The 139,484-nt window shown below is 33.1% G+C and overlaps 22 protein-coding genes and 1 pseudogene across 29 annotated transcripts; 10 read left to right on the top strand and 13 right to left on the bottom strand.

The window, feature by feature from the left end:
* Window positions 1–1,763: 1,763 nt before the first annotated feature.
* On the bottom strand, window positions 1,764–7,187 carry LOC105632146 (putative E3 ubiquitin-protein ligase XBAT35). Of its 2 annotated transcripts, XM_012214459.4 has the most exons (11): window positions 6,862–7,187; window positions 6,634–6,748; window positions 6,346–6,426; window positions 6,119–6,207; window positions 5,905–5,996; window positions 5,590–5,671; window positions 5,106–5,208; window positions 4,922–4,975; window positions 4,554–4,639; window positions 2,306–3,017; window positions 1,764–2,161 (listed from the first exon to the last, which is right to left on the bottom strand). In XM_012214459.4, the coding sequence occupies exons 1-10, from the start codon at window positions 6,961–6,963 to the stop codon at window positions 2,343–2,345; spliced, it is 1,479 nt and encodes a 492-aa protein (XP_012069849.1). In that variant the 5' UTR covers window positions 6,964–7,187; the 3' UTR covers window positions 1,764–2,161; window positions 2,306–2,342. The 2 variants fall into 2 exon arrangements, with proteins under 2 accessions (XP_012069849.1, XP_012069850.1); XM_012214460.4 differs by lacking the exon at window positions 4,922–4,975 and having other exon boundaries at window positions 6,862–7,186.
* Window positions 7,188–7,842: 655 nt separating this feature from the next.
* LOC105632144 (Regulator of chromosome condensation (RCC1) family protein) lies at window positions 7,843–13,763 on the bottom strand. Of its 2 annotated transcripts, XM_012214457.4 has the most exons (9): window positions 13,140–13,763; window positions 12,696–12,782; window positions 12,308–12,397; window positions 12,079–12,165; window positions 11,874–11,972; window positions 9,629–11,689; window positions 9,348–9,494; window positions 8,654–9,030; window positions 7,843–8,414 (listed from the first exon to the last, which is right to left on the bottom strand). In XM_012214457.4, the coding sequence occupies exons 1-9, from the start codon at window positions 13,185–13,187 to the stop codon at window positions 8,168–8,170; spliced, it is 3,243 nt and encodes a 1,080-aa protein (XP_012069847.1). In that variant the 5' UTR covers window positions 13,188–13,763; the 3' UTR covers window positions 7,843–8,167. The 2 variants fall into 2 exon arrangements, with proteins under 2 accessions (XP_012069847.1, XP_037491420.1); XM_037635492.2 differs by lacking the exons at window positions 12,079–12,165; window positions 12,308–12,397; window positions 12,696–12,782; window positions 13,140–13,763 and having other exon boundaries at window positions 9,629–11,657; window positions 11,874–11,968.
* Window positions 13,764–14,154: 391 nt separating this feature from the next.
* On the bottom strand, window positions 14,155–19,559 carry LOC105632143 (NAD(P)-linked oxidoreductase superfamily protein). Of its 2 annotated transcripts, none has more exons than XM_012214455.4 (8): window positions 19,306–19,559; window positions 18,358–18,453; window positions 17,535–17,618; window positions 16,885–17,045; window positions 16,183–16,300; window positions 15,646–15,781; window positions 15,383–15,561; window positions 14,155–14,574 (listed from the first exon to the last, which is right to left on the bottom strand). In XM_012214455.4, the coding sequence occupies exons 1-8, from the start codon at window positions 19,486–19,488 to the stop codon at window positions 14,335–14,337; spliced, it is 1,197 nt and encodes a 398-aa protein (XP_012069845.1). In that variant the 5' UTR covers window positions 19,489–19,559; the 3' UTR covers window positions 14,155–14,334. The 2 variants fall into 2 exon arrangements, with proteins under 2 accessions (XP_012069845.1, XP_012069843.1); XM_012214453.4 differs by having other exon boundaries at window positions 19,282–19,556.
* Window positions 19,560–20,711: 1,152 nt separating this feature from the next.
* LOC105632142 (legumin B-like) lies at window positions 20,712–22,612 on the bottom strand. Its single transcript, NM_001308760.1, is given in 4 exon segments — window positions 20,712–21,269; window positions 21,357–21,824; window positions 21,905–22,158; window positions 22,243–22,612. Coding segments are annotated over 4 exon segments (1,437 nt in total). The 5' UTR covers window positions 22,577–22,612; the 3' UTR covers window positions 20,712–20,888.
* A 3,062-nt stretch (window positions 22,613–25,674) lies between these two features.
* On the top strand, window positions 25,675–27,650 carry LOC105632141 (legumin B-like). Its single transcript, NM_001308759.1, is given in 4 exon segments — window positions 25,675–26,033; window positions 26,126–26,397; window positions 26,476–27,009; window positions 27,088–27,650. Coding segments are annotated over 4 exon segments (1,527 nt in total). The 5' UTR covers window positions 25,675–25,699; the 3' UTR covers window positions 27,475–27,650.
* A 478-nt stretch (window positions 27,651–28,128) lies between these two features.
* LOC105632140 (glutathione transferase GST 23) lies at window positions 28,129–29,074 on the bottom strand. The gene is made up of 2 exons (XM_012214449.4): window positions 28,697–29,074; window positions 28,129–28,606 (listed from the first exon to the last, which is right to left on the bottom strand). Exons 1-2 carry the CDS (start codon window positions 29,015–29,017, stop codon window positions 28,235–28,237), a joined length of 693 nt encoding a protein of 230 aa, XP_012069839.1. The 5' UTR covers window positions 29,018–29,074; the 3' UTR covers window positions 28,129–28,234.
* Window positions 29,075–31,679: 2,605 nt separating this feature from the next.
* On the top strand, window positions 31,680–32,717 carry LOC105632139 (cotton fiber protein). The gene has a single exon (XM_012214448.4). It carries the CDS (start codon window positions 31,787–31,789, stop codon window positions 32,396–32,398), a length of 612 nt encoding a protein of 203 aa, XP_012069838.1. The 5' UTR covers window positions 31,680–31,786; the 3' UTR covers window positions 32,399–32,717.
* Window positions 32,718–33,825: 1,108 nt separating this feature from the next.
* Window positions 33,826–39,101, bottom strand: LOC105632138 (pre-mRNA-splicing factor SLU7). The gene is made up of 10 exons (XM_012214447.4): window positions 38,794–39,101; window positions 38,279–38,442; window positions 38,084–38,196; window positions 36,243–36,656; window positions 35,962–36,097; window positions 35,576–35,875; window positions 35,187–35,403; window positions 34,856–34,959; window positions 34,266–34,334; window positions 33,826–34,173 (listed from the first exon to the last, which is right to left on the bottom strand). The coding sequence occupies exons 1-10, from the start codon at window positions 38,807–38,809 to the stop codon at window positions 34,093–34,095; spliced, it is 1,614 nt and encodes a 537-aa protein (XP_012069837.1). The 5' UTR covers window positions 38,810–39,101; the 3' UTR covers window positions 33,826–34,092.
* A 1,292-nt stretch (window positions 39,102–40,393) lies between these two features.
* Window positions 40,394–43,922, top strand: LOC105632136 (malate dehydrogenase). Its single transcript, XM_012214445.4, has 7 exons — window positions 40,394–40,565; window positions 41,262–41,420; window positions 41,555–41,730; window positions 41,985–42,262; window positions 42,372–42,507; window positions 42,589–42,700; window positions 43,604–43,922. Exons 1-7 carry the CDS (start codon window positions 40,523–40,525, stop codon window positions 43,696–43,698), a joined length of 999 nt encoding a protein of 332 aa, XP_012069835.1. The 5' UTR covers window positions 40,394–40,522; the 3' UTR covers window positions 43,699–43,922.
* A 3,613-nt stretch (window positions 43,923–47,535) lies between these two features.
* LOC105632135 (transcription factor MYB30) lies at window positions 47,536–49,081 on the bottom strand. Its single transcript, XM_012214444.4, has 3 exons — window positions 48,802–49,081; window positions 48,574–48,703; window positions 47,536–48,457 (listed from the first exon to the last, which is right to left on the bottom strand). Exons 1-3 carry the CDS (start codon window positions 48,932–48,934, stop codon window positions 47,956–47,958), a joined length of 765 nt encoding a protein of 254 aa, XP_012069834.1. The 5' UTR covers window positions 48,935–49,081; the 3' UTR covers window positions 47,536–47,955.
* A 6,084-nt stretch (window positions 49,082–55,165) lies between these two features.
* LOC105632134 (uncharacterized) lies at window positions 55,166–59,896 on the bottom strand. 3 transcript variants are annotated; one of them, XM_012214443.4, is made up of 8 exons: window positions 59,682–59,896; window positions 59,419–59,525; window positions 59,209–59,309; window positions 58,452–58,521; window positions 56,355–56,382; window positions 56,208–56,268; window positions 56,007–56,117; window positions 55,166–55,409 (listed from the first exon to the last, which is right to left on the bottom strand). In XM_012214443.4, exons 1-8 carry the CDS (start codon window positions 59,692–59,694, stop codon window positions 55,406–55,408), a joined length of 495 nt encoding a protein of 164 aa, XP_012069833.2. In that variant the 5' UTR covers window positions 59,695–59,896; the 3' UTR covers window positions 55,166–55,405. The 3 variants fall into 3 exon arrangements, with proteins under 3 accessions (XP_012069833.2, XP_089580659.1, XP_012069832.1); XM_089724533.1 differs by lacking the exon at window positions 55,166–55,409 and having other exon boundaries at window positions 55,811–56,117; window positions 59,682–59,893; XM_012214442.4 differs by lacking the exon at window positions 55,166–55,409 and having other exon boundaries at window positions 55,811–56,117; window positions 59,419–59,513; window positions 59,682–59,890.
* Window positions 59,897–62,406: 2,510 nt separating this feature from the next.
* Window positions 62,407–65,535, top strand: LOC105632133 (actin-depolymerizing factor). The gene is made up of 3 exons (XM_012214440.4): window positions 62,407–62,568; window positions 63,394–63,659; window positions 64,981–65,535. Exons 1-3 carry the CDS (start codon window positions 62,554–62,556, stop codon window positions 65,129–65,131), a joined length of 432 nt encoding a protein of 143 aa, XP_012069830.1. The 5' UTR covers window positions 62,407–62,553; the 3' UTR covers window positions 65,132–65,535.
* An 868-nt stretch (window positions 65,536–66,403) lies between these two features.
* On the top strand, window positions 66,404–71,909 carry CRY2 (cryptochrome 2). Its single transcript, XM_012214439.4, has 6 exons — window positions 66,404–66,501; window positions 66,596–67,946; window positions 68,959–69,180; window positions 69,399–70,105; window positions 70,513–71,200; window positions 71,616–71,909. The coding sequence occupies exons 2-6, from the start codon at window positions 67,637–67,639 to the stop codon at window positions 71,630–71,632; spliced, it is 1,944 nt and encodes a 647-aa protein (XP_012069829.1). The 5' UTR covers window positions 66,404–66,501; window positions 66,596–67,636; the 3' UTR covers window positions 71,633–71,909.
* Window positions 71,910–73,665: 1,756 nt separating this feature from the next.
* Window positions 73,666–74,991, top strand: LOC105632131 (phosphoenolpyruvate carboxylase kinase 1). The gene is made up of 2 exons (XM_012214438.4): window positions 73,666–74,539; window positions 74,658–74,991. Exons 1-2 carry the CDS (start codon window positions 73,756–73,758, stop codon window positions 74,687–74,689), a joined length of 816 nt encoding a protein of 271 aa, XP_012069828.3. The 5' UTR covers window positions 73,666–73,755; the 3' UTR covers window positions 74,690–74,991.
* Window positions 74,992–77,871: 2,880 nt separating this feature from the next.
* LOC105632130 (low affinity inorganic phosphate transporter 1) lies at window positions 77,872–80,548 on the bottom strand. The gene is made up of 2 exons (XM_012214437.4): window positions 80,331–80,548; window positions 77,872–79,717 (listed from the first exon to the last, which is right to left on the bottom strand). The coding sequence occupies exon 2, from the start codon at window positions 79,703–79,705 to the stop codon at window positions 78,164–78,166; it is 1,542 nt and encodes a 513-aa protein (XP_012069827.1). The 5' UTR covers window positions 79,706–79,717; window positions 80,331–80,548; the 3' UTR covers window positions 77,872–78,163.
* Window positions 80,549–86,360: 5,812 nt separating this feature from the next.
* Window positions 86,361–89,719, bottom strand: LOC105632129 (putative inorganic phosphate transporter 1-3). Its single transcript, XM_012214436.4, has 2 exons — window positions 89,583–89,719; window positions 86,361–88,228 (listed from the first exon to the last, which is right to left on the bottom strand). The coding sequence occupies exon 2, from the start codon at window positions 88,187–88,189 to the stop codon at window positions 86,579–86,581; it is 1,611 nt and encodes a 536-aa protein (XP_012069826.1). The 5' UTR covers window positions 88,190–88,228; window positions 89,583–89,719; the 3' UTR covers window positions 86,361–86,578.
* A 2,753-nt stretch (window positions 89,720–92,472) lies between these two features.
* RARE1 (Pentatricopeptide repeat (PPR) superfamily protein) lies at window positions 92,473–95,461 on the bottom strand. The gene has a single exon (XM_012214435.3). It carries the CDS (start codon window positions 94,977–94,979, stop codon window positions 92,688–92,690), a length of 2,292 nt encoding a protein of 763 aa, XP_012069825.1. The 5' UTR covers window positions 94,980–95,461; the 3' UTR covers window positions 92,473–92,687.
* A 204-nt stretch (window positions 95,462–95,665) lies between these two features.
* LOC105632126 (serine/threonine-protein phosphatase PP1 isozyme 3) lies at window positions 95,666–100,860 on the bottom strand. Of its 3 annotated transcripts, none has more exons than XM_012214431.4 (5): window positions 100,493–100,860; window positions 99,223–99,402; window positions 96,873–97,432; window positions 96,532–96,753; window positions 95,666–95,984 (listed from the first exon to the last, which is right to left on the bottom strand). In XM_012214431.4, exons 2-5 carry the CDS (start codon window positions 99,395–99,397, stop codon window positions 95,967–95,969), a joined length of 975 nt encoding a protein of 324 aa, XP_012069821.1. In that variant the 5' UTR covers window positions 99,398–99,402; window positions 100,493–100,860; the 3' UTR covers window positions 95,666–95,966. The 3 variants fall into 3 exon arrangements, with proteins under 3 accessions (XP_012069821.1, XP_020534148.1, XP_089580016.1); XM_020678489.3 differs by having other exon boundaries at window positions 99,223–99,446; XM_089723890.1 differs by lacking the exon at window positions 99,223–99,402 and adding an exon at window positions 100,366–100,400.
* Window positions 100,861–102,323: 1,463 nt separating this feature from the next.
* Window positions 102,324–109,059, top strand: LOC105632125 (uncharacterized). The gene is made up of 2 exons (XM_089723891.1): window positions 102,324–103,333; window positions 107,823–109,059. Exons 1-2 carry the CDS (start codon window positions 102,324–102,326, stop codon window positions 108,856–108,858), a joined length of 2,046 nt encoding a protein of 681 aa, XP_089580017.1. The 3' UTR covers window positions 108,859–109,059.
* Window positions 109,060–115,119: 6,060 nt separating this feature from the next.
* LOC105632235 (uncharacterized) lies at window positions 115,120–123,478 on the top strand (annotated as a pseudogene).
* On the top strand, window positions 116,540–117,206 carry LOC105632123 (uncharacterized). Its single transcript, XM_012214422.4, has one exon. It carries the CDS (start codon window positions 116,572–116,574, stop codon window positions 117,061–117,063), a length of 492 nt encoding a protein of 163 aa, XP_012069812.1. The 5' UTR covers window positions 116,540–116,571; the 3' UTR covers window positions 117,064–117,206.
* A 4,022-nt stretch (window positions 123,479–127,500) lies between the features above and the next one.
* LOC105632122 (ethylene-response factor C3) lies at window positions 127,501–128,426 on the bottom strand. The gene has a single exon (XM_012214421.4). The coding sequence runs from the start codon at window positions 128,351–128,353 to the stop codon at window positions 127,694–127,696; it is 660 nt and encodes a 219-aa protein (XP_012069811.1). The 5' UTR covers window positions 128,354–128,426; the 3' UTR covers window positions 127,501–127,693.
* A 9,454-nt stretch (window positions 128,427–137,880) lies between these two features.
* Window positions 137,881–138,615, top strand: LOC105632233 (ethylene-responsive transcription factor ERF098). The gene has a single exon (XM_012214552.3). The coding sequence runs from the start codon at window positions 137,961–137,963 to the stop codon at window positions 138,420–138,422; it is 462 nt and encodes a 153-aa protein (XP_012069942.1). The 5' UTR covers window positions 137,881–137,960; the 3' UTR covers window positions 138,423–138,615.
* Window positions 138,616–139,484: the final 869 nt, after the last annotated feature.

Below are 139,484 nucleotides of genomic sequence, written 5' to 3' on the forward strand. Positions count from 1 at the left end.
GTTTAACTTTAATCTTACATCAAAAATTGATTAGTGGGCAAAGCAGAGAAATGCTCATACATAGTTTTGTTTGTAGAGCCTTTTCTTTTTCTCTTTGTTAAAGCAATGCTGAGAGATATCATGTCTCAATCTTTTCAGATATGAGATATTATGCTTTTTTCATGAGAAATTAAACAGCCATAAAAAAAATGGAAAATCAACATTAAATTTGCAAAATATATATAAATTAGAGGTTCATATAAATTTATAGCATTAGAAATGAGGAAATTGTTTTTTTTTTTTTTGGTTTCCTAAAAACCAAATTTATATTCTCATCGTTATAGGAGTTGAAGTCACTTACGGATTTCTTTAATTAAAAATTGGAACAGATAATACACATATTCTTTGCCCTATAAACTCTAATTAAAATCAAAAAAATTATTCATAAAATCAATAAATAATATCTTAAAATTGTATAAATAATATAATTTAATCCCCTCCTTTAGAAAGATATCTTATGTAAAACAAGAGAGAATCATTTCTATTTTCTATTTAGTAATAATCTTTTTATTTAGTTGCCTTAATCATTTATATTTTCCAAGGAGAAATACTTAATAGCTGGCTTGCTTAATGCTTATTCTATGATTCTTGCAACAAAAAATGCCAAGTCACACTACTAATTAACATACTTAGCTTGCAAGCGGGGCAAGTAAGAAAAATGATTCAAAACAAACCAGCAATCTTATACGTGCGTGTGTGTGTAAGTGTATATATATATATGCGAAAGTCGAAGAATAATTAAGTTTTTGAAGTGCTTATCGAACTTAAAAGTATGGTTAAAGTATAAAATAATTGAATCTTGAATTGAAGTTTAGTTAATAGAAAGCGTCAAAGGTAATATAGTTAATTACTTTGTTTTGATGTTTTATTGTTTATTCCTAAGTTTAGTGTTTTTTTCTTTTAATTTTATAAAAGAACAGAGAGTAATAATGATTTTTATCTTCTATTGATTATTTTTGGAAACATGTTTGGCAATATGTCTGAAATTCAAACACATCCTTAAGAGTTTAGAAGTTAATTTTCCGGAAAAAGAAAGAAGAAAAAAGAAAAAAAGAAGAGAAAAGTAGGAGGGTTTAAGAAATGTTGCAGAATGCTAAAGTTTGTGTTCATAGGCCCAACGAGCGAACCCAAAGAAAAGGCTAGAAAAGAAAATATGGCTCCAGAAAACATGGATAGCTAAGACATTGCATGTTTTAGGGCATCTAAACTCACCCCACCAGAACGATGTAATGGGCCTCAACCATGGCCACCCAAGCCAGGTTCTTGGAAATAACAAGTTTGGTCACACCATCCATAAAAAGAGACAAGACAAAAATGCTACGATTTAAGCTTTTGCAAATTGCAATTCCATTTAGTATACTTTGTTAAAATTATTTTGTTAAATTATTATGATTTTGATAAAAAACAAAAATACCCTATCATAGTAGAGGTCAATTGGGCCCACTCAGCTCTCACTAGATTATTTTAGTTGTGCTTTTCTTCTTTCATAGTTAGGTATATGTAACGGTAGAAATTCACAATTAAAACAAAGTTACCATAATATATATATATATATATTAGGAAAAACATAAAGCTCTTTAAGGTTTCTTTTTTGAGTCTGTATTTTTAAATTTCTTGTTAGAATTCCATAAACCTTACAATTCAATATCATTAAACATTTGTTTCACGACAACTATAAAAATAAGAATTTCTTTTTTACAACTTGAAAAAAAAAAAAGAGAAAATTATACTTCACAATTTTCCACAAATTTATTTGGTTTTATTAATTCTTTACACGTATATTTTTTGAACCTGCGACATTAAAATCCAATACATTCTTGACGTTGCTAAAAGACACTTTGAATCCCTTATTTGCAGCTCTATAGTGAAAAGAACGTTTGAGATAATATACTGACAGCGTCTAAATGTTTGACAAACTATACACACAACAGGCCTGTAAAAATGACATGCTCTGACAGTAACTAAGCATGATATTTATACTTGCTTGAGTTTCAATGGACAAAATACATAGATAAAAAGTTCCAAGTTAATCAACGATGATGAACTTCTTGTTTTCTCCCCTTCACATGCTGATCTGCTGCAACTGAAATTGTCGATTCCTTCAAATTGTGGTCAAACTCACCTGCAGATGATGCCTAACGGTCAGTCAGTGTTCCTTTTTTTTTTTTTTAATCATAAATTTACTTTGTTTAGATAGTCACAGGAAAATGATTAGAACTGCAATATGAACGCATAAATGAATCTCTCCGAGGTGTCATAAACATACTTGCCATTTACAGCTTTCTCATTCTGCTGCCTGGCAGTCAAACAGCATACAGCCTTATGATCTGATCAATCTTCGCACGACACACAGGGCAGCCCCATTTTTTTGCCTTGACCTCCTTTAAACAAGACATACATCCAGCCATATGGCCACATGGAACGCAAGCCCCCTCAACTGGAGCATCCAAACATATCACACAAGACGAAGAACTGCCATCTTCTTTCTTTTCACCAGTACTAGCTGGCAAGTTCTCCATAGGGGGGGAAGATATATCAATAGGACTAGAATCAATTGATGGATAATGAATGGGACCATCTTCTACAATCTCATCAAAGGTGGGTGGAGCTGACGGGGCTAAATCTGGGGCATGAGTCGCATTCTGGACAGCAGGGATGTTACTATTCTGTACCTCATTTTGCTGAGTTGAAGTGTCGCTTGGGCTCGCTTCATGTGCTGCCCAGAAACTGCTAGTTGCTTTTGAAGGAATCACTGGTGCATTCAGAGTACTTTGACTGCTACTATTCACAGGTTCATTCCAACTGGTGGAAGCACTTGCTTCAGCTGAGTAAGTATCAATAACTGCAACCTCTGCCATGGCTGAATGGATGGAGGCATTGATTGCCATTGCTAATTCTAAATCTTCAGCAGAAGGAGGAGCTGTGGCTTGAATGGTTGAAGTCTCGGAATTATGCAAAAATGCAGGAGGATGTGTTGCCTGTAATATTTCAAACATTTTTATCACATAATAACGAAAAAAAGGGTACTTGAATTTGAAGGGTTGAGGATTGCATATTTTAGCAGAGATAACACCTGAACTAGATTTCAACAATCCAAATTTAAATACAATGATAGACAGTTTCCATTGACGATGAAATTTTCTATTTTAATGAGAAAATAGATGTGAAGCGACTAAGAATCTAGATAAACTTTGTTACAAGTCATCTCAATACAAAAATTGACGAATTGGAAAAAATTAAGCAATAGCAATAGACTGTTCTGAGCTCAGTTTTGCTATAAAACTGAAGCTAACAAATATAAAGTTGTGTTTAAGAATTGAACTCATTCTGCACCTATAGAAGTTTGGCACTACTGACATATTTGAGCATTTCTTCATAGTAAAGGACGATAATAAATAACTAGGATTACTTCCAAGTTGTAAGCATGACCTACCACTGCTGCAATGGCAAAAGCCTATATTCTCAAAGAGGTTATGCAGCTTTGCTTTTATTAAAGCCTTTTTTTTTTCAGCAGAGATGCAGACAATCAAATAGCAAAAGATTTCATGTCAAAAGGATTCAGAAGAAAAAATACAACTTCTCCCAACAGGAGTAAATGCCAAGAAAAAGAGAGCATAATATATACACAATCAAGAGTGTGTTACAGCAAGACAGATGTTAATACTAAATCTTGTCTTCTTTTCAGGAAAACAGCCACATATAACAAAATACAAAGTCAATTATCTGATCTATTTGTATAAAAGTCAAGTTTTCGCATATCCATGGGCCACCTTTTCTCCATCCAATAGGTAAAGTGGTCAGGGCAATTTTTCTTATTTTCCATGCATTAGTGCTTCTTTCACAAACAACATATCTTAATCCAGGGCTACTTCACATATGCATCTCAAGAATAATGAAAAGATAATTTCTGAGACATCATAGCTTCATTTTTATCAATCTGAATGTTAGTTCCTAAAAGAAATCTCCACAGTGCTAAGAAAATCCCACTGGTATAATCTACAAAACTCCCTCAAGCAAACACATACCAGAAATGTATATCGATAGCGCATGGTTTTATACGTTGGCTGTTGCAGATAGTATCTGCTGGGTCATACTGGTGAGTCACCAAAACTTTAACATATCAATACTGCTGATAGAACTTTTTTTTTTTCTACACAAATTCACAATAAAGTCAATCGTGACTGTTATACTTTGGCTGAGACAAATTAACAAAGCCAGGACATGACCATGACCACAATTTTAAACCTTATCATAATCTCCAATTTTTTTCCAAAGTTTATCCACCAATTGGTTATTGAAGAATAACAGTTATGCTTAACAACCTTACACATTCTAGTACTATATACATATATATAAGAAAAGGTTCCTCAAAAGAAACTATGATATCAACAAAAAAGGTAAAACAACACTTGCATAGTTACTATTGATCAGCAAAGCCATTCCTCCTATTATAAATAAAAGCTTTCCACTGCTCTAGGAACCAGGGAAGAACAAAAACCAAGTGCACTTTGTACCTGTGGAATTCCTTTGCATGCATCACAGAACCACTGAAGCTGCTGCTTGTCACCTTCATTTGCTGGTGCAAGTTTAATGCGTGTTTCTGACAAGTAAGAATACTAACTCTGAGGAGATTAAAGTAACAAGACCATAAGAGAGCAGAAAAAACAAAAACAGTCAAACAAATATAGAGTTAACTTCAGGGGAGTGTAAATGTTGACTAACTGCCTTGGAAGTCTATTTCAAGTTGGAGGCTGGAGCATGGCAAAGGTACACTACAGGTACCAATGTTAATTTGGATGATCTCTAATTTTTTTTCTTTTTGTCATGATTCAGGGACCATTTATATCTAGCATCAAAATAATTTAGCGACTATCATACTTACGACTAACTGTTTGAGGCCTATGCCTCACTCGTCTCCGCCTCCTGCCTCTTGAGACTATGCATGAACAAAAATCCAATGTAAATGTAAAAATATGGCTAAAAACCTATCTAAGAAAAGATAAAAGAGACCAGAAAATGCATAAGTGATCAGCTTCAACAAAAGTCATTTCAGCAAAAGGAATTACTGGTGTGGTATTCAGCAATTATTACTGAAGGATCAGAATGTTGAAATTTTGGTTCCTCCAGATTAGCTTTCCACAAAGGAATCATTGTACGCGGTCGGGCATCCTGTTCGTTCATCAACACAATGTATAAGTAACTTCTAATTTCAGACCATCAAACAACAAAAGCATGTAAACTTGGACATTGATGACTATAGGCTTATGGATTCAGAGCCATTAAACTGAAGTATAATAATTGTCTTTATTCCTGTAGCAAGACCAATACTGATTTGGGATAAAGAATTAGAGACAACTGCATGTGTTTCTATCCTATAATCAAAGAAATTGAATCACCGTCATATGCCAAAGACAATATTTAAAGAACATTGCTATGGCTGGGACTAGACCTAAAGTAATGCTTGACTGTAGTTAAAGATCAAAGACATAAATTACTTTAACAGTGAGTTTATCCAAGCTTCTTTCACAGTGGCAAACATAATTTTGATACCTGTGGACTAGAATATATGGCAAGCTCCAACTTGAAAGGTTTTGTAGGATTGCGTGACCCAGTTGGTAAAATAACAACCCATCTGTGAAAAAACAGTAGCAAGCACATAAATACTTAAGCAGCTTATGAGAACAATATGTTGATCACAGATTAATAACTAAATAGCATTAGCAAACGTCAAAACAAACTGCTTCGTGGAAACTTAGATGGTATACAGCGTATCCTAAAACAGAATAGCAATGAATGAAAGTAATAAATGGAAAAATTTCAAGAAATGAAAAAACTTTAATGAGACAGCACCGATTTTATACTTACACTTTTCTTGAAAGAAACTGAGGAGCAAGTACTTCGAGAAACCCTGGCCCAAAGAACTCCCGCATCCAGCCCGAGAATAAGCAAATGTGATTCTGCAAAGCACCAGAAAAAAAATTCTGAATCCACCATAGCTCTTCTATATGGAGTAAAATAAGGGAAGATTATTGTCACCAAACTATATATAAGAATATCAAGTATTCCATTAGAAGAATACCTCAATTACACGGACAACATCAGTATGTCCTTTAAATCTGGCCACATCAAGAGGAGTTTGACAATCATCATTAATCACTAATGCGTTTGCTGAAATTTTGAACAAACACTTATTTCACTGCCAATGATGATATTATGATCAAGGTTGAAATAATAATATAAAAAAAAATCATCACTATAAGCACCTAATTTTCACAACTAAAAGAAATAAGCCAGGCTACAGCTCACCTCCATGCGAAAGAAGTAACTTAACAGTATTAACAAGGCCTCTTTTTGCTGCATGATGTAAAGGAGTCCCAGCATTGCGACCTGCAGCCCAAAGAAAAATGATTCATTAAAAAAAAAAAATCCACACCAAGTATGTTGCTTCTCAATCTCATGCATAACAGAAGCTCTCTCCATTTTAAACCAAGGACATCTCTCATTCAATGTATATATTATTTCTACATGTCCTAATTATTTGAAAGGTATAATCTTAACAAAATCTAAGACAAATGGATAAAATATAACACATACCGAACCTGTAGGCATTGACATTAGCACCGAGCTCTATCAAGGTTTTAGCCACATTGAAGAGCTCAGGATTCAAGCACGCTAATATCAATGGCGTTTTACCTTCTTTATCAATCCACTGCACAGCAAAAAAAAAAAAAAAAAAAAAAAAGCAAAATTACATATTTAACAGCCAGCCATCAACAAGAAAATAAAAAATCCGTTTTATACATAAAAAGGGATTTTTGTTACCTCGAGGCCCGCGCCTTCACTGCGGAGAGATTTTATTCCTTCTGTATTACCGTAATTCACTTGTTGATACACCAACTCGTCTTTCGATTGCTGTTGCCCCATTTCTTCTTTCTCGTTTTCCCCTTCAACGCAATTGAGAAGTATTTGTTTTAAAGGAAAATGGAGTGTAGTTTTCGAGGAATATTCACGATTTTTTTCTTTTTACTGGAAATTGGAATGGAAGATCTATAATTTAGGTATAGAAAATCTAGGGGAAGTAATTTGCGCGTCCATCGATTTCTTAAGAGAGAAGAATTTAGACAGTCAATTATTGTTAATTATTAATTTGGTTTGGGGAAGAAAAATTAGTTGAACTGCACGGACGTGACGTGACGGGGATTGGGGATAGAATACGGGGAAGCTCACCGTGTCACTAAAACGACACCTCGTTTATACTCGACTAACTCTTTAAGAATGCAATAGAATAATTTATCCTCTGCTCTCCTATTTTAACTATCAATCGCTCAAGCACCACGACAACTCGTTTATAAGAAACGAAAAAAACCTAAAGAACTTGTCGCGAAGAGGAAGGGTTTGAAACTTCCTCTACTTTTTGTATATTGTCGACTTGTCGTGGCACTGGCGACTGATCGTCAAAAATAGCAAAAATAGGAAAAAAAAAAAAAAAACAAAAAAAAACTCAACCCAATAGCAAAAAGTTATGGCGTGAGAGCCCATTTGATAGAACTGAAAAATGAACTCTGCAACTATTTATTTAATGTATTGGGCTATAGGCCCATTTTTAATGGTAAAGGCACTAGAAGCTACCGTACACTACTTGCGAGCGACAAGGAGGTTGACCGGAACGATAACGTAGTTTGCTTGAATAATGTACTTTTTGACTTGTAGTTTCGTTACAGGACAGGCTAAAATAAGTGTTTTCCTCTCTCATATAGCTTTTCATGTTTGATGATAAAAATCCAACAGAAAACAAGAAAAATGGGAAGGCAACATCAAAACATACTTGTTAACTCTGATTTTGGAGAAAGAAAAGATACAACTATAGGAAGATTGCCAAAGATTACAAAATAGCAAGTTCCTAACAAGTTCATCTACACTACAACTATCACAACACAATAAAAATAGCTCAAAAAAAGAACCTTCCTCGACAAAATTTCTGTCTATCCACTCGCAAATGTTATGTGGTGATCACTCTTATGCATATGGAGCTGTCTGAACAAGAGTACTGTTTGTTTACAACTAGCAGATTGTTAACTCCATGAGTCAAAATGCAGTTCCTTTATCCATCCATGTTTCTACATTAATGCTATGTTTCAGATGGTGCTGCCTCCGTTGCTTCCTCGGCTGCCGTTGAGGACGGTTCAACTGGAGCTCTGGGTGATGCAACGGGCGCAGAGGGTGATGCAGCGCGGGCAGATGGTGATTCAGCTGGAGAAGAGGATGATCCAGCTGGAGCCGCATTTGCTGCCGCCTGTGGACTGTACCTCCTGAGTAACCTATCTTTATTTTCTTTCCACCATTCTTCTGCCTGCTGCGCCTGAAACCTCCTTTTGCTGTAAAATCATTTAAGGCAGTTGGATAAAGACATTAGATTGATTGAACTCACTAGATAAAAAACAATGAGAGGGTTGTGAGTGAGGGCAAAAGAAAAATGTTTATTTTCGATATGAGAGGTTTGTTTATCATTGCTGTAGGAGCTATTAAGAAAAATATAGTTAAACTGCACACCAAATTGCTTTTGTTATCAACATGACAACATCTAAAAGAAGTTTATTACTGTCTATTCAAATACCTGAATTTAACTCGCTTGAAGATCTTTGCACCATCAGAACGTTGGATAAAAGTTACATATACCCCAGGTTCAAATTGTTCGATACTTTCTCCTTCTTTTCTCATGGACGAAGATTCTTGATTGGAGCTATGTTGAGGTATGACCTCTAGATTACTAGAAACAGATGATCTAGATAAGTCATTAAGTCCTGTGCCATCTGCTTGGTCATGCATATGTGTCTTAGATGCATGCTGTTGACTAGAGATTAAGCTTTCTGCCAGGGAAGAAATTCTGGGTGTCTCATTTGTGGCTAGAAAAGTTTCAATTTGAACATTCATAGCTTTAAAAGTTTCGCTTTCTTGAACATCAGGAGGCAACTGAGCTCTAATGTCTTTCAACTGAGTCACAAAAGGGCAGCAAGAACATGGACTGATTAGCACAATTTACAACTCTCTAAACGAGATCTAGAGAATTTATATGAAGGCATAAATCATATTCCTTGAGAAGATTGTTCCTTCGTTATGGATGATTCATATTGTATTCAAATTAGAAAAGGCATATATCCAACTTTAGAATACATATGTTTTCGTTTGCTCCCATTTAGCACACCCGGGTAGGTTTTATTGATTGTAATAATATTTAGCTATTTACTATTCAGAGAGCATAAATACAGTGTACAAGCAATTTAGATTTAACTATTACACTAAACACATACCTGTTCTGTGATAGACTTCACTAGTTCCCTGGCCGCTTTAGACTTGGATGCTTCTGCTGTAGCAAATAAAGCAGTTTCTTTAGCTTGTTTCTGTAACTTTTGAATCTCCGTGCCTTGAGAATCACACTTTTGCTTGAAAGATTTGATCTGAAGTTAACGTTAGTAAAATGGACAAAAAGAAAAAAAAGTTATTTCTGGTACTCAACTTCTCTATTTAGATTCCTGAACCAGCAATAAATCAACCAAAAGATGCAGAATTAGAAATGTATATATATTATTACTTGGTTTTGCATTTTTGACATGTCTTGCTTCATAATTTCATTTGTCTTTTTCAGGCTATCAATGACACTTCTAGAAAATCCAGCTGTTGAAGCACGTGGAGGGCTTGGCCTCCTCGAGTATGGTGAAGCAGGTCTTAAGTTGGAAAATCCAGGCTGCGACATTGATGTAGGTTTCCATGCACTTTGAAGAGCACTTAGTGAACTTGGAAATGCAATATCTTTTAGTTGCAAAAGTGATGGAACTTGAGAGGCTCGGACTATAGAAGGGCCCTCATATTTTGTTCCATGCTTCGCTGACCTGATCTCCAGGTATTTTATGGGTTCTGTTGTAGGCAACAGCAAAATTCTTGAACCCCTAACCTCTCCTCTTTCCCTTCTTTCTCTGCTCTCTACTGAAGAACGAGGAGTGGTAATTTTCCTGTTAATATTATGAGTACCGGCTTCAGAAGCTTTAAGTTTTGCATAGCAAGCGTCACAGACTCGATGTGGTTTGCCTGGAGTTGGAGCTAATGCCGCTTTCAGTGCTTTTTTGGAACTACAAGCATGACAATGCACCAACCCACAATTATAACAGTTATGCCTCTTTCTAGTAAAACCAAATGCTTGCCGGCAACCAGAGCAAACTGATTGGTCTGCTCCTGAGACCCACTTGTGAATGCATATGCTGGAAGTAAAATTTGAGCCACATGATATATTTTTAACAATCCTATCTCTGAATGTTTCAACTAATGTTGGGGTTCCCCGATCATCTGTGTCTCCATGTCCTAATCGTCCATTAGCACCTTTTCCCCAAGTGTACATTTCACTTCTTGATGTTAGTACAGCAACATGGTATGCTCCACAAGAGACTTCTTCAACAAATTCACCTACCAAATTATCTTGTACTAAGCTAGGATTTTTTCCATCAGAGCTTGGGTTGCCTAGCTGACCATATGCAGTACTACCCATAGCAAATACGTGACCAGAGGTTGTGAGGGCCACAGTCATAGTATGCCCGCATGCTATCTGGTGAAAATTGTAGTCAATAAGGGAAGAGATGCAAGTGGGAAGCAGATAGGTGTCCTTACTTCCATGACCTAAACGGTACTTATCACCGTCGCCCCAAGTGAACAACTTTCGAGATGACACAGTTGCTCCAGCTTGGCCCATAACCTCTACTATGGCTGCAGTATGCCAGACACCACAAGCAACTTTTATAGTCTTTAGTCCACTCAATAATTGGACTTCTTTTGGAAAAGACAAACTTTCTCTATCTCCATGCCCCAAAACACCAAACGATCCATCTCCAAATGTAAACAATTTTCCATTTGAAGTTGTGAGAGCTGAATGCCATGCTCCACATGCAATAGATATAACCTGAAGTCCTTCTAAAGGACCAGACACCCTTTTTGGTATCCAGTGGCTAACATCAGTGCCTTGACCGAGAATTCCAGCATTATGAGTGCCATCACCCCAGGTATATAAGTCCCCGACTGTAGACACAGCACAACTATGATACTCACCACAAGCAACAAAATCAACATTAGTAACTGCCAGAAACTCAACAAGTTTAGGACTACTAAAGTCTTTTTCGATTCCATGACCAAGTCTCCCTCCAGATTCCTCTCCCCAGGTAAAAACCTCACCTTGCCTTGTTACAAGGGCAAGATGACGCATACCACAGGCAATCTGTTGAACATCAAGAACTACATTAGATTCTAAGGGTTTTGGACTCAGCACATCATTCTTTATAGCGACATGTTTCAAGGATCCATCAGGAGCAACATCACTCCAAACTTCTCCCCATATATAAACATCACCCAATGATTCTATGTCATCTGGACCTGATCCACCGCTTGAACAGCTCGGAGTGCTTGAAACACTAATGCGAAAACCATCTCCACCACTTGTTCTTAGTTGCATATTTGCACGTTCTGACCCCGCATCTGAGCTTGCCGAACTCAAAGAAGTTTCGCGAGAACCTAAATCGACAGACACCCTCCCACGATTAATGCTTGAAGAGATCTCTAGAGTTGCACCAAAAGGACGGCTGTTTTGAAAAAATTCGCCACCATCAGTTAGCTGCATTAAAAAGATATGAGAACAAAATTAATCCTTTAAAGAAATAACCTCTACAAACATATTATCAAGAATGACAGAGGCAACCATGTATGTTTTTATGTTCTTCAAATTCATGGTGAGAGTTTTCCAACTGAAGAACTAAAAAGTCAGTGTTTGTAAGTAGATCGAGGCAGTGACAACTCACATCAGAAATATCACTTCTTGTACGTCTACTCCGATTTCTTCCAATCAATGCCTTAAGGGCCGCAAGCCACACCTCTGCCTCAACTTTGTCCTTGCAGATCTATAAATAAGGAGAAACAAGGGTATTTTTACATTTGAACTGACTATCCGTATGAAGGTTAATTAAAAACCTACAAACCTTGACACGAATATTTATTGAAACTAACCAGATCAAGAGATCTTTCGCCGTTGTTATATAAAAGTGAAAATGATAAGTAGTCCTTTTCAGGACGTAAGAATCTTCTAAACACAGCCTGAAAATAGCGACAATGTCTGTTAGTTACCACTTGTAGACAAAAAATTCTGGTAGTATTATAATTTACATAAAATTGAAGGTTAACTGAACTGCAATGCATATCATGGACTAGATCCGAAAGATAGAAGAGTTTGACTCACAGTTCTCTGTCCTGGGACGATCCGTGTGACAGAAGATAATCTCAAAATCTTTTCTTCTCCATGCGATATCCAGATCAATGTTGTTTCATCCTGTTAATGTCACTAAAATTGAAATTATTTATACACTTAAGGTGTTAACAGGTGCATCATAAATACTTGTAGCACGAAGGTCAATTCTAGAAGTAGATGATCAGTTTTTACGTAGAAAGAAATCTTGGACAACAGATTTCACAACGAACATATTAGATTAGATTTTTTATATACTGGACAATTTATTTATCTTCAAATTCATTGCCACAATGAAGCTGCATAGGGAAAAAAGGTGAAACACAAGAAGTGGATCAATATTATTTAAAATTGAATATATCAGCAAACAGCAGTAACTCACTGGAGAAAGTCTGAATGCACGAAACTTGGGTTTTCCTTTCCGGCTATACTTGATTAACTGAGTACCTTTTTTCAAAGCAATAAGTGCCTTCAAAGGAAAGGAAAAGGAATGAATAATTAAATAAGAAGATGAAAAAACCATTATCACTAGAAATTCTATGTCAGATATTTCAATCTTCAGATAAAGAACAAAACAGGTCTTACAGTTCATAAAGATTTGTGTTAACATTGCTGAAAGATAGAGATTGAAGGCACTAACCACAACAATTTATCAAAATGCTGTACATTATTATCACTGTTATATATATATTTTTTTTCCAGTCAAAACTAAATCAGGAATTTCTGCAGGAAACGTGGGGTTGCAAGACTAAAAAATCATTCCTTTTGTAGATATCGAAAAAGAAACGAGGAGACAACCAAAACAAACGATGGAACAGAAACTGACTTGTTCAATGTCCCGCTCAGAATTCCCATAACTAACAGGATCTGCCATTCCATCTGAAAAATTTGCAGAAGAAGAAGCTCAACCGACAACAACTGCATCAGGTGGTGCGGCAGCGACTTACGTGCCCAAGTCTTCATAGATGCATATGTTTTTTCCTACTTTGGCCTCTCATCAACTTTTTCTTTCGTCCCTTTATTCAATTTTTTCAAGAATGTCTCACATCCAAGCAAGAAAATAGAGAAAAAAGAAAACCAAACTTAGATCAAATTCAACAATTTGAAAATCATAGATCATCATGGAATATAGATCTCATTGAAGAAGGGCCATGTTAAGCAATTGGCACTGGTTTTTCGGTTTTTCTTTTTTTATTTTCTGAGTGAATTGGATCGTGAAAAGTTGACCCATCAAGAAAATGCAGATCAAGAAAGCGAATTGAAGCTGGTGTGAGGTGAGAGAGAGGGAGAGAGGGCGAAATGAGAGGGAAGTAAGCAGCGAGTCTCATGTTTAGGGAATTTTGCAGCTCAAAAGGAATTAGGGTCAGATATTGGCGCGTTTCTTTGCTTGTCTCCACGTTTCCTACCAAATTAAACTGCTTTTCAAATAAATATTATTATCAGTTGCAGTATTATACAAATTGAGGAGCTTTTTCCCATTGAACTTCCAATACTTAAACTATTTATTTTTTTCCTTTATATATGTTGAATAATTAAACTATTACATTAAATAAAAAATACCCTTTCCTGCAAATATAGATAACAATAATAATAACACTAATAGTTCCTTCAAAAATAATAATACTAATAGTAACAACAAATGTTTTTATCGGTAACTTCTTGTAGAAATTAGTTTCCTTGAGATTGAAAATTGCATTAACTTTTTATGATTATAGCATGCAAGTGAAATTGTTTTTCAACCTGCATACCAAATTATAACTTAGTGGCAAGTGCATATGCGATTTAACTTATATATTCAGGTTCGATTCAATCAAGCAGGTTCATTCATCAAATCAAGTTGATTAACTATGAATATTCTTGCTTTGTGTTTGCTTTGTTTTTATTCATGGTCGTGCTCTTCCATTATCCTGAGGTCTTTTTACACTGATTATACAAGAAGCATAATAAAGAACAAAAAAGAAGCAAGTTACATATTTTTTACGTGAGACAGTCATCATCATCCAGTCTTAAAGCTAAAACTCTCAAAGGATAGCAGGATCTTTATATCTCTTGAAAATAGTTTCAATACCTGCCACTACTTCTGGTGGCAGAGGTCTCTCAGTTGTCAAGAACGCATCAATGTCTTCTTTTAGTTGGTCGATGGAAGTTGCACCAATGATAGAACTCGTCATAAATGGACGATCTCGTGCAAATCCAAGCGCGAGCTGTACCAGAGTTAAACCATGCTTCTTCGCCAATTCAACATATTGCTCTGTAGCTTCCTGAAATTCATGTACAAAGAACATCAAGCACGACACCTAACACACGGAATTTATTTCACTAAATATTCAAAGCACAAAAAATCACATGCAATGCAATCAAAGATTTAATGTAACTGACCTCTTAATCAGGCACTTGCTTTTGTTCATAATCTTACTAAGTTGATTAGATTGATTTTCGAGAAGTGATTCAAGAGAGATCAAAGGATAATTATTTATTAAAATTCCAATAGTAGCTTCAATGCACACCATGACAAGCTAAAAGCAAGTTACCTGCTCATGGCATGAAACTAGTCTACAATTCACTGCCCTGATTTATGAGGAAGGCCTTTTTAGTGGATTTTGGTACTTTGTTGAGAATAATTTTTTCAGACATACAAAAGTTTTCTCAGCAAAAGTGCTTCTGTATAGTTAAAGTGTAGAATGATCTTCAAAAAATTCCAAGTCAAAAGTAAAAATAGTTCTCAACCACAGCACTAAATGCTACTGTTGCAACATGTGTAGAACATGTATTTTGGCACAACAACATTAGTGCCACCAATTTCAAAGGTCAAGCACACAACTTCAGCAAGATTTTTGAAGCCCTGAAACACACCAACTCTTAGAACTAGAGTCACATGTCACATGTCAATGAGGAAAGTGGAGAAAACAGAATTTAAATGATGAAATCCGACTCAAGGTAACTTGGTTTAGTCTTTCTACGTCAAGTGGTTTGGACTCTGACTTCAGGTTTCTCAGGCAGCATCAACTTAGCCTATTGCATGTTCAAACTTTTTCATTGCAATCATAGAAATTTAAATTATAAACATACCCTTGAAAGTGAATCTTTGTATCTTTCCATGTAGCCAGGGAAGAGGTTCAGTCTTCCTTTTTTTGCAGCTTCAGAATTCAGGTCCAAATATTTTCCACTGAGTGCTCCACCAGCCAAGGGAGAGTATGCGAGTAAGCCAATGTTGCAATTGTTTGGATGGCAAACTTCAACAAGATCAGCTGTAAAAGGCCTTAAAAATTAAATGACCAAAACGAGTATAACTTTAATTTCCACCTACAGTAGGAATAGTGCCATGAATGTACCTTCAAAATGGCATCTAACTAACAGACTGTAGTTATTCTGGATGCTAATGATCTTTGGTAGCCCCTCAACTTTGGCTGTATGAACAAACTCCATAACTCCGTATGAAGTCTCATTTGAAACTCCAATATAGCGTACCTAAACAAGTTCAGAGGCATTCCTCAGCATGAGTTAACTACTAGAACCTTTATGACATGAAATCAAATTTGCACTGACCAAACATTTAATCTTAACATATTCACATGTCACAGAATGAAGATTTTCATTTCTCTTTCAGTTGCAGGTGCATGTCCAGATCCTCTTTTTACCTGTTTGTTTAGTTGGGTATGTTGTGCATGCATGCGTGTGATGGGGGGGTGCAACAAGAGAAGAGAGAAGAGTAGGTTTACACTCCTTCGAAGGCTAATGCTCTCGTCAATTCACATTCATAATCATATACCAAGTACAGGGCAGTGTATTACAAGTAAGGAAGAATATTAGCTATTCAAACTTTAAAATGCACTATCCAACAAGTTCCAAACAAGAACAAAAGGAATTACCTTTCCTTCATCAATTAGTTCTTGAAAGGCCCTCAGTTGCTCCACAAATGGTATACTGGGTCTCCATTTTGAATAATCATAAAAAAACTGACCAAATAGTGGTACATATCGATCTGGCCTGGATAAAAAGATGAATCCACATCAAGTTTCTATATTGGTAATCTTATTCTCTCTTTTTTGTATAAAAACAGAAATTACAATGTGCCTACTCCAACATATGATCATACAATAACTTGAAAGTTCAGGAAATTTTAAAAAAATTCAATTGGTAAAAGGAAAACTGGAATTTACAATCAACATCATTAATAACCGATATCCTACAAACTATAACTTGCATCATAATTTTTTGCATGAGTAAGAATGAAGGAAGTAAAGCTATGACAGCAGCAATGCCATATCCTAAATGCCACATCAACAATTTTGTACAGCTCTGGCAGGTTTTTGCCCATGCCTATGATATTTATCCAATGTCACATAGAGGATCCTTTTAGATGGTTCTCTTGTACACATTGCCCTGCACTCAAATTCCCCTGGCACCAACTTATAATTTTCTTGCTAAAGAAATAGCAAATATTGAGTGTCACTAGAGGATCAAGTATGGGCTTATGCTTTAAGGATAAATCTCACAGCCTTGTGTAAAAAGAAACACAATCTTCTATGTCTTGGAAGGAAAAAAAACAATTACAGAAACAATTAAGTTACCAGTGAATTTGCAACAAATCAATATAGTCAGTGCCGAGCCGCTTAAGGCTTTTCTCTACGCTCTCTTTGATATTAGCAGCATCAACCCGCAGAACCTTAGCATTGTCGCGAATGTAGCTTGACCGCTCTGAATAACCACATACTTTTGTAGCCACAATAACCTATCCATGATAAGAGATAACCGTATATGTTATTGCATAAAATGTTATTCAGAAATTTGAAAGTTCAACTTGCTCTGCAGAGTATCAACCAAGAAGATTAGACATGTCAATGTAAGTTAATACTTATTTATAGTTTGTCTTCCATGATAAACTTCAGCAAATCAGTATCAAATTACAACTACATAGTGACTAGTTCACGCAGTCGTTCACAGATCTCATATCAACTTTTACTCTTCCATTATTCAATTATTAGCGACACTGAATGAAGTACCTATAAAAATGTGTACTGCTAAAACTTAAAAGCACAAATATAATATTAAGATTTTGCCACTGCTGCCTTTTGCTATAAGGTTTGCACAGCAACTCAAGTAAGACTTTTGGCAAAAGGCTCAGTAAAATCAATGAAATTGAAGAAACTGGTATTTAAAAAAACATTCAGAATCTTTATTAGAACACCTAGACAAACTTATCAATAATTACATCAAGTACCTTATCACGGGGCTGAGACTTCAACCAACTACCGATGTAGAGATCTGTTCTTCCTTGTGTTTCCTTGCTCATCGGTATTGGATACTGAAAACAAAATACTTGACGCTTCAGTCATTAATTTACAATATCATGGAGAACAAATGAGAAAATTTGCATAAAAAAGACATCCTCAAAAACTCAGCAAAATAATCTTAAAAGTAATCAACTGCATAAGAAAATCCAGATATCAGACATATTACTAAATTGTGAAAAAAGGATTTTACTCAACCCAAATTTGCATTTGACTATGTAAGAAATTGCAAGGGAGCCAATTCTCAAAGTTATCTTACTTCATCAACCAGGACATCACAAATGGTAGCATCTCAGATATACAGTAGAAAGCCAATGTATAAGAATTTGAGTCCTAAAAATGGATAATGAACAGGAAGTTTACAATTAAATTGTGACAATAAGTGTGCAAAGCTGCCCAATTGTATCCATCTTAGTGCATTCCTGATTTAGCCCCTAAATGAATAATAATCTCCTTCTTGTCAGGATGTCACTCTTTGGGGTTTTCTTCCTTTTCACAATCACTATGCAAAATTTCATATTCATAAAATATTTGCACATCCATTTGAAAATTGCAATTAAGTAGCCGTAGGAAAATGATCACTTTCTAAAAGTTGTATTGCCAGAGAAAAAAAAATGAAATTCATCCAAGATGAAAATAATATAATACAAGAAATTGCTTAAGAGAATACTTGAGAAGATACATGCATATCCATAAGCGAACAGGTAATTGAAAAGAACCCAAAAAAAAAAAAAAAAAAAGAAACAAACTCACAGCTTCTGCAGTGTCAAGAATATTGATGCCATGATCAAATGAATAGCTAAGAATTTCATGAGCTTCTTTCTCTGTGTTCTGTTGACCAAAAGTCATCTGAAATAATACAAAAAGTTACATAAACTTAAAAGATCTTATACTTGGCTGTACAGAAGCAAAACTTTGCTTTTCATAACATAAGATGCCTTAGACAAGCCATATTGAGAAACAAATTTGGTAATTAATTATGAGATACTAACAGCAAGAAGGCAGGGAGTTATAGAAGTTGTCTTACAAGAACACATGCGTAAAACAAAGAGACAAGTGTTGGGGAAACGAAATTAAAAATTGAAGGAAATTAGTTGCAAAAATATATATACACATAGATAATTTCAGATTTCTGTACTATTTTCGCTCTTGAAGTTAAGTGTTCCCATGACCAATTCCAAATCCACATTCATTTTCCAGTCATCGATGTGTCCCTTGAAATCACTCGGCGTCTTAACAGACGTTAGCTGCTTACATATTTCAGTTATATATATAAGAATCCCAGCTATTCCTAACAAGATTTGTAGTCCACTTTAAGGTTAAAGATTACCAAGACAATTACTGGCATACCATATCAAACATAAAACTAAACTATATCAGTAATGGCGGAAAACCCACATTTGACCAAACAAAGCTAAAGGACCAAATAATGGAAATTTAAGCATTACATAAAACCCACCAAGGACCAAATACTGGAAATTCAAGCATTCATAAAACCCACCAAGTAGAATAGAAACTGGAAGTAGTGAATTTATGACAATAGAATTGATAATTCACAACAAACATACATTGCTCAATTCAATTCGACAAATATAGAGAAAGCCAATTATTGTCATCGAACAATAGGGACATTGTATATGCTATATTAGAAAAAAAATTACCAAAAGAAATTCTTACAGTTCCAAGAGTAATTTCGCTCACTTCAAGATCAGAATCCCCAAGTTTCTTGTACCGCAACGCGGCCTTCTCTGCGAGCTTGGCACTGATGGGTCTGAGCCTCGTACGAGCATTTACTGCCTGATGCATATGACTGGGATGAGGGAACCAGCGAATGTTGTCGCAGAGAAATGCCGGAGTAACGGAGAAGGTACTCGAGAACGCCATTGTCTACTGAAAGAAGAAACAAGTGACGCATTTTCAGTTTGGTATTTCCAACGCTTTCTTATCGACAATTCTCAGAGTGTTTTTTTTGCAAAATAAGGTACTACTATCTTTTACGTTTGCAATTTTTGCCACTTTGGCGTCATATATCAGTTGTTAATGAACCGTTTTCCATTTGATCTATGAATGCAAACAGAAATAAATGGATTTTTCCCGTATTAAAATACCAAGGTTTAATATATCAAAATGGCCCAAACTTTATAAGTTTTTATAGATTCATCTTATTATGATTTTTTTTATCAAGTTTATCTTAATCTCGATTTTAGAGTCTGTTGGTTCCTTAAAGTTAGCTATTATAATAATTATATTACGCCAAAAAATATTTAATTAGCTTCTCATCAAATATTAAAGGGGTATGCTCTAAAAACTACTATAATTGTTATGCTATCAAATAGTGTCCATAACAAAGATAGTGTAATCAAAATATTAAAAATTATATAAAAACTATTGTTGAATAAATGCTTAAATTAAAATCACATACAATTGCAAATACAAAAGTATTCTTTGTCATTTTTAAATCATCATGTCACTCTAATAAAAATTTACAAAAAATTCCATTAATCTAAATAAATAATGATGCATATATTAAATTTTAATTTTCAAAATAAATATAATTAATGATTTAATAACATAAATTTTTGTTACTTACTAATTAAAGAACTCCAAAAATGACATAAAAATTAAATTAATAAAATTAAAATTTTTCATTATGTATTTTGTTTTATATTATCTATATTTTAAGGATGAAAAATCCTAATTATTATAATTAAGTCAAATTATTGTTCATTTAATAAAAAATTAAATTTTTAATTATTTTCATTGCATATTTTTCAAAAATTATATTTCTGAATCTACAAATGCGATTTGATATTCAAAATATATTTAAAATTATATTTTTATTATTAATTTAAAAAAATTAAAACACTTTTTTTATTTGCAGTTTCATAAAAATACTGTATTCTAAAATGCTTTTCAAATAATAATTTTTATATTTTTTAACTATGTATCTAATAAGTATTAATTTAATGCATCTAATTTACAAATTAGATAGTTGAATTGAAGATTTTGCAAATTATAATATTTACTAGATGTAATTTGATAAATTTATCGTGTTAAATAAATCATAATATAAGTTAAGAGTGCTCTGCATGCGTTTGGACTATAACTTATAGCTCCACAAACTTTCATTATCTCATAACATAAGGCATATACAGATCTACATTTTTATATTATTGCAAGGAACTAAAACTGCCTATAAAAATAGGCTTATTCTTCTCCAAATCTAAACTATGTAGAAACCAGTTTATTATACATCCTCTTGGTATAATTGCATAGTTGCAATATTAATTACGAGATCTAGACCCAGGGCTAAACACAGTGACTTCCTGTCTATTCTCCTTAAGCCTCCTGGCATCTTCTCTGGAAATCTGGAATGCGTTTGCAACCACTGCCTCTGGCAGAGCCCTAATTGCCGAGGTCCGTCCTGCTAGTGGGCTAATTTGTGCATTTTCGTTAGTCTTGAAGGATACCCACTCTAGCCCTTCATTGCTTGCCCTCTTCAAAACCACAAAGTTCTGTGGAGCTGTTAATATTTGACCTTGTTGAACTTGTCCATCGAACACTGCATCTCCATTCTCATCTACGATTTGGACGTGACCATTTCCTCTTGTAAAGTAATATATGCTATGCGCATTGATGTTCCAGTGTGGTGCAAATATAGCATTCTGCAGAAATTGTAAATTTGAATCATAACAAAGTTAATTATGTTTTGTAGTTTTAGTGTTTAGCTCACAGTGTTAAATATCACTTACCCTAAAGAGGACACCTTTCTGAACGCTGAGTCGGAGGTGTCTGAGGATCGGGAAGTTGTGGCTATTGACATTAGTGACATGGCCACCACGTGGATTATAGATATCGGCACGTGATGGGTCGTTGATATTGTGCTTGAGTCTGGCTGTGCAGAAAGTTTCTTCTATGCCATTAACGAATTGTCTCTCTCGTTTTTCTTCTTCTTGGTTCCTTCGTGGGCTAAAGTACTCAAGCTCACCCTCCACACTAACAATAATCCCTCTGTTATCATTTTCTCCTTTTAGTCTTCTTGCAATATCCCGGTTGACATTGAAAGCTTCAGCTAGTAGTTGCTCGTCCAAGCCAGAAAACACATTGCCGCTTCTTTGATGACTCCTTAGGCTTTCGCCTCTGGACCACTCATGCCTTCTTTCGGACTCACCTCTCTGGCTCTGTACTTTTCGATGTGGGTTACCAGCAAGGAAGAACAACTGAAAGAAATGATGATGCATCAGAATTAAATAGTTCGAAATTAAAATAAAAGTTGTTAGTTTAGGGTGCTCTTTATTACTCTGTGACTTTGATCTAGCTGGTTGGCAGGATTGCTAGTGTCAATGATTTGGACAAGAACAAGAGGAGACCGGCCATTATTGTAAATCCATTGAGCTACTCCAGCTGGCAAAGCAACGACATCACCTTCTCGGAGTTGTCGAACCTTCTGGTGTTGGTCTCCTTGGCTTTGTCTCCTTTCCCGATATTCTGATTCTGATGGTGACTGGTATGTCTCAGGACATCCTGGGATTAAAGCTCCTTGAACACCATTACCTGCACCAATTGAACATATAAGAAAAATGATGATACATACTAATATTCTTTCAATATATTATACATACGTATAGTGGTACATGCCTTGAACTACATATATGAGTTTAGGTCCGTTGGCGTATTGGGGCAGTAACAAGCCTCGCTGTTGAATAGTATGGCGGATGGCTACAACACCGGTACATTGGAACTGCTCATCATTTTCGTCCCAGACCTCAGTGACACCAGCCTCTGACTGGAAACTTCGAGAAGGCTCGGCAGCGTTTAGGTTGTCCAGTCGGCACTGGTCCTGCTGGGCGCGATTTAGCCTTTGACGGTGATGATCTCCATCGTATGATGTTACTTGCTCTATTTGAGCAACACAACAATGAAAGATAACGAGAAAGCAAAGACAAAGAGAGAGCAGAGAAGACTTATCCATTTTTGTGTAGGCTACTATTGCTGTGTTGTGTTTTGTGGGGAGATAGGATGGGTTGGTAGTGGTATTTATAAGGAAAACAGAGAGTTTAAAGATTGGGACGTGGCAAATCGTTTGGTGAATATATTGAAGTTTTCTGCATGTGGGTTTGTCTTGTGTGTAATTCCATGCTTCTATACTCTTCTTGCTTACACATACGTAAATGGTGGCTGTAAAGATTATGATTATTAGGATATGTATGTATAAGGACGGGTTTATTGATTTTGTTCACTGACGGATTCAATTTTGAGCTTCTTGTCTATCCAAGTGCATGCATATATTGCATATTCTCTACGTATTGAAGTTATTTGGAAAATAAAAATTCCATATTTGAATGGTACCTAAAAATTCTATATTTTTAGAAAAATTTAATCCTTAAATATCGGAGACTTGTTCTTAGTTTTTTATTAGAGTAATGTGTGCTGCACAATATGGGTAGTCTTACCCTAGTCTAAATTATATGCTGATTTGAATTTATAGCTGTATTTATGCATCGAATCAATAAAAATGTGATTTTTAAAAATTATTTTTACTTTATTATTTTAATTTCTCAGTACATGAAATGTTTTCCTTTTAACTAAAATTTTATTTCATTCGTTTGATTTATAAGTGGGTCATGAATTCAATCTACGTAAATAAATTTCTTAAAATCATTTTCACTTGGAAAAAAAATAAGGTGGGACAATTTTTATTTTATTATTTTTTGATTATTTCGTTCATTATTAGATTCATAAACTAGATCTAAATAAATTTAATCCATTTTATAACTTATATAATCCTATATAATCTATTAGACTTCTCAATAAATAGAAAAATGAACCTGATAATTTTAAAAAGTATGTCGTATTGATAAACCAGTAGTCATCTTTTTCTGGTCGTTTACAGGAAATGAGTGGACGGATAAGAATTAAACGGCGACGTTTAATTGAAATATTCTGTGTATTTTAATGAAAATTAAGTCATTTCCTCGAAAACGACAGCACCTCTTTTTCCATGTTGTCTACTGAAAACGCCGAGTTCCGATATATTGTGAGCCCCACTGATTTAAACAGCGTCTCTTTTGTCAGTTCATTTGGAAAGAATGACGTTTTTGCAATACGACTTATTGCCTTCTAAACGATCATAATAGAGAAAGACATTGCGGTGCAGAGAGCCGGCACCAGTTTCCATTTTGCTGATGCTAATTTCTCCATAAACCCTAAACGCCATTGCAAGAAGGTGAATTTTGACTACCAAATTATAACTACTAATTTCTAAATGGTCCTGCACATCATAATTCCCAGTTCCAACAAGAGCAATTTTGGGGCTAATACGATTGCGAGTGGCAACGTTTCTGTTGATACAGTGCGGGCCAAATGTTTGACGAAATGCTTAAATGACTTGAATGAGGCATTGAAACAATGACAAGATGGGTTTGGTAAGGAAGAGAGGCGTACAATTAATTCTGAACAGATTATTGCCACTAATGCCAGACAAAGCAAAAATACTAGCTAAAGAAGTTGTAAAAGGCCTAAAAGCTCATGAATTCTATGCATTAAACGCCTATGCATATAGCACATTGGTACTTGCTAATCACAGCGTCTTAATTCTAAACAAAAATTATAGTTTTTTTTGGGAAAAGTGAATGTGTTTTAGTATTTGGTATTTATTAACTCATAGCTTAATTGATAGACAGACATTCTCCCGCAAGGAGCATCCATTATACTTTGTACATGAAAACTGGTCCTCATGCCCTAAAAGGGCTTATTTTCTTGAACTCTAATACCTTGAACTCTAATACCTATACAAGTTACCAGCCTTTTCATCCTCTAATTACAAATTGCATTGTTGCAGTTTTTAGTCTCTTCAGTTACGAGATGTCCTAGACCAGGGCTAAAAAACAGTCACTTCCTGTCTATTTTCCTTCAGTCTCCTAGCGTCTCCCCTTGAAACTTGGAACGCTTTTGCTACACTTGCGCTGGCATAGCCCTGATTGCTGAGACTTGACCTGCTGGTTGGTCAATTTTGGCATTTTCATTAGTTTTGAATGATACGTACTCAAGGCCTTCATTGCATCCTCCAGTGGAGCTGCTGCAGATTTCAATGACAGTGACACCAACCTCAGATTGAGATCTCCTAGAAGGCTGATCAATGGCATTTAAGCGGTCGAGTCAGCACTCATCCTGTTGAGCGGCATTGTGGTAATTGTTACCTTTGTCGCTCGCCACTATATGATGTTACTTTGCTCTATTTGAGCAACATAGTATTGGAAGAGAACAAGAAAGCAAAAACAAAGAGAGAGCAAAGAAGAATTAGTCATTCTATGAGAGAAGAGAAGACTAGTGCGGTGGCTTTTTATTGGGTAGAAAATGGAGTGCGGGTTTGGGATGTGGCGAATTGTTGAGTTTTTCTGCATGTGAATTTGTTTTCGTGCATTGCATGGCTTCAATATGATCTTTTGCTGTACACATTTTTTTTCCTGCAGTTTACGTGTTCAGTTTTCCCCCTAAGAGAGAAAAAAATAATTAAGTGACATGCTTTCTTTTTTTTTTTTTTTTTTTTGGTACTACGGATTACAATTTACAAATATACTATATGACTGCTAAGAGGGATATTGGATGATGCTGTAATTTTGGTATTCTGTATTCAATTATATTTAATGCATTTTCTTTAACTGTTATTAATTTTGTTTCATTTTTATTATTTCTAATGAAAATTATATGATGAGGCAACTTTAAATAGGCTATTTGCATGTCATTTTTGATAATCAACTTGAATTATCACTACATTATATTATTTCTAACTCTTTATATATAACATCAACACCTCTACCCGATTGAGCTTTCAGTAGGCAGATCACCAACACGTACTCTGCAAGAAAATATGTGTAATCAGCTAACCAAGAACCACGTTTATGTGTAAGCAAGAAAGAGCATCAAAGCCATGCACAAACATGAAGACAAATTCACATGCAGAAATTCTCAAGACAAGTCACCAAAACGATTTGCCACGTCCCAAACCCTTAAACCAATACTAATTTTTCCTCTATAAATACCAACCCATTGGAGACTCTCTCAGCACTTAACTACACTTCTCCTTTCTATAGCAATGGCTAACTCTTCTTTTCTCTCTCTCGGTCTCTGCTTTCTCGTTCTTTTCCAAACCTGCTTTGGTCAATTAGAACAATTAACAACTGAGAATCGCCGGCCCTGGCAATTCCGTGACCAGCGCTCTCAACAGGATGCGTGTAGACTCGAACGCATTAACGCTGTGGAGCCTTCCCGTAGAATTCAATCAGAGGCCGGTGTAACTGACATCTGGGACGAAAACGACGAGCAGTTCCGATGCGCTGGTGTCGTAGCCATGCGTCATACAATTCAAGAGAGAGGCCTCTTGTTGCCCCTATATGCCAATGGTCCTAAACTCATTTACGTGCTCCAAGGTATGTTTATCTCCCATATATATATATATTTATTATTTACTTTTAAAACCGGCACATAAGTATAATCTTACATACCTGAGGATGATTTGCAGGTAGAGGTATCCACGGAGCCGTATTTCCAGGTTGTCCTGAGACATTCCAGTCACCATCAGAACCACAGGAACGGTACGGATTCGGTGCAGGAGAAAGAGAGAGTCGGAGATTTGATCAACACCAGAAAGTTCGTTCACTCCGACAAGGTGATGTTATTGCTTTGCCAGCTGGAGTAGCTCAGTGGATTTACAACAGTGGCCGGACTCCTCTTGTTCTTGTCCAAATTATTGATACTGGCAATGCTGCCAACCAGCTCGATGAAAATCACAGAGTAATAACCCACAAAAGCTCATTTAATATTGATTTACTGATTATATATATGGTCTAACTATTTGATCTACAAATGCAGGCGTTCTTTCTTGCCGGTAATCCACAACGAGACGTACAGAGCAAGAGGTGTGCATTTAGGGGTAGCCGGATGCCCCTCGCAGGAAGGGAATCTCGAAGGCCCTCCGAGGAAAGATCAGGCAATATCTTTTCAGGCCTTGACGAACAACTTTTAGCAGACGCTTTCAACGTCAATGTTGAGGTTGCAAGAAAGATAAAAGGACAAAACGATAACAGAGGATTAATTGTAAGCGTAGAACGTGATTTTGAGTTGCTATTCCCACCAAGAAGCGCAGAAGAAGAAAGACGAGAAAGAGAGGAAGAGACCCAGAAACAATTAGAGGGAACAGGTTACAGACCAGGTGGCGGCCAAGGAAGATTCGTTAATGGTGTGGAAGAAACTTTCTGCACTGCTAGACTCGTACACAACATCAATGACCCGTCACGTGCCGATGTATTCAACCCACGTGCTGGCCGTCTCACCAACATCAACGGCCAAGACCTCCCCATCCTCAGTTATATCCAGCTAAGCGTTCAGAAAGGTGTCCTCTACAGAGTAAGTAATCTCATTTTTCTTTGATATGAAAATTAATTTGGCAATGGTTCGCATTTCTAATTAGTTAATTTTGCACAGAATGCTCTAATGTCACCACACTGGAACGTCGATGCCCATAGCATAAACTACTTCACAAGAGGAAATGGCCATATCCAGATCGTAGATGATAATGGAGAGACAGTATTTGATGGAGAAGTTCAAGCAGGACAAATATTAACATCTCCACAAAACTTTGTGGTAGTAAAGAGGGCAGGAAGCGAAGGTCTTGAATGGGTATCCTTCAAGACTAATGACAATGCCAAGATTGACCAACTAGCAGGACGTGTCTCGGCAATCAGATCAATTCCAGAAGAGGTGTTGGCAAACGTATTCCAGGTTTCAAGGGAGGACGCGAGGAGACTGAAAGAGAATAGACAAGAAGTGACTCTGTTCAGCCCTGGGACTAGGCCTTCTTCTCGCAATTGAAGGGACTAAAAAGGCAGCTATGTAATTGTAATAAGGAGAGAAAAAACGCTTAGCTAGTGGCTATGTAGGAGAGTAATAGAGAGGTGTAAAAATAAAGCCTTTATAAGTGGGCATGATAAAGACCTTGTTTGGTTCTTTGCACTATCATTAATGTAAATTATATCTTGCGGGAAAAATGATAGTATCCATCTATGAGCTCAATAAATGTTGATAAATAATATTTGCTTCCAATAAAAAAAAACAATGTTATTTTTTTTTTTCGGTTTGGTTAATTAAATTTTACCACAGTTCAATTCAATTCATATTTTTTATCATTTATAAAACCTAAAAGTAATTCTTTATTTTCTTATGTACCATATTTGATTTTTGATTTTATTTTCTTGCCAATCATGATTTTATTTTTTTTATTTTTTTATCAACTAATTTTAAAGTTCTTTTTTTTTTTTTAATGGACAGAGTTTGAATTTGGAGAATGGTAGAAATAATATTTTAATTGTTTTTATCAATCGAGTATTCATTGGGAGAATAATAGAAATAATAGTAATTCCCAATTTGTTCTTACCGACTGAGTTTGCATTGAAAGAAGAATAGAAAAAATATTTCTAAATGCATAAGCGATCAATATAAACCAAATTAAGAAAAGAAAAAGAAAAATGGAAACAAAAATTCTTGATTATTAGGGCCACCAATGGCTACAATTAATTATTCTGATTTCAGTAAATTAAGCAGAGCATTACAGGTATGAAATATTTTCATTCCATTAAACCCTAATCCAACCATGAGGCTCAGAAGTTCGGACTTGACGGCGACTGTTAAAATAAACTGCCATCTTCTCCCTTGGAGGTAAATTATTCTTGATCACATCATGATTAAGAAATCTGTCCATCCAAGAACAAATTGATGGAAACTGCAAGGCGTCTATGAACTTCATGGACCCAACTTCTTCCCAAACAGGTAACCAGTAAGAAATCCATCCTGCCAAAATGTCTACATACCCAATATTCTCTCCTCCAAAGAATTGCTTCCCTTCGAGTTCTCCCTCTAGCTTTTCTAATGCTTCAATAGTCATTTTTATTGCTCTTTCCTTTTCATCTCCTAGGGAGCACAGAGCATTCCATGCTGCTTCAAAAATCTTGATCAAAAAATAACGAAATTATTGCGTTAGAACGTAATTATAACTGAATTATATAGCTAAATGGCTGAGTAATACGTTAACTATTACCTTCTCTTCTGCAAATTTAGCCCAGAAACGGGCCTTGGCTCTTTGATAAGGATCTTGAGGCAATAATGGATAGTTATGCTTCCATGTCTCGTCGATGTACTCAAGAATAACAAAGGACTCAGCGATCACTTTGTTGCCATGAACAAGAACGGGAACTTTTTTATTGACAGGGTTTAACTGAAGAAGCAAAGGGCTCTTGTTGAAGATGTCTTCTTCTATGTACTCATAATCAACACCCTTCAGTTTCAGAGCCCACTCCACTCTGCGCACAAATGGGCTTACCCATAGTCCCAAAAGCTTCACCTCTTCTTTCTTTGCCATGATATTTGCCTAACTTATTCCTGAGCTGTTAACTGAACTCTGCGCTTATAAAGTTGGGTAAGTTTATGTGGTCTTAATTAGTCGTATGAGAAGCCCACTGCTATTGGACAGTGGGTGTTGATCGTTGACTAATAAACCCATTAGATGGCAAATTGTAGTTGATTTTGTTTACCAAAGAAAAAGAATTGTCTTCTTCTTTACAGGGCAGTTTTAGGCCATCGTAAGACGTTACGTCATTTTTTTTTTTGATAGAAGGCTTCGATCAGTGGATAATTTTATAAATTATATAATCTTAATTCACTGAATTGATAAAAACTTTTATAATTGAAAGTATTTGAATTCTAAACTTTTGCCCCTTACAGTACATCAATTTAACAAAAGGGAAAGAAAAAAAAGAATATTCCATATGTCTTAATTATCTTATTATCATATCTTATTTTAAAAAAAGTTAATTGGATACTAATCAGATTTAAAATTTGTAATCATGGTGGTGATAGTTTTCTTACAGTTATGTCAAAAAAAAAAAAAAAATGTCCTTTCTTTAACCTCATTATTATATATATATATATATATAAAATTTATACGCTTATCTTCACGCTCATACTAATATTTCATATATTTGAAAAACAGACTTAGCTAAGAGAGAGATTCTCAAAACCTAAGAAAGAGAAGCCAGAAAATTGTGAAAATTAATGTGATAAATTAAACCATAACATGCACAAAACTTGTGTACGTATCCATATTTAATAATACAAGCAAATGCACGTACATGCTAGATACGGATTTTTGAGTTATAAAGGGCATCATTTTAGGTGTAAAAGGTGTATGTTAAGAGGTCCAAGAAGCTGTAAAGCAAGCAAAACAGACAGTGACCAAAGTAATGCTTTTGTAATATAAAGACTTATACATAGAAAAAGTACAATCTTTCCAAGTTGGAAAGGATGCTTTGCCATCCTCACAAACCTTACATGGCAAAACCAAAGAAAACAAAATTGTTTACCATACTATTTTTTTTTATATATGTATTTGGAAAAAGAAAAAAAGAAAAGAAAAGGTATGCACCATCTTCACATGGGTGGAACATGCATGTCTATCAAATTTTTATTTATGTTTAGTAGTATTTTTTTAAAATCTTTTTTCATGATCAATCTTTATTGGAAGTGGTTGAGCTTTGTTTGTCTGCCAACACAATTGTTGTAATGTAGATGTTTCCTCAAATTACTTTTGTTAAATTTGTAAATGGAAGATTGTTCTAAGCCAACAAGAAATATTACATTTTTCGATTTTTCTTATTACACGGTTGGTCGCTTAAGAAATAGTGACAGCCAAAAGCTTAGCTAATTTTTATCATTGCTATTGGCACTTGAAAAAGATATGTTATTGCAGATAAAGAAAGAAAAGCACTTTTAAGTCACAAACGGTTTATCTATCTTTGTCGTGAATCTTATGCGTTTTAATATTTAAATCATCATTCTCAATATTAGTATAATTCATGTTATTTACTCTATAAAATTCATGGACTTTTGAAATTAAGCCATACAATTTCAATTCCATTTTTTGGTCGAAAAATAAAATCCATATATTTAAAAGATATTTTTAAATAAAAATTAAGTGGTTTAAATTATATCATTAATAAAACAATATACTATCTACAATAGAATTAAGAAATTTCATCTACGAAAACAAAACCCATAAACTTATTAAAAGATATTTATAAAACAAAATTGAATTGTTTAAATCCACATCATTAATAAAATGATCTATGATAGAATTAAAAAATTCAACTATAAAAATGAGATTTCTCTCTTCCAAAATGGTGAAATTGAAAATCTAAGGCAATAATTAATTCCATAAATTATGGCATATTTTTTCTCAATCAGACAAAAATATACGATAAATCCATCGTATTGTTTGAATTAAATTAGTAATAAAAAATATAGTTAATTAAATAAAGTTTTCATATACATATATAATTTTCTGGAGCAAGAGTATTTATTACATTAAAGTGACTAAATCTGAGTATTTAATATATTTACTTCAAAATTAAGCTCAACTTAGAAATGATTATCATTACAAAAAATGCAATATTCTTTCCACTTAATCAATTACCAATCATAGCCTGCCACACCAACCTACATGTAGGTATGGCTAAAGCTTCTTGTCTGATTTATTACGTACAGGCGCTGCAACTCTTATGGGACACTTTCATGAACAGTACTGGGTTTATGCTCTTTTTTTTTCTGAGAAGTTACGTAAAATTGGTTGATTTTCATCTTTATAGGCTTTTTAAAAGGATAAAAAATAATTAATTACTGTAGTTGATTTATCTTTTCTAGCTCTCCTCAACAATTCTCTAAGCATATAATGGCAACGGAGCCCATCTTGCGTCAGTAGCTTAACTTAGGACCCAAGTTTGCTTGATTGATTCCAGTAGGACCATCAAGATTGCCGAAAGTCAAGTATTAGGATTTTAGAGTTCTTGACTCTGAAGAAATTATTCTTTCTTTTTTTCTTTTTTTAATTCACAATTGCCTTTTTTGCCATCCTAAACGGCTAAACCAGCACAGCTTCTTTGATTCCATCCATGATTGAGAAGTGGCATTCTAGTTATATTGTCAAAGATATGAGGACATTCTTGGACTAACAAAACAATATAAATCCTATTATAATATCAAGCTCCTTGGTACATAACAACCAAATGCAAATGCAAAACCTTCTTTAACGCTGATCTTCTCTCTTTATCCATTTTTTGCCAGAACACCCAATTTGATGTCTCATTCAAGTCTAGAAAGGAAGCTTCAACCTGCAAAAAAGGTGTGGAAACGCTTCAAGAAAGCACTTGAATCAAAATTCCATAGCTTCAACTCCTCAAGATCAGTCAAGATCATTAAAACCAAAGCTAACAGCTTTCTCTCTTACTGCTCTCTCCATTTCTTTAAACTTTTCAAGAAACGTTCCATTACAAGATCTCCACCCTATCGTAGCCACCTTAATTTTTATAGCAACAAGAACCAGCTTCATAGGAATTTATTTTCACCTATATATATAGACCAGCTTTATTCTGCAGAGGCTACAGATTCAGCTGCAGAGCAGGCCAAGAATTTGCATTCACATGCAGAAACGAGTAGTAGTAGTAGTAGTAGTAGAGGTAAACAAGTGGTTGACGATGACAAGGTTCTTCCAAGAAGAGAAGGAAAGGCAAAGGAGAAGGTTTTGTATAGTATAGAAGATGCATGGAGAGAAGTTGTTGCTAAATCTCCACAGTTGCGACCGGTGGATGAGAGAGCTGAGGAATTTATATCTAAGTTTCATCAAGAAATGAAGCTACAGAAGGAGAAATCAGTTCATGAATTTGAGGAGATGTTGGCTAGGAGTGCTTAAGATTTGCATTAATACCTTTTTTTATCACTAATTTCTCTAAATACCTGATATATATGGAAGTGTGAATTATTACCAAGAAAAAAGATATGACATGGTGATGATTATAAGCCTTGCTGATTTTAGGGCCTTCCTTTCTTTTCTCTGTTTTTTGTAACTTATGAAGTGAAGGCCATATGATTTTTTTTTTTTTCTTTTAAATCTTTTAACACATATAAAGAGTTGGTCCTTACTATAATGTAAAGAGCGTATGATATTGTGTGAGATTTGTTATGTATTAATTTCTTGATTATCATCTAATGTATGGGATTTTGATTGTGCATTGCATTGATCTTACTTTCTTTATTTTTCCTTTTGGTTTGTGGCGAAACAGTATAGAGAGCAAACTCAGAGGAATGGTTAAAATAAAGGCAGAAAGTTCCAGAGGTACAGGGTTTAATTCATGCCTTAAGGTTTAAGATTTCTCTAAGAGTTTAATTTGATTAATAAAAAGCAAATAAAGAAAATGACAGAAAAAAATAATTAAATATATGGCAGCTATAATCTGATTTTTTTTTTTTTTTTTGGTAAATAGCTATAATCTGATTGTCTTCTAATCCGGGAACACTACAACACTGGATTGCAACTCGGTTCCCTCTGATACCAATTGTTATTATTACCTTGAGAAAATCATGCTTTAAAAGCTAGCTGTTAAGATTGGAGAGCCAGCTTCATACGAACTTTAGTCCAAAATACTTCTTGTCGAAACTGGGTATTTTGATCTTACAGGACCATTCAGAAATTAGTAGTTGTAGTTTGGTGGTGGAATTCACCTACTCGTACTGGCGTTAATTTAGGATTTCTGTAGCTGTTAGGAAAATGGGCGTTGGTAGACTCTTTGAGTGCACCGATATTTTCTCTCACGAGATGACCATTAAAAAGTTAACTGTTAGAGACGGCAGATATCTTTCAAAATGATCGGAAAGCAGGAGACGGTTTTAAATTAGTCCCGCTTTCCAAAATAACGGGAGTAGACGACCTGTAAAAAGAGATGCCGACCTTTACCACCAAAATGAATTAATTTTAATAATAAAGCCACAGAAAGATCTTTCAAACAAACGCCGCCACTTAACTTTCTTAACCGCTTACGTACTCCAGTATTTCCTGTAAACGATAGGTAACTAAAAAGCAGGCTGGTAGTTTTTTTTTTTTTTTTTTTTTTTTTTTTTTTGACATTTAGTGGGCTGGTAGTTTTTAAAGGATAGGGCATAATTTTTTAAAATATAATAGACTAGAAAAGTCAATTAATAACGTCGTTGACGGCCGTTTAGAACATGCTGGTTGTTCTCTGGTACCGTTTTAATTTACACAACTAGCTTAATTGGATACCATATAATTGATACTGCTGCCATCATTATCAACTTCTTTTGATTTTAAATGTATCAATCGGCTCAACTAAAAGATCATACATAAAAAAAATAGTTAGACACAAACTGGGTAAAGTAGCCACAGAAGAATATTGTCAATTTCCTACGTGTACAGTAATAATAGTGCCAAATATTTATAAAAGCCCTCTGCGACAGCATCTTGATGCAATGTTAATGAAGCTTTTCCAGATTGCAGCAACCAGCTGAAACACAAAAACAAAGTCAATATTAGTAATTCATGAATGCAAGAGGACAACACGGCCATTGGCTGGCAGTGTTAAGACGGCAGCATCATTTAGTGAGAAAATCCTTCATAGGATCATCGTGATGTATCTTTTTCATCCGATGTGCCTCCATCTGCTCAGCAGTAACCTACAATTGGGAAAGCATTAACATAGAAACGTAATTGGACAATGAATGGGCAAAGGCAACAATAGCAACTGGGGCAGAATGACAAGTCATACCTCATCATCCCATCTAACATTATATTTACGCTTTCTTTCATCCTTCTCTTCCCTCTTTCTCTCGTCCTCCTGCCGAACAACACAAATTGGTCATTAACAAGCATATTTTGTGGGAAAATATGTAAAGGGAAGAAAATTACAAGATAGAAAATGAAGAGAGATGAACTTATTTTCTCCTCCTTTGTTTGGAATGTGGAGAAGGCAAGAGAAATTGGAAATATAATTTCTTATCAATTTAAATCACTATAATTTCCTGAACTTTTTAATCCAGTAAAAATTTCACTGTGGGGAAATAATAAACATTTCCATCCCACTTTCGCCCGAAGTCGGCATGAAAGTATTATGGATTGAGTGGAATGATCACCCTCTTTTTTTCATCCCCATCCCTTCTCTCACCATCCCAAACAAGAGAAATTTGAGAATATTCTCCCACTTTGACCACTCCCCCCCCCCCCCCACGCACGCGCCTAACTCCCTCTCCCCCATACTCTCACCCCCTTCTCAAACAATACAGGTAAAAAAATAGTTAGAGCAATTATTTCTCAAATTAATAAACATAACATTAAGAGAGTCTCGACTCAGTTATTAACCTTCTTAAGTGCCTCAGCAAGAAGTTTCTGGTCAAGCACCAAATCATCAGGTACATCAGTTCCCCAAGTAGCAAGCTTTTTCTCCTTGGCAGGAGAAGCAGTCTCTGCATTCACATTGTAATCCAGTAAGGAAAAAAACCCAAGCATTTAAAAAATTAAAGTACAAGCAACACCACCAACCTCCAAACCATTAAAGGGAAGCATCAGCAAGATTAATGTCAAAATATCAAAGAAAAAATATAGTTTTAATGGTTTATCTTGAATAGGACATAAACATAAAATTTTGATCAAATGAAGAATCTATACGCTGCTTTTATGTACAGATACTTACCTTCAGAGGCCTCTTTACGAGCGATATTGGTTTTCATCAAGTCTGTCGCAGCTTCAACAGCCTCAATTCCTGCTGCACCAGTGCAATAGCTGTTCTGAATTGTTTGCTTACAGCATTTGTAACCCCATTGGTGATCTTTCCACCATGAACCCCAAACACTTGTGTGGTTGTTGATGTAAATGTCCTCTTCATACTTGCTTTTTGGAAGAGAGGTCTCCTTCAAGAAACAAACAGAAAAACATATAAGCCCAACTCCTTCAGCTTCAATATGGGAGCATAATTTATTAAAGCCACATAAGAGAGACTGAATGATTCCATTTCCATATAACATTTCTCAAGCTTTTCTTCCTTTTCTTCAAATAGATAGATAAATAAACTTTGTGAATTACCAGGCCTTTTATAATTCTTCCAGCAAGGTCATATTCAACCTGTCTCTCACTTTGTCCTAAAAGTAGCTCCCTCGGTAGCTCTTCTTCAGTTGCAGCATTTCCATACTTCTCCATAATGGTGTCTTTCATTTTCAACTTCAACTTTTCCTTAATGACCTTATAATTCTTAAACAGTAATTCAGCTTGGGATGGAGCAGCTTGCATATGGATGTCTTGGCCTTTTTCAAATGCCTCCCAAGCATGAATATTGAGTTGCTTGAACTCCAAAGCTTGTCCACTCGCACTATATTGATTGTCTCCCTGAAATTAACCCATGCAGAAGAAATTAGCTCATATAATTACCGCATTGCCATATAAAACAAGCAAAAATATTGGTAGGCACTCACTCCATAGAACTTCTCATTTGGATCTGCATCAGGAAGAGGATCTTCACGCATGGACCTAGTTTTTGGATCATAATAAGCAGAATTGACATCAAGATTCAAAAGATATTTTGCTGTGTCCTCCCGAATACGCAAATTCCTGGACATATGAAAGGAAAATTATAATACCATGCTTATGTCATATATCAGAGGAAGACATGCTGTCAGAGAAAAATCCAATAAAAAGTGTATAACAAAAAACTAAAAGTGAGGTGTATAAGAGAAAGAGAAGAAAAGTATCAAACCTAACAGTTCCGGTGCTTCCACCTCCTGTGGTACGGACACGCTTCTCAACCTTTGCAAAGTCCATCTGTTTGCTCTCGTCAACCTTGGCTTCATCAACTTTCAGGGAATCTTCATAGTCCTCGTCATCGCTAACCTCACCCTCCCCATTTTGCTTATTATTTTTCTCCTCCAATTTTTTCAGCTGTTCTTCTTTCAAGTGCTTCCTTCTGGCCTCCTCTTTTTTTTCATATCTCTCAATAACATGAGCATACGATGATGGATCATACCCATTCCATCTATCTCTTTTACCGTCATAATCCAGTTCAAATGTCTCTATCAGTTCATCAGGTGCAATGTGCATATTCGTCCATTTTGCGCCTTTTATGCGCGGCCTCTCCGTGCATTCCTTTTTACCATGTGATATAGCTCCACAACTACAATGAATGAATGAAGAAATATTACTTATTACTCGTAACTCGAATTACATGAATAAAGTGCCAAATCTGAAAAATCCACTGACTGTTGGTTTGCAGGAAGTTCAACAGGCAAAAGGAAATGGATTAATGAGTAATATTTTAGTGGCTTGATTTTAAAAAATAATGGAAAAAGTTGCAGTAAGTGGATAAATTAGAATGTATTACATGCTCAAGGCCCTCTTTCCATTTCTCTCCCGTAGCAGAGAATAAAGAGAGAGCAAGACAAACCCATAGTTGAGTCCAATACTAACCTCCCACAATATAGACTTGGAGGACCAACATGATTATTATTGATTCTCTATTCCTCTTCTTTCCATTTTCAAATAAGTAGGTAGAAATCAATCATGTCTTCTCTGCACTTCCTTTGTTTATCTTCACTTCATTTCTTAACTTGTAAGTCAAAATGAAAGAACAAGAGAAATTTTCAGAAAAATAAACAAATTTCCCTGACTATATTAACACAAAAAAAAGATATTCCCCTCATGTAGCTCCAAATCTTAGATATACAGTAATAAATGGGGATGATTTCTTATTTTTTCAGAGCCAACTAAAATGGAATGGCACCAAAAAGAAATAGTTACTCCATTCAAGTTCATGTACTTATCATGCCTTCCTTCTGGTTAGTAATTAGTGGATTAGGGGATAAGAGAGGCCAAAAACAATAACAACTAAGCTTTACTCTCAAACTAGTTGAGCAGCTTTATGCATCCATTGTTTCTATTTTGCTCTGTTCATAACTAAGTCAAGAAAGGCCACTTAGCCAAAATCTTCTCTACTTGCAATCAAGATGAGGTAAAGTCCATGTGATTGAGCTTCCTTCACAATATGATGATAGGGTTAAGCATCATTCAGTTAAACCAAAAACCAATGTGACCTGATGAATTTCAGTTCTTCTAATTCAATTTTCAAAAACTCAGTTCAGTTTGATTACCATATATCATGTATTATGTATGCATAAGAATCTGAGAAAGCAGCACCCTTTTATTTGTATCTACAAAACACTATGCATCCACACCATTACCGCTCTCCCATTTCACTTCTCTTTTTCTTGCTTTTATATTTAGCAATGAGCATACCAATGCTTAGTCACATGCGGATTTGCAATGGAAAATAAATGCAATATATCCTTATTGGGCCTAATCAGATCTAAACCATCTTTGCTTTTTTGAACATGAAGAAATAAAGAAACCATTGCAATGCATCTAATAAAGGAAATGGAGCATACTTAAGTGCAGAATAGAAGGAAAATGAGTATATACATAATTCGAATTAGATATAAACATTAGAATTCTACTTGGTAAAACTATTGTACTAGCATGTGCAAGTGCACACATACAAGAAAGACGCACGCATGGAAAATGATGAACATCATTAGCAACACTTACTTTTCACATGCTCCCTTTCTATACCTATCAGCCTGATAGACTTTTACACCTTTATGATACCAAGATTTTGTGTAATTTGGATCCGATTTCCAATTTCTTTGATGTTTTAAACTCTGTAAACATAGTGGTGAAAAATTCAATTAGCAAGACCCAGAGAGAAATACAAAAAGAGGGAGTAGAGAGTAACTAACTTACTGGTTTGTTAGAATTAAGATACCAAGGAGCAGATGACATATATTGAGGAATATGAGGATTAATCTCTTTTCCATCCTCATCAACCTCAGCCAGGGCAAGCCCGGCTTTCCGAGCTTCCTCCAGCTCCAACTGCTTCCGGTGATCCTCTCTAGATTTGAATCCCACTGCAATAACCAAAATCAAGAATGTGGTTACACCTTACAACAATTAAACATAATTACATCATTTCAACAACAAAAACTCCAATCGGTTTAGTTATAAGATATCAATTTCTCTCCAGTACGTTTCCCAAAATACTAAAACCCTTCAATTGTCGATCTACTACTATACTGATTCTCATATGAGCATATATCTGTATCCAGGCGTAAAACCTGAAAACGGACTCGACATTGGAATCAATTTTACATCAAAACGACCAAATACAAGATATAACCAATGAAAGAAAAAAATCTCTCTAAGCATGACAACTATGTTGTTGATTATTCACGACTAATTTCAAGTAAGAAAAAACGTACCAGTTGCGGTAGCCATAGTCGAACTCTATGAAATGAAACCCTGAGAAACAGATTTCACGATGAAATACAGGTAATCGGAGCTCTGATTGCAGGCAAACTTTTGCCGAGAAGGAAACCGAAGTCAGTGAAGGATAAGGGATATGAGTACGACGTCACGATGCGCTGCGTTTTGGTGTTTTACTACTTTCTACTTGTAACCACAGAAGCATCTAGAACCCTTGATACGATTCTTCAAGCAAACGATTATCAGGAATACGATTCTTTAATTCATTTGCATATCCAACGAATTTTTATTTGACATGAATCAAAGTTATTGAAATCTGTCAGAATTTCACATGATAACGCGGTGACATATAATATGGTATTAGTCATAATTTCATATTTTTTTCCATTTTAATATAATTGAAATTCCTATTTTTTTAAATTTAAAAATTATTTATTTACTTATTTATTGTTTATTTAAATAGTATAAAATGAATTATATTTCAATCTTTAAAATCATACTTAATAATAATGCAACTCAATAAAATAATATAAGAATTATTTTTGTTTTTTTTTTTTGAAAGGAAATATAAGAATTATTCTAAAAAATAATATATATATATATATATATATATTGTATTTTCTGCATAGTAAAACAGAAAAATTTTATAATTATTGATTTCAAAAGAAACTAAAAACTCGTGTTAAAAAAATTTTACTGGTCGAATATATATAAATTAATAAAGATTATAACATAAGTTAATATTAATAATTAAAACATTAAGAATGCCACTAATAAATATATTTTTAACAAACATCTGATTAAGAATCTATTTTTTTTCAGTATCATATATTATTTTTATTCATTTATTGATAAGATTGGAATTAATTAGAATTTGAAAATTTTATAAAATTCAAATGATACTAAATTCAAAGATGGAAATGAAAATAGAAATCAAATGAATAAGATGAAAAGTTAATGAAATTTGAAAAATTCAAAGATGGTGATGAAGATAAAAATGAAAATATAAATAAAGTGATAGACAACATAGAGGTTACATATTTTTACTTTCAACCTCGTAAATAGAAAATTACAAAAATTTCAATATTGGGTTACTATGCATACATAGAATAATGTTTATTATAAATAAAGCGGCAAGAGTGGATTGTAAACTTAAAACAAATTTATTTATAGTCTATCCATCCTTTTTAATTAAAAAAGAACAGGAAAATTTATAATTAAGTTTTTAGGTCAATACTGTCTTCTAGTTTTATATCTTTGTCTGCGTAGGTTTTTTATCACGGGTATCGATTGTTATTTGACTCATCGGTACACATCAGCTAATTGAATACCAGTGGTTACTAACCACCAATCGACGATCCACTCGACCCACCCCAAAAAGCATGATTCGTGTCGTCATTTAAATCACAATTTGCCACGCTTCACTTAGAGAATCTAAACGGCATATGCGTCACCCGTACGCACGCGCGACCAGTTTGGCCCCATCTCCGAAGTCCAATATCTATAAACTATAGAACTTGTAATAACCTGTCGTTTAATCACCATTTACCGTTTTGCTTTTACAAATAACACCATCCATTTGGCAACATCACTTCCACGCACATAAATACCACCGCTTTCGTCCTTTTATCCCGATCAATCTGTTTGTCTCTGCTCTCATTTTACCATTTTCTTCTTCTTTGCCGTTTCTGAGCTAGTCGTTTTCGATTCTCTCGATCTCTGTCAATGGCAAAGGAACCAGTTCGCGTTCTCGTCACTGGGGCTGCAGGTATGTCCAACACGAAAGCCAAAGAAACAGAAAATCCAGTTCCACTGTTAATACTTAGATCTATCATTGATCTTTGTTTTAGCTTCATTTATGTGATCTTAGGTCTAATTAGCTCGAGTACCTATTCAGTTTGCTTCAAACAATGATTTAGATCTAGTTTATTTCTGATGATTAAGTTTTTATCAAGTCTGAGACTGTGATACTGTTCCATCTATATCGAACTAGATAGATTTTGGAACTACCTAGTTGATTTGCTTATTATTAGTTGAAATTGTAAGTTTGATTTGAGTTACCGATGATTAGAAATGCTGTACTATGATCGGTGTTTTTGTAGTTTGGTTTATGTAGATCTAAGATTCATTTAAGCTACAATGGTGGCAGTTGTTTTGGTTGAGTGTGTTGTGTAGTTAATCTCGCTACTTACCAATGGTGATTTGATGATCGGGGAGATTAAAGGACGCATCGTATCATTTTTTCTACCATAGCAGGGCTTTCTTTTTTGCTTATTCCAGTTTTCAAAAATTTTTCATCTAGACTACGCCTCTCATTTGAAAAATATTACCATTTTTATGGCACGCTAAACCAAATGGTGTAAACATTTCTCATTTTGTTTTGCATTTTTGCACATTTAATCTCTCATCTACTTTATAAACTGACAAATTAATAAGAAGTGTAAAATTGTCATTGTATTTTCAGGACAAATTGGATATGCGCTTGTCCCCATGATTGCTAGGGGAGTCATGCTTGGTACTGACCAACCTGTCATCCTCCACTTGCTTGATATCCCACCTGCAGCAGAGGCATTGAATGGTGTGAAGATGGAGTTGGTTGATGCAGCTTTTCCTCTTCTTAAAGGTATTATATGCCCTCATTTTCTTGAATAAAACTGCAAAAGGGGTTGTTGTAGCATCTTTTAACACTTGATCTTTTGGATTCGTGAAGAATCAATTATATGATTATGAAGTCTCACCAAGATTAATATGTTTCAGGTGTTGTTGCTACAACTGACGTTGTTGAGGCTTGCACTGGGGTAAACATTGCTGTCATGGTTGGTGGCTTCCCTAGGAAAGAAGGAATGGAGAGAAAAGATGTGATGTCAAAAAATGTGTCAATCTACAAGTCCCAGGCTTCTGCCCTAGAGAAGCATGCAGCTGCAAACTGCAAGGTGGAGACGTTAGTTCAATTACTAAAAAGTTTCTGTATAAAAGAGGATCATTCTATTGCAATTTTTTGAAAAACAAAACTGTCCATTTAAGTAGTCGCTGGAATCAAAGTTATACGGGATGTTTTGAATTCTCTTTTGAAATTTAAATGATGTATATCATTATCATTTAAGGATTTAGATGCCTTTGAAAATTTTGCATTTGAAGCCACTTAAGTCCATATATTGAATGTAGTTTTGCTACTTTTTTCACCCAGGTTCTGGTTGTCGCCAACCCGGCAAACACTAATGCATTGATTCTGAAGGAATTTGCACCATCCATCCCTGAGAAAAATATTACTTGCTTGACAAGACTGGATCACAATAGGGCACTTGGCCAAATTTCAGAGAGACTGAACGTTCAAGTATCTGATGTTAAGAATGTGATCATTTGGGGGAATCATTCATCAACTCAGTACCCTGATGTCAACCATGCAACTGTTAAAACTCCATCTGGGGAGAAACCTGTCCGGGAACTTGTTAAAGATGATGCATGGTATTAGGAACTGTTTTCTTTCCTTTCCCCCCTTTTTATATTGTAATATAGTTTATTTGTATTGTTTAAATGTTGAAGAAATATGTTGATTGCCTTTGTTGGTTTAAAGGTTGAATGGGGAGTTCATCACTACAGTTCAACAACGCGGTGCTGCAATCATTAAAGCTCGAAAGCTTTCAAGTGCATTATCTGCTGCTAGTTCTGCTTGTGATCACATTCGTGATTGGGTTCTTGGAACTCCTGAGGTTTGGAAATATTTCCTTGGCACTCCAATGTTGCTCCTGTTTTGCGTGGTTATTAATATGGGTTTTTCATTTCCCTTGTAGGGCACCTGGGTTTCCATGGGTGTCTACTCTGATGGCTCATACAATGTGCCTGCTGGGCTGATTTATTCTTTTCCTGTCACTTGCCAAAATGGAGAGTGGAAAATTGTTCAAGGTAAGGATGTTGCAAATGCAATAGTGCTAAATCATTATTTAGTTCACTCTTTATAATTAATAGTGGAAAATAGTTAATACTGCAGCAATAGTGCAGATTTTTTCTTATATTGGTTGTTGTTGCCATTTGAAAAGCCAAAAGCATGTATGGTTATTGGTTTAATGCTAACAAGCACGCAATTCTGCAACAGCAACTTACTACAACTAAACCCATAGTCTCAAATTAGTTGTTGTGAAAAGAAAATTTATTTCTCTTTTATAATTGCCTTACATTTTCATGTATTCCCCAAATATGTGTCTCGTTATTCTTCTTTTTTGTTTCAAAACAAAATCTAATTTTATTTTATTTTCAGAAACATAAGAAAGAAGTTGAACAACAAGTGCCTCAAAATTTTTGCTCTAGGATGTTTGTAGGGTAAATTTAAATATATGAAAGCATTCGCCATCTAGTTAGCTGTTTCATGTATATATCATATTATTTAGAATCTTGAGTTTTGCACTTGTGACCCAACACGAATATATGACTTTAAAATTGCTATTTAGGAGATTGAGAGATCCATTAATTATGTATCTCAATCCTCCTCCTTACCCTTCATCGTTCTCCCCAACTATTGAGAGACCCATAAATTGTGCATCTCAAATCTTCCTCCCCAACCCTTATCATTCTCACCAACTATGCCAACTGTATTTTGTTTTACAAGCATAAAGGGATAATTTCAAATTTTTGTGCCCCTAGACCCAAGTACATTTCTTGATTTTGATTGAAACTCATAAATATTTTTTGATTGAAATTTATAAATATTTTATGCACTGTGGTACCCAAATTCCATGCTAATTTCTGGATGAAACTTTTGACATTTATTTTTCTCTTTTTTTTTTTTTTTTTTTTTCTTTATGCTCACAGGACTTCACATTGATGAATTTTCAAGGAAGAAGTTGGACTTGACAGCAGATGAGCTCTCCGAGGAGAAGGCTCTCGCTTACTCATGTCTCTCATAAATACTCTCTTTTAATCGCTGCTGTGTAGTAAGTGGGCCTCTCTCGCCTCTTCTTACATGAGGCAGGTATATTTTACAGTTTTGAATAAAGTCACTGTTAAGTTTTAGATGAACGGATGATGATGGAGAAAGTGCATTTTGGACGATGATGAACGGACGATGATGTTTCAATTTTAATGACTTCATGAATTGATATTATGACCTACAACTGGTTGTGGTGATAAATTTGCGTTGGTCATTAAGATTTAAGATCAATATGCCATTTGTTTTTTGCTTTTTTGCATTTCATTTATCCTGATGTTTTTAGCGCCTTAAATTATCCTGGCCATCAGTGTTGTGACCTGGACTTTTCTAACAGAGAGAGAGAGATATATATATACCAATTGATCGTTGTTATTGAAATGTTAGGGTTCCTGACTGAATTAAAACGATAAAGCATTAGAATAAATTGTACCAGGAAAAAAGAAAGCCGATTCTTTCTTAGGAGGGACGGGATTTTTATTCCTAAATGAGGCGGGAATATTTTGTATACTAATAGCCCAATACTTTGAGGGCCTAACATATTCAAAGCCCACTCATGAGCCTTACTTTTTCTCGAAACAGTCATGGACGTTGATTTAGCTAATAACCCACAGAAAGCCGTCCTTGTCAAATTAAGGGCCTTAATCCTTATTTAATAAGTGCAAATGCAATGGCCTGGCAGCCGCAGCATCCGTGAGACACTGTATATTCCACTTGCGAAACCAACAGAATTCAGAAAAACACACGCACGCACACACACACACACACACACACACACAAGCAAGATCACACATTGATAATCACACCTCCTACGTATAAAGAAAAAATTAACCAAAATTACAATAAATATAGGTCTAATTAGCAAATTAAGCACAAGAATTGGAGTCGAAAACAATTGCCATTGAAATGAAGGATTTGGGTTTTTTTTTTTTTTAAAGAATTTATGCACAAGGAGTTTTCGTTTTCGGCTTCTTCAGTCTACTCGGGATGTTGTAATGAATTAATATTTGAAATCTACACTAAGCTGGGAAATTCCTATGTCCAAATTTTAGGATCAAATTCTCAAATTATTAGTCAATGATGTACTTACATCGGTACTAATTTTAATTTCTTATTTAGCCCAGATACTTTTAATTTGATTTAATGGATAGGCACTGCAATCGTTTATAAATTTTATATTTCGTATTAGAAAAGGATAAAAAAAATAAAAATACTTGCTTTATATTAGGTGTATATTTATTTTTCACATTACACCCAAGTCAATAATTAATTGCCATTTCAAAATTATAATTTTCGTTATTGTTTTTTCCTTAGTAAAAAACACTAACATTCTTGTTTACCATTATTAGATTTGTTGCATATACATATGATGTAAATTTTTTCGATACACAAATTTATATTGAGATATCATTTAATAATTACGTTTAGTGCAATCTTTTCTCTTTCTTTTCTCCTTCCCTTTCTTCTTCTTCTTTTTTTTTTAAAAAAAAAAAAAATTGTTTTAGGCAATCTTACATCTTACAAACACGACATAAAATGCAATAGATATGACCAAGACTAAGCAAAAATATTCAAACACAGAGACTGTAGCCTTGACTTAAAATGTGGGAACACGTATAAAGTGACGCGTAATTGCTAGGGGAAGTGGCAGGCAATTATATAGGATGCACCACTCCATTGGAAAATTTGATTAATTTGCAAGAAACGCATGCATTTGTGAAGCGTTTACTAAAATTATCTCATTTTTGTAGTCACTAACGTGAATATCGACACCCCACTAGAAGGGAAAAATTTAGAAAAAACGCAGCAAGCGTCATAGATTTGAAATCATATACTAGAATTTTGTATAGTTGTATTGACCTAAACACAAAAAAGAATTGTTGACCCTTATCAAAGAATCATCGTTTCTATTGAAAGACACCAAATACTGAAATCATCTGTATCTTCTTTTCTTTACTCAAGCTTCATTTATCAACATCAATGAAAAATTGAAAATTAATTATCTTCTGTAAAGAAACTAAACATTATGTTTATTTGTGTATATATAATTATACTTAGAATTAATTCTTAGTAATACCTAAAACTTGAAATTATATTTTTTATTATATCACTAGAAATTGTATTTTTTAAATATATTAGACCTGGTATCTCTTAAAATTACTTAGAAAAGAGATTTTAGTTTTCGATAATTGGCCAAATATTATAAAAATTGAAACTTAATTAACTTTATGTATGCTTCATAAATCATTTGACTTGATTAGATGAATCGTATATGTTGCTGCTAAGTGCGTCTAGACGATAGCGGCACAATTGACAGCACCAAAGAGGCATATATATGGAAAATGTCTATAATGCAAACATTTATTATATATCAAACCTTTCAAATAAAAAATCGTTGATTATTTATTTATTTATTATATTGTCAGGCCAACTTCTTTTTTTTTATTTTTATTTTGATACATGGGAAGTTAAATTGGCCGAAATAATATTGTCAGCTATACAGTAAGGTGCAACCTTTTTCTTTGAATAAAGTTCAACAAATTGCCGATAACTTTTGTGGTAGCAAGGACTCAAATTTGAGACATTTCATTTTCTACATTTTCTACAACCAATAAAAAGATTAATTAAATCACATCTAATTGATATTTTCAGATCAACTTTATTCGTAATATTAAGAATTAAAAATCTGAAGTCGTCAAAAGTGCCTAAAAGTAGACATAACGAGCTACAAAACTGAAAAAAAAAAAGTCATTAATTTGGTACTATTTTTTCAAAGATTTTTTTTAAATTTTGTTGCTTTCACATTTTTTCATGAAAAGATTTGCTGCTTTCACATCAACTGAGTCTACCCGCATCCTGGAAGCTGCATTCTATTTGCTGTGAATTTGCCATTTTGGAATCTGTAACCTTTAAAGAAATTGTATATTTCTGGAAGAAGTGGAAAATTTTCAGATTGGTTTTTCTCATTTTCTGGATGACTAAGGCAGAAAAAGTTAGACATTTCACATTTTCTCTCCCAATTACTTATACGTAAAGTTTAATCTGTTTGGATAATAACTATTTTCTTTCATTATTTCTAATTTCTTTTGTTCTTAATTACTTCTAACTGAGTCTTGCTCGTTGGAATATATATATATATATATATATATATACCCGCTCGTGTGATCTGTTTTTTTTTTTTTTTTTTTTTTTTGGTAAAAAGTCATGCCATGCGCCGGTCTGGTTGGGACTGGGAGCAGACGTGGGTCATAAGCAGAGAAAAAGAAAAATAAATAGGAAAAGACTTGTTTTTGTTGTTTTTTTATGTAATAAGATGGAATCAAAAATTTGAACATACGTGTTTTCGATTAGATTTACTTATATTCGGTATATAAATTCACTACGAATCAATATAATGAAAATATAAATTTATTAAAATATTTTTATTTTTTTCTAGATGAATAATTAGAAATATCTTTTTTTCAAAAAAAGAGAAATAATTTTATTATAAAAAATATATTTTTCATTTGTATCAGACACAAAAAACAGCAGTCATTGGTAGCGAATTGGTTTGCTGAGTTTCCAAAAAATAATCAATTTGAGAGAACAACTCTCTCATACTTCACTTGATAGCTATATATCATCTTCAAACTTAACCATATATATGAAGCTAACTGTTTTTTTTTTTTCCTTCTGATAATATGAATTAAGTGCACGTGAACCACAACAAATACATGCATATATAATGCATTTACGTATAATTAGACATTAAGTTTCAATATATATATATATATATATATATATATATGTATAATTAGACATTTAAGTATTTAGAGTATGCATCAAATCAATGTCTTTGTTCATTAATGAAGGGTAATTAATTAACAATACTAATCTAAATAACCATATATCAACTCTGATATTTGCTCTCCCCTCCCCATAGCTCTCTGATTAAATAGTTCCTCCGTATATATTCACAGTAAAAAACTTTTTCTTCCAACCTCAAAATTTTCTTGTATTCCGCCTTTATTCTTCTTTTTGTGTCCCTTCCAAATATCCACCAAAGCGTATACAATTACAGACTCATTGTACATATCTTTATACTGGCTTTTTTAACGTTCTTCGTCAATGAGTGGTATATTCTTGCTTTCGTACAAATTTGGACCATGCTGTGTGGAAATTTTTGCAATTTTCTCCCTCACATTCCATATCAACAGTCAAATTCCTGCACATATTCAAATTGATTTGCGCTCCAAAATTATAGTAATTCCTCTATGCCCCCAGAGTTTACAAAAAGATTGTACCAGAAGTCCATACCATCGTCGATAATACTATTTGGACCATCACTGATATTATGGAATTCCCTGGTATCATCATATACTGGAAATTCAAGAACGTTTGAATTCTCAATCAATTCTGTTTCTGACCAAAATTCTTGGTCGATCACCGGAAAATCGAACTCCGATGAGTCAATAGTTTCACCCTTGACCGTACTGATATTGCTTGTTTCTGATATGGCGACTGATGATGAGTTTTCTGTTACAGTGGAAATATCACTAGAAGAGGGCTGAGGAGACGCTGGACTTTCCATTATTGATTCTGGAAGAATTGAATTCTCAGATTGGTTATTGAGATCGTCACATTTTGGCATTTGATTTGAGTCATTCTTTTGTTTCAGCCTCTTTTTCAAGTGAGTATGCCAAACATTCTTAATCTCGTTGTCTGTCCTTCCTGGTAGTTTCGCTGCAATTGCTGACCATCTGCAAAAAATTAGCAAAATCTGTCTTAGAAGCTTGTTTCAAGAACCAAAGAAAAGAAAAGGAATTAATTAACTTTGTTCGAGAAACCAAGTATTTATCGATGGATTGATTCCTACCTATTTCCGAGCGTTGCATGTAACTTGATAATAGTTTCTTCTTCTTCTAGAGTAAAGTTTCCTCTTTTAATGTCTGGTCTTAAATAGTTTATCCAGCGAAGTCTGCAACTTTTTCCACATCTCAATAAACCTACAGAGAGGAAGAAAAAAAAAGTACATAAGATATCGATATACACAGTTTTCTTTCATTTTGAAGAAAAACAAATTTAAAGAAAAAAAAAAGGTTACCAGCTTGCTTAGGGAGTGCACGCCAATTGCTATGGCCATGTTTTTGAATATGAGAAATCAAAATCTTATCTTCTTCAGAAGTCCATGGCCCTTTCTTTAATCCCATCTTCTCACAGCAAGGAGCTCTTCCCATCTTTCTTTCCTTCTTTCTTTCTTGTTTATATAAATAATTACTCTCTTTCAACTCCAACAGACACACACACTCTCTCTCTCTCTCTCTTAAACTTAAAGATATGTTATTTCTTGGATGGCAACTAATCTGATAGGCCTAAGGTATGACCTATTTATATTATATGACAAGAATGAGATGTAGGAAGAAAAGTCCAAGACCAAGAAAAGGCATCTCCTTCAATATCAAATCTCAATATTTAAAACGCCAACACTGCCATGCAATTTCCAGGAAGGGGTCTCTCTCTTTCTTTCTTTCTTACTCTCTCACACACACATGCACAAAAGCCAAGATTAGATTAGGTTAATTAATTATTTAACGAGAGTGCGAGTTCTGGAGTGAGCAATTTGTCAATTCTGATGTTGAGTTAAGACTGGTAAAAGTGCACGAGCGAGTCCTATTATAAGACAAAATCCAATTTTAAATAAATAATCAACAATACGCAAGCAAGTGACGCTCTTTTCTTGAGGCAGCCAAAAAATTTGCTACACGTTTCTCAAATTTCTAAAAAAAAGGACTCGGTATATATAAAATTTACAATCGATTGTATGCACATTAATTAGAATGGGTTAATAGCTTTTTGCGACACCAAATTGCAATTAAAAGTTAATTAATTATTTGGTCAAAGAAGTCATTCGCCAAGAGAGCACACAATAGTTGGACTTAGCGCACGTGGTTTGATTTTTCTGAGGAATATATTACAAATTGCAAGTGGATAGAATTTTGTATATTTGCTTTGGATAATTTCTAAAAATATGTGTCTTAAATTTCATTTATACGAACCCAAGTTGCCAAGATTTAAATTTCAAGGGAAAAAGTATTCTGTGTGGTTATTAATTGTATAAAATAAAAATAATAAATATTTTTTTGGCATGGGAAGAAAATTTGTCATTGTATAATTTTGAATTTTTATGTTGTCTCATTCTAAAGTGAAATAATAAAATGCCATACGTATACAAGTGTGTGTGTATATATATATATATATATATATATATAATTTTGTTTATTAGTCAATGTTATAGTATTTTTTTAAAGGCTAAATGATAAAACATTATCAATTTTAATGCTTTTTAAATTTTGACTAATTTATTTTTATTTTTATCAATATATATCTTATATTTTATTTTTTTAATTATAATTGTGGCTTTCATATAATTACTATGCAAATTTAGCTGACATGGCAGTTTAAAATAGTGTAATTACCTAATTAGGACATTAGCATTGATTGGAAAACCCATTAATAACTTAGCAAAAAAAAAAATTATAATGCACTCCAACTATTGATTTTCAAATTTTAATAATATACACTTATATAATTTGTGATAATATATAAGAATAAAATTTTGAATAGTGACGAACCCCAAATCAATTAATACTTTTTCCCCAATCCTAAGGATGTGAATTTTTTTTTTTTTTTAAATTAACAAGGATGGGAATCTTAAAATTCACTTCACTCATCGCATTGCGATTCCTCTAATTTAGATTTTTAATTAGATTGTAATGTCATTACAAGGGAATCATTCCTCATGGTAGAGTCCAAAAAATTTAATTAGTTAGAAAGATTTAAAAAAAAAATGCCAATAGAGATTTGACAATAGAAAAGGGTTGATATAATAAACAAATTGGGAATAATTTTAGGTAGAGAATTATCAAATAATATACATAATTAAATAGTTAAGAATTAGGTTTGTTTAAAAAAAAAAAATGGCGGTGATGTTACGTTAATGTAGGTAAGAAGTTTATTTCACATTTGTTGACTTATATTGAGTTAGTTTGAATAAAATGTGAGATGTCAAAGAAAGAGGAATTAATATTAATATACTCTTTTATTTCATATCCCTAAATCTCTTTATTAATATTATTGAATGATTTTAATTAATTTAATCACAGTTCACACACATAATATCACGACGGGCCTATTCAGCAATACTAGTTGTTCACACACAACATTACGATGAGCTTGTTTGGCAATACTAGCTGTTCTAGTAGTTGTTAACTGTTTTAGTAATTATTAGCCGGTAGATATTAGTAGTTAGCTATTAGTTGTTTAAATAGTAGATAAAAGCGAAAATGTTGAATAAAAATAATTGTTTAATTGGTAGTAAATTTAAAACGATAAAAAGGACATTGAAATATGTACATAGAATTTTCAATTAAATTTATTATAAAAAAAATAATTTCACTAAATCTAAATTTTCAAAATTTGAGGGAGCAAAAATTGAAAAGTTAACTATTTTAGAAATAAAATTTAAAATTTTTAATATTTTAAGAGATCATTTTCATTCTTTAAATTTTTAATATCAATTTGAGTTTAAATACAAATATATAAATAATTTTTTTTTCTATTACTATCAATAGCATCATAAATAAGCCAAACATAAAAATAACCAAACACCTCATGTGATAATATAAAAATTTTATATTAAGATAAGATTGTAAAAAATTTAAGTAAAAAAGAGTGAAACGCTAAAACGTTAAATGAGATATCGTTTTAGAAAACACTTCATAAACTTTTCAAAAGTAAAAGCTACTCTATATATTAAATTACCAAATATAATAATTTTAAAAAAATAATATTTTGATTAATTCAAAACACTAAAAGTTACTCTAAAGGTTATCGCGTAACCCGCCTCACATGCATGTTGCATGGATTGGCTTCTCTAAAATCCTATTTCAGTAATCCTAACACTATTCCTCAAACTTATTTCCCAACATGCCACGTGCATTGGAGCACTAATCAAAACAAAAAAAAAAAAAAAATTAAGGTAGAACTAATAAAAAATTAAGCTCATCATAAAAAAAAAAAAAAACATAACATAATGTGAATATATATATATTATATATTAATCTCGTAAATCTCTTCTTCTATAAACGATTGAACCATCCACCTTAAATATGGTTCTACATATATACACTTCACTACTAATTTGTGCTCGTTTTGGATTTTGTGGCTATTAAACTTATTAATTTTATTATATTTGAATCTATATATATATATATATTAAAATTACTTACAAAATTCACTCTATAAAATGTGATACAACAATTATCTTTTCTCAATCCCATGAGTGGTGTTTTGATATATAAGCACTAAACAATGATACTATTTAAATTATGTACAATGTAGATTTTTATTACATCAATATAAATTAGTGAAAGGAAAATATATATTTTATTATATCATATGTCTTGAAATCTTGTAATTTTTTTAATAATTATCTTTATATCTTTGGACTGACTGATTGACTCTTAAAATAAGATTTGGATCATTTGTATTTTTCTTTTGTACTTTAATCATCCACCTTCGAGTCAATCACATTTGAATATTTTTGTTCAACGAAAAGCCATAATTAATGTTTAATTAAAAAAATATATACAAATACATGGCCTGGGGACCATTTTGTAAAAAAAAAAAAAAACCACTCATTTAGTCATTTTTAAAGATTATTTGGACAATAAGAAATACAAGTTGAAGGGTAAATAATGCAAATTCATTATTTAATTGTTGCATTAATAATTAATTATTAAAGCTCTGAATCACGTGCTCCCACTACAGCATAAAATGATAAAATAACAGAGTGGATGATCTTGTTTCTTTCCTTCCTTTTTCTTAAAATAGAAAAATGAAATCCACCATTGTTCATTAGCAGAGCTATCTCCATGGATTTTTACTGTTTATATGGCTGCTTTTGCTCACCAAGCCTTATCTTCTGAAAGCCACCATTTTTTATTACCTACAAAGTTACAAACAGCGTTTTGGCTGCTTCGATCAAAGTCTCGTTTCTTTAAGTATTATATATAGAGAGAACAGACTTTAATTATTTTTTATATAGTAAAAATATGATCCATCGCTAAATTTAATTATAACTTTATGAGTTGATTATAAAAAATTCGTTTGATAAAAAAGACTTATGAGCTTGTTAATAAGAGTAAATAAGTACGTAAATAAGCTAAGATTTAAATTAATTCTAATTAAAAGAATGAAGGTAAAACTCAAGTTTTAAATTCGAATCATTTTGAAGTCAGTGCATACTTTTAACTGGTGAATTCAAAATCAAACAGAATTCTATTTCATTCAGCAGAGTTAATCTTTAACGGTAGCTTTCAGTCAAAAAAGGAATAAATAAATAAATTGTAGGTTTGTGGGGTATCTTTTATATTTTTAAACAAAGATTAACAGTAATACGATAAGATATTCACAAAGCAGTTGAGATTGGCTCAGAGTAATTTGTTTAATTTAATTATATATATATGAGTGGACCAATTAGGAAGAGAGTACATTGTTATTGCAGTGCAGACAAAATAGCACAACTGGACCTCAGTTGTCAGTAGTGCACTGTGGACTAACGATCGATAGTGAACAATCCTTGTGCTTTATATATATATATATATATATATATATATATATATATATATATATATATATATATATATATATATATATAATTTTTATAATTTTATTAATAAATCAGTAAAAATTTATCATAAATATCTAATCTAGTCCAGACTAATAAGTCTAATTCATGCACTCTAACCTAAGAGTGAAAAATCTCGATCTCCAAATAGTAAAACAAGCAAAAGAGAAAATGATCTTTGATAAGGAATGGACCACCATATAAGCTTGCAGAAGAAAAACTTGTGCTTTTTCTTAGAAAAAAAAAAAATGTTTATCCTCTTTTATGATTGGAGAGTTGAGCTCTTGATTAGCTGCTGAGATCGGTTCAATGCATCGATTAGTTTCCAAATTTGGAGTATCAAAGTGGTCAGTGATTTGCATCCGTCCAGTCAAAGTCAATTATGTAGGCTGGTAATTAGTGGAAAATAAAATATAAATTTTTTTTTTTTTTATACACGACAGTCTCATTGGACTGGAATCCATTTAAAACGAAGATTCAAAAACTCGAGAACTCTCAGTTTGAAGAATTTTATTATTCTACTATAATTTATATCATTAAATTTGTGGTTTAAAAGACTTGAAATTCAAAACCTATAATTAAAAAAATTAATCAGATCATCACCTGATTGATTTAATATTTTATAATTTATTTAAAGAAAAAGAAATGAATAATATTGAATTATGAATGATATATATCTAAAGAGAAATAATGTTTCATATATATATATATATATTGAGAAAAGAAGGAAATGGAATTTGGTTTTATATTCCAACCATATATAGTTACATTGTGTTTATGCACGCACAGGAACAATGAATGTGGCCAAAATATCTCAAATACTAAAAGAAAATATATGTTTTAGAAAAATCTTTAATATTATTCTATTTTTGTTTTTATGATAAGTATGACTTCATACCTTGAATTATAGTTCTTTAATATTTGTTTTAATTTTAAAAGTGAAAAATTATTAAAATTTTATTTTCATAACCATAAATAATTAATAAATAAAATATTCAGTATTGGTAACAAGGATTTACATTATAATCCGTAAAACACACCGTAGATAACCAGTAATTATTTAATTTGGTGTTGGTAGATTAACTTACACACCTATTAAAATAAAACTTGTTTATTAAATTATTCTGCGTAGATCGTTGTCCTTACACTCTTATTATTCTTAATTAAATACCCCACAATATATAAATTATTATTATAGTTAGTCTACGAGTCATCATATCTTTACAATATAATTATTAACTCCATTAAGATTGCTTTTAATTAGTCATCCCTACTTGGAATAATTAATCTCTTTATTTTCACTAACCATATCTTAATTTTTATTTGTCGATTTTAGTCATTTTCACTTTCTTGATGGCCTTTGAGTGCACCACTGGATTAATCATTGTTTTATCCTTTGGATCTGTCAGCGGTTGGGTAACTGATCTCACGAACAAATTAGTTATAAAAAGTCATATTAAAATTTTCATATAATACCATATTAATTATCAATCATGTGCAGGTATTGATTAAAATGATAAATGACTTCAATTCCCGTAGAATGACAGCGGTATTTTTTATTTTGATCTGATTGACGGTAACTTCAATATCTAGAAGGTATCTTTAAAATCAATGTTGTTGAAACAAATCTAAATCTAATTGACAATAATCTCTTTTGCAATTATACTTTCAACCACCATTTTCCAATGAGATATCAGTATGAAATTAACAACATATAGAATGAAATGGTAGATAGAAATTAAGTACAAGTTTCAACCAACAGATGCAAAAAGTTTGAATTTTTTTTTTTAAAATTTTTCTGTGATAATAGTTTGAATTCATTAAGTAGACGAGATAAATTCAAAGTGGTTAGTGAAACATTAAAATTAATATCTAAAACATGACATCTTTCGAGTATTAGAATCATATTTTTCAATTTTGTATACGTTAACCATATAGAAAAGGTCTTGTGGTCACAAGTTGATTACCGAATGCAGCTGTTAATTATTGTTTGCCTGTAACAGCTAGCTTCTGTCTCCCTTCATCTTTTCCATATAAAAGTGCAGAGAAAAGGAAGCTTAATTAGATTCAGCAAGCTAAAAAGAAAGGAAGATTATTTTATTAGCACTTGTCTTCTGTTTTTATTATCAACTAGGTTTTTTTTTTTTTTTTCTAATCCTTAACTGGTTCTCAATCAACAAGTTTCCTATTACTTGGTAAGAGATGTCCTAACATGACCATAATTGACTTAATCTAACTCTTTGCCAAGTCTTAAAAGAAAAAGAAATATCTTAGCAGGTTTGATTTGGCAATTATTTTAATTTACTAGTAGTTGGTAATTTGGCAGTTAATAAAATGTTAAGATCTGTAACTAAAACAATTTTAGATTTTTTTTATCTCGTTGACAATTTTCTACCTGCTTTGCTTATCAGAAAGAAGCTACAACTAAAATGACAAAGTACAAAATATATTGATGGTATGTTAAGGCTCAGTCCATGGTTCACCTACTCTGAAGGCTCCCCGTCGCTCATTTAAGCAGTGGAATCATTTATAGGCTTTATTAAAATACAGTTTCCTCTACATCTTGTAGCTAGAATCACACTGAAGATTCACATCTAAACAATTTTGCATGTAGTAGTTACCTCAAACTCGTATCAGGATCATCTTCATCATCAAACTCTGCTTCACTTGATCGTCTGATTTTCTTTATATCTCTCAGGCCCATTGGCGTTCTTCCCTTCTTCGGTTTGCCCCTGGAAAAGGTCAAAAGGATTTGCATTATGCATTAAAATTCATAAATAATTTCCATACGTCATTGTAGATAGAAAATTATTGGTACTTACTGCCCATTGGCAGGTAAGGTTCCGCACTTAAACCGACCAGGGCCAAAATCAGATCTCCCGTCTGCAGCAAAAAAATAAGGCAGAGTAAATAAGCCGTTATGTTCCTTTGATGTGCAGAATATTCAAACATAATAAATACAGACTTACCGTGACATCCAAGACTAAGTTCTTCAGCCTGCAATTTTAATAACAAAGTAAACAAATAACTCTTACTAAACGTGAACAATTATCTCAAACAATCAACATAAAAAGGGCATAAAAAGTGCAAAATCATAATATATAACTAGCATGAATAATGGTTCATTTGAAGCATAATCAGACTGCGACATTTACAAGCAAGCCAAAAACCACATTAAGTAACTACTATGATGCTGGCAAGATCCGTCAGGTAGTTTACCCTTGAAGTTCTATGCTGTTTATACAAATATATATAAGAGAAAGGGTTTGCAAAAATGAACAAAAATAACTTTTGCATAAACATTAGATAGCAATTTTAGTGTTTCATAAAAATAAAAACATGGTGTTAAAAAATAATAATTTGGGTTCCTCAACCTCTAGCATAATCAATACATTTACCAATGGAAAGTGGCCGTAAAATTTGGAGTCATCATCTCAGTCAACATTGGTTCCATATAAATAGGCCATGAATCTGTCTGAGGTGCATAGAATACACCAATAACTAATGGCTAAGAAACCGGTGCCCAGAACCCTACATATTTGTTTGTCAAAATTTGAAAGGCTCAGCTTACTTCAGATATTTGTTAAACTCTCCTGAGCTTCAATAAACTCGTACCCTATAATAATTGTTTTTATACAACTAATTCTATGAACATTAGCATGAGAAACATTTATCTATGAAACAAAAACTTCTAATTTCATCTAATGACATTTTCTCCCAAATTTAGTCTGTTAAGGTATATACAATAACAATATATAGATAAAGGTACCAGCAACTAAATGTGAAGAGTTTTGGCATACAACAATATTTTAATCAGTATACAGTTAATGCAGATTTTAGCCTTGCACATTGTTGACTAAGCAGAAATAACAACCCACCCAAGCTTGATCAATATAATCTAAAGTGCAACACTTATAAGTTGAATTGTGACCAGTCAGTTAAAAGAATTACCATCATCATAATCCAACATCAACAATATAGCCCTCTGAGGCAAGTTTGTCATGTTGAAGGATGATGTGGTGATACAAATTGCAGAATTTCTGACAGCAAACAATTACAGTGTTTCAAGCCACTTGAGCTTATGTTGATGGCAAAGGCTATTGAATATTCTGATATTTAGAGTTTGCAATCATTAAGCAGTGGAGGAGACAATTTGGGATCAGACCAAATAAGGAAACTTAGGTAGGTTGGTTGATTCAGTTTGAAAAGAAATTAGAAAATGATAATAGTATAGCTGAGTTAAGAGGTGAAGTGCACTGCAACAGAAAGGGAAAATGTGCAGACATGCACCAGCTAGGCAACCGTGCCTTCAATCTCAAATCAGGGAAATACTTACCTACACTGGTGTACATACCCAGTAAATCTATTAATGATGCATGAGGCAAATGAGGGTATTATAAGTGTTTTCTCATTGGAAAAGAAGTACAGAATAGTAATAATAGTTGATAATTTTTTTTGAACAACAATCAACCATTAGATAATGTATGGGGGATGGAAATACATGTAGCGTAGGCAATTATTTCCTCTCAAAATCATAGTATTTCCTTCATAGAAAGACCAAGGAAGCAACTCCGAAGCGCACAGATGAGAAAATCTTTTCACTCTTCGCACCAGAATCATGCCTCCCAAAATATGAAAGTTCCCCAACGCTAAAAATTGATTATAGGAATATAACATAAACTCTTAAAAGCTGAGAGAACTCTAAACATGAATAATTACATGATACAAAACATGCCTTCATTAAACATCAAACTAAGAAAACCTAAAGTTTCAAAGATAAATAAGTAGACAAAAACCATCCCTTAAATATTTTTCACCTTGGCAGTATCAATCAAACAATCAGAATTCAATTATAAAAGCATAAGTTGCAAGGTCATATAAACAAATCAAAAGCCCTTAAACTCTACAGGAGTTTGTAACACCAAAATAACTATAACTCAGATTGTGAAATTATGCCATAAAGAAGCCAGTGAATAAAAGAAATTGATGAAAAATTCTATAAGAAAGAACAATGGAAATGGAAGAAATTGTTGCTTATTCCATTAAGAAAAGTCTATAACACATACCGCTGGTGACGTCACTGATGACATTGAGAAAAGTCTATCTTCTGGCTGAAATTTCCTGGATCTTTTTATGCTGCAAGATCAAGTTCAGGAGAACTTGTTGTCACAAAAATCCAGTGAAAGCAGTAATGCCAGAATCTCACATACAATGTTGCTTTTTGTGTGTTAATTTCGATCTTAGCAAACCAATTTAGATTTTTTAGAATAGATATATCTATCCACTAGGGAGAGAGAAAGGAAGAGGGAAGAAAATGTTGCTTTTTGTGTGCTAATTTCCATCTGGCAAACCAGTTGAGATTTTTTAAAATAGATATATCCATCCACAATGGAGAGAGAAAGGAAGAGGCAGGGAAATTTTTATTTGCTATTCAAAGTCTAAATAACACATTCGTCTAGGAACTACAGCTCCAAGATGCATGAAACCTCAGGATTTGGATAATGCCACTAATAATTGTATTAACAACTTCAAAAGGGTTTCTCAACATCAGTTATAACTATGCATACAATATCCCAAACTCTTTGAAAATTCTCTTAATTCAGCTGCTATCACCCAATTTTCATTTTACACGCCCTTAACTTAGACTCCTTTCTACCGAAATCTCTACTTCAAAATAAGGAAATGAAAGTCCACATTGTTGAATAAAATAATTTTCTCTATTAGGCATTCTAACAAATTCTCCAATGATTTGCATCATTATAGAAGTATATAACGAAATGCTTATGTATGTTAGGAAAAAGTAAGAATGAAGAAGAAACTTACTTTGCGGTACTTTTCGACGAAGATAGAAATCCTTCAAAACCTTTGAGCACATGCCCAAAATGGCTTGAATCTTGTAAATAGCTTGTTTCCAACTCGTACACCTAAATCATTTAAAGCACAACCTCAAGCTCAACAAAGAAGACTGGTTTTGTTTAGTGGAACTAAATTTACAAACTTTTGAGAAACAAATATTAAAAGAAATCAAATTACCTGTTTCTCAATATTGCGGAGCTCTTCTCGAAGCTTCTCTCTCTTGCCCATGAGAGAGGCAAGCATAGCCGCTGGATTAGACCCGCTTCTTTGCGCTGAGGACATAACTATTAATTAAGGCGCCAAACAGCAAAACCAGAGAATTTAAGAGCTAATTATGGAAAATCAGTTCTTTTTGGTGTCCTAAAAACTTGAGATTTATCGGGAATTGAGAAAACAGTTAAAGAGTAAGTGAAGCAAATAAGGGTTTCAAAAACGGTTACCTTGAGGTTCCATATTGGCGCGGAATTTGAAATTCCGAGAAAGCTACTGGATGCCCGAAACGTTTTAAATTTCGTCAATTAAAGATATTTTCTTAAAAAGAAAAATCTCTTCAAATTCAGCAAATTGAAATTTCGTTTCTCCACGGAAGCGGGGACGCGCGAGCCTCTCATTTAAGGCCCTGTTTGGGAGAAATATAAAAGAGATAAGGAGACAACGTGAACCAGAAAAAGAAGGTTTTACCCATGACCGTCCAAACCGTTTAGACATGACTAAACTGATTCAAGCCAAAGTCGAAATTATAATTTTTTAAAGTTGATGGTTTTATTTAATTTTTAAATTTTTATTTGTAGTTTAAAGGCCAAAAAGGTACCATATAACTAAACTGAGAAAATATAAACAGTAATGAATAAGTAATGTGGAATTTTTTTTTTTTTGGTAAATGGATACTATTTTTTTATTATTATACGATATACATTAAAGTAATTTATCGCATAATTTCATTCGAATCCCCTTTCTATACTAAGAAAAAAATTTTATTGCATAATTGTATTTAGCTTTAAATTTTGAAGTTACTAACTTTTTGCACTTGATTTTACACAAAATGATTGAGGAATAAATTAAGTTGTAAGAAATTTTGAATGATGTTGTCAAATTTGAATAAATTGTACTTAATTTATTTATTTAAATTGTAAATTTATATATTGGTATAAATATTAATTGAAAATATTATTTTTTTTATTTGTTTTAATAGGCATTATGGAAATTTTTCATGCTAATTTTTCTTGTACCGTAAAAATATAATATTTTATATTTTTGTTATTCTTATTTGAACTATAATAATATTTTGTGTTTGTTTCTATACTATCATTATCTTATATTTAATTTTTCTACTTTTCTGTTTTTCATTTTAATCAAATCTTTAAGCATAGTATATCTGAAAATTCAAATTTTCTTGTTTCAAAGCTCGTTAAATTATCAAATTGATGTGAATCATATTTATAATATTGGTTTGAGCATTTTTATGATTTAATTTGGTTTGATTATTTTGACTTTATTTGTAACTTATTAATTGTTAGTCAAATATTAAAAGAGTAAATATTTCATAATCTATTTTTCAACCTCTGGATATTATTATATTACGCTACTGAATAATATAAAACGAGTCATCTGCTTGCGTGTTGGTAAAATATCCAATATATAATTTTATAATGTTATTTTTATGAATTCAAATAATATTGTATGAACTTAATATTTGTGTTCTTGTCATTGCATTTCAAAATCTTGAAATATAAATTTTAATTATTTGTATTTACTAATTGAATTCAATAATTAATAACCCTGTAATAAGTTTATTATATTAATGAAAGAAACTCTTTATTTTTTAAATAATTTGTTAGTCCAAAAAGTAAATTTATTGCATTAATAAAAAATTTAATAATTTTTTAAAATAATTAATAACATCACATAAATTTTAGGTTTGAATTTTTTTATTATTTTTTCCATCATATTCACTTTACAAATTAATAAATAGTATAAGAAAATGGTTTTGATATTTTTATTAATGAATTATTAAATTATATTTTCATTAACTTAGAAAAAAAACTGAAAAATCTTACTATTTGGAATAATACTAATGATATTATTACTTATTTAATGATTGAAAAAAATTTTAAAACATACATTGTTATTAATGATATTAATATTAATACTAACTCAAGTAATGTCTAAATTGGAAAAAATAAAATTAAAAAAAATATAAAAAATAAAATTTCTTGCCAACTCAGTTATAATATATTCATATGCACTTTATGGATTTAATAATATAAGAAAAGCGATTTTGAGATTTTTTATCAATGACGATATCATTAAATAATATTATTAATTTTTTTAATTATTAAAAATTTATAATTTTTTATTATTTGAAATGTTATTAATGATATTATTAGGTATATAATTAATTACTGAAAAAACTGAAGAACATTTAATATTATTAAAATAAAAAAACTGAAATTTTCTGTTATGAAATAATATTATAATTATTAAATTATTTAATTAACATTTTAATATTATTAATAATGATAATATTAATGTTAACTCAATTAATGTTTAAATTAATAAATAAAATAAAAAATAATATAAAAATCATTTTTTGTCAATTGAACACCTTAAAAAATATATATATATTTTTTTGCTACCTCGATGTTTGATATTATGACACGTAAAGGAACATACTTCTGTTTCTACATATTTTATATAGATAGATATTAAAGATAATTTTATTTTAAAAAATTATTGTAGAACAATGTCTTTCTAATACCCTGAATATAGATTGGTTTAGAACTTCAGATAAAATTTTTAAACAGCATTAGACCAAACTACGCACACTCCTGGAGCTTGCTATATTACGACATGGCTTATGCCACGTGGTCAAATTGGATGATGCGGAGTATGCCACATAGTTCATTTGGATGATGTGTCACGTCCTAAAAGAGGAGGATGTGGCAGATGTCATCACCGTTGTAAGTATCAGTGCCACCTGACACAGCGAACAATAGTTAGTGACGTTCTCCGCCAGAAAGAAATTGACGCGACGCGCCTCCTTTGCTTCTTAATATCATTTTTTTTTCCCTCTATCAAAGCGGACAGAACCTAATCTGTCTGTAGTGTTATTTTACTTTATTTTGAATCCAAATAATTTCATTCACTGTATATCGAAACTGGCTTTTCCGGTCAGCTTTCACTTTTTTTTTTTTTTTTTTTTTTCTGGTCAGCTTTCTCTTCATGTGAGCCTATTTTTCCTCACTCTCCACTGTATTTTTTTCCCTCTCAGCAAGCTCTCTCTCTCTCTCTCTCTCTCTCTCTCATAGCCTTATGGCTTTCAAAGGAGTAAGCTTATCTCTCTCTCTCTCTCTCTCTCTCTATCTATCTAAGTTAACGTCTGACTTTGTTGCTTTTTAAAAAAAAAAAATTTATTTTGAGGTTAAACCTGATTCTGATCTATTGAATTTTACTCATTTTAAACAGGGTCGTGCTTAATTGTTTTACATATTTTAGTACTTGATTGCGGTTATTTAATGTGAGAGAAAATCTATATTTGATTATTATTTAAGATACTTTTTATTAATTTATATGTTGGATTTTTTTTTTATATTTGGAGTTATGCTTGAAGAGAGGTTTCAATTTTCTTTTTCTTTTCCCCCATTATTATTGATTTAAATTTTGTATATGATTGAATTGAAAATGGGAATCTAGACTTCCCCAACAGTTGATCTGTCTAGTGTGTTGGATTGATAGTTCTGCATCCATGGACTATAATTGGATAATGAACTCCATAGCTACAGTTTGGTGGGTTCATGGTTATATCCTAGGACATCCCATTCTGATCTCATACAATTTTGTATGTGGAACAAAAGAATTGCAATTAGGGGCTTAAACTTTATTCAATCACAGTGAATATATTAATTCTATTTATGAAAATATTCCTTGATCGTGTAAAGCTCATAAGATTGAGTTTATGTGCATGTATGTTTGTATGTAGTTTCCATATATATTTAGCAATTTCTGCGTCGATGTTTTATCTTTTGAAATACCAACACCACAGTGAAGGAAATCAGGACTTACGCCATCATTGCTGACAAGTGCGAAGGAGAAAAAAAAAATAGAAAAAGAAAGTTGATTATTGCATGTATTAATGTTGATTTTCTTTCCCAGGGGAATGCTTCCTCTGGCATGGGTGTTGCAGAGCACACCAAAAGCACATACCTTGAACTGCAGAGAAAGAAGGCATATCGTTTTGTGATATTTAAGATTGATGAAAATAAAAAAGAGGTTGTGGTTGAGAAAACTGGAGGACCAGCTGAGAGCTATGATGATTATACTGCTTCCTTGCCTGAGAATGATTGCCGATATGCTGTCTATGACTTCGATTTTGTAACATCTGACAATTGCCAGAAGAGCAAGATTTTCTTCATCGCTTGGTGAGCTTCTTCGTTCACTCTGATGGATGCCTTTTGGTTAGAATTGTTAACCACAGTCATAGTTTAACTTGTTAAATCTGTTTTACATGTGAATGTTATGAATTCAGGTTTATCACATGTGCTTAAATCTTTTAATTTATTAATAGCCTAATAACATTTTTCTCAGATCAGTCGCTGAAACTTGCACCTGTTTTATCTTTGAATCCTTTATTGCTTTCTTTTCTTATTTATGTGTGATTCTTTCCTTCTTTACTTTTTTATATGCGCCATACAAGATCTGAATTAGAAGTTCATATGTATGTGCCAGAATTTGATGAGTAACTATAACACAGTCATAATCATGAGCTATTACATCAATTCTAGATTACTAGAGTATGAGTGCCGCCTTAACTCTCTTTCTTTGTTATACGGTTCTCAGGGGAATTTTGTAAATGTTGGGCTTAACATAGTAATTTTAGTTTTGCAGAGAGTTCCCTACAAGTGTTATTTTTTGGGGGGGGTGGAGGGGGGATGATGTCGCTCATCAACCAGATACCTCAGACCTGTAATCTATATCATTGTTGAGGGTTTTTCCTCAAAGCATCCAGTGCGTTCAAATATCAAAGTCATGTTTAATGTGATTAGTTTCTGGCTTGCTTTTTATTTTTTATTTTTTATTTTTTATTTTTTTGTGCGTGTAAGATCGCGTGAGCCTTTTTGTCATTTGGATTTCTCAAGGAGTGGTGAACAACCATGTGATTCTGCATCTACTCTTGCTACTTTGTCCTTTTGTTTTTTGAGGGACATTTCGATATCTGGTTGTTCCCAGCTTTGTTAGCTTTTCCTAAGGCTGGGTCAGTAAACCGTTCTGGTCCACTAGGAAGAGACATTGGGGGTTTGCCGGTTTGGTGGCTCATCTCTCATATGCCATTTTTAAGTTTGAAAGAGAATAAAATTTTGTCTCTGAGCTTATAGTGTCAGATATTGTTTGTTACACAATTACACTAGACTTCCTTGAATTGTATTGTAGGGTTAAGCAAAAGAATGCTCAATCACTGAGTTTGGGGTCTCTCTTTGTGTGTTTGGTCTCATTGCTCCGTTTTATCCTCTATTAGAGGGAGACTACATGGGACCTTTTTGTGTAATGGCACTGGATACACTTACTTGAATGGGAGGTGCATTTCTGAGCAAGTTTATTTATTGTTAGCTATTGGTTTACAGAGTGACATGTGCATGGGGTTTCTTTTATTTGTTTTTTTTTTTTTTTTTTCTGTAATGGTAAATAAGAAATACAGTGTGACACCTTGATTACAACAATTTTGAATACCTTATTTTCTTTAAGGTCTCCTTCTGTGTCACGCATTCGCGCCAAGATGCTTTATGCAACTTCGAAGGACAGGTTCAGAAGAGAACTGCAAGGCATCCATTATGAAATTCAGGCTACTGATCCAACTGAGATGGATCTTGAGGTGCTCAGAGACCGTGCACACTGAGCATTCCATCTACAATGGAAGCAGAAGAGTTCTATAATCTTCATAAAGAGGAAATTTACTCTCTTGCTTCAATTAGTTGCTGATTACATGTCATATCCCATTGGCACAAAGTATATATGGCTTAATTTAATTGTATTGAATAACCCACTCCTGAATCCTGAGAAGGCTGATCGGGGGAGTTCTTGGTTTGGAGACACTTCTGAGTCCTGACTCCTTGCTGCCATTGATGCTTCTCAGTTGAGGTGATGTTGGATGTAAACGGATAGGCTTATTAGTAGACTTTTTAGTTACTACTTGGCTTTGCTCTTCTAGGAAGTGATAGGTTAACAGGATAATTTGAATTTTAAGCAGCTGGGACAAGGCTTAGTAATCTTTCGATCATGGTAAAAATTATGTTGGCTACATATCTTGACTTCTTTCTTCTCGAGTGCTGATTTCCCCCCTCCCTGTCATTCTTCGAATCTAACTCCAGAATTTTACACTATGGGCTAAAATGTAGAAATGTAATTTTCCTTACATCACACCACAATTTGATCCATCAACTTTAAGAATTACCTTGGTATAAATAAATTCAAATATGTAATAATATTGACTTCTATAAAATTGAATTTTCTAATATAATAAAATGAATTATTTATTTATTTATTTATGTTAAATATATGAATACGAAATTTCTAATGAATTTCAGAAGTTCAATAAAATTACTCTCCATTAAACATATTCTTAATTTTTTTTATAAATCATATGGATGAATTTAAATAAGAAATTAGGAATTAATTTGGGATGAGATAGTTTGATTTTTCATGAGCAATCAAGCAAGGTATGTGAATTATGAAATTAAAAAATGGCAATTATTATCAAAGTCAAGAAAATTTTTATGTTCAATTCGTTATATTTTCTCTCTTTTTTACGATTAAAAAGAACTTGGATTTTTGCAAAAAAAAAAAAAAAAAAAAAAATCTTGATATCAATATGAACTATATATCTCAGATCATATTAGAAATAGAACAACACATTTTCATGGAAACTGATCCATAATAAATAATTAATCACTGAATAAAATATGATGATTAATGACTCATTTGACTAATTAAATTAGATTCAATATTATTCGAGTCATAAAATTGAGATGATTTAATTTAATCATGGTCCATTGATTTACCTGTTTTTTCTATGAACTGATCATTGCATCAATGATCAGTTGTTATAAATAATCTGTTATTGCTATTTAAGTATTTGTACAATCTGTCTTATGAAGACAAAATTGAAATAGAAAACTGAACTGCCCGTAAAGAAGTTCGCGTTTGGTGTAATTTGGCATCAACAGAATATGCTTAGAATACCATCTTTTCAAAACTGTAGTAATAAAGGCAAGCACAGCAACAAGCTTCATGAATGAATCTTTTAGCAAAGGTTCTTACAATTTCATCTTCTTTTTCCTTTTTTTATTATTATCTTTTGCAGTGCAGCCACAATGGGAAACAGGATGAGGCCCATCCCATCACCATCATCAATATCACCGCAGCCACGTGATCTTCACTTAAATAGATCAACATGCCACTCATTTCACATAAAGACAACAACAACCCTAATCCAATGCCTAATTTTCCCAAGGTAGTACAATTATTACTGTACAATTGATCAATTTAACCAATATCTTTGCACTTCCCTTCTTCTTCTCTTTATTCTTGGACTGGGTTGTCACCTACGCCAAGAACTGGGTACAGTCGGAATCCTTCCTTTTTGATTTGATCGATTACTACTTTATTCTTTCGTTTCCTTTAATGGGTTCTTATCTTATTGGGGATAATATTCTTTAATGTAAAATTATTAAGGAATCTTTTTGGTGGGTGTCCTGATCTGTATATTTTATTCCCATGATATATTATGTTTTTTCTTTTTTTGGTATGTATGGCTAAAAGTTAGTTGATCAAACTTTAGGAGAATCAAGAAGTTACATTAACGTATAAAAGTGTTGTCCTATATGGTTATTTTGGTAGCTAATTGTCGAAGTTGGAGTTTTGAGGTGGTGAGATGTGTAGTGAAGATTATTAATAATAATAATAGAGGGGGGAAATGTTCTTTGGGTATTCTTTGATGCAAAGGAGTAAAGTAAAATCTGAATTAAAGTTTGGTATGCTGGGCCGTTTAGGTATTCGTAGATATCAGACAAATTTCAATTATATTTGCCGAATTAGGAATTCCAAGCTCATGTTTCTACGATCTCAATTTGTATTTAGTATTTATGGTGCTGGTATTTGGACTGGTGCTTCCTGTTGCCATTCTAGATATTTGCAGGTTTTAAGGTACATGGTTCCCCCTTGTGTTTGAAGTTTGAGTAGGTTCATGAAACTGAACAGCGTGACTTGTCTGATTGGGGTACTTTGATAAAAACAAGAAAATTTATTTGTTTTGATTTCTAAATTGAAGATTTGGAGTAACAATTGCAGGCATCATAAGATTTGAAATTTACTTTGATCCTTAAAGATCTTGAGTTATTCCAACATGGGCAGCAATAAGACTATTGTGTGGTTTAGGAGGGACCTTAGAATTGAGGACAATCCTGCATTAGCTTCTGCAGCCAGGGATGGTTGTGTGTTTCCTGTCTTTATATGGTGTCCTCAAGAAGAAGGGCAATTCTACCCAGGTCGAGTTTCGAGGTGGTGGCTGAAGCAATCTCTTGCCCACTTGGGACACTCCCTGAATTCTCTTGGGGCTGAACTTGTAGTGATCAAAACCCATAGTACTCTTGCTGCTCTATTGGATTGCATCAATGCAATTGGAGCAACAAGGGTAGTCTTCAATCATCTCTACGGTATGCCCCTTCTTTATTTACTAAAAGCATTTCTTTTTCATTTTTATAACTACAATCTCTAGTTTGCTTGGTTGACCTTGATTAAAAATTTAGCAACTGATTCTTATAATAATTGTTTGGTAAATTGTGAATCTATAGCTTAAGAATCGTTCTGCAGTTAGAATGCATATACCAAATTGTATTTTTTATATTTTATTTCATCCGTTTCATCATCTGTTCTTTATTTTATTTTATTTTATTTTGATAAGTTAAAACCCTTGGCAGTTCTTAAGAAGATTACAAATGTTGATGATTTTGCCGCACAACCTTTGCGGTTTCTTTAAGAAGGTTATAAATGTTGATCATATGCTGCTTGCCTGCTTCCATTGATGTTGATGCACATTGTAAAGCAGCTTGGGTATTTATAGGAGGAAAGTTAATAAATTACGAAAGTTTAAATTTAAACTTAAAGGGGAAAACATGCTGGCACACTACCTCAAATACTAGAGGCTTCATTTTCTTTATGACTAGTCCAAGAATTATCGTACGACATTTCTTTTATATTGAAGAAGTAAGAACAATATATACAGAGTAAATGGATCAGAGAAGTGGGAAGAGGCCTTTGCCCTTTTTCCTTTTTTTGTCTTTTTAAATTGTTCAATTTCCATGAATATCTGCATGATATGAAGAGGTGTATGTTTTAAACTTTTTACAGAATCAATTGTTTAACACATGCTCAAACATGGAAACAGAAGAAACAGAAATTACCAATGAGTATCTGAATATTCTTATAGATATAATTGGTTTTTGTATCATATCTGAATATGCAGAAGTTATCTGATTGAAATTTGTTTAAACATGCTGAAAATAGTGTAGGCCATTTATTTTACTGAATTAGCTGAGAATCAGCTCTATTTTGAGCCTCAGAGTTAGTATCCCATTGCTTTATCAACAACGCTTTTTAGTACTGTCCACATAGTTTCTTCTTCATATGATAGCCATTTATTATGTTTCCTATTTTGTCCCTTGCTAGATCCAGTATCCCTTGTTCGTGATCACAACATCAAAGAAAAACTGGTGGAGGTTGGCATTTCGGTGCAAAGCTATAATGGGGATTTATTGCTTGAGCCATGGGAAGTATATGATGAAAGTGGACATGCTTTTGTGACATTTGATGCATATTGGGACAAGTGCTTGCACATGCAGATGGAACCTGTCTCACATCTTCCTCCTTGGCGATTGGTCCCAGTTGCAGGTAATATGTCAATAATATTTGTTATCTTAATTTGGTTCTCTGATAACACTATCAAATTGTTGATTGATGCAACTTGAACTATTACGAACATTAAATTATGCAATACTTGTGCCCAGTAAATGTGTGCATGTTCTGTGTGTTAGAAAGAGGGTGCAGGAGATGAATGGTCTAGAACTGTTACTTCCTTTCTCATTTTAATTGTTTCCTCTCTTTGGTAGGAGCTGTTGAGAAATGTTCACTTGAGGAATTGGGTCTTGAAAATGAAGCAGAAAAATCTAGCAATTCCTTACTAGGAAGAGGATGGTCCCCAGGCTGGAGCAAAGCTGATAAGGCACTGGCTGAATTTGTCGAACAGCATCTAATTGACTATTCAAAGAATATGCTAAGGGTTGGAGGGAACTCTACATCACTTTTGTCCCCATATCTTCATTTTGGAGAATTGAGTGTAAGGAAAGTTTTTCAATGTGTGCAAATGAAACGGTTGCTGTGGTTAAAAGAAGAGAACTCAGCAGGAAAAGAAAGTGTGACTCTGTTTCTTAGATCCATTGGATTGAGGGAATATTCTCGTTACCTTTGTTTTAACTATCCATTCACTCATGAGAGATCATTGCTGAGCAACTTAAAGTACTTTCCCTGGGACATCAACCAGGCCCATTTTAAGGCTTGGAGACAGGGACGAACTGGTTATCCCTTAGTTGATGCAGGAATGCGGGAGCTTTGGGCAACTGGTTGGGTTCATAATAGAATAAGAGTGATTGTTTCGAGTTTTGCTGTAAAAGTTCTACTTCTTCCATGGAGATGGGGAATGAAGTATTTCTGGGACACACTTCTGGATGCAGACTTGGAAAGTGATATCCTTGGTTGGCAATACATATCCGGCAGCTTACCAGATGGCCATGAGCTTGAACGCTTGGATAGCCCAGAGGTATTTTGGGTTTGCTTGTTTGTTGAAGAATCTGTAACTCAATGCTATAATGCAAGCATATGTTCTGAGTATGTGGCAAACTGCAATATATAGTCTCTTGCATATGTTGTAATTGTGTTTATTCTTCTTACTTAATGACTAACATATTTTCTTCACTTTTATTTTTCTTAGAGAACTAGGGTTGTGGCCTAGAAACAGATTTAATATGGAAACATAAAAATAAAAAAAATAAAAAAATAAAAAAAATAAAAACTTAATTCTTCTGTGAAGTTATGTGAATGCAGGTACTCTAACATTATGCTGTTCTGATAAAAGTTCATTTCTATCAGAACTAGATTTTCATGGGGTTATTAACAGTTCTGAGTACCTTTCTCTGTGCCTTATTTTCTGAATTGCATCCATGTCAGGTTCAAGGCTCAAAATTTGATCCAGAGGGTGAGTATGTGAGACAGTGGCTGCCTGAGCTAGCAAGAGTGCCTACTGAGTGGATCCATCATCCTTGGGATGCACCCCTTATTGTGCTTAAAGCTGCAGGGTTGGAATTGGGCCAAAACTACCCAAAACCTATAATTGAATTAGATTTAGCTAGAGAACGGTTAACTGAAGCTATATTCAAGATGTGGGAAATGGAAGCCACTGCAAGGGCTTCGAACTCAGGTGGAACAAATGAAGTAGTTGTTGATAACACAGTTGGCACTGAAAATTTGGCCATTCCGAAGGTTTTAGTAAAGGAGAAAGTCCCTTGTCATACTGATTCATCTAATGATCAGAAGGTTCCAACAGTTCAAAAACCCAAGAACTTTCCAGATCATAGGAAGAGATCAAAGTACATGGAAGAGGAAATAATCAAAAGACCAAATCTAGATAAACTGCAAAACCACAGTGGCATAGAAGGGACCTCTAGAGCTGAAGATGACTTGTGCTCTACTGCTGAATCTTCAGCAGCTAAGAAGCAAGCCACCAGCAGATGTTCTTTTTCTGTCCCTCAGTGTTGTTCCACAACAGAAAGCAAGCCTTTGTATGAATGTGAATCATCTGACCTCAAGCAGCCATGGCAAGTACAAATTGACGTGGAACAAAGTTCAAGCGAAGATGGTAAGCAATTCCACTTTCTTTTCTAGATGATTCAAGTGCTTTTGATTTCTGTTTCTTTAACAAGTGCATAGGAACTGTAATTTCTGAGTCCATAATTGCTTCGTTTGGTTTTCATGGTTTTTATTTGTTGTCATCTTAACCAGAAAATTATTAGCATTCTAGAGCACGCTCATTATGTCCTCTTCACCCATCAAAAGCATTATCAGAAAATAGACAAGTCACCATAAATGGAAATCTAATATTGTCAAGCTGAGGCTCAATACTCTATGGTTTTTTGTGTTATTACTTGTATTCCATCGGTCAGATTATATGATGACATTTTTCTTCCCTATGCAAGAAGATTGTAGGCGTGTTCTTTATGCTTCATTTTTTCGCTTCTATTGCACTGCTGAAGTTTCTTTTGATAAATTTGCAGTTGCCACGGGAACTTAATGCCTATATTGATCGCAAGTTGGTGATGTACCATATGTGTGATCAAGAAGAAGAACTACTCGGAGGGGATACATTCTGTAATTTACTGTAGTGTAATTTGACGTGACTGACCTGTAAGTTCTATGTTTAATGTGTATGCTTCTTGGCTGATTATATCTCCTTCCTTAGTTCCAGTTATGGACAAGTGTATGTATGCATAGAATGTTTTCATTAGATAGCCCCATATATTATCAGCACAGACTCTGTAAATAAAGGAAGCAACTTTTGTATTTTCCAATCAGCCCTTTTCTTTTACATTAGTTGGAATTAGAATACGTAAACGATGGTTAGAGACAAAAGCTGACCAGGATTTTGTCTTATTTTTCTTGATATTTTGCAAAGCTGACTGGATGCTAATTATTTTTACTTGACCTGAATTCCAAGCAAAGCAATAATAATTAATTATTATGCGAGAAAATATAAGCATGCAGTTCTTTATTTGGTCCAGGGTTTTGACATATAGTCAAATTAAATAAAATGAAAACGAAATCAGAAAATTAGAATAAGTTTGGGTAGCGTATTTCTGATTTTGCAAGTAAAGTTGGATGTCTATATTCTCTCAATCCAACTGATTATTGATACTTAAATATGATTTTTTTTTATCACTAAAGGATCTTTTTTTTTTTTTTTTTTCTTTTTATTAAGAATAATACACGAAGCTAAGATTCAGTTTCCACTGAATTTTATTCTTTAGTTTGGTAAGCCAACTGGAACCTATATATAGGATCTGTAATAAATAAACTTTTCCTAAAGCATGTTCATAATGTAGAAAACAAGATATAGGTGCTAATGGTTTTTCATCATATACGTGTTTATTGACTTATATAGAGAAAATTCATGGATGATTAAATGCCGGAGGCTTGTTTGGATCGGCAGAAAAGAAAAGAAAGATACTATGCTAGATATTTGTTTTGTTTCTACTGGCAGCTTCACTATTGTTCACAAATTCGGTGAATGGTCCTAACGAGAAAGCACCCTTTTGACCTAACAGAGAGGTAATAGGCAAATTAGGCGAACAGTGGCATTTTCTTTGTGTTTGATAGTCCTTTCTCTGTACCTTACATTGTCCGGATTCCGTAGCGTATCCTCCCACAACTCTTTACTTCTTCCAAAGGTCATTAAAAGCAAAACCTTACGTTTCTTATTTTTATTTGGTTTTGGACTACTTTTTTAGCCTCCCAAATCTCGAAAGGCATGCACTAGCAAAAGCAGCTCATGAAACCAAGAAAAAACAAGTCAGACAAAATAAAGTGATCTTGATTTGTGGCAGAAAATATCCTACTTTGATTAAAATTTTATGAAAATGAAATAAATTTTGTGTTAATGACAGATGATTTACACCACTCAATCTCACTACAAGAGTAAAAGAGTTTCCATTATATATTGATTACTTGTAGTTAATTAAATTTTTGATAATACTTCCTCCGTTTTTAAATATTTATTATATTTAGTTATTTCAACTTTGTTAATAAAATCATTTAATTTATTTAAATAATAATAAATTATTATGTATTTTAACTATTTTATTTTTAATTAATAATAAATTTTTAAGAAATTAAAGCAATCAATTTTTGCATATAAAAATAAAAATGAAAATAATAATTTATTATTTGTTAAACTACATGAATATTTAGAAATAAAATATTTTTTGAAATGTAATGAGAATTTGAAATAGTTAGGAATAATATTAAAACAATGAGATTAAAAATAATTAAAATATTTCCATAGGTGGTTACGGAAAGGTTAAGTACTACAAAAAACGTGGACGGTGAGGATTGAAGTAACGTGGCACAATCACCATGAACTCGAATCTAACCCAACCACTGTACGGCTTTCCTTCGTCGAAGGACAGCAACAGTACGGAAACTTCAAATTCATTTTAACAAAGGGTCAATCTTGTACATTCAAGTTAATTACAGGCGTTTCGAGCCGTTGGATCTCCAATTTCTATTGGCTTAATCAGTGATGTTCGAATATTCCCCATAACATTCCTTCCTCTATGCGTCAAAAAGGAAACCCAACAAACACCGCCTTACATTTCGGAATTGAAGAAAAACTAACCAGCAAAACAGAGCGCTATAGTAATGAGCGAAGCGCTAAATAGAGATTACCTGATCAGCGAAGAGATCGGCCGGGGACGATTCGGCACCGTTTTTAGATGCATTTCCAAGTCCACCGGTGAGACCTTTGCCGTCAAGTCCATCGATAAGAGCCTTACCTCCGGTGACTCTCTTGACGCGCAATGCCTTCTTACTGAGCCAAAGATTCTCCACCTTCTTTCGCCTCATCCTCATATAATCCAGCTCCATAATTTATACGAAGACGAAACTCACCTTCATATGGTAATCGAGTTGTGCTCAAGCCAAGATCTTCACGATTTAATCATCGGCAATGGCGTTCTTACCGAAGCCGAAGCCAGAGTCATCTTTATTCAGCTAATGGAAGCGGTTTCTCACTGTCACAGATACGGCGTCGTTCACCGTGACATAAAGCTGGATAACATCTTGCTTGACTCGAGAAAGTCGGTTAAGTTAGCCGACTTCGGGTCGGCAGAGGTGGTTATGGACGGAGAAACAATAGCTGGTGTTGTAGGGACGCCATACTACGTGGCACCGGAGGTTTTAGCCGGAAGAGAGTACGGAGAGAAAGTGGATGTGTGGAGTGCTGGAGTGGTGTTGTATATTATGTTAGCTGGATTTCCGCCGTTTCATGGTGAAACAGCCGTTGAGATTTTTGAGTCGGTTTTGAGGGGCAATTTGAGGTTTCCATTTAGAGCTTTTCACTCGGTGTCGCCGGTGGTAAAGGATCTGTTAAGGAAAATGCTTTGTAAAGACGTTTCCAAGAGGTTTTCTGCAGAACAAGTACTAAGTAAGTATATTCTGTAAATTTGAAGTTTAAAGTCCAATTAAAGTTTTAATTTCCATCTTTAGATTTTTAAATATGTCAATTAGTTATTAATAATCGCATTTTTTGTGGATTTTTACAGGACATCCATGGATAACCAACGGAGGAGATTGAATGTTCTAAGTTCTAACATGAAGGATAGCAGAGTGGTTGTATAGGTACGGTAGTGTATAAATATACTAGTATATGGACTGGTATCTGCGTACGTGGCAAGTGTCCTAATGGTTTTTCAGTTGAAGAGGATGCTTTTGTTTCTTTTGTGGCAGAGAAGAAGCAAGTGTTTTTTTTGGCGTATGCTATGACTGTATTATCCTTAGCGTTTTGTCTGAAGGAATGTAATGGCTGTATAATCAATGCATAATATGTTGTATACGAGAAGCTGTGATTATGTGTAATGAAGTTTTGCAGTTTGCTTATGTTATTATTATTAAAAAAATATATATAAAGTTTTAAATTGATTATTGTAATAAATAAATTCTATCCTCTTTAATGGATAGGGATAATCATTCGATGCTAAATGATTACTTAATTGAAATAGTTAGGCCATGGCTCATTTTTATGGACCCATTTGATTTGAGATTTTGAATCTTTTAATGTTTTTATGGACACCTTACTGAGGTAGAGTTGCCTTCTGTTTTTTTGGGATAGTTCAGTTTTGTATTTTTAAAGATCACTTTCAAGAGAGCAATATGTGTATATCAAATTTAAAATTCATGATATATCAGTGTTCCAAGATTTTTTTTTTTTTTTTGAATCATTAAATAAACAAAGGGATTTTTATTATTAACTAATGTTTATTTAACAGTTAATTTAAAGTTTAATGGATTTTCATTTTGGTACATTCTTATTCTTTTGTAATTAAATACAAACTTTTTCTGACTGTAACTATCAAACCAGAAATTCTTAAAATATAAATAATTTCAAATTTAATGTCGATAAATCTAAAACTATTTGTAAGTTGGTTTAAATCATGATGCTATTTGTACCTATTTGGTCTTCCGTAAACAAAAATTTAAATTGATCTCTTGCTTATCCCTTGAAAATTCATCCATTTTGTCGATGAAAATAGAAGATTTGGATGAATTTCAAAAAGTAAAATAAACCCAAAATTCAAGAAATTTCACTCAAAATCCAAACACTCTACTTCTTCTTGTCCTCTTTAAAAGAACAAGCACCTGTATTACACTAACAAGTAACTAACCATTCATACACAGTGTACCTTAAATTAAGGTATCAAAGCACATCCAGTTTTATATAAGGTCAGCTTGTCAAAGTAATTGCTTTCAGTGGTTAAAGGTCATCATCAATATTAAATTATCACTTGGTGTAGGTGAAATCAGCTGATGCAAAATTGATTAATTACCTGCCTTATTTCTGCTCAATCATACGTCCACCGGTCCAATGGTATTCTTTTCTCTATTTGAGACTTGAAATATTAATTTTCTTTTTTTTTTTTTATATATAAATAACAATGGATATGATAAAATATATGGAGTGTAAGTAAATGCATCCTGCGGTGGATATCCAGTTTGTGTGGCTGAATGGTGAGGATTACATGGAACCAGTTGATAAATAATACTCTATTTATAAACCCAAACCCAAATTGGGAATGAAACTTGGGACCAATAATTTCTTATTTCTGAGAAAAAGGCTGTTTTCACAGTCACCAGCATGTCCACATTCATATTTTGAACCAAAAAGGGAAGCAAGTATTGACCCACAGGGTATTGTTTGTGGGCTACCTGTTGCAATTTTGTTCATGTCTTTGTAGGACAAGGGCCCAATTATATTGTCTCCTACAGTTATTTCCGTTGGATATTGAATTTCGATTGATTGATTTAAAATTTTAGGACGAGACTTGAATTATATGGAATTAGTTGTAATTAAAACCAAATCCTAATTAGATTAATGAAATTTAAAATGAATTCTATAAAACTAACATATCATTATTTTTAAAGGATAATATACTCGCATAACAATATATAGTCCATTTTTTTTATATAATTATTGACATTAAACTTGTAATTTCAATTTTGTAATCTAATATTTAACTCTTATACTAATTTTACTATTAATACGTCTAGACAATTAATTGATATTTTATATTTTAATATTAATATTTTTAATATCTAAGTTTATTATGCAATTGTCAATGATATCATTTTATTTATATTGTTATCCAAATCTCCTACATTATGAGGCATATAATTTTTATTTATTTATTATTATATTGTTAATTGGTTTATATAGTTGTTAATCATTTCTTCAAAAAAAATATATAGTTGTTAATCATTATAAACTTATTAGGTATAAGATTTTTTTTTTGGTAGGATTAAAAATTATTATTTTAAAATGTTATTATTGAAAGTAATTTAGTAATTAAAGATAAATAAAATTCAATTTTGAAATTACGCCAAACATCTATTATGTGGAATTTAATTAATTGATTCTAAATAGTATCAAACCAATTACAAAAAAAAAAAAAAAAAAAGTTCCAAATAGAATTCATTCAAAATGAATCGGTAATTAGTTACGTTCATTTATACTTAAATGAATCATTGCTTTCCAATTAATTCATTTTTATTAAACAGTATAAAATGTTGGTCAAATATAATTAATTCAAAACAATAAGTAATTTTTAAAAAATGAAACTTATATATTAAAATAAATTAAAAAAACCGATAAAATTCAATAGCAATTGATTGATAGATGAACCTAAAGATAAAAGTAAAATAGATAAAATCCAATCAAACAAAGGAAGTCTTGTTGACTTAATTATTTCCAAATTTGATAATGTTGATTCTGACATTTGCTAAAGAGAAGCTAAATAAACGTAAATCCCATTATTTTGCTAACAACATAATGATATTTGGTGTTATTTTAATTTTAGTCCTTAGTCTCAGGTAAAGAAACAATTCCATTAATGTAATTGTCTACATGTTTGTTATTTTTCAATTATGAAGAAATGCGTGGTTGAAGAGTCCAATCAGAGACTGTCCTTTTAATTTTTTATTTTTTATTATCACGAGTTTTTTTATTCTTATTTCAGAGTAAACCTTCAACAATGGTTGATAAAAGGGACTGTGGAAGAAACAAAGAAAGGGTCCATTAATACTCGAGAATCCTAAAAACAGCGACAAAAATCGACAAATAAAGAGGTAAAAGGAGTGTGAAATTGTGATTATGAGTTCACAAAGTTAAAGCTTCTGCTAAACTGCAAAGAAAAGTTTGTCTTTTGCAATCTGAAATGATAGAAGTGATCATAACATTAGCATCCAACATGAAAGAATCAAAGATTGAATAGCTAATAATCAATCTCAAAGTACCATATATTTGAAGATCATGAGGCAAAAATTTTTAATTTCACTTGCAATTAATGTGAGAATCTTTTAAAACTTGGCCCCAACCTATGCAAAGACCGAGTAGTTAAAAGCTAGAAAAGAAAACAGCATTGCCAAGAGCTTATTGCACCTAATTAAGGCTCTAACCTATGCACATAACCATATTTTTGCCTATCTGACTTTTATGCTATTGCTAAGAGATTTTGGTAGAGTAAAAGGCTAATATAATAAACCTGGAAGAATTTGTTTAGACACCTGAGATTTGAGTTTGATTTCCTTCCTTATCTTCACCAGACATTTCCTCGAGTGATTTCCCTTTTGACTCGGGAACCAAGAGAGTAAAAACCATTCCCAAGAAGTTGACTCCACCAAGGATTAGAAGTGACTTCCTCACTCCAATAGCATCTGCGGCGTACAAGAAACCGAAACTGCCTACCATTGCCCCCGCTTTGCCAGATGCAGCTGATATGCCATGGCAGGTAGACCTTAATCTTGCTGGGAAAATCTCTGCAGGCACAACGAAGGTTGTGGCATTTGGACCGAAATTGGCGAAGAAGAAGGTGAATGAATACAAGACAATGAATCCAATTCGATTGCCTGGTAAAGTCCAGTGATGGTAAGGTATGGACAAAGCAAACATGAATACTGTCATAAAGAAGAATCCCATCAATTGGATTGCAAACCTTCCAATTCTGTCAATGAATATAACAGTAAACCAATACCCTGGAACTGTACTGCAAAGGGCAATAAGAGTTTGTGCTCTACTGATCTTGCAAACCTCTTCAAGTGCACTCATGGTTTTAGCTTTAGGAATCCAACCAATAGCACTAAAAATGTCCTTCTGAAACAAATTTTGGCTGTAGAATGCAATGTCCAACAAGAACCATGTGGTAGTTGTCCCGAGCAAGTGAAGTCCATGGCGACGAACAAATTGTGTACTCAATAGGCCAAAATTATTTCCTCTCACTTCTTCAACTTTCTCTTGTTCAATCTCCAAATCAACCTGAAGCACTTTGGACATATCAGCAGCAGCCTGTTTTGCATTCTTGGCAACTAAAGCAGTGTAACGCGCAGTTTCAGGCATCTTCATACGCCAATAATAAGTTAGTGCAGCTGGGATAGCACCAAACATCAAGATAATCCTCCAAACATAATCAGCTTCAGGTACAGTTGACCCAACTGGATCAATTTGGTAAGGCTGTGAAGGAAATTTGGCTTTAAAAGCTGCAGAAATTACAATAGCTACCATCCCACCAGCCAAAATTCCAAAACCTTGCATAGCAAAGACAGAAGCAATGAAAGCACCACGAGTCTTTTTATTAGCATACTCAGACATGATTGTAGCGGAAAGTGGGTAGTCACCACCAATGCCAAAACCAAGCCAGAACCGAAAGAAACACAGAGTAGCCATAACAGCAGTAGGATTTTTACTAAAAGAGAGACCTGAAGCAATAGAGCAAACAACCATAAGCATCAGTGTCATACCATAAACACGTTTTCTACCCATTTTATCACCGAGCCAGCCAAAGAAAAGCTGGCCTGCAAGTGTTCCACAGAAAGCAACACCAGTAACAGCAGCTGAGACGTTTGATGGTAAGGATCCAGGGGTTGCAGAACCTTCCTTGTGATAGTAGATTCTGCCAAGCAATTTGGTCACAAGAGAGATGCAGAAAAGATCGTAGGCATCAGTAAAAAAACCCATTCCAGCAATCACTATTGCTGTGAAATGGTACCATTGTGTTTTAGCCACATCAAGTGCATTAAGGACTTGTAGTTGTTCTCTTGCCATGGTTGATTTCCCCTGAAAGTGCAGAAGAAACCAGGCCTAATCAACAAATATATTCCAAAAAGAAAAGGTGATGAAAAAATACAGGATGAAAACAGAGAATTTTTCCTTAGCTATATGAACAAGCGAGTTGAACATGAGAGCCACTAATAAGCCCAATAAGTATAAAATGAAAAAAAAAAAAAAAAAAAGAAAGATAAAGCTACATGTCCAAGGTGACATACTGACATTGATGATGACAGGTGAAGCAGAAAACTGAGGAAAGGAACGTCCGAACAGAATAAATGAAAGTACAATTGAAAGAAAGAAAAGCTCTCAAGAGATTAATGGCACAAATTCAAGAAAATCAAACTCTTTGTAGAAACCGTTCAAGATTATCAATCTACTTCTCGTCCTGTAATTACTGCTATAACGGAATAACCCCTTAAACAATTAGAATTGCATAAATAAAAAATATCTAAATTCCAGAATACAAAATAGAAAGAGGAATTAAGACTAAATACAATTTCGGTTGAGAAAAGCTTCTTGATTCTTGAAGAATCACATTCAGCACAGGTTTATCCAAAAACGATTGAATCATCAAAAGAGTTTGTGATATGAAAATCCTCAAACAGAAAACCGTACGTACCTTAACCGCACCGGAGTGAGAAGCACCGAAACAGGGAGTAATTTTTTAAGCGGAACTTCCTCTGCCCAAAACCTTAAGTAATAACAGAAAAAGCAAAATGAAGCAGTAACAATGTGTTCTTAAAGAAAGAGAGAGGAGGAGTTTAGAAGCGCACGGGACTGTTAGAGAGAAGAAGCGGATGGAGGGAAATGGCGGGTTTGGTTCCGTAGTTAACTGAACTTCACATCCACATTTTCTTATTTATTTATTTATTTATTTTTAAATCCTCTCATGATCTTTATTGATTTTTTGACTGTAATTAAAAGAATCTTTCAACTTTTACACTTGAATATTCCACTCTTTTTTCGCTTTTCTACACGGATTAAGATGAATTCTACCTTTAATAAAATTGTTTTTTTAATTAATTAAATAGAAAATATACAAAATCAAATAATTCAATATTCACAACGTAAAACTGATTAATTTTATTGAAGGGGATAATGAATTGATAAAAGCATTAATCATTTGGTAATTATTCTTTTGAAAATTTTTTAGTTCTTCTTATAGTTTATATGATCAATAAAAAATATGACATGATATATCTACAATTATTTTATTGTTTTCAATAATTTTTTTTATTTTTTTGAAAATGTTAAGGTTTTCAAGAATTTGGAAACCTTAATGAATTTCATTGGTCAAATGGATCATATCACCCTCTGTATTTTAAAGATTTTCATATTGATTCGAACAAGGAGAGTAAAAAGAATTCAACTAATTGTAAAATTAAATAATGTGGGAAAATAATTACATAATTCTTCTGGTATATGTTTATATGGATTGGGCCTTTGAGCCTTAATAGAGAAGAAAAATTAGACAATGATGGATGGGTTTAGTCCAGGACTAAGTGAAAGCAAGATAATGGAAAATTAGGCCCATCTTAATGTGGATTGATATGGGCCTACGGCTACAGGCTGTGTCTCCTAGCTTTAAGTCAAAGTCAGGCAGTCAACTGAGTGACGAACACAAATATGTCACCTTGCACCAAGTCAAAGTCAAGGAGTCAACTGTGCCACGAATAGAATCAAATGACTGGTGAGTATCAAGTAGTTGCGAACATCTTAATTCTTATCCCTCGGTGTGAAAGCATGTGGCCTAGCGAGCTTACCTGCCATGGCGGACGGACGACCTTTCTTCCTTCCACCTCCATGACAGTGACACAAAATTAGCCAATCCAAGTAAAGAAAATTCCTTATTTACAAATAGAAATAGTTGAAGCAAAGAATTTATGCTTATAATGGTCCCAAGATTAAGTAATTCATATTAATCTTTCCACAAAGTGGATTCCTAAATCCCAATCCTCGCAGGTTTCGTTTCGAAGTAGATAATTGTTAAAAACGACACATATACATATATTACACATTCCCATATGACCACATAAGAAAAAAAAGTCAGTTGTTTTCATATGGGATTAGAGTTTGAAGATTGAAGAATGTATATATATGGAACGTACCAGTCCAGCACGTTTAGGTTTAGTGCAATGTGTTCACAAAGCATATATCTTTTGACAAAAACAATTACAGATACTCTGATGAAAAAGAATCCAAAAGTGATGGACCAGCAGAACTCATTCGCATTTAGAGTGGAAAAACAGTCTTCTTCTTCCTCCTCTTCTTCCTCTTCTTTAACATTCATGACACGATTGCTAGGTTTGGATCAATTATTAATTTGGATGGAACAGGACGAGGCAAAATGAAAACGCACAATCTTTGTCTTCCTCCTTTAAATTGATTATTTGATCAATCCAATGTAAGGAATATGAGTGATAATGTCAATCAAAAAGGAATTTGGAAGTACACTAATCATGAGCACTCTTGAAAATTAAGTAACCTTTGATTCACATCGAGGAGTGGGAAATGTCATTTCAAAAAGAAAGATCAAAAGGAATGAAGATTTTGGAAGCAGTAATAACGTGGGAAATTTTATTCTAACCCTCAACAAATATCTTTACCATCAATATATTGCTTTTAACATTTTTTTGTTTACTTGCAAATTTCAATTAGCAATTAATATAGTTGATCGCAATCATAATTTGTTAATTCCAAAAGTTCTTATAATTTCCTAACTAATATATCATATATTGTCACGACCCGATTCCATGGGCCGGATCGGCACTGGGGCCCAGGTAAGCTTAAGGCCCCCGAGGCCCGTAGTAAGCCTAAACACTAGAATCTATTATCTTGGTATAAATTTCAACATTCAGCCCATATGATTATGAAAAATAAACCTCAATATTTTATTATTTCTCAGCCCAAGTTTATCTTCTATAACATTCCATAGTTCGGGCCCAATTTACAATACATTACATTTCTAATATGGGCTCATAGAATTACTTCATCTATGTTAATACACGACTAAATATATGTAAATTCTACAACTGCGGAGTCACTAACTCTTTGGTATACATAGCTTTGTATACACATAACTACATAGTAAAAAAAATTGTGGAACTAGGAAAAATTCCTCTATTGCCCTGCGCCGAAGGAACATAGCCTAAATCGGATTTAAGAAAAACTTACTTCCTGAAAAATTAAACAACACATGTGAGTTTTCTAAGGAGTAATAATTATTGCACAACACACGCAGTCACACAAATGTGTAAACATATCAATTTAGTCATCCGACTAGTTGTATGCTCACGCAGCCAGTCACACAAATGGCACATCACCAGCACTCACAATCATTAACATCTTCGTATAATCACATCACGTGGAAATTGGTCTGTGGCGTCACCGAAAACCCCGATGAGCCGTCCTCCCACATGGCCCATCCTCTCATAACGTGTGCACCAGGGAGCCGATCCCCCATACTGGCCGACCGGTCTAATCCTCACTTGACCAGCCCTCTCATTGTTTTTCCATTCTCTCTTTTCTTTTCCATACCAACAGGAGGCAACCCGGTCGTCTCCATCAAATCTAGATCATCAGGCGCTCACAACAGGAGGCCACCCTGCGGGCTGCGATCAAATCTAGATTATCAGGTGCGCCCAATAAAGAAGCCAACCTGTGGTTTTCCATATCATACAAATCACAACGGTAGGTACACACGGGGGCGCCGATCTCCCATTTACCCGGCCGACGGTCCAACTGTCCTCACAAACCCATGGTGACCCACTTCATCCCAACTCCACACAAACAAAGCATAGCATTATCACAACACAATTAATCAAACATTGCAATTAGATGCAAACATATTGATCAGTTGAACATCGTAATGCAATACACAATTAGACATTCATACTCAAATGCAAATAAATAAATAATATTAACAATAAACAACAATGATAGAATAAATAATAATAATAATATACAATAATAATGAAAATAAATAAGTAATTGAATAATTAAATAAATAATGATGATAGTAAAATAATTAGAGCACTTTATTTACTATGTATTAAGTTATGGAATTAATCTAAATAAACTTATTAATTATATTGTTAATTAAAACTAGTCTAAGTTCTATCGAAATTTCGGCAGCACCTCCCCTAAAAATTGGACTATCTACCTGCTCAAATATCACAATATTATATATATTTATCAATCAATGCACACAGCCCATCCGTCGGGCAATCAATCAATCAATTTAAAATCCCATCCTCCTTCCAAAACAACAATATCAACACTCAACCATTAATTTACAACAATCATGTTCCAATGATAATAGCAATCATTCTTTACTTCATATAATTATAACTAGTTACCAAACAAATGAAAGCTTTAATACATATATAATCGAATAAAACTTATATCATTAAGTTAATTTCAATTACTTTCATTTGATAGTTTCGTAGTGTCTAACTAATATAGTACTCTTTATCAAGCTTTCATTTCTTCATTCTTGCTTAAAGATAACAACCACATATTTATACCTTTATTAAATTTAAATTAGCTACTAAGAACAAATGCTTCAATTAAACTAAAATTTAACGAATACCTCTACTAAGAAATCCAATTTACAACCAAAAAAAATACCAACTGACTAATTCTTAACAAGAATTAGATCTACTACTTCAAATATTCCATATCAAGCAATAATCTATATAAATGATTGAAAATAGCTGCTGCCACTACCAAAAGTTTCTCCATTCTCATCAAATCTAGTCATTAGAACCTCTACATCCACAACAAGTTATGAAGAGCACATTTATTCCAACAATATAGACTTGGTTCAAGCAAAAATCCATGATTTTCTCTAACTAGATGCTGCCATTATATCAAAGAAACCTTGAGCTATTGATTAAACTCATACATCATATGCTGCTTAACCCATTTCCCACCAAGAACTTAATTTATAACTTCGTTTGCATTATACCGCAATAATTGTTCAAGCTAATTAGTTAAAATGGCATTCTGCCATTTCAAGTTTCTCAATTCTTTCGCCATTTCAGCTTATAGTTCAATTGAAATGATAAAGAAAATCAAGCATGGCTAACTGGCTACTATCAATCAAACGAATGCTCGACTTTTCATGATAATTTATAATAGAAGAAATAACCTAACCATTTCTATATGGGAATTCAGTTTATAAATCAACCTAAAATAGTAAAATCAAAGCTTCTAATTATTTACACTGACATAATAGTTAATTTAGGGATTTAAACTCTATCCAACTTGATTTATGCATGAAATTCTAGACCCTTGCTCAAAGAATTCACTAAATGTATTAAAGAAGGGTGAAATTCGACTTACCCAGCTGAAAAACGCACTGAAAGACTGAGATTTTCCGATTAAAGTGACCGGAAGTGAACTTCAAAGTCAAAACCCACTGCTGCCAGCGACAGCTTGACTGGAGGAGACAACAATGGAGGATCAGCGGCGATCGCAAGCCATGATCGAGCATCTACTAGCTTGCTGCGCTAGCCGGAAAGGGAAGAGAGCGAGGTATAGGAACTTCGCTGTCGACGAGACGAAGCTGGAGTCGACCGAAGAGAGCTGCAGTCGCCGAAAGATCGAGGAGTGAGTTGCGACGCGATTTCCCGATCGAGTCTCCTGCGGTTGCTGCGTTAGCCATAAACGAAAAGAGAAAGAGAGGAAGAGAGGCCGGTGCTGCGGTGAGGCGGCGGCGTGGCAAGGATGCACGGCGAGGAGGCGCTGGTTCTGGTGGTCGGAAAAAAAACGAGAGAGGAGAGGCAGCGAGGTCGCGCCGAAGAAGAAGAAGAGAAAGAAAAAAAAAAAAAAAAGAAAGAAGAAAGGCGGTTTCTAGTAAATTCTAGGCCATTCCGGTTCGATTCAAACCGGTTTGGTCTGTTTTAGTGATTTGGTCTCATTTTGTTTGATTTTCAAGTTTTTCACTCGGTTTTTGGATTATTCGTGTGGTCCTCGACAAATTAAACTGATTTTCAGGCCTGGTTCAATTTATTTTAACCGTTTAGTTCAGTTCCATAATATTTTCTCTATTTACTCGATAATAATAATAAACATATTAAGAGTAACAATATTTGATTTTTAGGATAATTAATTTATATATATTCATAATAGGTTAAATTTCGGGGTTTCGTATTATTTCTCAAAAATTTTAACTGTTTACGATTCAAAATTTCTTTTCGACATTTTATTTGGGCTTGGGCCCAACTCGTGAAACTTTTGGGCTCAAATTAGAATTGTTCACTGTTTACGGCCCATACCGTAAAAAATTCAGATTTTTGATTTAATAAAATTCTAAAGTTTTGAAAATAAAATTACGGATTGTTTCATATATGTACTTGGATTATATTAACATTCTAAAAATAATTAATTTTTCCAAATTAATATTTTATGTGATCCTTATATTTATAATTATTTAAAATAAATAACCATTAAATATTACTATATTTATATATTTGATATACTCAAGATTTGAAGCAAAATTTCAACTTTTCATCAGCGAACTTCAGCATCAAAAAACCAAAAAAAAAAAAAAAAAAAAAAAAAAAAAACGGTGCAAAGAAGAAATAACTTATGCAAGCGTATTATAATTTCATCATACAAGCTTTATCCAAGAACAAAGAGAAACTGAAAGAAATAAAGATGACAATTAGTAATCTGCCAAAAAGTAAACATATAGTACCCTTATAATCAGTTCTTATAGACTTCTGTAAAAACATGAACCCAACAATATCTACATTATCGCATTGCACAAAACAAAAATACGTAGTACAACCCACAATTCAAGAATCAGAAAGCTTTGATTTGATCTATATATAATAGGTAGTTTGGTGAAGTTGGTGAAGATCACACTGGAACAGTCCTAGAAGTAGCAGCAACCGGCATTTCCTCACCATTTTCCTCATTCTCACCGGTTAGCTCTTCAAGTGATTTACCCTTTGATTCAGGCACTAATAGAGTAAACAACATCCCAAAGAAGTTGATAACACCGAGAGCAATTAAAGAATTCTTTACTCCAATACCAGGAGGGTAACCTGCGTCAGTCTTGGTTTTGTCTGTGGGTTGGGCAGCATATAAGAAACCAAATGCACCAACTATGGCACCTGCCTTTCCTGCTGCTGCAGATATACCGTGGCATGTTGATCTTAGTCTTGCGGGGAAAATCTCTGCTGGAACAACAAATGTAGTGGCATTGGGTCCAAAATTGGCAAAGAAAAATGTCAGTGAGTACATTACAACAAAACCAATTCTATTAGGCTCCAAGGTCCAGTGATGGTAAGGGATAGCAATCGCGAACATAAAAACTGTCATGAAGAAGAAGCCCATCAATTGAATGGCAAATCTTCCCATATAGTCAATAAGGAATACAGTGAACCAGTATCCAGGTACAGTACTGCATAGTGCAATTAGTGTCTGAGCTCTTGCAATCCTAAAAACCTCGTGAATTGCGTTCATTTTTTGTGCTTTAGGAATCCAATTGATTGCAGTGAAAATATCCTTTTGGAAAAGATTTTGGCTGTAGAAAGCAATATCTAATAAGAACCAAGTAGTAGTGGTTCCTACCAAGTGACGTCCATGGCGCTTGGCAAATTCTTTAGAAAACAAGCCAAATGAATTAGATGGCTCTGCAACTATCTTCTCCACCTTTTCCTGCTCTGCTTCCAGTTCAACATTTAAAACTTTAGACATATCTGAAGCAGCTAGTTTTGCATTCTTAGCAACAAGGGCTGTGTAACGAGCAGTTTCAGGCATTTTCATACGCCAGTAGTAAGTCAGGGCAGCAGGAATTGCACCGAACATCAAGATTATGCGCCAAACATAGTCTGCTTGAGGAGCAAGAGAGGCTCTTCTACTATCTTCGTATATGGGGGCACTGAATCTGTGATCAAATGCAGTTGACACAATAAGACCAACAATTCCACCAGCCAGGATCCCAAATCCTTGCATAGCAAACACCGCAGCAATAAATGCCCCACGAGTCTTTTTATTAGCATATTCAGACATAATTGTGGCTGATAAGGGATAATCACCTCCGATACCGAATCCAAGCCAGAACCTGAAGAAACAAAGAGTGGCAATTGTACCCTTTGGACTACTTCCAAAGGAAAGGCCCGAGGCAAGTGAACAAACAACCATGAGAACCAAAGTTATCCCATAGACTTTCTTTCTACCCAATTTGTCACCAAGCCAGCCAAAGAAGAGCTGGCCAGCTAAAGTGCCACAAAGTGCAACACCATTAACAGCTGCTGCTACATTTGGAGGTAATGTGCCTGGCTTTTCTTTGTCATAGTCAGTGTAGTATATACGACCAAGCAATTTGGTGACTAATGAAATACAAAAAAGATCATATGCATCTGTGAAAAAACCCATTCCAGCAATCACAATTGCTGTGAAATGGTACCATTGAGTTTTTGCAACATCGAGTGCATTAAGCACTCCTATTTGTTCTCTAGCCATCGCTGCTACTCCCCAACTTTTGTATTAAAGAAAATCTATCTGCAAAAGTACAATACAAAATTAGCAAGACATAATTGACTTGGGTGATTACTTGGGGCAGGTGATTAATATGCTAAAAATACCATTTTGATTATTAATTATATGCAGAAGATATTATGTGTGATTCTATGATCAACAGACAGGACAAAACATGCTCACATGGGACTTCATTCTTTTCCTTCTCATCTCATAGAAACAAAAAATAAGCACATTGAAACAAATTAGTAACTACTCCACAGAAGGAAAAAAATGGGAACTGTAACCTGCTTACTTTTCTAATGAAGACTAAAATTAGACTTTCATTTTCATCAACTACAGTGATCGATTTGACTGATTAACCACTAGATGATGAATGGTCGTCATTCTTTATTGTCATATTCTAGGCGATAGGCTAATATGTCAGTCTAGATTTACACAGCCCAAGGAAGAAAAATCAACGATCTTGTGCTACAAAGTCATTGGAAAGGAAAGAATAATTAAAAAAGAACTTTTTGCTACTCTATTGGGAAGGTTTAGCAGATCCAACCTATCAATAGTTTGGGGAAATTTGAGAAATTGCCTTCTCAAAACATGCCAAAAGAAGTAACAGTGCAACACATAAAATAACAAGGGAAAAATGACAAGGCCTGCAATGAATACTGTTTAAGTCAAGAAATCTTTGCAGGATTTTATTTTTATGCAATAATATATAGATTCATAGTTTAAGATCGTTCAAACTTGAATGAGTTCAAAAAAAATCCCCTTTTCAACTCTGCAATATGCATACATGATAAACCAAGAACCAATTAATGATGAATTAAAAAAAAAAAATAGAGAAATTAATTTCAAATTCTCATGAACAAGAAGTATTTTATCAAACAACATGACTTGAACTAACCAAAATGGAAATGAAACAGAAAGTCTGAAACTGTGGAAAACATAACAAAATTACAAGCATCAACTTTATCAAACACGAAGCGCAATATTTCCTCGAGTATATATTTGCATAAACACCTGAATATATTCGTTTATGCATGTAAAGAAAGTAGAAGAAATGGATTCCTTGAATTTTCACCAGTTCTATTGAATCCCATTTTAGGTGTTGAGGTTCATGACGAGAGTTCATGATGAGAGTTCAAGAAGATTATCTCGAAGAACGTATAGTAACTATAACTAATTAAAAGAAAGAAAGAAAGAAAAAAAAAAATAAAGGGAACAGCTTTATGTCCTATTTACTTTTATATCCTATTTACTTTCATATCCACTACAAAGAAAGTGCAAAAGCGGCCCTACTTCCAGATCCAAGAAACATGGAGCTTGTCAGGCTAAAGATTTTCAATAAGGAAAAGGAGGAGAGAGAGAGAGAGAGACTAACCTTCTTCAATCCAGAACAAGAAGAGGAAAGATCAGTACGGAAGAGGAGAGAGAGAGATGGATAGGTAAGTGAGGAGTGTCTGAGGCTCGCTATTTAAGTGCAGCTAATCTAATGCAGACACAGAACCAATAGTAGCATCTAATGGAATATACCCTTAAAATATTTTTAAGTCAACCCTCGAACAACTATGTCTATATCATTATAATTTCTCTTCTGTTTACAATTCATTCTCTCTATATTATCTTTGTGCTGCCTGGATGGATACTTCCGTGTTATGCCTCACACTTTGAGTTTAATGACGTTATAAATTATGATTTTATTTTTTAGTAGATGGGTTAGGCAGCTTGATTATGCTTTACTTCTTTGCTTTATTTATTTATTATTATTATTATTATTATTATTATTATATACCAAAAGATGCAATATTTTTACGTTATTTCTTTATTTCATAATGATTTTTACATCATTATATTTATTAATATCTGTTGAAAGCAAATACTAATAATATTGGATAAAGATGCTTGAATTTGAAATTTGCGTTTTTCACATTCTTAGACTTGAAGAGTATATATATATACTTTGATTAGTTTGATCTATCAATAACCGTAGACCGAATCTAGATAAGTTTAATTTGTAAACTTATATATATATGTATATATATATCACACTAATAAATTTATTAAGGTAAAAATTTTAGATATAATTAACAGATCTAATGCAAATAAGAATTATACTTGAGATCTTTTGAGTGGCAATGGTTTGTCTTTAATGATTAAATTAGTTTTAAAAATAATTAAATACAAACCGAATATAAATGCAAAATAAATCAGCAATGTGTGTGAATACAAATGTGAAAACCTTGACTTTTCTATTGCTTAAAAAAATCCGTTAAATGGTAGTTTTCAAACTCTAAATGAACTGAAAATTGCAGTAGACATTAACGTTTTAAAATCATACTGAATTAATTATAATTATAATGAACTGTATAACAATATTAATTATAATTTATTAATGTTACTGCAACTGCAAGCAAGGACATAAAGACTTAATTAAAAAAATTTCCTTTTCGCTGTCGTTCTTGTTCATATATATTAGCTTCATTAATTTAATTTATAAATAAATTTATTTCATATTTTATTGATTATGGTTTAAACTTTAAATTGTATTTTTCGTTTTTGCAAATTCTCCAATTTCATATATATAAAAAATTTTTGCATTATATGATATGATTAGCACGTTCCTCTTTTTCTTAGCAGAAATTATCGCGGATAGCTACAAATTGACAAATTAATTAATTAAGAAGAAAAAAAAATGTTAGCATTTGCATTGCAAATAAATAGAAGTCAACTAGTTGACGACTTTCATATTGTCCACTAATTTAACGGATTAAGCTTTATAAATAGCCTGTCAAACTCTTATTAATTAAGTTTATCATTCTCCATTTGCTTATTGAGAATAATTAAATTAATTAATTAGCCAAAATGATGACATATTTATAGGATAATGCTTGGTATATGCCATAGAATTAAAAGTTTATTGAGTTTGAATTATTAATTAAAACAAATAATTGACGTCATATTTTATATAATTGACGTAATATTGTCCGATCAATCTTGTTCATGATTCAATCACTCCTATGTATAGATATATTTTGCTTCTGCTGACTAAATTTGTAGATTGGCTTGGTAGTATAAATTATTAAAAAAAAAATTAAATAAACAAACAAAATTTTTATACGCAAAGATTTGAAATAATTTTTTCCACGACAGTACGTTATTGAATCTATATTGATTAGTACAAATGAGACTTAACGTTCATGCATGTCCATTTTATTTATTTAATAATAAAATAGCATTACAGAAATTAAGTGAGTTATTTATAGTGTATTATTATCAAAAATAACCTTTTTACTTAATAAATTTTAATTAAAATAAAAAATAATAATTAAATTAATAACATGAATTATAATTATGATAGAAAATAAAAAATATAAAACATAGGATGGTGTTGACCAAGTGGTTTATTATACTTGTCAATTTATCGATCAAATCAATAAAAGCAAAAAGAGATAAAAGACAAAGGGAAGAGTGTATGTATGGGGACATTCCATATGGCTAATTGGCCATAGCCTATTGGCCCAATCAAGCCGATGTCGTATTGTGGTTGTCGTCACGCGGAAAGCGCGTGACGTGGTCGTTGTAGTTAAGTTAAGTTAACTAAGACAGTGGAACAGACCCAAAAGCGACACGTTTTGGGTTTTTGGCTTCTTCGATGGAGGCCAGATGATGAGAAGGGTCAGGCCCTTTGCTGAGGCTTGTGACAAGGAGGAAGGTCCATTTGCCGTGTGATTGTCAAATATAAATATTATAGCTTAGTCGAGTGGTTCCACTGCCCTTATCTAACAAAATATATATTAGTGTAAAAAATTGAGAAAAAAAAAATCTAAACAGGTATAATTTAGTGATTTAAAATTTAGGGTTTAGAGTTTATTTATTTATTTATTTATTGAAAAGAAGTTTAGAGTTTAAATTTCAGGGTATTAAGGATTTAGTGTTTAAATTTCTTTTTAGATTCTAACGTTAAAAAACCATTGGCTGAAGTTTTCTGATAACAACAGACAATTCTCATTATCGCATGACTAATTAATAACCACATAATATCTGTAACAAAAATCATCTCTTAAATTCTATATAAAATTTAATGATTAATGACTGCACTTGTAAATTTGATTTAACGAAATTCCAATTTTTTTTAATTGGGCAATAACAGTAAAGATGCTGGTATTGATTGTCATCACTAAATATTATCTAATCTTTTTCTAAATATTCTCAAAGTAACACACTTTCTCTCTCGAAGAAAAAATTTTACCTTTCGTGATTCGGATAAAATAGAAAAATAAAATAGTAATGTGTATTAAAATTCCTTTTCTTAATTTATTTGTACATTAACATTTGTCTTAAATTTTCAAAACCCAATTCCAGTGAGAATTTGTATCAAATAATTATTTGAACATATGTTTTTGATTATGAGTCTGAGGTAAATCTGTGAACATGCGAGTAGAAAAGATGGACAGATTGCCAGAACCAGAAGCAAAAAAATGGCCATTCACCAATAATCATTGCAAGAACATTCTCCCAACTTGAAGTGATGAAATCTTAAAGAATCTCTAACCACAATTTCACGTCCTGTGACAATCGATACATGTTTCGCGAAATCATGACAGTCCTTGCACGCCCGAAGGTTCTTGAATACCACTATAGGAGCATTTCTTGGCGTTGATATCAGCCCAAAAGCTATTGCGAGTCTCTCACTATGATCAAGTAGTTGTTCTTTCCTCGCCGGTAAACTATTTGATACATCGTCTTCTGTTAATGGGTCATTTGCATCTTTAATTAAAGGAGAATTATACTCTTCTAGCTTCGAATAGATTTCCTCCGATTGAGGATGGTGTTTATCACCTACTATAAACCGGTGCACTTTACCCTTGACATTGATCCAGCTGCAGCTAAGCTCCTTCCTTAAATTTCTTTCTGTCATTATCCTTCTAACATTGGCTGCTTCTTTCCATTTCCCAAATGAAGCATGAAGGTTAAACATGATAACATAACCTGCTGTATCCTCTGGATCCAGCTGAAGGAGGTTTTCAGCCGCAATTTTTCCAAGCTCAAGATTTCTATGAGTCCAACACCCACCCAATAGGCATTTCCAACTCATTGCATCAGGGTCAAATGGCATGTTCATTATGAGTTCATTTGCTTCCTGAAGATATCCAGCACGAGAATATATATCGATCATGCAATTATAATGATCAATAGTTGGGGCCACTCCGTACTTGCTACTCATCAAATCCAAATACTGCTTGCCCTCATCAACTAAACCCGAATGGCTACAGGCAGTTAAAACTGCAATAAATGTAATTGCATTTGGTCTCACCTCAGAGTCCTGCATCCTCCTAAAAAGCTTTAAAGCTTCAGTAGCATTGCCCTGATAAGCATAACCAGCAATTATAGCTGTCCAAGCTACAGCATCAGGTTCAGCAATTGATTCGAAGGCTAGATTAGCATAATCTAATCTGCCGCATCTCGAATACATGGTAATCATCGCACTCTCTCCATGTTGTTGAGCTATCAAACTTCTTTTTATTGCATCAGCATGAACTTGGGTACCTGTATTAAAGTCTGCAAGTGCAGAGCAGGCTTGGAAAATGCTTGTATATGTGAAACAATTTAAATGCTCATTTTTACTTCTCAAAGATTCAAAAATCTTGAGAGATTCCTCAAATTCACCTATTTGACAATAGCCAGTGATTAAAGAACTCCATGAAACATCATTTGGTTCGCCAATCCTCTCAAACACTTTAGAAGCAGATTCAAAACTTGCACACTTGCTATAGAAGTCCACAAGAGGAGTTCCAACTGAAACTTCAGATTCCAATCCAATTTTAACAACATGACCATGAATTTGCCTTCCAAAATTCAAGTCCTCTAAACCAGCACATGCCTTTAGAGTAATAGAAAATACATACTCATCCAATGCAACACCTTCACCCATAATTTTGGCAAACAAAGCCAAAGCATCCTTCTTTTTCTCAGCTTTGGTGTACCCAACCATCAATCCAGTCCAAGTAACAGCATTCCTTTCAGTCATATGGTTGAAAACAAGCTCAGCACCATCTAACCAACCACATTTCACGTACATGTTGGAGATTGCTGTGTTAATGGACATACTTAAACCAAGCCCACTTCTCATAGCATGAGAATGTATTTGTTTACCAATCTCCAGATAAGAAGGATTTAGCAAAGAGCGTAAAAGGTAAATATAAATGGACGAATTTGGTTTAATTCCCAATGAAATCATATTTGAAAACAAGCAAAATGCAGAATCAACAAGTCCATGGTCCGCATAAGCTGATATAATTGTACCCCAAGAAATCAAATTTCTTTCAATCATTTCATCAAACACCTTATGTGCATCTACTAAGCTTCCACATTCACAGTACATTCGGAGAACTGAATCTTCTAGAAACCCAGGTGAACTCTTCATTGTTCTTTTAAACTGACCATGAATCAATCTTCCATCCAATAAGGATTTAGAATTCCCACAGTTTTCAAATAAGATTTTGTAAGAATCAGGGCTAACAGGAATACCAGCATCAATCATTAGTTTGAGAAATTCACGAGCTTCCTTGAGCTGCCCTTGCTTGGATAAAGAAACCAAGTGCACATTCTCAACTTGGCCCTTTGTACTTTGTTTCAGTGAAGCAGGGGCTGTGGCCTTAAGAGAAACCCATGAAGGCAAACGATCAAAGTTTATAGATTTTGAGATGGGAATCTTGTTGTGAGCTTTAGCTAGCGATTGATTGGAAGGTGCCACAGCAGAAGAACAGTAAACATCCATGGGAGAAAATAAGATACTGAATTATGAGCGGTTCTCTTCGATGTTTTCAATAGCCAACCTTACTGTAAAAATCCAAAAGTACGTGTTTATCAGTGGCGACTCAGATTGTTCGCCAGGTTATCTCAAGAAGGATATTGCATGGTGGAAATAGAGTATCTGTTTTGATCAACAGCTTCGTTTGGCTCTACCTTACTATTATTTGAATTGGATTGGGGGTGACGACGGAAATTTTTCTTCTTATATTGATGACGGAAATATTTCCTGGCGGACAGAAATATAATTATGTTCGTCCTATGGATCTAGTAATATGCACTCGTATAGTGCATTTTTCAATTCGACAATATATCCAAAATTAAATCTTGTAAGGTTTTGCGATGAAAATAGACCAATTCTCAAACTGTCCAGTGAAAAAAAAAAAAAATCCTCGAAATAAACCCACGAGAGAACATTTCTTGCCCTCCATTGTGTCAAGAAATCACAGACTAACACAATGAAGAATCCATGATCAATTAACATTATAATCCATTATCATTGTACTAATCGAGACTTCAACCTGTTCAAGAAATTTCTGACGTACCAAAAACAGAAAAACTAATACAAAAGCACAAAAATGAGATAAAATTCCATATAGTGTGATATGATATTAAGAGTGTTGAGAAATAAGAAGAAAGAAAGAGGAAAAGAGGGAACAGAATCATCTCTGTACATTATGCTCTGTAATTATTATAAGATGATAACATTACAGAGTGGCTACTGGCAATTGCACTGAGCAAACCAATGAGATAACACCTCCTAAAATTTTCATGAACAAGGCAGTTCTTTATATAATCATACCCAAACAAAGTTGTCAATCTACATTCTTACTTCATTAAGACTTACCCCATAACCCATCTATCTATACCAGAGATGGCTACACTGGCAAAGCTCCACATGTCACCTTCCAGGGCAGCTGGCATCTTCAATGATCTCTCCGGTAGATTAGATTCCTCACACTTTTAAAAGTGACTGGAAAATGAAATGGGCATTATTAAGTAAATCTTGCAGAGATAACCAAAAGGTGTACAGTAACGGAGTAGTCGTGTACAGGATAATTTTCAATTGAAGACGTGAAAGGACTAGGACACAAGAACATCTCAGTTGTTGTAGCAAAACAGCTTAGATTTCTTACTATAAATTTAAATGAAAAAAAAAAAGAAGGAAAACAGGGCAAACTCTGGGGGACAAACTTCCAATATCAGAAGAAAGAAAAAGAAAAAGAAAAAGAAGAGATTACACTGCAATTCATTCTTCTTCACTTATTTTAGAAACTTCATATCTTGTTCCTCCATTTTAAGAATGAAAATGAAAATTGCAGAAACGGTGAGAAGGGAGGACGCTGATGTTTTTAATGATGATCGATACTAGCAATGACTGAATTGTATATCCAACCCCTTTTCCTAATTAACCTTAATGCAGTCAGTCAAATTGAAGTACTTCTAAAATATTTTTAGTGATGGTATTTCCATTAAAGACAGGAATCAATATACTTTGGAAAAAGTAAGAATGAAAGTACCTTGATTTTGGTTGGATTATAGCCAGGCTTAGCAGTAGTGATGCTCCCAAACCCAAACTTTGGCTTCTTATCGGCAGGTTTCAGTATTTGGAAAGAACACAGTAAATTCTCATCCACACTCATCATGGCACCAGCATTGTCAAACTCTCCACAATAATTAGGAGCTGAAAATATGGTTACGAGTTGTCTATTTGCAAAAAACTCATAACCATCTTCGACAACCTGAAAATAAATTTAAATATAATACGGTACGAGATATATGGATGTAATCTTTTGGAGGTCTTTTTCTGTCCTCCGGTGTCTCAGCGTGGAACAAGTTTAATTAAAAGGAATTTCCATACCTGATGTGCTCGGCAAATTAGATCAAGATCATGCTTTCGCAGAAACTCTATGACCCTATCAGCACCAAAGGTATACGAAACACCTCTGTCATTTATCCCCCAACCTTGAACGTCTTTACTGGGATCAGACCAGAGGAGATCACATAACAAACCAGAGTCAGGAACAATAGTAGGTCGTTGCAAATTCCTTATCTGATTCAAATTGCGCAGGTCGGGAGAAAGCCCACCATGCATGCAGAGAATCTTTTCATCAATCAGAGCTGCAACAGGCAAGCAGTTGAAACAATCTGTGAACATTTTCCAGAGCCTGACATTGAATCTTCTTTTGCACTCATCATAAAATCCATATATACGGTTTACAGAAGCACATTCATGGTTTCCCCTCAGCAGGAAAAAGTTTTCAGGATATTTTATTTTATATGCAAGAAGAAGGCATATAGTTTCCAGGCTTTGCTTTCCACGATCTACATAATCCCCCAGGAACAAATAGTTGGAACGAGGAGGTAATCCACCGTATTCGAAGAGCTTCAGTAGATCAGGATATTGTCCATGTATATCTCCTAGAGGCATAAAGAAAAATGTAAGAATAACTTTCCAACAATATAAATGAATATTATTATTCAAAGTTTTTTTTTTTTCTCCAAAGCAGCATGAATACACTCTAGATATCGATGTTTAAAATCAAGAATGTCACTGGCTATAGTACAGAGTTGGAAACAAAATCCATTCTGGAGTCTTTTCAATACACTTTGAAAAACATCGCAACAGTGTAGTTTTTTCAACCAGGAAAGTCGAAATTTTCATAACATAGGGAACTACATATAGAAGAGCTAACATCATGTATGTTGGATTTCATTTTTGAACTAGTCCATGCTTGAACAAAGGAGGATTTGCGCTAAGTTGAAGGTCAGTGTAAAACTAATTGTATATTTATTTTTATGACTTGAATTCTAATATATATGATAGGCACACAGAGAAAAGGATAAATACACCCAATCTTTAACTAGTTAGCTTGAATTTCGTTTGAATTGTCTTGAGTTGGTGACTAGGGGAACTTGTGAACAAATTTTCAGTTCAAATATAATTTCTGAAGCAAGAACTGAAAATTTCTACCTGATTGCAGAATGTAAATAATGAAACTACTATAGTATCTCATACCTTTTTTTTTTTTTTTGACATTTCTATAGTATCTCATACCTAATTATGATGTTACTACATGTTATCAATGGGGAATTGAAAATTTCTGTCACAATCTCAAGTTCTCAACATCAGTAACCCAGAGAGAGGGGAAAATGGGATGGCATATTAGAAAACAATGAACTGGGGATTGAATCTGAGACAACACAGTAGCCAGATTGATTCGCATGAGTGTGTAATTTCAACTTCGTTGTCAAAAAGCAGGAAGAGATATTTCATTTATATCTGTTCTTATGAAACAAATTGATCCTTATATGAGAGAGATCAAACTATAGTAGGATTCATGAATAACGATGATCTTAGGGGATACACTGGGATCCAAATGATCAAAATCTTGTTGAAGTGAATCATATACCACAATTCTATACTAACTGATAAAAGTTAAGAAAGCGGATGGCAAAATAAAACATGGAGAGAACAGATCTTGCCAGATGACCCACCATATTTTCAGAATTCCTAGCTCTTGATAAAAACTCAGTGATTCAACTACTCCTTGAGTCGTTTTGATTTAAAATGCTTTTGATTACATTATGAATTTCAATAATTTTTTGGCTCAAATTTTGTTTGTTTTAATTAGATAGTAAGTCCATCAAAAAATTTTAAAAACTCAATTTAGTTAAACTAACTTCAGCACATATTATGGACACAATTTCTGGATTTAAACTCGAGGAAAGAACATGATTCTTCAAAATGACCTAAAAAGTGTGAGAATAAACTACCACAAACTTGGAATATTATATTGACATTAAAATTCCATACAAATTCTCGGCATATGTTACAAACAAAGTTCGAAGTAGAATATAGTAAAATACTATAGCATTAGATATAACCAATGCACAAATCAAATGAAACCAAAAGATGGATCATGACATGATTCAAAATAAACTAGTTTAACATATGCTTATCATGAATGAATTTGCAAAAAAATCAAAGCTCGCCAAGTTTTCAATCAGTACTCTATGACCTTAACAACCTTGGACTTTTAAGCTTTTATCATCAAAAAATTGAACCCATGAAAAACAGAATTCAGAAATAGATAATATCCTACTTGAGAAAAAATAAATTAATATATATATATATATATATATATATATATATATATATATATATATATATATATATATAAACATATTTGTGTTTTATAGGAAGATACCACATATTTTTATAGGAGCTTCTAGCTCCAAAAGATTGGGCTGTCTCAAGAAAATCTCCCTGGAGGTGAAACAGAGCTGTCTAATCTCAGTCTCAGAAAGCTGAACTTGTTTCCCTGGTTTGCTTCTAACTTCGAGCAACCTATTAATCACATCATCAAGAACTGCACGCTCCATATCTCCTGCTCACCTTTTTTTTGTCAAACTTCAAACACCAGAAGGACAACTAAAACAAGAAAGAAGAACAGAATAAAGAGCCGCCGCCAGCACCACCAGCACTACAATTGCTCTGACCCGGTTGAGCTATTATAGAAACCCACATGCTGCTTTTTTAAAAGAGAGGTTAGATTATTAAAGGGAATTGGGAAATTGGGTATGGATTTCTTTATGGTGGAGCAAAGAATGAATGGTGTATGCTAATCGCAGAATTTCAAAAAGCCACAGAATATATTCTTGCAGTTTGAGAAATAAAAAGGTGCTGAGTTGAGATGGGTAGAGAATTTAAACAAAGAAAGAACAGATAGAGAAAGAGAGAAAGTTAAAGCAAATAGGTTGGTGAAAATGGACCCCAGAAAAAACACCTGTAAGAGAAATATAAAGAAAGAAAGACTACCAAGAAGCTTGCTTTGCTTGTTTGTTTGTTATTTTTGAAGGTTGCAGGCGATGGCGTCGACAGCCCATTAGTTGACGCATCTAAGCACGCACTAGTCTTATGGTTTCTAAATTTCAACCTAAACAAATATAAAGAAAGAGCGTGGCTACCATTGAGACATTTCAAGTTATGGTGTTCCATAACTACATCTTACAAAAAAGAAAATCTTATCCTCCCAAGTCCCAATACTCTTTAACTGAACTATTTTGAATTCGATCCTAACCGCTTACATATCCATGCAACATTGTTATCACGGCTGTTGGCTAATTAAAAGTTTGATTTCCAGACTAACAAATAGATTGGAATTGAAAAAGTTTAGAAACTAACTTCGGTAAAGAAATTTAGGGTAACTGTCAATGAGTTTAAACAAAATTATACATGAATATGCTTACTGCGTTTCTCATATCATTAAACATTGACAGCAATTATACCAAAACAACAATTATTCCACGAGAGCTACCATATATAGTTGCTACAGAGATTGGAGACCAACCTCCATTAATACACTTTTGATTTTCATCCTTCTTCCTGTATTGAATTAGGATTAGTTTTCCATTCTCAATAAATAAATAAAACTAGGGTTAGTTTTCTGGATAATTATCGAGTTGAAGTATCATTACCAGCTAAATTTCCTTTCTCCTTGCATATCTGTTATCTATGAACCAAGGGTCGCTGCGCATGCTTCTAACAACGTATTCGAAGCGGCTGTATTGTGGAGTGTCGACTCTCGATGCAGCCTGTTCTCAAATCTAAAAAAAATTGGAATAGAGAATACACAGCAATCCAAAAAGAACATATGAATTAGGATTTGATAAGTCATGTAGCGAACCCCATTTGGCGATGTTGATCGGAGTTAAGCCATATCTTATTTCAGCACCACTCTTCTAAGAAAACCTTCGTTTTATTCATGGCGGAAGTTAGAAGAACAGCAAAATTACAGAGTAAAGAGCATAAGGCAAAATGATGACATCGCAAAAGAGGTGACGTGTCTTAAAAATATAGAAAAAGCAAATACATGGCAGCAAAAGTCGACGTAATTTGGGATGTTTAGTAATGAGACATGGTCCATAACACGTGGAAGCCAAATGCCGAGTCAGGCTGATGTTGCCATCTAGCCTACTGTAATGAACACGTGGAGTAGTATAATACACTTAGACAAAGTGGCGGACCCATTAATTTAATTTTATGGCGAAAGTATATACAGTATGGCTTGAAATTAAATTAAAACTATATAGTAATCACGTGTTTTTTCTGTGCAGTTGGAATAAACTGCATTGTCAGGAGCAATTATAGAGTTTAGAGAAATAGTGAAAGAGAAATTATGAAATTGGTCTGTCATATATTTATTGCATCAAATTGTCATACATTTCCCCAAGAGTTAAAATGGAAACCCCAGAATTTGAGGCAAGAAGCCGGAATGTCATGGACTATAATACACATATTTCTTAAAATAAATCACAAGGGATGTGTTCTACAAGCTAATTAGCAAAACGAATTTAAAAAATTCTATGAGATTTTAGATTCGAATCCTGTGAACGTAAAATCCCTATGGCCATATATATATATATATATATATATATATATATATATGCAGAAAATATCATTATGATATTTGTCTCTACAACTTTGGCCTTAAATGACAAATATGACTTGTTATATATAAACTTTATTATGGGGCCGTAGTGATCAGTCCATGATTAATTAATCAACTTGTATGTATAACATACATAATTTATTTATATGTATTAATCTAGAGCATCAGTGACCATAATTGAGATGCAGTGTTGACTATTTGCATTTTCATATATGTTCATTATTAATACGTACCAAAGTTTTTTTTTTTTTTTTTTTTTTTTTAGGGAACGTACCAAAGTTACTATGCTAACTAATTTGCATTAGACACAGTAGATAATTAGAAATTAATTTTTTGATGGAACAACTAAAATCTACATCTTCTTCTATATTCCTTACTAGCTGAAATTAATGCTATGGTTCATTTGCCTAAGTTGAAGAAGAAAATATATGGAGAAAAGAAAAGAATAAATTAATATTGCCATATCTGGATTTCTAATTATTTATTGTGACACATAAAATATTCCATGGAAAAAGTAGTGTTGCCTATAGTCAAAAGAAACATTAGGTTAAGATTAAGACTACAAGTTAACAGCATTTTCCCCTAAAATTATACAAAATTCATAACCTAGAGAAGATAAATGGTAGAGAGAGACATAATCAAAGAGAAAAAAACAACCTTAGCTAGTATATGTTAGTCAAAGTTTTCAACTAAGTGGGCCCAATGACAAGTTTAAAAATTACCACAATTTCAATGTGAAATCAAAGTGTACTAAAGGCCAAGTGTAGCGTGACATGGGCGATGACGACCCAATTCTCCCCCATGCAGACTATAAAAGAGGGATGGAGTCTCTCGAATTTTGCAGCACCAACTCAAACATGTTCTCTTCTAAAAACTTGCGAGTGTTGCTCCTTATTGGAGCAGTCGTGATTCTCTCCATTTCTTCTTCATTAGCTGATCATTATGATCACCACCACTCACAGCACAAGCCACCACATGGTCATCTGTTAAGTGAGGATAATGTAGAGGATGTCCATGATCCACCTTACAAGGGTAAGGGAGAGAAACCACCACCTAAGAATTTTCCACCTCAAAAGCCACCACCAGAGCACAAACCACCACACAAGCCACCACATGGTCACCTATTAAGTGAGGATAGCGTAGAGGACTTCCAAAAACCACCATTTAAGGGTAAGGGAGAGAAACCACCTCCTAAGAATTTTCCACCTCAAAAGCCACCACCAGAGCACAAACCACCACACAAGCCACCACATGGTCACCTATTAAGTGAGGATAGCGTAGAGGACTTCCAAAAACCACCATTTAAGGGTAAGGGAGAGAAACCACCTCCTAAGAATTTTCCACCTCAAAAGCCACCACCTAAGAATTTTCCACCTCAAAAGCCAACACCAGAGCACAAACCACCACACAAGCCACCACATGGTCACCTATTAAGTGAGGATAGCGTAGAGGACTTCCAAAAACCACCATTTAAGGGTAAGGGAGAGAAACCACCTCCTAAGAATTTTCCACCTCAAAAGCCATCATCCGAGCACAAACCACCGCACAAGCCACCACCAGAGCACAAACCACCCCTCAGACGTCTTTTAGCTACAGAGGTTGTAGAGGACTCACATAAGGGTAATAAGCCACCACCAAAGCATAAGCCGCCACATGGACATCTTTTGGCTGAGGAAGAGCTAGCCGAGGATTCATATAAAGGAAAGGGACAGAAACCAGTACCAAAACACAAGCCACCCCACAAGCCACCACATGGACATCTTTTGGCTGAGGAAGAGTTAGTTGAGGATTCATATAAAGGAAAGGGAGAGAAACCACCATTAAAACACCTGCCACCCCATAAGCCGCCCCAAAAGCCACCGCACAAGCCTCCAACTGAGAACTAATTAATCAAGTGTCTGGTTACTGACCAGCATTAATAGATAAAATGTTGGGAATAAGAAACGGAGGTTTAGTCTTCTGTTCTTTTAGTGTTTGTATTTTGGCTTGTACGTACCATCTGAGCACCGGCCCCTAGTTGGTTGTTCTTATGTTGAATACTGTTATATATATAATGAGTGTTACTCTTTTATGGTTTTATATCTTTCCTTTATTATATAATGCGTGGCAATTTGACGATCAAAAGAACCCAGTCACAATGCAACTATCACGTACAGAAGGCATCAACAGGATTGAATCCTTATTCCGATATTGCTGATAATAAATTATTGACTCGTTAATAAGTCCATTAGCAATTTGAAGAAATGTAAAGATTTAATTCCACAGAATTTAATTTAATCACTAATACTCCATAACATATTATGGAATAGTTAAATTCTTTTATATATAAAAAAAAATATTACCTATTGGATTAAACAGAAAATTCAATATTTTTTTTAAAACAAAGAAAAAGAAATTTCAATGGTACTATTAAAAATAGTAAGTTAAATAAGTTATCTGATTTTTTTTTTAATTATTACAAACAATAGAAATAAATTTTATTACTTCCAAATTTATAACAATCGCCTAATTAATATCCTATTCTTCTTTTCTATTACAACCTAAATTCTATCACAAAATAATTTGATTGTAGAATTTCTTAATAGAACATAATTAAATTTTTTGTAAGAATTGTTTTAAATGATTACCACGTGATGATATTCAGATGTCGGAAAAGGAAAATAGTAACACATCAGAGTATATGTTGTACAATATCACGTGCAATTTTATTTCCTCCACTTTGCACTAGGAGAATGACAATTTGGACTGGAGTCCTTGTGGACGGTTACATATGCACTCACCCTCAAGCTTTAATTAATTTAAGCATGTACAAAATATATATATATATATATATATATATATATATATATATATATATATATATATATATATTTTTTTTTTTTTTTTTGAGAAAGAGAATTACTTATAGATTAAGATATCTTATATTATATAGAATATATTTTACTATTAATTTGATGTTTTTCCATTTTTGTGAATTAGTTTCTGATTTTTTTTTTGTATAAAAGATAGATTAAACACGAAGCTCATATTTAATTTTTTTAAAAAATATATATTTTTTTTAAAACATTTTATCTGTTTTTCCTATGAAAAAACACTAATTCTTTTTATTATGTCAAATATATTTAATCAGCAAAATATAATCAAACCAAGAAAAAAAAAAAAGGAAAGATCCGCGGTAGTTACACCAAATCATGGAAAAAATTAAATCGAGTGATTACCTGTCGAGGCGGTACTAATGTGGTCCTGTGGAGTCAAAGTATGTGAGCATTCTTCCATCACTTTGCATTAAAAAATAATACTAATAATAAAAATAATTGCATTTCTGCATCGATAGAAGACAATCTTCCAATCCAAAGGTAGTTTTGCTTTTTTGATTAGGCAGGCCTATTAGAATAATTTATAATTTATTAATTTTTTTATATGTATTAGATTACTGTAAATTAGATTTCAGAAAAAAAAGACTATTATAAATTAGGCTTATTTTGTCTATAATTAATTATTTGACAACTAAAATTAAAAACACGTTAAATGTAAAAAGAAGATAAAAATATTAAGGGGATGCTTTGTTTTTGGTATGTATTAGTTCCACAATTCTGAATGTGACCGACAATTTTAGCAGGTTGACAAACATGTAAAGACGCAGAAACTTTTCCCAAAGGTACATTCATATCCATCACAAGATATATATCATGTACAGAGCAAACATGGCACGTGGGTAGTCACTGTCTCTGCTCTGTACGTTATTGTGAAATAAAAACAGAAAAACATATAAATAAAAGAAATCCCGGTGGATGAAATTCAACCTTTTCAACTCTCGTCCTTTCGTTAATTTGTTTGCTTTTTGGTACTTTCTTGGACATTATTGTGTTCGCCATGGCCGATTTCTATGTCCAAATTCTTGCTTGGATTCACACGCTCTGTGATAAATTATTAATTATAGCTCTCATTCACCAACACAATTTTTGGTGTTGATCTATCAATTTGATTTCATGAAAACTGTTGGTGAAAGATCTTTGTTTCTGATTTTGCATTTTGTCCAAATATTACAAAAACTGTTTTCTTAACCAACTAAAAATAACATGCAGAATATTTTTTTTAAATAAATATATCCGACTAAATACATAAAGTTACTCTGTAATTTTTATAAAATTATTGTGACAATTTTAATTTTTAATTTGATTTATTAAATATTTCAATTTATAAAATTTTCATTATTAAATACTTTAACTTATAAAATTATTTTATTAAAATTTTGTGATTCAAAAACTCGGAAACGAAATTACTAATAATGGAATTAATTTCTAAATCTCGAAACAACTAAAGGAAAGTAGCCAGAAAGTTGACAATGCTAAAGAAATGGGAGTTGGCAATTTGTCAAAATTTTCGACTTCGTGGGGACAAAATATATTTCTCAATCGATGTTTGTCTCCATCGCGAGCTATTCACTGCATCTAGTTCTCTTGTTGTCATTCTCATCCCCGTCGTTAGTTTTGTTTAGCAGTCTGCTTTTTTTTTTTCACAATACCATGTCATCCTCAGTTGAAAAAAAAAAAGAAAAAGAAGAAAAAATCGTTTGAAAAAGAACAAGAAAAGAATTTGTCAAAATTTTCAACTTCAACCACGAAATATATCACCTGAGACTACGTTTTCAAAAGTTTAATATATATCCTATAAATCTAAAAATAATTATTCAGTTCAATTTTCACACGAAACTTAAAAAAAATTATATTAATGAAGTTTTATTTCATAATTTATCAATTTACTCTTATTTATAATTTTAGTTGAAATTAGTGAATTATTATGGAAAATAAATTTTTTTTGACTTATTAACTTTTAGTAAAAATCAAAAATTATTATGTCCTGTATAATTATGAATTCATCAATAGCTATCAAAGACTTGGATTAGTAAGCTATTATCTATATATTACGTAATGAATTATTACATTCACCCTATGAAATTAATTTCTATATTATTATACTTGTCTTACTCATATAATAAATACTTATAAGTTAGTTTTTTTCCCCGAAAAAGTAAGTTAGTTCATATACCGCAAAGTGAACTAAATCCATTTAATGTGGTTATTCATGTAAGAATAATTGTTAACGGTTAAATATATTCTTGTACTTCAATAATAAAAAATCCTGCGATATCTCTAATTTTGTAAGGATCTATTATGTATTTAAAGTTATGAATTTTAATATATTTTCATATTTTTCTACACCAACAATAATAGTTTTTTGCATTTTAAAGTCTATAAGTAAAAAAAAAAATTAATTTTATGTATTTTTATTATAATTTTGGGATAATAACTTTCACATATTTTAACTATTTAATAAATATTTAATATATTAAATTTTACAAGTTGAAATATTCAATTGAAAAATTTTATTAGTTGAAATATTTAATCGGCATAGTTTTATAAATTAAAATATTTAATGAATTTTTTTTATAAAATATAAAAATGTATTTATGCATTTAGCTACCAATTTAAAAAAAAAAAAAAGAAAGAAAGAAAAAACTAGTTGATAGCCCACAGTAGGGAATTCATGCATATAAAATTCTTTTCATGGAGAAATGCATTATAAAATTTTTATCCATGCCCATCTACACTTTCCTAGTGGTAAAATATTTGACGGAAAGTGGGGAAAAAACAAACTTATTTCCATCACGTAATCGAAGCCTATGGGATGAAAAAGAAAAAGACAAAAAGGTCAATTCAACTTTTATAATACTCACGCTATTTCCTATTTCCTACTGCATATGCTTTCTGCCAACAATAATTTATCCGTTTGAGATCCGGTGTGAAATGGAAAGCTAAAAGTCCAGACGCAATTCTAGCCAATAAGAAGCAAGCATGATAATGCTACCACAGAAATTATTTGACCTCTCAGTGGAGAAAGAGCTTCAAACTTTATATTCTTTGAAAAATATAAATAAATATTACTAAAAAACATTTTTGTCACATTTTTCAACGCAGTTGGACTCATGAATGGACCTCACTATGGAACATGACAGACGTAGTAATGTAACGTAGGCCCCAATGATCTGCTATAAAAGGCCACTCGATCCTCACAAGTTTTGCATCACTAAAGCTCGAAGCCAACATGTATCCTAAATACTTGCTAGTCTTGTTTTTCCTGGGAGTTGTGGTCATCAGCACCACAACACCCTCACTTGCTGATCAGTTTCAGGCTGGTGGCGATCCCAGGCCTAGGCATGAACCTGAACCATCCCATGAGGGCCCACACGGGCCTCCCAAGAAGCCACCTCCAGAACAAGAACCACCTCATGAGCCTCCTAGGGGTAAAGGCGATAAACCACCTCCTGAACATGAGGAGCCACAAGAGCCACCTAGAGGAAAGGGTGAAAAGCCACCACCGGAGCAGAAACCTCCACATGATCCTCATCCTGGACACATTTTGATAGAGGATGATGAGGGTAGAGGAGGGAAACCATTCCCAGAGCATAAACCGCAGCAAGAGCCTCCTAAAGGTCAGGGAGAGAAGCCACCCCAAGAGCCTCCTAAGGGTAAGGGAGAGAAGCCACCCCAAGAGCCTCCTAAGGGTAAGGGAGAGAAGCCACCTCCAGAACATGAACCACCCCATGAACATGAAGGACCACAACAACCTCCAAAGGAACATGGTGAGAAACCACCCCAAGAGCTTCCTAAAGGTAAGGGAGAGAAGCCACCTCTAGAACACGAACCACCCCAAGAGCCTCCTAAGGGTAAGGGAGAGAAACCACCTCCAGAACATGAAGGACCACAACAACCTCCAAAGGAACATGGTGAGAAACCACCCAAAGAGGATAAGCCTCCTCATGATCCTCACCCTGGACACATTTTGATGGAGGATGATGAAGGTAAAGGAGGAAAGCCATTTCCAGAGCATAAACCACCCCAGGAGCCTCCTAAGGGTAAAGGAGAGAAGCCACTGCCGGAACATAAACCACCCCATGAACATGAAGAGCCACAGCAACCTCCAAAGGAACATGGTGAGAAACCACCCCCAGAGCATAAGCCTCCACATGATCCTCACCCTGGGCACATTTTGATGGAGGATGATAACGGTAAAGGAGGAAAACCATTCCCAGAACGCAAACCACCCCAAGAGCCTCCTAAAGGCAAAGGAGAGAAGCCACTGCCGGAACATAAACCACCCCATGAACATGAAGAGCCACAGCAACCTCCAAAGGAACATGGTGAGAAACCACCCCCAGAGCATAAGCCTCCACATGATCCTCACCCTGGGCACATTTTGATGGAGGATGATAACGGTAAAGGAGGAAAACCATTCCCAGAACGCAAACCACCCCAAGATCCTCCTAAAGGCAAAGGAGAGAAGCCACCACGGAAGTTGAAGTCACCCTACAAACCTCCATCAGCCAACTGAGTGCTTCACTACTATGCATGGTTATATATATACATAGCTAGATAGCAATAAACTGTCTCTTACTTGGATATGTTTAGTCAGTTGCTTTTATGTATTGGGTTGTGGCTTATGAGCATTACTCTATATTAGTATGCTCTTCCAATGTATGTTTACCTTACGTTGCCAGTATTATAAACCATGCATGTTTTCTAGTTTACGAAATCACCTTTTCTTTCTTTTCTTTCCTCTTTTGTGCAAATTAATATTATATCTAATCTAATTGGAATGACTAAATGTTAAGATAATTAAAAATCCAATTAATGATTTACAATAGTGAGATAATGAATATAATCACCATCCTTAATGAAAATGACAAAACAGTAAATTTTGATTCCATGGACGTTGGAAGTTAATTACTAGTTGCAGCTTTGCATATTCGTGGCCATATATAAATTGAATAGTAAAGCCAACTAAAGTATTGATTTGTTTGAACTTTGACTATTTTGGGTTTCATACATACATACGTACATACATATATTACTTCATTTCAGTTAACTGATTTGAAGGTCAGAAAAATATTACTATACTGACAATTTCATTTGCCAAGAGATGATGCATGCAAAATTTGCCAAAATAAGGGAAGAAGAAAATAAAAGAAAAGGTAATCATCTTTAATGTACTTGCCCTCTCCCTTGATATTCTTCTTTAATGAAGTTAAAAATGGATCGAAGCACCCCAAGTTACAAAATATGATTAACTTTCCTTCTGTAATGACTCTCATTACATCAATATTGGTATGAACTTATATTAATGCTTTGTTTGGAGAAGGAGATTTTCTCTTTATATATATTAACTTTTTGAGATAGGTTTCTTTGTCTCTTTCCTTTTGTAACCCAAAGAAAAAAACATTATATATATATATAACATATCAAGGGAAAGGAATTTTCTTTGTTTAAAAAGGGTGAAAGAATGAAAATATGTATTTTTTTTCCTCTCCATTCTACAGAAATTTTAAATTAGAGAGGAAATGATGAATGAATTGAAAAATTACATGTTGTTTAATGTGGAATAAATCCATTATTTCTCCTTTTTTTTTTTTCCCCTTTCCATTCAAACGAAAGAGTGGAAATTGACTAAGAAAAGAAAACAATAGTACTTCATTATTTTTCCTTTTTATTTTCCTTCCACTATTATTTTCTTTCCTCTCCTTTCCAAACAAAGTCCCAAATTAAAAATCCTAATGATAACAATTAATTAATATCATATGTAGGCGTACTAAAAATTAATATTCATAATAATTAAGCTAGATTTATAAACAATAGCAATGGATAAATTAAAGTAGAAGTTCATAAACTTCCAAGTCTATCAATATCCAAATTATACACATATAATAATAATAATACGTACATGCATGCTTTTGCATGGAAAAAGGTAGTATATGTAAATTAGGTCTAAATAACGTGATTAATTTGAATGGTGACAAGAAAGCATAATGGATTAACATGCAGCTACCACTTGACCTTGTTGGCTTAATCATCCCGCACTTGAAAGTTAATATATGGTACAAGTTAAATCTCAAATTAAACCCCAATAGATATTTCATAAATCAGTTCAAATCAGGAACCTATTGGCTCATAAACCAGCATGTTAAAATACAAACATGTGCTGCTATGGATAACTTAATTTTGTGTCTGAAGAAATATAAAATTGTAAGTAATGAAAATTGTCAAACTTTTCAACTATGTGAAACCCAAAGCTCCACTCGCTTTTACTTTTGCAACTGATTTTTAATAATTGCGACTTGTTAACCTTTATTTTATCACTTCAATAAATTTTTTAAAACACTGATATTTGAATTTTATTATTATGTAAGGCTAATTTAATTTGAAGCTTACACATAATTAAAATTCTTTGCCTTTTTTTTCATATTGAATATGAGAATTCTTCACACGTATCTAGATTATATTGTCAATTAAATCGCAACTTACAGTTCATCACTTCGATACTTTAAAGTTTATGAAGTTCATTTACAAATTGACACTTTGAATTCCATAATTGATATACTCAATCATTTATTTGTAAGTTCATACTATTAATTTTCAAATTCTTAATTTGAAAATTTTGATTACTCTGTTGAGTGTACTAAAATTTAGAGTTTAGATTATTGAGAAACTTGATTTAGAGATATTGTTTGTGCCAGAATTTGGTGACACGTGTATGGAAAAATATATATATATATATAAGAGTGGCTACAGTTTCGAACCGGCGGTTCCGGTTCTAAATTTTTTGGAACCGGAACCAAACCCAAAATTTTTGGTTTTGGTTTGGAACCGAATGGTTTCGGTTCTGGTTCTTTAACGGTTTCAAAACCGACGGTTTCGATCTGTTTTCCAGCGAATCGTATAATTTTAAATTTTAAATTTTGAAGACCGGTTTTCAAAATTTTAAAAATTTGTGAAAGTTATTTCTAAAAAAAAAATACATCTAAAAAATAAAAAAATGCGTCAATTAAATTTATTTTTTTAAAAAACTTGAACTTAATTATTTTTTTTAAAAAAATCTTCAACTGAATTTATTTTTTGTTTAAAAAAATTTGAACATAATTAAAAAAAAAAAAAGAGCTTGAACTTAATTTGTAATAAATCCAAAAAATTATTTTTTCAAAAATACTCTTAAAACTAGCCGTTATATAGCTGTTGATAGATGTTGGGAGGGGTAATTAAGAGATTTCACAATAAAATTAAAAAAAAAAACTGACACCACCAAATATCAATTTAAAAAATCTATTATTTTATTTATAAAAAATATAAATGAGTAAAAAATCCAGCCAATGACATTAGTTGCCCAAGAACAAGTATCTATCGGCTGTCACACGTCACCCAATAGATCTTTGACACCTGCATTGGGTCAAAACATAGGATCCCATTTTGTCGTCATCTCCTTTTGTAGTTTTAGGTGTACTTGACGACGTGGCGAGAAATTTATGGTCCAACGTAGAAAGCTTCTTCGATGTTAGAATACACGTGCCTATTGCTCCTTCAATATCGTAGGGCACGACATATATACATATATATATATAATCAATGAAGTCAGCGGGCCACACAAAATGGCAAGAGACAATGAAAGAAACGTGATCCAACAACGCAGAAGTCGTGTAGGGAATCATAACCGTTCAAATTACTAATGAAATTGAGGGCTGCGTCCTTTTTTTTAATTATTTTTTTAATATATAAGTTATCTAAACATATTTTCTGACATTTGAAGTGTAAAAAAAATATCAATGAATAAGAAATATTTTCCATAGGAAAGGAAAATTATACTATTTAAGAAAAAAAATAACTTTTTTTTTTACAAAAACATTTTTCTTCTAAAAAAAAAAAGAAAAATATTTTTCGAATATTAATAAATTTATTATAATTTTTTTATCAGTAAATATAAATTTATTATTATTAAAAAATAGCTGGATTCTTGTAATACAAACTTATTATAGTTTTAAAAACATATATTTATATTAAATTGTTGATCACGGGTAATTACCATCAATTATTAGTCAATGGCTACCACCAACCTTTACCATCAGGATAACTATCAATTAATCATTTTTATGCCTTTTTTTAAATTTATTTTACTAATTTCTAAATAATTCTAAATATTTTTCAGTTAAGTTTTTATAGCGTAGCTAAACAAGAGAATAATAATAAATTTACTTAATATTTCATTAATTTTTTTTTGTCAAATGTAAACCAAGTCTTACTAGTAGTCATGTCACAATGTTTATTTTCCTTGGGGAGGAAAGGAGTAGCTAATTGATTTTCAATACTCTCCACACCGCTTCAAGAAGGTAATTAGACCAGATTTCTTTTATAGGTTCCTCTACTTTCTTCCTAGCACAACTGCATTAACTTACTTAACTTTATCTTAAAAGAAATTTGGAATAGTGATTAATGAAAATTGTCAAGCTTTTCGACCAATGAAGACAAAATGGACATACTACACACATTGCTACCAACTGATTAAGCTGTACTCGCCTAATGGCCACTTGTTTTCCCTCGGGAGGAGTGGCTAATTAACTTTCAGGCTTTCTACATCGTTTCAAAAAGTGATTAGACTAATGAACACAGATGTCAACTATCCAAAGGCCCGTGGTTTGACGAATTAGTCCTGCAATCCACCATAAATGGCCACTCCAGTTCTCAAGTTTCTGCAGATCACTAATTAATAGCTCAAAAAATGAGTCTCAGTCTCAAGCACTTGCTAGTATTGTTCCTCGTTGGAGCTTTGATTCTTTCTTTAACCCCTTCGCTTGATGCTCAACTCTTACCACCAAGAAGGCCACCAAGAATTCCACCAAGAAGGCCACCGCGTGGAAGGCCTCCCTCTAATTCTGGAAGAAAAACGTTATCTTTTGGTAACCAGTTATTATTTCCGTTGCAGAAACAGCCATGTTCTGGTGTTGTAAAGTTTCCGAGGGATAGAAAGTGTTAATTGCATGTCGAAGCTATCCAACACCTATCTCTGCTCCACCATTTATGTATTGATAACAAATAATCATGTCGGTCCCTGTATTTATATCTTATCATGAAGATTATAGTCTCATGGTACGTGTGTGAAAATAAGGGCTTAGAGTATATAATGCCACCACTTAAATAAAATTTGTGGATTGTGTTGTTTGTGCTGCTTTTGCTTAGCTGAATATGTTGCTTGAACTGAATAATATTAAATAAAAAAGTATATTTCCTGTATATTTTTTTGCCTTTCGTTTGAGCTAATTGCAGCAAAGGAAAGTATTTATATGCAGAAAAAAATGAGTAAAGAGGAAAAAAAGTTTACAATGAAAGCACTAAAATACTCCTTAAAATGGTAAATTCTTCATTTAGGACAAGAGAGGAGAGAAAGAAAAGCATGCACATAGATTTGCATTGCCATTTGGCTGAAGAAAGGTTACACGTATATGAATGAACAAACCAAATGACCTTAACATTGCTTGAATCAAACAAATATGAGTTGAAGCATATTACAATTTCACACAACCTTCAACAGCTATAAATTGCCAACATATATCACACCTTCTGCAACCCATTGTAGTGCAAAAATGTCTACTCCATACATGAAGCTGCTGCTTTACTTCTTCATTGCTTTGACGGTTTTTGTCATCCCATCCCTCTCCCATGATCAACCCAAAAACCTAAGTTCAATGGATGAAAATAATAACGATCATCATCAATGTGCCGGCTGTAAGCAGCAAACACCACAGCCTCCTAAATCTGAACCACCCCAAAAAGGTGAGCGTCCACCGCCGTCTAAAGGCAAGCCGTGTCCTCCACCATCGCAGCCACCCCAAAAGGGTGAGCGTCCACGGCCGTCTAAAGGCAAGCCGTGTCATCCACCATCGCAGCCACCCCAAAAGGGTGAGCATCCACCGCCATCTACAGGCAAGCCGTGTCCTTCACCCTCACAGCCACCCCAAAAGGGTGAACGTCCACCGCCATCTAAAGGCCAGCAGCCTTCGCCACCATCACAGCCACCCCAAAAAGGCCAGCGTCCACCGCCATCTACAGGCAAGCCGTGTCCTCCACCATCACAGCCACCCCAAAAGGGAGAGGGTCCACCGCCATCTAAAGGCCAGCAGCGTCCGCCACCATCACAACCTCCTAAATCTGAGCCACCTCAAAAGGGTGAGCGTCCACCACCATCTAAAGGCAAGCCGTGTCCACCACCCAGAGGTGAACAGCCTTCACAGCCTAAACCCAATCCACCACCTTCAAAAGGAGAGCCTGTTTCACCTCCAAAAGGCCAAAAGCCATGTCCACCACCATCTCATCAAGGTCAGGCTCACCCGCCACCTAAAGGGGACCCTCCAATAACTTTGTAGGTTTCATCTTATATGGACAGAAGCAGCAGCTAATACCGTCAAATATCCAAAGCTGGCCTATCATATTATATAGAAATAAGTGTAAGTAATAAACGACATGCTAGGTTTGCTGGTGTACTGAAAATCTAAGTACCAATAAACCACATGCTAGGGTTGCTTTGCATGTTTTATTATTTATCTATCTTTCATAATTTTTCAGCTAATATGGTTACAGAAATAAAAGTAGTCAAGCAGAAACAAATAAATGAATAAATAACTCCATTGCAATAATTCAGACTTAGTAGAAACCTAGTATTAAGAACATAAATAATAACATCACTCATAAATTTAAAAATAAAATGAAAAGGTAGAAATCTGCTAAGAGGAAAGGGACTTCAAAATCATAAATTTTAAAATAACGCTATATTTGCAAATTGCAACCAAATGGCTCCAACATTGTTGAAGTTAACAACAAATGCAACTTCAAAATCATGTCAAAAACTTGGCGCAATATTTGAAGCCAACCAGTTTGGTTCAGTTCGGTTTTTATGGAACACAGAAAACAATCTAGTCTAAAACAATAAAAAATAACTGAAAAATGATTGAACCAAATCGATTTGATTCCATTTGTATACGCTTCTCTGTTTGATTCAATTTTCATTTTAAAATCTAAGATTTATTTGATTTTCTCCTGGTTCGGTTCAATTTCAAGCCGTAGCAACTATTTAAACAACCCTAGGTACTCCACATTGCCTCTTGAAAATGAGCCGTCACCTTCCCTTAGAGGTGAGCCCACACTGCCTCTTGAGAACGAGATTGCACTTCCACCTGGAGGCAAGCTCGTAGCGCCTCCTAGATATGAGCCAAGACAACCACCAGGCGAGCCATACACCACAACAGAGCCACCATGCCCACCAATCCATCAACACCTAAATGGCCACCATGCTTGCACTGCGGTTTTTATCTTAAAACCAACATAATAAAATAAGATTAGTAATAATTAACAATTTATTATTATATGTTTAGAAAAATTAATTAAATTAATTGAATATTTTCTTAAAATTAAAATACCAGTGTCAATTCAAATATAGTTAATAAATGATTACGAAAGAGTTACAAGTTAAAAAAAATGATTATAATAACTGAAAATAATACAAGTTTTAACATATCATAATAAATGGCAAGTAATAATTTAATTAAATTGAAATTAATGTGTAAATAATTTGGGAAAAAATCAAAAGGAAAAAAAGAGGGATTATTATAGAATAATTTAGAAAACAGTTTAGATGGCAAAAAATGGATGGTTAATGAACATAAATAAATAAATAAATAATAATTCTACATTTGTCTCTTAGGTCAGTGGATACAAACAAAGAAAGAAGAAAAAGAGGAAGAAGGGAAAACTTACCCTTCAAAAATTTCAGTTTATACCGTTAATGGTAGTAGTTTCATATGTTTCCGCACACCTATCAGCCGCCAATTAAGAAAACGCGTAAAGGGCCAATCTTTTAATCAATTTTTTTCGAAATTAAAAAACAAACTGAAGATAAATTTCTTCAATTTATGCACTTAGGAATGCATTTTTTCAAATATATTCGTTGTGAAAGTTGACATTTGCGAAATCATGGAGGAAAAAAGAACCTTGCTTCTCAATCCTTCTCTCTATTTTGGAATCATCAACTTGCCTAATTTTTCCAGTTTTTCAACTGGCATAGTCTCAGTGGAGCCTCCTAACCCAAAAATCAGCGGAGTTTTATTTTGACATTTCGCAGACTGTGTATGAAGCAAAACGAATAATTTTGGGACACCTTTTGCCAATGTAGGTGCCAAACCATTATAAAAGGGCATTGATTCTTCTACTTTTAAACCATCAAAGCATCAAAATGTCTAACACATACCTGCTAGTGTTGCTAATTGGTGTGGTGGCTCTGGCCACTCCTTCCTTGGCCGATCACCACAAGCCATCTCACTTTGAGCACTTTCCACCTGCTTTTAGCCCCAAGCCTGCCCCTGAGCACAAGCCACCAATGCCAGTTCATAAACCTCCTCCTAAGCTGGAGAAGCCAATCCCTGAGCCCAAGCCACCAATGCCAGTTCATGAACCAGGAAAACAGAAGCCATTAACCCCAGCTGAACCTCCCAAAGTATCCAAGGGATTCCCAGAACACAAGCCACCAACTCTACCTCCCAAACCAGGATTTTTGCCGCCAGAACATGAGCCATTACCACCTCATGGTCAATTTTCAGCACACCCTCCAATGGAAGGTGGTGAAGGCCCTCACAAGCCACCAAGGAAGATAACGCCTTCTCCGATGCCACATAAGAAGCCACCTAGTCCACACTACAAGGCACCTCCACCGATTCGTGCCTACTGATGAGTTAGTGCTGATATAGAGAGACTATCAGAAACTAGAAATAAGAGCTTATATGCAGTCATTCTGCCTTTTCTCTATTTAACTCATACTATAATTGCACTATTGCACGTCAATAATAGCCGATGGGCATGTCTTTTTATTTATCCTTACGTAAAGCACAGTAGTCAGTGCATATATATATATATATATATATATATATATATATAGTCATTTACATATTCTGCTTCGGTTGGTTGGTCAAAATTCTATCGGACATGCATTATTCAAAGATTGTTCAACTATTATAAGATTAGTTATGTATTATACAAAGGATGTAAAAGTGAAGTGATTCGTTAACTGTGAACAAATATGCCTATATGACATCGATTAGCGAGAGCATAGAGCATGTAAAACCATAAACACTATCGTTGAAATTGGCTTTAAAACTAGGTACTATTAGTAAGCATTCGCATGCAACTACAATGGCACTGGGCTTTTTCGGTAGTCTCTGATAACATGTTAACCAAGCTTAACTTACTCTCCATAAGGTAGCTCAAGGGGAGGAGAAATCGCTCAAGTTTTACATGTTGACTTAAGACCTTAATCCTGAATCAATATGGGATAATAAGATTGGCTGAGAAAATAAACACAGAACAAAGAAGTTGTGTGTTCACACTTTTTTTTTTTTTCGAAAAAGGAGAAGATTTTGATGATCTTACTATACCACTGACGAGCCCGGCTTAAGTCCTGGCAACACAAGCGGTTAAGTCCTGAACCTTCCCCAATTCCATCAACAACTTTCAGTCTTCTATGCTACAATGCATAAAATAAATGAAGAAGTTTAAAAATGTAATAGTCATGACCAATGTCAAAAGAGAAAAAAAGATTAGGGTGTCATTGCGGGGAAAACAGGATTAAAGACTGTTCATATGTAATGTAATCTGCTACTATTTCTATAAATAAATCTAAAGCAGTTGCAGTTAATGCAAGTAATTATCTAAACCAGCTTCATCCTAAAACTGTGTAACATCTTAGCTTAATTGCAAAGAAAGCGAAAGATCAACAACAGTAAGATCTTCTAAACGTTTCCTCCACAAGAGTACAGAGCCTTTGCCCAATTTTCCAATTTTGCTCACTCAATAGGACCCAAATGTAACAATCACATTTAAGCCTCAACTAAAAATTAGAAACTTAGTTTGACTTTTTTGCAAAGTGACAAATAGAATGAACAAAAGAATGACATATGTACCCTCTGGCAAAGTCTTCAAACCACTATAAACGGGTCCTCGTTCTTCTTTTATCATGCAGCAGCACCATCAAAAGCCTAAGGATGCACACTTTCTTTTTAATACTCCTCCTTGGAGTAGCTGTTTTAGCCACTCCCTCTCTTTCTGCCAAATATGAACGTTCTAAGCCAGACGAATCTGGTTACAGCCCTTCCACCTTCACACCACCAGTATACAAGCCTCCAATACCTTACCCACCAGTTTACAAGCACCCTAAGGTAGAGAAACCACCAGTTTTCAAGTACACCCTAAGGTAGAGAAACCACCTGTTTACAAGCCCCCTAAGGTAGAGAAACCACCAGTTTACAAGCACCCTAAGGTAGAGAAACCACCAGTTTACAAGCCACCTAAGGTAGAGAAGCCATTCCCTGAACACAAGCCACCAACTATACCTCCCCCTATCCACAAGCCAGTGCCACCTTATGGCCACTATCCAGGACATCCTCCAGTAGAAAATGCAGAATATTACAAGCCTCCGAACAAAAGATTTCCTCCTCCCAACTCCTCAAATTGAACCACCTAAACCACAATATGAGCCACCCCACAAGCCCCCATCTCCTATCCATCCAAACAACTGATTTAAATTAATTTGGATGTCTTAGTAGCTTAAATAAGCGCTGCTTCAAGTTATTATCACATCTCGTATGTCTCATACACCAGTTACTACAAGCAAGGAATGCTTATCTTCTTTCTTATTGTTCTTTGCTTGTCCATTGTAATTGATGAGCATATATATCTATGTTCTAGCATGTAAAGCAGCAACTGTCGGTGGTTTGAAATTTCTTATATATATAGATTTCTTATTTTGATGTTTGACACGCTATTTTTTACTTGCTAAATAGCTCCAGCATAACTATTGGAGACACTATTGTATACGAATGGAAAAGTCCTGTCCGCAAAGCTCCTATTATCAAATTTCAACTAAATGTTCAATTATGAGCTTAAGGGAAGAGGGCCTAAAAGATCTAACGCAATTGACTTACCTAATAAACCTTTAACAACATTAATTAATATGTGATGATCTGATTGGCTAGTCGGTAATATTGATTTTGTGTGTTAAGTCATGTTCCCCAACCTTTTTTCAAAAGTCTAGTCTACCTGCTAAGGTTAAAGAAAATCCCAACACCTCGTATCCAATTAGCTGGATAGTCTATCCAGCTAACTTTCACCAAGATATTTGACTGCTTCTACAAGGAAAGAATATTGAAGTCACTCTGGAGGTAGTAATTGTCTTTGATCCTAACCATTAACCAATAGGCGTAACTTAGCTTACCTGGTACATACACTAAAGAAAGTCTTAAGCAAGGTCATGGATTGAAAACTCAGAGCTGATGAACCAAAGGACCAAAAAAAACACGCTATTCCACTATGAGTTAACAAGCTTGTTCGTTTCACATGTCAAGCATTTGAAACTCTTAACATTTAACTGTAACTAATGAGATTAATATCCATATCATTCCACTTCTTCCTCGATTTGACCCAACTGCGATCAAGAGTTCTTTTTGGTTAGTGCTAATGATTTTTAAGCCAGTATTAATCAATCATATTGCTAGGTTTCCATAACTCAAGAGACATTACCTGCTCTTTCTGTGATTCAGAGCGAGTAAGAGTAGACTGCTTCCAGTCCATGAGGCCATGCCATGCTATTCCTTCTTAATATAGAAACGCTTGTAAAATTTCCTGGCCTTGCAATGAGGCTGTTTTTTAACCTGTCATTTCTGATGCAAAGTAAACAACCTTATCATGACACCAAGACTACCATCCATTGCGAATCATAAATTTATAATAATTTACACCAAAAGCTTTATAGTTTACCTATCAGGTATAATTCCAAGTTCACATACAAGCATGTGATTGAAAATATGCAGTAATTTAATGAAATAAGCCCATTACTCCTATCATAAATCCCACCATAGTTTCAATGTATGGTTGGAAGAAAACAACCTGCTGATTGCACAATTTGTTTTATCCTTCCATATCTCTAACAAACTATAACCAATCTCATTTCTCATGGCATTATACATAAAAATCTTCAGTTGCATAAGTCAATGCTGGACGAAGTTTTTTTTTTTTCCTTATTTCATTAACTGATAAAGCAATCATTAAATTGAAGTACTGGTGCACCAATTCTGAATTGTTATTGTATTGCTCGTTCTATTAGACACCGTCAGTCTCCTGCGAAATATTCAGTAAGTAAGAATAACAATTCCTGAATTCCTAATAAAAAGGATTATTGCTGCTTGAGTAGCTTACAATTATATATGAATTATCATTTCAACAGAAGCAGAAACAACATCCAAATCAAAATTGCCGTTCCAATTCATGAGGAGAATAAAAAAGAACAAAATAAACTAACAATTAGGGCTCCGGAAAGCCCATTAGTGATCAAATTCCGAATTCCGTTTCCAGTTGGTTAATAAGATAAGAATTGCATAAAATCACTGACATTGATGGGAGGAATGTTTGTACACAATCAACACCTAATTCAATTCGTTCCAGTAATTAGCAATTGTAAGTAAACCAAATCCGATCAATCCTTTTAAATAACAAAATGAAACAACATATAGATATTCTCCGAGAGAAGTAGAAGCCTTACTTAAGCAACATTTTTCTGCAGTTTTGAATTTGAAACGAGAATAGACCACCATGTCTATCCCCAACGTCCATCAGTCAATCACCATGGGAAGGCAATAGCTCCTAGAATATATTCAAATTTGTGTAAAACTCTAGCTAAGAGCAGAGATATTTGAGTCATTATCTTTTTGTTCAGCCAAGATGGGAAATAATACCGTTCAAACTTCAAACCATTTTTTTCTTTTCTTTTTTTTTTTTTAAAGAAAAAAAAGGATCACTTAAAATACGGTGAAATGGCAACACTGAATCTGAACCCCTACTTGCTCTCCTAGTATTATCTTCTGTATAAAAAGCCCCAGATCGCAGAACCTTTGAAAACCCATCTACTATCTTCTCTTCTCAAAATTCCTCATCTACAATGGCCTTCGATTCTCTTCTTGTTGGCCCACCGGGGATCTATTCCAATCTCCCCTCCATCTCCGTCGATATTGATGGCGACATGACCTTGTCCGCCTTCCATTAAAAAATCGGAAATATCCGCCTAGGAAGCACCACCCTCCCTACATCTGGCTTCAGGGAGAACAAATCCCTTACGTACGTGGACTCTGGAAACCCTTGCCTTGACTTTTTCTTCCACGTGGTGCCCGATACGCTAGAGTTCATTGATAGCGGCTTATAAACGATTGGGCTTGTGATCCATTAACGACGTTGAAGCTTGTTTGTAATCTAAGGGGAGTTAGGGGCACAGGGAAGTCGGATAAGGAGCAGTTTTACACTGCTGCTTTATGGTTGCACAAAAACCACCCAAAAACCCTAGCTTGCAACGCGAAGATTTTGGCAGAGTTTGGATACTAAAAGGATTTGCTGGAGATATTGTATAGGTTGCTAGAAGGAGAGAATGTGAGACGGAAAGAAAGAGATGAATGGCAAGTGAAGAAAGCAAATAAAGGGGTTTCGAGAAAACGTAGTTTGTTTGCCAAGAAACGCGCTGCAAAGGCGGCAAGGATGCATTCAAGGGTGGGAAGAAATAGTAGGAAATACTCACCCAATACTTCACTCGAATATAAGCCTGAACCAGAGGCAACACTGCCAAAAGAAGTGAGGGTTGCCAACCTTAAAGCTCAAGCGAGGACCTTGAGGAAGGAGAAGCATCTAGACCGAGCAAAAAATGCTTTTGAGAGGTATACTAGAGATCCTGTTTATAGATTTTTGCATGATAGTGTAGCTGAGCTGTTTGCAGATACTTTAAAGCAAGATTTGCAGTTTCTGAATTCTGGTGAGATTTACAAGATTAGTCTTGCTTCAAAGTGGTGTCCTTCTAATAATTCATCTTATGATCGAGCTATATTGACATGCGAGAATATTGCAAGGAGGATTTTCCCTAGAGAGTCCTCCCCTGAATACGAGGGAATTGAGGAGGCACATTATGTATATAGGATTCGGGATAGGTTGAGGAAGGAAGTACATGTCCCTTTACATCAGGTTCTTGATTTACCTGAGGTGTATACGAGTTCTAATAGGTGGGAGACCCTCCCTTACGATAGGGTTCCTTCTGTAGCCATGAAAAATTACAAGGAACATTTCTTGAGGCATGATAATGAGCGGTTTAACGCATATTTGGAGGATCTTAAGCGTGGAGATGCTAAGATTGCTGCTGGTGCTCTTCTCCCTCATGAGATAATTGCTTCTTTGAAGGATGTAGACGAAGGGAAAGTTGCAGAGCTGCAATGGGCGAGGATGGTGGAAGATATGTCAGAAAATGGAAAATTGAATAATTGCATCACTGTATGTGATGTCTCAGGAAGAATGGATGGGACTCCTATGGAGGTTTGCGTTGCACTTGGGTTGTTGATTTCAGAGCTTAGTGAGGAACCATGGAAGGGCAAAGTTACCGCATTCAGTGGAAATCCTCAAATTCACTCCATCAAAAGGGGATAGCCTCCGGGAGAAGACCAAGTTTATAAAGAAAATGAAAGCGGGTACCAATGCAGATCTCCAAGAGGTTTTTGATAGAATTCTGAAAGTTGCTGTTGATGGAGGGCTACAAGAGGATTGGATGATAAAGAGGATTTTTGTTTTTAGCGGCATGGAGTTTCATAAAGCATACAAAAGTCGCTATATGTATGACTCCTGTACGGAGAGTGATTGTTCAGATATGGATAGTGATATAGAGTATGATTTTATGTCTCAGAACGATCTGGAGGAGAAATGGAAATGAAAATAGAGAAACAGAGACAACGTTTCTTGAAAGGATGGAAGACTGATTATGAAGCTATAGTGAGGAAATTTAGGGAGAAAGGTTTCACTAAAATGCCTAGAGATTGTGTTTTGGAACCTGAGAAACTCTTCTGATACGCCTGTTACAGCAAATCAAAGTGGCATGGCTCTTGTTAGTGGGTTTTCCAAGAACTTGGCAAAATTGTTCTTGGAAAATGGTGGAATCATTGATCCTATGGCTGTCATGGAACTAGCCCTCTCAGGAGAGCTGTACCAGAAACTACTTGTGTGTGATTAAATGATCTACATATTTGAACTCTTCGATCTTGTACTTCTTGATTCCTTGTTTTTATTACTAATGAAAGCTTTCCATTGGTTGTTCTTGCAAAATATTTGCTCAAACCATGCCTTTTCAAGCAGAGTAGTATATAAAACCGACGACCTTAACTTGTGTGGACCAAAAGAACCAAAGCCCATTGGACACAATCGACATGACAATACGAGGAGTTTTAGGGCCTTTTTATCTGTTGGGTCTGTTTTAATCTTTTGGGCTAATATTATTAAATTAGAAGGCTGGCCACAAGGTAATTAAGATCCCATTTTAAGATTCTGAGCTTACACTTTATTATTATTTTCTTTTTCACAATGTTCATTTTCCACTAGAGTTGAGTGTAGTTACTTGTCAATCATCATAACATCAAAACCCATACGCATTTAAATTTTGGTAGACAGGCAGAAGAATACACAGACAGTAGACAAGACAAGTACAAAGAACTTTACATTGCACCAATTTCTTTCTCTTTGATAAGGTAGGACCCACAATTTTCTTGGAGATTCTCTTTCAAAAGAATATCCTATATTTCTATCCCTATACAAATTTTTAAATTTAGAGTTATATGCAATAATAATAATTTATAACATCATTAAACTAAATATAATAATTCATAAATAAATAAATTAGGTGAGACTTCCGATTCATGTTAATTTGACAACATATGTATAATATGCGGATTAGTGGATCCAAAGTATATGTTAATTAGAAACATTAAACAGAAGGAAAAGCTGATTATGCATATTCATATGGTGGTATGAGTTGGAATATAGATTCTTTTAATTTGATTTATTAATAATGTTAAATAAATAAAAGTCTATCACGAACATGTGTGACCAAGTTCAGTTAACCACTTAGGATTGAAAGTGATATGTCTTTATCTTTATCGATCAAATGAAAATCATGATTTGCCACTATATTTATTACACTTTATAGATTGCATTAATAAATATTTTCAAAATAAATAGCCTTTGAATTGACTAAACAAAACATTTAAACATTGACCACCAAGACTTTTAATCTTGGATTGTATTACCAAATTGGAACAATCAAAATTCACGTGACATATATAATTATTTATTCCTTAATTACTCCAAAATATTTTTTTTTCCCTTTCTAATTTTTTTTTTTTATTTAACTGCATTTTCGTAATTTATGCATAAAGTATAGTCTATATCAGCACTTAGGTACATGTATTGAAATACTATACGCAAGCATATACAGTATAGTTTATATTATACACTCTTTTTGAATTGACTATAGTTGGCAGTTGGCCCAATTTAATTTTGTAAAATTTGTACAGAAAATGACATAAATTGATATTAAAACCAAAAATTCTTTCCAAATCTATCACCAGTAACTAACTTATTTGACGACTGAACTATGACCTTAATTAGAAGGTTCTTGCCATTTCCTTTGAATTAATGGCATACCCTTAGGATTCTATCCTTTCAATAATTATTTTACTTCAAATCAAATTGATAGTGATTTTTTTTTTTTATTAGCAATTAATATAGAGTATCATGTTTCGACCTCCATTTACTAAAGATAGGAGTTATAAGTTTTTTAAAAATTTTTATAAAAAAAAAATGAATAAATAAATTCAACAAATAATGGAGTTTTTTTTTTTTTAAAAGAAATTCAAATCTAATAGAGAGTATTAAATGTGTTAGAATGTCACATTATACAAAGGGCATAAGAGAGTGAAAAGTTAATTATCTACCATAAAATAAAAAGTCTAAAATGGTTTTTTTTTTTTTAATATTTTTAGCAATAGTTGGTCCAAGTCTTAAATTTTTTTCTTCGTGAATTGATTTTATTTATTCCAGTCAATTACTCCTCCCATTATAATTAACAAGGATCTAATTAAATTTTAAATTTCGAATGTCAATTGGATGTTAATCTCAAGTCTAAAAAAGTCAAAATATTTCTTCATGAATTCTAATCTCGAATCAAATAATTTGTAATTTGTTTGTACTCTTTGGTTCAAAAACTCTAAAAAAATAAATAATATTTTTGAATACATTATATCAACATAGAGAATACATTTTTTGAAATTAACCATGAAAAGAAATTTAATATCCAATATCTAAATTGAATTAAGGATATCATTGATGGCAGGAATGAAAAAAAAAAATTGAAAATTTATCATATAACATCAAAATTTAGAACAACATCCTTCTTATTAAAAGATTCCTATACATAAATAAAGACATTGGTAAGTGTATAACTCTCTAAGGACTTAATCTTCATTAGATTATGAAATTTAAAGCACAAAAAATGGTAATGTAGATTATGAACATTCAATTTTGAATTCAAAAAGCATAAAAGATATGAATCTTTCATTTTTTAATACTTGGAGTGAAAAATAATAATATTCAACTTTTGTTGTATTGTTTAATTAAGATTCAACATTTTCATTATCTTTTGCTTTTCAATGGAATAGAATAATCTTTTAAAAAATAAAATTGCAGGATAGAGGGGTCTCATCTGGCAAATATCAGTCCAATTCCAACCACAGGATAAACAAAACCTAATTGGAAACAAAGAGAAGATTCGTTTGGATTGAAATTGGACCCAAATAGTAATTTTCAAATTGATTGAATTGAATCAATGAAATGAATGAGACAAACAAAGCCTACGCTAAAGACCAATTCTGAAATATTTCTTTATTAGTCTTTTCAAGGTTACCAACACTCTTAACTCTTTACAGCCCGCCAATTTCGGTTTTGCTTCTTTGTTTTTTTATTTATTAAATTAATAATAATTAGTTATTTCTTTTTTTTTTTTTTTTTTTTCCATTTCTCTTTCTTTTCAATATGTTTTCGGTTTACCCATTTCTAGTAGTGTATTTTGCTTCTAATTCTTTATTTATTTATTTAATAACTTTGCTATATGCACTATTTTTATTTTCCATTACAATACTTTTTTTTTCTTGGTCGTATTTCTTATATTGTCTCACAAGTAACTACAAGAGAGAATTGTTTGCTTCCTGAAAAACAAGAATTTTCTTATATGTTTTTTTGTTCAATTTAACATGTGCATATTGATTTTTCAAGAGCTTCTTACTAATATTCTTGAATTTCTAGAGTTGGTAGCACGTTGGATATGGATTTACAATAACTAGTAGTAATTAATAATAATAAGTAAATAAACAAGAAGTTTCTACTTACTTGTCAAACACAAAGTCTATCTTTCTAGAATAGTATTATTACAAATTTCCGTAAAAAAGAAAAAGCTACTCTTTCATGTATTTTTAGCCTATTCTCCTTGAAAAAGATAGTTGAAAGTTCACAGATATAATTAAGAAGTTCGAACTTACAGAGTAAAAACTATTCTAAAATTGTTAAAAGAAAATGGCAATATTAGATATCAGAACCTATTCATCACTATTTACAAAAATAATTCTTTAAAAATATTTCTATTAAAACTACAATAGTTATTTCAAAATTATCATATAACATACTCTACTTGTTTTTGTAAATAAAATTCAAAATATTACTCAATACTTGTACACTTGTTGGTATTAATATTTAAATATAATGAGTATCTTAGTTTAGCGGTAAAAATAAAATTATATAAAAGTGAATATAGATTGAAATCTCACCGTCGTAAAATCTCGTCGTTCATTTCTTAATATTAAAAAAAAAAAAACCAAACATAATTTTTATTGAAAAAATTGAACTTAAATTATACCCAAATAGTACACGTACTTATCATTAGATCATGCACATTTGTGCAATAAAAATTTAAAATAAAGTACAACGATAAAAAAAAACATGCATGAGATTTTCTAAAATGCCATTGCATGGACGGGCACCGTCACTGATATGAAACGAGTCATGAGGGTAAAGAAGTGTTATTAGAAATGAAATGGTCAATTATATTTTTGGGTGATTTCCATAAAATCAAGCAATAATGTTTTATAGTTGCAAACTTGCAATTACGTGAAGCAGTTGTGCTTCTCTATTGTGTCCTGTCATTACAGTGGTGCAACTCTGTTTAATTTACAGAGTCCTCTGTTTCCAACATGAAGATGGAACTTGTGAATTGATACTTAAATCAGTGATTGAAACTCACAAGATTAATTACTACAATATTTAATTAGTAAATCCCTATAAACTTTACAAGGGAAAAAAAAAAAAAAAAGATATCAAGGTACACACCTAAATTCAAAAAAACAATCGTTTCTCCAACCATTGCAATGACGTGAGACAAAAAGATAAAGATGAAGCAAATAAGTCTAGATGAACTTGGTTGACCAAGGTGTAGCATTTTCAGAGGAAGAAAGAAGCTGCTCCAAGTAATCAGGACCTAAATCTTCCAAAACGACGACGTTTTCTTTCTTGGCTCTGCTCATAATTTTCCTTCTCATAGTATGTTTTCTTTTAAGAGCTACAACAGGTGAGCAGCCATCTTCTTCATGGCTGTATTTCATATCCTCAAGTGACTCTTTTACTCTTTCAACTGGAAAATTCAGTACAGCCCCAGCTCCTCTCATTGAAAAAGCAGCTTGATCGTAAGCTAAAGCAGCTGCCTCTGCGCTATCAAATGTCCCTAACCATACTCTTATTCCATGCCTAGTTGAATCTCTTATCTCCGCCGCGAATTTTCCCCATGGCCGCCTCCTTACACCTCTGAAGGATTTGCTTTCCTTCTTTGTGTTTTGTTTTATTATTGAACTCACCTCCTCTTCTTTGATTTTTTTGTTCGAATAATCCATTTTTGACGTTTCTTGCGTTGCCTCTGAAATTAGTCCATACAAAAGCATTTCTTCGGAATCATTTTCATTGAAAGGGAGAGAATCTTGGTTAAACGATGGGCTATAGAAGGATTCCGGCGATCCGAAAGAAGATTCCGATGAGAAATCAGAATTGGGAGAGTAAAAATTTGAGGAATCCATGTGAATCTGGTAACGAGATTTGGAATGTTTAGTTGGTTGACTGTTTGGTATGCTTTTAGAAGTGCATACTGAGCCTGAGCCTGAGGTATACAAAAATGGAAGCCTGGTATCCCTTTTATATTCGCAGCAAAGAAGATAGAGAAGTAGGATTTTACAGTTACGGAAGTATTAAAATTACTGAGAAGGGTAAAAAAACGTGAAGGTAAAAGAATAGGAGATGAGTTGCACTTTTAATTCCCTTTAGCGTTGGTGTGGGCCATAAATGGGCCAAAATCACACGTGGGTCAATTGAAGCAACTACCAAGGCGGCCAGGTCAGAGGGGAAATGTTGAGTGACGTCAGAGTATGATCTCAATTTTGTCTGGGAGTGAAGATTGGGTTGGGCCTTGTCCATTTATCATCTCACGTGGACGATGTTGATATTTCCGTTTCTTCCCATGATCAGGACAAATCAGCTTTGCGGTTGTATTGCCGTTGGCTTAACTTTGCTTTTATTTCCTGGAAAATAGAGGATGACTTGTTTTCTTGGGCAATAGACCAACCACTCTTTTTTTTTTCTTTTTTAATTATTATTATTCATTAACCTCTGCTATTTTCCAACAAAAATATTTAGATGTTTAGGAGTGATTAAGAAAATAGTATAGTGAAAGTGAAAAATATTTTGGTTGTCAAATGAAAATTAAGTTATTTTAAAGAAAAATGATACCTCTTTTTCAGGAAAAAAAAAATTATAAATTTATTAAAACCTTATAAACACAAATTTATATTACTCTCTTTATCAATGATACTCACTATTATCAATTGCTGCTAATTACAACTAGTAATCTTATTATTTTTAATGTTGTAACTAAATAATAGAAAATAAATTATTTGAACTGTTTTAAGTGTGAAATGAAGACACATTTTTCAATGTAAATTATTTTTTGAAAATGTAGCCTTAATGAAAATAAAAGATGAAAAATAAAATTTTAATTTAAAATCTTTACATTAATTATAAGATGCATGATATCTTATTAAATTCGAGGCATTCTCAATTTTTATTCTGAATATAATCATTTCAACTTATAAAATACACTTATTATATATTTTAATTTATAAAATTATTCTATTAAATGGTTCAATTTCAAAAATTAAATCGATTAAACATTTATTACATAACTAAAATAAGTGAAAATTATTATTTCAAAAGTTATATTAATCATGTGTCAAATAATTAGTTTACATATAAAAATCAAAAACTCTAAAACATGTTGTTACCATGCAATATTATTCAAAATTTATAATTTTAGAGGTGTAATAAGTCCTATAATATTTAGGACGGTACGAAATTTTTTCGAAAAAATATTGTTAAATAAGTAATGTATAACTTCTATCCTGAAATGTTGAAAATATTTAAAATATTTGTCTCGGTTCTTGATAAAACGAGCCAAGTTGAAAGGAAAGTCAGCAATACTACTCATTGCGGGGATGAGTATTGTTTGGACGAAATTGAAAAAACAGAGTATTTTAGGAATAGTAACTGAAGGAACTTCACAGGTTCTTGGATTAATTAAATTTTCAGGTTTCATAGCATTAAGGGACAATCTCGTTATTATCCCTTTTTATTAGTGTTTTCTTTTTTCAACAATCAATTTTGTTTCATTTTTCATGAGCATGTTTTCATTTATATGATTTAAAAAGGAAATATATATAAACAAACAAGTAAACGGTTATGTCAATAGAAATGTATTGCATTGTAAATGAATTATACGATTCTTGATTCAAACGAGAAAACAATTGTTAATTTACTAAAAAGAAAAATAAAAACCTTTTTTTTTTATTTAATTGTATTCTTTTTAAAACTCTGATCCATGTTTCTTTATACAGCATCAGGGTTCATGTGAATTGATTTTGTGATAATCATAAATTGCTGCCAACCCTAAGTAATGTATGAAAATTGGAAATAAAACGACTTCTTCCAATTTAAATTTATTATATTATTACAATAAAAAAATAATAATAATTGCCAAGCAAATGAAGAGAGCAAAATTGTTTATTTATGGTGATTTATTCAATTGCATCATTATCCTAAACATAGGGCCTAAATGAAACCCAGATTTTAAATAAATAGAAATATATATAAATAAATGTGAACTTGACGTCTAGAAGAAGTCTGGATACAGGCCCCCTTGAAGCTCAAGAAAATATTTCAAAGTCTCCAAAACTTGAGAGATAAAATTATTGAAAATGTGAAGTCTTCCAAAAAGAAAGGATACTGTTCTTGGAAAGTGACCTAAGGAGTCCATTCTTTCTTTAATTGTGCTTATCAACTGTAGGGTATCTTAGATCTTTTTTGAAAATTTCATATTGTAATGTAGCTTCTGGGAAACCCGTTTTGGGATACATGTCCTTTTCAGAAATTTCATTGGTGTAATGACAAAATTAGCCAATGAAATTAGTAATTTCATACTTGATTTTATTTTGAATTTGCATTAACAATCTCATATCTATGTTAATTTGGAGGAGTTTTAGGAGGCAAATGAAATGTTAATACCTGATGAATAAAAATTAGTATACTTATTTGGTTTTTCCACATTTTCATTTTTTTTTTTTATACTATCCAACACATCGAAATAATATTATGTGCTACATAGTAGGGTAACGTTACCCTTTGAGTAACATTAATCAAATTGTAAAAAAAATTATATTGCATATAAATAGATAGGCAAATAGAAAAGGCTAAATCACCAAAAAAAAAAAAAAAATTGAACTTTGACGCTTTTGGCAAATTTAGCCAATACTTCTAATTTTGTTAATTACTATCTCAGACTTATTTTCCTTTGTCAATTACGGTCTTTTCAGTGTCCGTCAATTTCTTGCTTATTTAGCCTTTAATTGCCCTACAATATGTTAGCTCACATTCATATGATCATTATTTGGCCATTTTAGAATCTCTATATTGGAGGATTACACTGTTGAAACTATCTTCTTTCTACCCCATCAAAAGCTTAAAAGAATTTAGTATCACTTTACAATATAGATTCTCAGCAAGCAACTTGCAGAGTAGGCAACACCTAGATCTACCAAGTAGATCCTTTGCTTCTAGAGCTGTATCACTCTACCACACTCAATTGGGCTCTAGATAAAGGGTAGAATTGACGATAAAAAATAAATATAGGATATTATCTACAAAATTAAAAGTATTATCTAAATTTGAAAAAAAAAAAACTCAAAAATCTAAGGTTTTTTTTTTTTCTAATGATTAAGCCAATAGAAAATTAGAAAAGAGTGACAAAACAGAATAAAATCAATCAACACATACGATGGAACTCCCAGGTTCTTTTAAGTTCTTTAATGACCATAAAAAAATTATGACAAAAATGTATAAATGTCTCCGTTCCCTTCCCCTCACGTGATCAGATAGTGAGAGTTGGCCTCTTGCTGTATACTGTAGCAGGCAGCGGTCCCTACTCAATTTGTCACTCCTTAGTTTCTATTATTTCTCTTTTTTTTTTTTTTAAAACAAAAAATATATATATATATCCTATTCCTTAACCAAGGAACACTAACATAAATATAATTTTGACTAATCGGTTAGGCGAGACATGATGCCTACAGATTCATGGTACATGGTCCGTTCATACAATTTTCACATTTTTAAGTTTTTAACTTTTGCATTTATGCCATTGTTATTGTCCCACCGTCCCTCCCCTTTCCACCAACCATTTCTCCCCGTCTTATTCAAGCCGCCGGAGGGTTTATTATATTCCGGCGACAATTATTCATTTTTTATTTTATGTTCTTCTCTCCAATTTTTGTTTTTCAAATAGCAAAAAAGAGTCATTTATCACTTAATTGTAGTAGTGATTTGAATGACACACAAATAGAAAGATTGGCAAATCTTGTGTACAAAATGAACTTGCTGAATATTCTGAGTAGGATGAAATCGTGACCATGATTGTGACTTCTCTATTATTGCTACCCATAATTATATATTATCTATTAAAGAAAGTGATGCAAAATCAATTTTTAAGCATTCACATCTCATGGATAACAACATCTAATTTCATGTTTCAAAAGATGAAAAAAAAGGGAAAAAGAAAAAAACTCTAGCACTTTTATTTTTCCAGTGTATTAAAATAAATTTTAATATATATATAATTGTCAAGGAAAAAAGAGACAAAATTATACATCTATTTAATAAACAATATGAAAATTTTAAATATTTCAGACTCTTTAAATTAAAGGCAATAAATGTATTACATTGTTTTTAAAATTAAAATTATAAAAAAAACTGCTAAGACATTTTTTTTTTTTTTTGATTTTGAATTTCAGCTCATTCACGTGAAATATAAAGATGATCATAATAAATCCCATGACGAAGTAACAAAAATTCATGACAACCCACATGCCATGACCAATACAGTGAAAGGTTTTGAATTAAACCCATAAGTGTAATTCCACAAAAATAATTATTGTTAAGATTCGTTAGGTCAGCGATGAGGTAACAACATTTTCTATAACTATAGTGATAGTGAATATTAACATAACTAAATGCATGCACTTAGCAATTTTAAGTTCCATCTATGACTTGAGATCTCGTTTAATAAAATAAAATAAAACAAGAGCAATGGCAATAAAACTCTTCTCTTAAAGGAAGGCTTAATGAAGTTTCTGCTTCTACAATGCCTGAAACCAGGAAAATTAACAGTAAGTCCATAGTTAATTAATACATAGTTGGACCGAACATTCTTCATATATGTTTGAATAATAGTTATATCCCTAAGAGAGGACCAACAAGAATAAAAGATTGTGACATGACATCAAATGCATATCCTAATACTAAAGTTTCAAACTTCCACTATTGTTAAGATGTAATGGGTGCATGAATCAGTACATGTAACACTCTTATTGAACTATACTACCAAATCCAATAAACAAATGTTTAAATGGCAATTAGCTTAATTATAAGATTTGTCCATATATATGTTCCTACTAATTACCTTTCCAAATTGTAATCAGAAGGTGCACTTTGATTAAGGTAAAAAATTATACATGTCATGTTAGATAACAGCATTTTAAGTATTTGGTCAAAACCCTAAACGTTATTTTTAATAGTGTTTTGTAACATATATAGCATTTCTACTAATGTTTAGAAGTTAATGTAACATTTTATAAAATATTAATTCTTGTAACGTTTAGTTTTTAATGGTTTTATAAAAAGTTACTCAAACAGCTAAATACTGCTAAAACAGCTAACGACTAACAAAACAACTAATAATTACCAAAACACAGTAAATTTTACTAACACATGTTTACAGTTTAGATTCATTAGATTAGTTGCTTATGATGTATACTATACAAGGACTAATCATATTAATTTGTAATGTAATTAATGATTAATTAGTAGCGAATATTCTTCTCCTGGTGTTAACCTTTTAGCTTGTTTCAGAGTACCCTAAACATATTTGTGTTATTCACATTAGAAACGTGCTTTTTCAACTAGAAAAGTTAAGATGCTTCAAATCAATTAGAATGAAGCATTTGCAACTGTTATGGTTAGGCTCAATGTACCTATGAGGATTAGGTGGGTAATGATAGGCTGTTATAGATATATTATTTAATAAAATATCAGCTTAACATTTACCAATAAACTTATGATAGTTGCTGAGTTGATTAAATCATTAACTTAAGGAGATTAACTGAATCTATACATATAAATTGGTAACTAATGATCCGCGCAGCCTTGTAGGCGTGGAGATGATGATGAGAATATTGAAAAATATTTTCCAAATTCATAAATTTGCCTACGAAGTTTTGTGCTTTTATATTATGACACCTTTATTTATATCAAATATCTATATTTAGTTAATTTGCTGCATAAGTGAATGCAGATGGTATTAAAATATCTTGATCAATTTATATTTTTCATGAATTTAAATTTTGGGAAACTAAATTTTTGTTTATTTCTTAAAAATAACTTATTTTTGAAAATTTATTACTTAAAGAAAATGTTTTCCCGAAAAAATAATTTTTAAATGATTTATTTTCCATTGTTTGATTATATTATAGAAAATTAGTTTAAAATATTTTAACTTATAAAATTATAAAAATAATTATGATTGTAAAAATTTATATTTAAAATTTTATCATTAATATGAAAAATTACATAAAAAATAGTGATAAGTAAATGGTGATTGTGGGTATTAGTTATTAATAAATTAATAAATATGTATTTATAAAATTATAATGAGTTTGTCAATATTTGAAAGATATCCTCTCCTCTCTTAAAAACAGAAAGTCAATTTACTTAAAAAAAATTTTAATTTTTCCGTTGATTATAAAAAGATTTTCATATCCCATTTTATTAATTCTTTTCTGAACATCTCAAATACGTAAATAATATTTATCAGATAAATTATTTTTCAAAAATAAATAAAGCAAAACACATATCCCAGTTAATTAATTTTTCAATTAAGGGAGTAACCATACGATTGCTGGATTGGGCTGGAATCCAACCCGGGCGCTAAATTATTTGGAAATGTAATCTAGGCCCCACCTCGATTCTAAATTGGGCTGGTCCAATCCATTGTGTGAATACCCTTTTTCTTTAAATAGAAGAAGAAAAATAATTGTGTAAATACTCTTTATTTTATTTCATGAGCCAAAAGCAAGCTGTATTGCTTGTTAGGAGTTCTATCAAATAAAAATTTTACAAGTGGAAAATTTGCTTATGTTCTTTTAGAAAAAAAAATTATTAATTAATATTTTTGTGTTCCAAAATACTTGTCTATGGATGCAATACGTCATTACTAAACGACAAAATTATGGCGGCTGCCTGAAACAGTTGAGCAATCGTGGCTAAGGTTTCCAAATTGGCATAACAAATAGGTAGTCGTTTTGACATGACTAGATGCCAAAAATATGACGGCACTTTTTCAAACATAAATAAATATTGAGAAAAACAAAATCCTAAGGAGATATATATTATTAATGTATTTAGTAATATTCCATTAAAATATAAACAAAGCGAAATTAATTAGAATTAGCTATATAAATTATTTATTTATATTTCACTTTGTTCATAATTATCTACATGACAATGTTAAGAACTCTTAGATTTTTTACAACCTCTTATAGAACTTGTCCTCCACTTTTTTAGATATCTTTCTATCACATATTGGTAATTAGATATCTTCGTATCTACATATGTAGTATTTTTCTATTTTATTCATTCTATTTTAATTATATATGTTACATCTAATGACAAATATATTTATTTATTACCTGAAAATATACTATTATTCATATTTTCGTTCTCTTTTTAATTTAAAAAAAAGTATAACACAATTAAATAGAATGATTTTAATAATAATTTAACAATAAAAATATTTAAATATTTATTGCGAGCTTATATTATTATTAAAATATAAGAAAGGCCATTGTCATATAAAAAAGACCAAGGCTTTAGTCTACAATCAAAAGTAGAATTTGTTTGATATCATCTGCTAAATTAAATTTATTTTACAAAAACAATAAAAATGATAATTTAGGCTCCTTTGGGTCCCAACCCAACCCAATAAATGGGCCTATCTATTTGACCACCGCCCAATGCATTAATGAACTCATTTCTTCTCTGCAAACATTTGAATTGAATGGCTGCTAATTGCTAATAGACTCCAACTCAACACTTCTTTTTCATTTTTCTCCATAAAACCACATTCAATCTGTTAATTTTTTTTCTGATAATAATAATAATAATAATAATAATAATGACATTTTTGACCAAAAAAATGTAAAAATACGAAAAATTAAAATTGCTTTCTAAAATTAATATATCTGCTACCTGTTCATAATAGCAAGAATAAACCAAGGAATCTATTGCGGGTTGGGTTTGCTTACGTAAAATCAACTGGGCTGCGTTTCATCATTTGGGCCACCCTTTGTCCAAACAAGAAATTGTTTCTTCTTTTTGTTTTTCTTTTATTAATTTTTTCAAAATTAAGTTTATTGTTTTGTTACAGGACATCATTACAGAATAATGAAGGCCTTCCTTTTATGTCTGAAACTTTCTGCCCATCAATTCGACTTTACCATCCGGTCTGAATGTGAAAATATGTATGCAAAATAATATGGTTGAAAATCATTAAACCGTTGTTAGAAAACATTTCAATTTCTAATAAATCCAAATTTACAAGTAGATATGAATTGAAAGAATTGAGAGAGCACGTGGTCTTGTATAAGACTGTAGAATTATTCAATTATAAGTAATCAAATCGAATAATCCAACTGAGACTCGATTACCTAGTCAGGAAGGAATTCAGTTTTGTTTTTTTCATAATTAATCCATAAAAAATTAAAGTAAATTACTGTATAATCCTTATATTGTTATCAAATGCGTTAGTATGAACTTCAATTTTCAAAATTACACCATTTAGTCATTACATTATAGTTATATTATATTATTAGGTCCAGCTGTTTGTATTTCCGTCAAGTGGTTATGAAATATCAAACAGACACTCAAGAAGAATTATTATATAGAGGTTAAATAGTATAAAAATTATGTAAATTGAGGTCTTGATTAGTACATTTCTCTAAACCATAAGAATTGTATAGTAATTATCTTTTGATATTTCATTTAATGAAAACTAACGGTTGGACCTTAGAGTAGTAGAAATTATAAGACAATATCTAAATAGTATAATTTTAAAAATTGAGGTCTTTTTTTCGTGTAAACCATCAGTGTTTGGACATTATCGGAGATCAATTAATCTGGTTCGGAGTTTAGTCACAGTTAAAACTCTTCACCCTTCTATGTAGGTATGTTTAATGGAGATCAAATCCTAGAATTCTTTCCATGTATCCAATCTACGTTGCGAATTTGAGCCACAACCTGAATTGAGGTAGTCACTAAGAGCATTTGAATAAAATCTATACAGTAATTACCAAAAAAAAAAAAAATTCAGAGAATCGAAATAGTAAGGTGCCAAATGCCAATACCTTTATGGGAAAAGAGAAAGGAGGAGGTAGGACTAGGTCTTCCATTTTTGATTTTGAGCACCATAAATAGAATAATATTAACTTTATTAGCAAGTTAATTGTAAGGGTAGGTCCAATTAAATCTAATTACATAAAAACCAAATTTGATTTGGGCATCATATCGAAGAAATGCTAATAAAATTAATTAAATTTTATTATCTTAATAGCGGTCATGAAGTCAGCATATAGATTTCAGATTTGCTAGTGACATACACTATTACTCATGCTATACATTTATTCCAAATTAACAGAATAAGAACCTCTTTAAAAATTAATATTTTTACTATGCTTTTCCAATACCATTATTAGAATCATAGAACAATCCAATTCATATTTGTACTGCAAAGAACCTTCCTCGAAATAGAGTTACCAGATATATATATATAGTCAAATCCACGTAATTGAGAATTCCTAATTGGTAATTAATTAAAATTTTAATGACCTAAAGATCCAAAATTCATATATAAATATCACCCACCCATTATAATAACATAACCAAATTACCAAGCTTCAAATTTGAAAAATACAATTTACCAAACCAATAATTTAATTAATTGATAAATACAAATTAATTAGATAGTCTTATTATATGGAAGGCAGTAGCAGCAAAGGGACCAAGAACAAAGAAGATAAAGGAAGAGAAGAAGTGCATTACCGAGGGGTAAGAAGGCGGCCGTGGGGGAAATATGCGTCGGAGATTCGAGACCCATCAAGGCAGGGGGCTAGGTTGTGGCTAGGAACATTTGACACCGCAGAGGAGGCGGCGCGTGCTTATGATAGAGCTGCATTTAGCATGAGAGGTCATCTTGCAATCCTTAATTTTCCTAATGAATATTATTCTCGAGTAATTGCTTCATCGTCTTCTCCTCATCAGTCGTCATCTCCTTCCTCTTCATTTAGTGGTGCAATGGAGATGAGTTCTGAGAGAGGAAGCTCCAGTTCGAGTGGGCAAGAGAAGCAAGTGTTTGAGTTCGAGTATTTAGATGATACGGTCTTGGAGGAGCTTCTTGAATCAGAGGAGGAGAAGAAGAAGAAACGACGGGAAGATTGATGAATATTATCTGCATTCTCTTCACATTAACTGTTGTAGTGAAGAGCTTTTCTATATTTATACATATAAGATAGAAGATGAATAAATTGTGGTTCACCCATTAGATGAGAAATGTATGGCTTGGTAGTTAATTCCATGGATTTCTGGAATTTAAATGAATTAATTAAAGTTGCTGCAATTCCATAATTTATTATATAGCTCCAGTTTTTCTATTTTCTCTAAAAAAAAAAAAAAAAAAAAAAGGAAAATCTGCATATACTGGATCAAAGTTTAATTTTTGTAAAATAATAAGAAAAGCAACTATAAGATAAAAAAAAAGAAGGGCAAAGATCAAGATGTTTATGGTTTGAAGAACCCCAGAATATGATATTTACTGTGAAATGGAATCGTTATAATCTAATCACATCTTAAAAGACGGTGAAAAATATTATTCCTTGATGAAATGTTATTATCGAATATATGAATCAAAATGACAGGACCTCAATTATATTTCATAAGCTATTATAATTTCCGTGAATTAAAGAAGCATCTGAATAAAGCAAATGATTTCTTTGTTCGAACAAAATCATCTAGAAGAGTCGTATATATTAGAAATAAATAAAAGGCTCAGATAAATTGCCGAGTCCATACGATTTGCACTACGACTTGCTTTATTGGCGTTACTGCCTTGAAAGAACATGTATATATGGAATTGGAAATCAAATTTATTTAGAAAACTGCAGGCAAATTGAGCAGGAGCAGAGGCACATGATGTTGGTCCTTAGCAAAGCCTAAGTTCAAAACCAGGTTTTAAATAGTTTTACATCTCTTAAAAATCCTAGCTGTACCCTGATATTGAGATGCTAATGATCTCAGGATGATGGAAATTCTAGTAAAATGATAAAATTATTGAGCCACTTGAAGGTAAAAAGTTAAACTCATGAACTGATAACTCTGTGTCTCTACCGGAAAACGATAACTAGTCAATTGTTCAAATAATTGTAAGCATCCTTTCGTCGTCCTCGACCAAGCCGACAATTCGTTTAAAGTGATTGAACCTCGCATATATGAAAGCAAGTAAAT

The sequence above is a fragment of the Jatropha curcas genome, chromosome 7 (assembly GCF_041381405.1).
Source record: "Jatropha curcas cultivar XTBG-Jc1 chromosome 7, XTBG_Jcur_1.0, whole genome shotgun sequence".
In the NCBI taxonomy this organism is placed as follows: Eukaryota; Viridiplantae; Streptophyta; class Magnoliopsida; order Malpighiales; family Euphorbiaceae; genus Jatropha; species Jatropha curcas.

Bases quoted from the DNA above. Each gene is read 5' to 3' on its own strand.
- LOC105632146 (XM_012214459.4), bottom strand. From the start codon at position 6,963: ATGGGGCAACAGCAATCGAAAGACGAGTTGGTGTATCAACAAGTGAAT. The intron at 6,749-6,861 runs GTAACAAAAATC...TTTGCTGTGCAG, and splicing joins GTGAAGGCGCGGGCCTCGAG to TGGATTGATAAAGAAGGTAA. The intron at 5,997-6,118 runs GTATTCTTCTAA...GGTGCTTTGCAG, and splicing joins ATGTTGTCCGTGTAATTGAG to AATCACATTTGCTTATTCTC.
- LOC105632144 (XM_012214457.4), bottom strand. From the start codon at position 13,187: ATGGCAGATCCTGTTAGTTATGGGAATTCTGAGCGGGACATTGAACAA. The intron at 12,783-13,139 runs GTCAGTTTCTGT...TTTCCTTTGAAG, and splicing joins CTGAGCGGGACATTGAACAA to GCACTTATTGCTTTGAAAAA. The intron at 11,690-11,873 runs GTGAGTTGTCAC...TTTTTAATGCAG, and splicing joins CAAGAAGTGATATTTCTGAT to CTAACTGATGGTGGCGAATT.
- LOC105632143 (XM_012214453.4), bottom strand. From the start codon at position 19,488: ATGGCGTTCTCGAGTACCTTCTCCGTTACTCCGGCATTTCTCTGCGAC. The intron at 18,454-19,281 runs GTAAGAATTTCT...GTATTATTTCAG, and splicing joins GCGAAATTACTCTTGGAACT to ATGACTTTTGGTCAACAGAA. The intron at 15,562-15,645 runs GTACATTCATGG...GGCCTTTTACAG, and splicing joins AGTTAGATGCCATTTTGAAG to CTGATCTTGTTGAAGTTTGC.
- LOC105632140 (XM_012214449.4), bottom strand. From the start codon at position 29,017: ATGGCAAAGAAAGAAGAGGTGAAGCTTTTGGGACTATGGGTAAGCCCA. The intron at 28,607-28,696 runs GTAATAGTTAAC...TTTTTGATCAAG, and splicing joins CTAAATTTGCAGAAGAGAAG to ATTTTTGAAGCAGCATGGAA.
- LOC105632139 (XM_012214448.4), top strand. From the start codon at position 31,787: ATGTCTCATTCAAGTCTAGAAAGGAAGCTTCAACCTGCAAAAAAGGTG.
- LOC105632138 (XM_012214447.4), bottom strand. The intron at 34,960-35,186 runs GTAAGTATCTGT...ATGTGAATGCAG, and splicing joins TCGTAAAGAGGCCTCTGAAG to AGACTGCTTCTCCTGCCAAG. The intron at 34,335-34,855 runs GTTAATAACTGA...GTTGTTCGGCAG, and splicing joins TTGCTGAGGCACTTAAGAAG to GAGGACGAGAGAAAGAGGGA.
- LOC105632136 (XM_012214445.4), top strand. From the start codon at position 40,523: ATGGCAAAGGAACCAGTTCGCGTTCTCGTCACTGGGGCTGCAG. The intron at 41,731-41,984 runs GTGGAGACGTTA...TTTTTCACCCAG, and splicing joins ATGCAGCTGCAAACTGCAAG to GTTCTGGTTGTCGCCAACCC. The intron at 42,263-42,371 runs GTATTAGGAACT...GTTGGTTTAAAG, and splicing joins CTTGTTAAAGATGATGCATG to GTTGAATGGGGAGTTCATCA.
- LOC105632135 (XM_012214444.4), bottom strand. From the start codon at position 48,934: ATGGGAAGAGCTCCTTGCTGTGAGAAGATGGGATTAAAGAAAGGGCCA. The intron at 48,704-48,801 runs GTAACCTTTTTT...TCCTCTCTGTAG, and splicing joins TGCACTCCCTAAGCAAGCTG to GTTTATTGAGATGTGGAAAA. The intron at 48,458-48,573 runs GTAGGAATCAAT...AATTTTTTGCAG, and splicing joins CATGCAACGCTCGGAAATAG to ATGGTCAGCAATTGCAGCGA.
- LOC105632134 (XM_012214443.4), bottom strand. The intron at 56,383-58,451 runs GTATGTGTTATA...TTAAAATTGCAG, and splicing joins CATCAGTGACGTCACCAGCG to GCTGAAGAACTTAGTCTTGG. The intron at 56,269-56,354 runs GTAAGTCTGTAT...TTTTTGCTGCAG, and splicing joins ACTTAGTCTTGGATGTCACG to ACGGGAGATCTGATTTTGGC.
- LOC105632133 (XM_012214440.4), top strand. The intron at 63,660-64,980 runs GTGAGCTTCTTC...ATTTTCTTTAAG, and splicing joins AAGATTTTCTTCATCGCTTG to GTCTCCTTCTGTGTCACGCA.
- CRY2 (XM_012214439.4), top strand. From the start codon at position 67,637: ATGGGCAGCAATAAGACTATTGTGTGGTTTAGGAGGGACCTTAGAATT. The intron at 67,947-68,958 runs GTATGCCCCTTC...GTCCCTTGCTAG, and splicing joins AGTCTTCAATCATCTCTACG to ATCCAGTATCCCTTGTTCGT. The intron at 69,181-69,398 runs GTAATATGTCAA...TCTCTTTGGTAG, and splicing joins GCGATTGGTCCCAGTTGCAG to GAGCTGTTGAGAAATGTTCA.
- LOC105632131 (XM_012214438.4), top strand. From the start codon at position 73,756: ATGAGCGAAGCGCTAAATAGAGATTACCTGATCAGCGAAGAGATCGGC. The intron at 74,540-74,657 runs GTAAGTATATTC...GGATTTTTACAG, and splicing joins TTCTGCAGAACAAGTACTAA to GACATCCATGGATAACCAAC.
- LOC105632130 (XM_012214437.4), bottom strand. From the start codon at position 79,705: ATGGCAAGAGAACAACTACAAGTCCTTAATGCACTTGATGTGGCTAAA.
- LOC105632129 (XM_012214436.4), bottom strand. From the start codon at position 88,189: ATGGCTAGAGAACAAATAGGAGTGCTTAATGCACTCGATGTTGCAAAA.
- RARE1 (XM_012214435.3), bottom strand. From the start codon at position 94,979: ATGGATGTTTACTGTTCTTCTGCTGTGGCACCTTCCAATCAATCGCTA.
- LOC105632126 (XM_012214431.4), bottom strand. From the start codon at position 99,397: ATGGAGCGTGCAGTTCTTGATGATGTGATTAATAGGTTGCTCGAAGTT. The intron at 97,433-99,222 runs GTATCTTCCTAT...TTATGCCTCTAG, and splicing joins AGCTCCTATAAAAATATGTG to GAGATATACATGGACAATAT. The intron at 96,754-96,872 runs GTATGGAAATTC...ATTTATTTTCAG, and splicing joins TAATTTGCCGAGCACATCAG to GTTGTCGAAGATGGTTATGA.
- LOC105632125 (XM_089723891.1), top strand. From the start codon at position 102,324: ATGTTCTCTTCTAAAAACTTGCGAGTGTTGCTCCTTATTGGAGCAGTC. The intron at 103,334-107,822 runs GCCTCCAACTGA...AGAGCCACCTAG, and splicing joins CCCCAAAAGCCACCGCACAA to AGGAAAGGGTGAAAAGCCAC.
- LOC105632123 (XM_012214422.4), top strand. From the start codon at position 116,572: ATGTCTAACACATACCTGCTAGTGTTGCTAATTGGTGTGGTGGCTCTG.
- LOC105632122 (XM_012214421.4), bottom strand. From the start codon at position 128,353: ATGGATTCCTCAAATTTTTACTCTCCCAATTCTGATTTCTCATCGGAA.
- LOC105632233 (XM_012214552.3), top strand. From the start codon at position 137,961: ATGGAAGGCAGTAGCAGCAAAGGGACCAAGAACAAAGAAGATAAAGGA.